Raw genomic sequence first — 141,050 nt, 5'->3', positions numbered from 1 at the left:
TTGTTTTTGAACTTGAGGCGTGATGTCCTTTAGCCTTTTGCCGTTGTATGGGCCTATGCATTGAAACGTGTAATTTTCCTTGGCTGCTGTTCTAGAGCAAGCAGAGTCAGAATGTTCCCATTAGTGGTGCTCCATCCCTTGAGAAACCGATCATGCTCATGAAGAGCAGGGAAGAGGCGGGTAAACCGGGGACCCCACCGGACACTGGTCCACCTGTGACCGGAACCGGATCTGCCAAGCTGGAGAGGGAGGGTCAGCGCCCAACCCAGCCAGTGTATCAGATCCAGAACAGGGGCATGGGAGCAGCAGCCAGTACTGCTGTGGACCGTGAGTGTCGTTGTTACCTCTTGTTTTTACCATCACATGTGCCCTCTTCAAGACCTTGTGAAGTGATCCATACTTGAAACACTCCTTTTAACAGCATGTCAGTGTCATTCTGATGGTTTGTGGGATTGTGGGTTCTGGGCCACAACATGGACTGAAAAGCGTGCACAGTAGCATCATCAGGCACACTGAGTGACAGTGTAGTGCTTTCATATTTTTATGACATGTATCTCACTGAAGGTTACCATTAACATACAGCTACACTTTATGTGTTCTTTGCAGCTGTGATTGGCCAGACGAAGCTTCTTCCCCCTGAGAGAATGAAACACAGTATTAAGTTGGTGGATGACCAGATGAACTGGTGTGACAGTGCCATAGAGGTAAGCGTTACCTTGCATGGCACATTGAGTCATCACTTCACTTTACTGCAGGTCTTTCCTCTTCCTGTTGCATAAGGCCATGTGACTGTGTTTTGGGTGGTCGCCATGGAAACTGTGCGTCTCTTAATCTGGCTGTGTTCCTCGCAGTATCTGCGCGACCAGACCGACATGCTGGTGGTGGGAGTCATAGGGCTTCAAGGGACAGGAAAGTCTACAGTCATGTCTCTCCTGTCGGCCAATACTCCTGAGGAGGATCAGAGGTGTGTTTGTGTTTGTGTTTGTGTGTAGGGTGTGTGTGTTTGTTTGCGCCCGACCCACTCTCCTGCTGTTTGTTTTGGAATTTTGTCTTGGAATTTTGCTGGCGGGAGTGGGACAATATCTGAAAGATGTGGGGGGGACTGGGACAATATCTGAAAGATGTGGGTGGGACTGGGACAAAATATGAGCCATTTGTGAGGGAGCGAGTGGCAACGGGACCAGATCTTGCGACAGTGGGTAGGAGCGGGACTGAAGAATCCATCATGCACAGGCCTCTAAGTCTGTACCCTACTTCATGTTCAGTGTTGAATCAGTCACAACCCATCATTTTGCATTTTCTCATCTGCGGTCAAAACAGTGGAGTTTAATCAGACCATGCTACCGCTAACGGCTACTATGGTGCCACTCTGCTTTGTGTGTGTTCTCTCAGAGCGTACGTGTTCAGGGCTCAGAGCCCGGAGATCAAAGAGAGAGGGGGGAACCAGACCTGCGGCATTGATTTCTACATAACCCAGGAGCGGGTCATCTTCCTGGACACGCAGGTGAGACCAAGGGCCCTGTTGCGTGGGAGAACCAACGGATGTTGGGCCTTAAGCTAGGAAATGATTTGACAAATCAAAATCAATGCTGAAAAACTTTGTTAACACCTACAACAGCACAGTTGACACTGCTAAAAGCTTGGTAACATGCTAATTTGTGTCTTTTGGTGATGTCGTTTATACAACCGTGCGTAGCCTGAGCGGCTAAATGGAACGACATATGTTATATATTTTATCTTCACATGACCATATAAACCAGAATTAATAGAATAGAATTCATTTGAAAATGATATAAAAACAAGTCAACTGGTTATAAAAAACATACCTCAAAATCTGGTGAATTGCTGCATACTGTTGCTTTAGGAGTTTCAGGAGTGGTGGCCTGGGCCGTGACTGTCGCTGAGTAGTGCTACATGCCAAACAGTTATGGGTAAAATAAATGCTGAGTAGCAGGGAAGGAGGGTTTAGTTTTAGAATACTCAAGAGAAAGTAACTGTATTTTGAAAATAAAATTTAGTTTTCGATCAGCTGGGTAGAAAGGACCATTTTTGTTCATATATCACATGGGAGCTACTACTATAGATTCAGGTTCTATAGATCCGGTATTAACTGATCAGGTACTATAGATCCGGTATTAACTGGTCAGGTACTATAGATCCGGTATTAACTGATCAGAGGATACAGGTTACACTGGAATTAATTATCATTCTTTTCGAGTGTTGATGTTGGTGGTGGTGGTTTTGTCTCATGGGTTTTGCTCATTCCGACAACCTTTGTATTTTTTTGCCCACAGCCTATTTTGAGTCCCTCCATTTTAGATCACCTGATCAACAACGACCGCAAACTTCCCCCAGAGTACAACCTCCCTCACACCTATGTGGAGATGCAGGTATGTGCAGGCAACCAGCAAAGGATGAAGAATGCTGTACCACACCTCACCCGTAAACTCTTGCAGTGTCCTTGGTCTATGGCTTGTGGAAATCCTCACATACCGTATCTGTTTGGCATTTATTTCACTCTCCTTCGGAAGCCATTTTGGCTGCCTCTGTTGCAATATTGTGGGACGTATGTAGTTCTAACTCTGTAGTTAGTCAAAGTCGTTTTTTATTTTGCCACACAGCACGACACACAACAACACACCCATGCATTGGGCAGCGACACAGGACACACACACGCCCACATGCATGCTGAAGATGTCGCTGGTGGAATTTGTCCTCTGCTTTTCACCCATCCTGAGCTGTCCTTCCTCACGGTTAGCCAGGAGAAGTGGGCAGCTTTTATGGTGCCAGGGGAGGCCGATTAGCCAGTCTGTCTACAGTGTGAACATGAGTGCTGGCAGTGAGACCTGATAAGCAGGACCATACTCAATCTTAATCATAACAATGATCTTACGTCCTCAAGCATTTCATTGTGTACAAATCTGTACACACAGCGTACACATATATCTGTTAACACATTGGTACTTTGCACAGGAGGTTAGTTGCTCCAGCTTTATTACCAAAGCTGTTGTGTTTTACTGCATGTTGATCACCACCCTCTGTCTTGTCCCATCCAGTCTCTTCAGATCGCTGCCTTCCTCTTCACTGTGTGCCACGTGGTCATCGTCCTTCAAGACTGGTTCACTGACATCAACCTTTACAGGTCTGGTCTCCTCATGTTTCAGACGGACTAATTAAATGAACAAAAGAAGATAAAAAATGAGATAAAGAAGTCCTAAAACGCTATAAGTATATATCTACAACTTTCACAGTAGATATTGTCCACATAACACAAAACAAAAACAGTGTACAAGCTACATGGCCACGATCCAGACTTGGCCCAATTTAGCTGTTAGATACAATGGCAGAATGGTACACTATATCTACTCTTAACTGAAAGGGTCAAGGCTTGCCGCCAGTGATGCCTCTCTTTCTGGATAGGAGGATTAGGTGAATAATGCTGTTTCTGGATAGGGGTGGTTAGGTGAATAACGCTGTTTCTGGATAGGAGGCTTAGGTGAATAATGCTGTTTCTGGATAGGAGGATTAGGTGAATAATGCTGTTTCTGGATAGGGGTGGGTTAGGTGAATAATGCTGTTTCTGGATAGGGGTGGATTAGGTGAATAATGCTGTTTCTGGATAGGGGTGGGTTAGGTGAATAATGCTGTTTCTGGATAGGGGTGGGTTAGGTGAATAATGCTGTTTCTGGATAGGAGGCTTAGGTGAATAATGCTGGCCCCCCCCCCCCCCACCCCCACCCCTCACAGGTTCCTGCAGACAGCTGAGATGCTGAAGCCCTCCACACCCTCTGCCAGCCATGACAGCACTGGATCCTCAGGAAACGACGAGGGCTCTGAGTATTACCCTCATATAGGTTAGCTGAGAAACGTGCACGCACTCCCACGAAAGTATTTTCTTTCGCTTTCTCTTTCTTTCGCATAATACTTATTTGCACGCACACACACACACACACACACACAAGAAAACAGGTTTTGTGACTCATAAGGTCATCGCGTGAAAGAGGGGGAGGTTGCGCCCCAGTCTCCAACATATTAATTAACGCTGTTTGAATTATGATGACAGGGCCTTCATAATGCCCAATGACCTCATAGTGTTGGTACGTATTCAGGTAAAATGGGGTCGTAAAAAATAAATAAGCCCGAACCAATGCACACACACACACACACACACACACACACACACACACACACACACACACACACACACACACACACACACACACACACACACACACACACACACACACACACACACACACACACGTAATCTAATGCACACTTCCACCAGTCCTATTCACTCTTGTTCTGCCTCTGTGAAATGTGAACACAAACTTTGCACTTCCCTTTATCTGTTTTCAGAAATAATAATAATGAACTTTATTTATATAGCTCACTTTAACAAACAAAGAAGTCTCAAGGTGCTTTACAAACAAATCAATCAGTGAAATACTCCCATACAGACATGTCCACCTTATCTCTCTTCAGAAATACTCCCGTACAGTCAGACATGTCCACCTTATCTCTCTTCAGAAATACTCCCGTACAGTCAGACATGTCCACCTTATCTCTGTTCAGAAATATTCCGGTACAGTCAGACATGTCCACCTTATCTCTGTTCAGAAATACTCCCGTACAGTTAGACATGTCCACCTTATCTCTCTTCAGAAATACTCCCGTACAGTCAGACATGTCCACCTCACCCCCCTCATGAAAGGTTCTCTTGTGTTCTTGCTCTGCCACAGTGTTCCTGCAGAACAAGGCCCGGAGGGAGGAGTTCTGCCCTCGGAACCTGAAGAAGATGCACATGACTATGGACAAACTGATGGCCCACTCCCATCTCAAGTACAAAGGTGAGGCCAAAACACAGTGCTGACCCCTGCTGTGTGGAGTGTGAATGTCTGTCTGTGTGCTTGTCATAAAATCTCAGTAATGAATCTTATTTTGATTTGATTGTTTATTTCGTAGCAGATAGTACCCAGAATACTTTGACCTATTGTACAAGCAAATGGTTATTTTCATGACTGCCAAGGAATGCCATGAGTATTGGGATTGTTGGGGAAGTATTGAGGTGCACGTCTCTGTCCTCTCCCAGGCACTCTGTCCATGCTGGACTGCAACATCTTCCCGGGCCTGGACCGAGACTACCTGGAGACGGAGGTGAACCTTTTCCTCCTGCCCATCCTGGAAAGCGATGGAGAAGACGCCTTAACGAGAGCAGGTCGCTGCCAACTCCCCTCTATCTCTGTCTCCTCTTGCACAGAATTTCACACAAACAAATCGACTTGGCCTCGCCCTTAGATGAGTCACCCTTGTAGTAAACCCTGTTCCTCCTGTCACTCATGAAACTCGTGGTTTGGCACCGTCTGTCTAGAGACAATCTAGAAATGATTTGCCGTTGGGGCTAATATTTGTTTTAGGGGTGTTTGCCGATACTCACTTGATTTCCGAGAAAGAATCCTATTGTGGTAGAACTGAATGTGGAAAACAGAAGGCTTTGGTGCCAAGCATCAGGTGATGGAGCATTGACTCGTCACCTGAAGAGGCTTGAAGGAGCAGCCTAAACTCATGAATAAATACTAATACATTAATAAATGATGTATAAATGTCAGTGTGGACGTTGGCGTCACTGAGTGGCCGACGCGTGGGTGACCTCTGTGTTCCTCTCTCCCTGGCCCAGGTTCAGCCTTGGGGTCCGGGGCAGCCCCTCTCTTCTCCCTGCTGCCCGGGTACAGGGGCCACCCCAGCTTCTCCTCCCTGGTGGCCAAACTGCGTAGCCAGGTGCTGGCCATGTCTCGCAGCCAGCTGTCCCACACCATCCTCACGGAGAAGAACTGGTAAGGAGCACAGAGACAGTGTGTGTGTGTGTGTGTGTGTGTGTGTGTGTGTGTGTGTGTGTGGCGTGATTTTATTGGTATGCTCATGGGTATACTTAAGCACGTGTGTGTGTGTGTGTTGCTCATAAAAGGTTCCACTACGCGGCGCGGATCTGGGACGGTGTGAAGAAGTCCTCGGCCCTCTCGGAGTACAGCCGCTTGCTGTCTTAGTGGCCCCGTCATAACTGCGTCCGCAGGAAGACTTGACCGCTTGGTCACCTACGCCTCGGCCGTCAGACTGCCCCATGGTGGAGGTTTGGAAAGCCCCACTGCACCAGCCGCCTGGCTAGTGAGATGCAGCGTAGGAGGATGAGCAAAACAGAACAGAAGCTGGTCTGCTCTGAGGCCAAGCATGAGATACCCTGAGGAGGGTCACATGATCGTGGGGGGGGGGGGGCAGGGGGAACAGCAGACTGCAGGGACCTGCAAAAGACTAATTCTGACTGTGTGAAGTTTGGATACTGGCTCATTTTTATTTCTTTTTTTTAGACTTTTTTTTATTGTATTTAAAGAAGACAAAGAAATGACACAAATGAACAGATATCCATTGAAGTGTTTTTGTTGATCCCTTCTTCGCCTGCAACCTACCCCTTCACCCCTTGATGGACCTGTTTTGTCACAAGGTTTTGTGGTTGAGTCTAAATGGCCATGTGTGTGTGCAGATATGAGAGGTCTTTGACCTGTGAGTCGTTGGGACAGGACTGGATAGGACAGATGTGGTAAACCTGCTTTCTGACGGCGGTCCCCCAAGTTTTAACATTTATGTTCACAGAAATCCAGCATAGGCGCTGAATCGGTTCTGTGACTACTCTTAACCCTAGAGCGCTTTCACATGTGATTAATTGCACAGTGTCGGTGATGCAGAAGAACACCTGATATGTGACAGTGGTTTTTTTATGCATGGCAAGAGCTGAAAAGCAATTGTATGGGAGTCTTGTATAACGCCATGGAGGTTTTGCATTAGCCAACATTTCCCTAAAACAAAAATTCTGATCATTTTGTATATCAATAAAGCTTAAATGTTTGTCTTTTTTTGTGGTCGCTTCACTAGGATCCGCTTGCTTTCATAACTAGAGATGCATTTCAACTCCCTGAGAACTCAGTCTTAGGCTCAAATGATCAACATTACTTATGGACTATGGTAAATGGCTCCAAAAGACCGTTAACCACAAAGACCCTTAACCATAATGTGCAATGCTTTGGTGAAATCCTTTGAGTCTCCCATCGACTTCAATGGGACAAGAGCTTTCTCTGGTCTGCCTAAATCCTCTCTGATTGTTTGATTTGTTAATCCCATGAAATTACATACATAATACATGATAATAATAATATGTATGCTTGAGTGTTTCCGTAGGAACATTTCTAAAGATATGAAACAAAGCTAGCCAGCCTGACAGCAAACGCCCTCTCCTCCACCTATCAGCAAATTCCAAATATCAAAGGAAATTAAAAAGCAGTTTATCAAATAAAACAGTAAAACAAACTTTAGTTGGGGGGAAGAAAGCAGTAATTGGATTAAGCACATAGGGGCTTCCGGCTGCTCCCATTGTGCAGTATTGTGACCAGCTCTGCAGAGCTATTTTGGGCCCTCTCTTTGTTCTCTGGTCATCCATACCTCGTAATTGATTGAGCAATATGAAGAAAAAAACAAATCAGTTTTCATTTTATATATTATTATTTGCAAGCCACCCGCTCACAAGGTAAGGTACATACGTTATTCTGGTGCCCATGTGAGGCTGGCACCCATTGTACATGCAGTGATATCTTCCTCATTCCAATGCACATTAAAATACCAGTTTTACCAAAATACCAGTTTTACCAGATGTCGTGTTACGTGGAGGAGTTAACTTTCATTTTGACTGATGGACACTCCCATCAATGCAGAGACCAATATATAGACCAACACATGTACGTTGAACTATTAACCGTCAAGATGGTGATTGAAGTCATTTTTGTTGTGATGTGCCTGCTTGTGTCTCAAGGTAAGAAAATTATTTTATCTGAAAATTAAGTAATCTGTTGAAATGTGACAGGGGCGAAACACACTAATTCCTTCACACTAATTCCTTGTTCATTTAGTTCATTTAGTTCATTTAGTTCATGAAGCACATTCAGTTGCTTTGGACAAATAACTTAAATTTCAACTTAAACTTTAACCATCCCTAGCAAAAGGACTGGAGTGCATTACATGCACTAATGTGACTGGACCTTGCAGTGGACCCTCAGTGCAGTGTCCCGCACTCCTTGACTCGTGTGCCAGCATCACCACTGCAACTGTACTAGGTGAGAAAATGTACCCTTCACTTTGACAAACACTGACAGTTGATTGAATACATTCTTTATTAAAAAAAAAGGTTTTTACTGTATATAAAGAGAGAAGCTTAACTTCCTTACACTGTCTAAACTTCTGTCTTTTTTGTGGTTTCTATCGGTCCATCAATTGGATTATGGGCTTGTGTTTTCCTCATGACTACATCATTTTTGTTGTTGTTTGTTTGCAGGGGGTTCAACTTCTGAAGTAAATGCCAAAAGCTGCTTCCCATCTGCACAATGTCTCAATGGTTCCCTGAACACAGGAAGTGGAAGGATCACAGTGAGCACCTTGTGCTGTAACACAGACAACTGCAACACCGGAAGTCCTCAAGGTAATTTTTTTGTGCAGATGGAATCTAATGATGAATCTGATGTTCAGGAAGGAGGCTATGGGATCAATTTAGTGTCATTGTCTTCTTAATCTAATACCCAAATCAATTCTTCCTGCCCTGTTTGTGTAAAATAATAGAAATTCTACAAAGCTGAACATGAAAGCATGGTTTATCTTTCAGCTGCAGTAAATAACACGGCCAATGGGAGGCAGTGTTTCACCTGTGAAACGACCAGCTGCTCATCAAGGATTCAATGTGCCGGTGATGAGGATCGCTGTCTCTCTTTAACAGGTGTGTTTATTTGTGGGAGTGTGGTGTGTGCAGTACTATAAAATAGGGGATATTGAATGATTGATTCCCAAAAAGAACTGTATGCTGATTTAATGAATAAGTGACAAGCGCCACAGGTTTGTCTGGTTAGAACATGAATGGATGTGAAGTCCCAATGATTTTGAAATAACTGTATTTATTTGCACACACACTCAAGCCTTGAATGGCAGGATGAACATGAATGACGGTGAAAGTAATCCGTGTAAAGGATTGACAGTAGAATGACAATGATGATGAACTGTGAATATCATTATCCCGTGTAAAGGGACTTATATTCACACCTGAATCCGTGTTTGAACCGTGAACTGACTGATAGAATCCGTGTAATGAATGCTAGAATTATCCGTGTAAAGGACTTCTAACACACATGAATCCAATTATCCTTGTAAGGGACTTATATCTAACTCAGTGGTTCTCAAAGTGGGGGGCGCGAACACTCTCCAGGGGGGGCGCGATGTCAGTTCGTTTTGTCAATGTCAGTTCGTTTTGTTAGGAATCATTGCCTAGCACAGCCATTATTCGTGTGCAAGTCGTTCACAACCACACATACAAAAACACGACGTTGAAATTAGAACTTTATTAACTTCACACACACTGTATCAGCAAACAAACACAACATGGACACGTTTCTGATTCGTAAAAGTCAGAAAGAGAAGCCTGTGGACTTTTTTAAACATAAACGTGATGGCCTCCAGCAACAACGAACCACCATTTCCAAGCATAGCAGTGTCTGGAGGCATCTTATGTAGTTGCTCATAGAATTGCTAAGCTTGGCAAACCCCATACAATTGCCGAAACACTGATTTTGCCGGCCGCGCAAGACGTGTAGATTAATGATAGGTATTGCGCTGAGTTTAGCTCCTATGTCAAATGACACTGTATCACGCCGAATATCAGAAATCAGTTTGGGTCCTAATTCAAAGAGTAGGCTACTAGCTGTCTATAGACATGAAAGAGCAGCTGAAGAGTGACAGTAGACTTAAGCATCTCCCCTCTTTCGTCATTCTGGGTAGCAATGATCAGCTTTGCGACATAGCCTTAAAAATGCCCCTCCTTTTCGCGTCGACATATTTGTGCGAGGCAGGCTTTTCAAGACACGCTCAAAACTAAATACCGCAACCGCACACAGATCGATGCCGTGAGGATATGTTTGTCAAACATTGCCCCAAGATTTGAGGCTCATGTCTCACATTGACAGACCTGTAGGATTTTTTTTGTAAAGATCACAAGAGGCCCATAATAATAACAGTATCCTAATGATAGCAATAATAACACTTATTATTATTATGATAATAATACAATAAAATGAATTGGTCGATAATCATTCATTATAATAATAACAACATAATGTTGGTGATAATAATGAATAGCCTACTAATAGGCCTACTATTACTGATAATAATAATAACAATAATAATAAATAGTTATAATAATTGTCTGTATGGGCCTAACAATAACAATAGCCTAACCTTGACATGTCAGGCCTATCAATAACAATATGCTATCTATCTATCTATCTATCTATCTATCTATCTATCTATCTATCTATATATGGTGGTGTAGTTGAGGGGGGTGGCGCGCGCGCGGGGGGGGATGGGGGGGCCCCAACTACCCCTAACCAGCTTTGGGGGGGCCCAGCTTGCAAAAGTTTGAGAACCCCTGATGATACTGAAGACCGTGGTTTCTATGAAATTATACAATGACAAATATATACAAATATTAACAATTAAGTACAATAAAGATGAACCATTATATACAACCCGAATGAATATGATATATAGCCTACACGATGAATATTATGCATGAATTAAGCAATAAGCCCCAAGAGGCCGTGTTTTGCGCTGATTTTAGAACAGGTAAGGGGAGTTGTTAGGCACGACGCAAAGCGTCGTGTATATATCATATTCATATCATTTTCTAAAACTGTCACTACAAATATCTGATATGGTTTCATTAAATAACGACAATTACATTTAAGAAACAAAATAGTTTAATAACAAACCGTAATTCTTCCGCCACTACAAAGTATAGTTCCTAAATAAATGGTTGCCACGCAACAGCCAGATGGAACACTTGCGCTACCGACCAAAAAGGGTGCTTATTTATTCACATTAATTTGTATATCGCGATTAATAGTGCAATTGTTGAAATAGTTTTCAAACGGGCTCCTCTTTGCTGGTGCAGCGACAGGGGTATCTTGATGTTGACGCTTCAGTGTCCCAGATGATGTTGCAAGGATGTTGCTCCACTCCTTCCTCTCGCTGTAATTTGGACGCCAGTACGATTTCAGTGACGACTCGCACCTATGTCCCGTCACTGCCATAATCTCTCTCCCCTCTAGGCCAGCGTCAGCTTTGTAACTTCTTTCTTTCTTTGAAATATTCCATGCGCAGTAATATGGAATGTTATCATAGAATGTTATGTTGAAAGGTAATGCTGGATTTTACAACGGCATGGAACGCAATTTAGCCAATCACAATCACGGATTGGAACAATCAGTTTTAGAACCACTGATATGAAACAGACTAGATAACTAACACACATATACACAAACTCACATTCTCAGTGACGCACGGCAATGATGAAATGGAATGGCTATGCATGTAACCCGAATTGTCCAAACGCACTCCTCGACAACGACCTCTCCAACTCCAGTTTCTTGTGCCCGAACACTTGGCCACCGGAGGGTCGGACTTATATAGTGCGAGGGGGATGAGTGGGGAATGTCCAGACATGAAATAAAGGGTAACCTTGAAACAGTTTAGAAACTGTTGGATTGACCAGATGGTCAGTGAAATTCCACTGTTTACGAGCCCCCCCACGGAACCCTGGGATCAACTGATAGGCTGACCTCTGCCTGGACCCCAGGTCCCGTGGTGGCTTGCACAGTAGGGTGCACAGCTGGATGCAACTGGCGAGGCAGCCTTTTTAACAAGTACTATGTATTTTGAACAAAATGGCAAAATATATTTCTACACAGTAGAAGAGCATACCAGTCGAGGGTATGTAACACTGTAAGAGAGGAAAAGTTTAACTTTAGTTATGTCATCTATTGCTATATTGTTATGTATTGATACATTATTGTTTCTAACTCTCTCTCTCTCTCTCTCTCTTCGGTTTTTCCCTTCCACCACTAGTTAGTCAAGCTGGACAGAGCGTTACCGTAAAGGGCTGTGCCACCCAAAGTGCCTGCTCTGGAGTGTTTCCAGATGAGCTGCCCTCGGTGTCTGCGGAAGTGACCTGCTGTGAGGGGAATCTGTGCAACACAGAGGAAGGTCTGTGCAACAGTGCCTGGAGTGCTACACAGTGTCAAAAATATTATTCAATCTTTAATAATATGTAATCTTTCAAAAGTTGACATTTCTGGGTTGACCTTGACTATACAATGGCACAGTAACTCTTCAATATCTTTAATAACTGTAAATGCAGATTCTTAGAATATTCTAAATGTGTGTCAGTGACCCAGATATGTCTAAATACTTTTCAAGTCATCATTCCACTTTCAGATGTTCCCCTCACTAATCTCTTTTACAGTCAATTTGTAAGTTGCTTTGGACAAAATACCTTCAACTTAAACTTTAACCATCCCTAGCAAAAGGATTGGAGTGCATTACATGCAATAGTGAGGGTGGATCTTGCAGTGGAGCCTCAGTGCAGTGTCCTGCAAATGTTACTGACTCGTGTGCCAGCGTCACAACAAGTACAACTGTAGTAGGTGAGAAAATGTACCCTTCACTTTGACAAACACTGACAGTTCATTGAATACATGTTTTAGAAAAAAAGCTTCTAAAGATCTCTGTAGATAAACAGAGAAGCTTAACATCCTTACACTGAAGTCTAGATTATTTTCTTTTTTTTTTTGGTTTCTATCGGTCCATCAATTGGATTATGGGTTTGTGTTTTCCTCATGACTACAACATTTTTGTTGTTGTTTGTTTGCAGGGGGTTCAACTTCTGAATCAAATGTCAAAAGCTGCGTCCCATCTGCACAATGTCTCAATGGTTCCCTGAACACAGGAAGTGCAAGGGTCACAGTGAGCACCTTGTGCTGTAACACAAACAACTGCAACACCGGAAGTTCTTCAGGTAATTTTGTTTGTGCTGATGGAATCTAATGATGAATCTAATATTCAGGAAGGAGGCTATGGGATCAATTGAGTCTCTTTGTCTTCTTAATCTAATACCCAGATCAATTCGTCCTGCCCTGTTTGGGTAAAATAATAGAAATTCTACAAAGCTGAACATGGAAGCATGGTTTATCTTTCAGCTGCAGTAAATAACACTGCCAATGGGAGGCAGTGTTTCACCTGTGAGTCGGCGGACTGCTCATCAAGGCTTCAATGTGCCGGTGATGAGGATCGCTGTCTCTCTGCAACAGGTGTGTTTATTTGTGGGGGTGTGGAGTGTGGATTGATTCCCAAAAAGAACTGTATGCTGATTTAATGAATAAGTGACAATCGCCACAGGTTTTTCCGGTTAGAACATGAATGGGTGTCAAGTCCCAATGATGATGAAAGAACTGTATTTATTTGAACACACGCTCAAGCCTTGAATGGCAGGATGAACATGAATGACGGTGAAAGTAATCTGTGTAAAGGATTGACAGTAGAATGACAATGATGATGAACTGTGAATATAATTATCCCGTGTAAAGGGACTTATATTCACACCTGAATCCGTGTTTGAACCGTGAACTGACTGATAGAATCCGTGTAATGAATGCTAGAATTATCCGTGTAAATTACTTCTAACACACATGAATCCGTGAATATAATTATCCTTGTAAGGGACTTATCTCCAACTGGATGATACTGAAGACCGTGGTTTCTATGAAATGATACAATGACAAATATATACAAATATTAACAATTAAATACAATAAAGATGAACCATTATATACAACCCGAATGAATATGACATATACACGATGAATGTTGTGCATTAAATGAAGATATGTTCCTTGCCGCCGTAACGGTGAACATTCTACTTCTCCGTATCAACCGTAACTTGTTGGTTAACGGTAACAGATCGAAACCAGAGACAGTGAATAATTACCACACTACATGAACTTACATATATGATATCCACTGATATGAAACAGACTAGATAACTAACACACATATACACAAACTCTCACATTCTCAGTGACGCACGGCAATGATGAAATGGAATGGCTATGCATGTAACGCGAATTGTCCAAACGCACTCCTCGACAACGACTGAAAAATACATCTGAGAGGATTTGCAAGGTGTCTGAGCCGGCTATCTAATGTCAGCATGCTACTACCCACAAGGTAAACAGCAATGGATTGACGGAGACGGATGGTTACTAAATTTGGGAGGTGCACGTCAGGCCAAGGAGAGGTGCTTAGAGAGGGTTTGCAACGACAGAGAGGGCTCTCCGTGTCTCTGTGTCTCAAAAACGGACAACCATAAATTGGGCTTAACCCAGTGCAACTAATAAATAAAGTGCTATAACTACGATAGCCACCAGAGGGAGTAAGACTGGAAGGACAGAGTTCACAAACCAATCCATATGTACATTTTCCTCTGATCACTGATTGTCTTTAATGGGTAGACTGGCCATTGTTATCACACTAGAATCAAACAGGTCAGCAAGTGCTCATCAAGCCTCGACAGTGACATATTAGGCTACGGTCATCAAATTACGACACGTGTGTAGAGTCAGAATATTATCATTTCAAGGTCTCCAAATATGCAATCCAAAAACTGAGCAGCTACATCAAAACATGTTTTTTTTTTTTTTTTAAATAACCAAAACTGTACATTTTAAATTATAAATGTTTTAATTCCATGAAATACATAATTTCCCTCCAAATAACATGTATGCTTGGGTGTTTCCGTATGAAAAATTCCAAAGACATGAAACAAAGCTAGCCAGCCTGACAGCAAACGCCCTCTCCTCCACCTATCAGCAAATTCTCCTATCAGCAAATTCCAAATATCAAATGAAATTAAAAAGCAGTTTATCAAATAAAACAGTAAAACAAACTTTAGTTGGGTGCGGGGGCAGTAATTGGATTAAGCACATAGGGGCTTCCGGCTGCTCCCATTGTGCAGTATTGTGACCAGCTCTGCAGAGCTATTTTGGGCCCTCTCTTTGTTCTCTGGTCATCCATACCTCGTAATTGATTGAGCAATATGAAGAAAAAAACAAGTCAGTTTTCATTTTATATATTATTATTTGCAAGCCACCCGCTCACAAGGTAAGGTACATACATCATTCTGGTGCCCATGTGAGGCTGGCACCCATTGTACATACAGTGATATCTTCCTCATTCCAATGCAAATTAAAATAACAGTTTGACCAAAATACCAGTTTTACCAGATGTCGTGTTACGTGGAGGAGTTAACTTTCATTTTGACTGATGGACACTCCCATCAATGAAAAGACCAATATATAGACCAACACATGTACGCTGAACTATTTACCGTCAAGATGGTGATTGAGGTCATTTTTGTTGTGATGTGCCTGCTTGTGTCTCAAGGTAAGAAAATTATGACATCTGAAAATGAAGTAATCTGTTGAAATGCGACAGGTGCGCAACACACTAATTCTTTGTTCATTTAGTTAATTTAGTTCATGAAGCACATTCAGTTGCTTTGGACAAAATAACTTCAATTTCAACTGAAACTTTAACCATCCGTAGCAAAAGGACTGGAGTGCATTACATGCACTAATGTGACTGGACCTTGCAGTGGAAACTCTCAGCAGTGTACTGCACCTCTTGACTCGTGTGCCAGCATCACCAATGCAATTGCACAAGGTGAGAAAATGTACCCTTCACTTTGACAAACACTGACAGTTGATTGAATACATTTTTTATAAAAAAAGGTTTTTACTGTATATAAAGAGAGAAGCTTAACTTCCTTACACTGTCTAAACTTCTGTCTTTTTTCGTGGTTTCTATCGGTCCATCAATTGGATTATGGGTTTGTGTTTTCCTCATGACTACATCATTTTTGTTGTTGTTTGTTTGCAGGGGGTTCAACTTCTGAAGCAAATGTCAAAACCTGTTTCCCATCTGCACAATGTCTCAATGGTTCCCTGAACACAGGAAGTGGAAGGTTCACAGTGAGCACCTTGTGCTGTAACACAGACAACTGCAACACCGGAAGTTCTTCAGGTAATTTTGTTTGTGCTGATGGAATCTAATGATGAATCTAATGTTCAGGAAGGAGGCTATGGGATCAATTTAGTGTCTTTGTCTTCTTAATCTAATACCCAGATCAATTCGTCCTGCCCTGTTTGGGTAAAATAATAGAAATTCTACAAAGCTGAACATGGAAGCATGGTTTATCTTTCAGCTGCAGTAAATAACACGGCCAATGGGAGGCAGTGTTTCACCTGTGACCTTTCCTCACCTTTGACGGACTGCTCATCAAGGATTCAATGTGTCGGTGATGAGGATCGCTGTCTCTCTCATACAACAGGTGTGTTTATTTGTGGGAGTGTGGTGGGTGCAGTACTATGTATTTTGAACAAAATGGCTAAATATATTCCTACACAGTAGAAGAGCATACCAGTCGAGGGTATGTAATATTGTAAGAGTGGAAAAGTATAACTTTAGCTATGTAATCTATTTCTATATTGTTATGTATTGATACATTATTGTTTCTAACTCTCTCTCTCTCTCTCTCTTCTGTTTTTCCCTTCCACCATTAGTTAGTGAACTTGGACAGAACTCTACCATAAAGGGCTGTGCCACCCAAAGTCTCTGCTCTTTACTGTTTTTACAGCAGCTGGACTTGGTGTCTGCGGAAGTGACCTGCTGTGAGGGGAATCTGTGCAACACAGAGGAAGGTCTGTGCAACAGTGCCTGGAGTGCTACGCAGTGTCAAAAATATTATTCAATCTTTAATAATATGTAATCTTTCAAAAGTTGACATTTCTGGGTTGACCTTGACTATACAATGGCACAGTAACTCTTCAATATCTTTAATAACTGTCAATGCAGATTCTTAGAATATTCTAAATGTGTGTCAGTGACCCAGATATGTCTAAATACGTTTCAAGTCATCATTCCACTTTCAGATGTTCCCCTCACTAATCTCTTTTACAGTCAATTTGTAAGTTGCTTTGGACAAAATACCTTCAACTTAAACTTTAACCATCCCTAGCAAAAGGATTGGAGTGCATTACATGCAATAGTGAGGGTGGATCTTGCAGTGGAGCCTCAGAGGAGTGTCCTGCAAATGTTACTGACTCGTGTGCCAGCGTCACAACAAGTACAACTGTAGTAGGTGAGAAAATGTACCCTTCACTTTGACAAACACTGACAGTTCATTGAATACATGTTTTAGAAAAAAGCTTCCAAAGATCTCTGTAGATAAACAGAGAAGCTTAACATCCTTACACTGAAGTCTAGATTATTTTTTTTTTTTTTTGGTTTCTATCGGTCCATCAATTGGATTATGGGTTTGTGTTTTCCTCATGACTACAACATTTTTGTTGTTGTTTGTTTGCAGGGGGTTCAACTTCTGAATCAAATGTCAAAAGCTGCGTCCCATCTGCACAATGTCTCAATGGTTCCCTGAACACAGGAAGTGCAAGGGTCACAGTGAGCACCTTGTGCTGTAACACAAACAACTGCAACACCGGAAGTTCTTCAGGTAATTTTGTTTGTGCTGATGGAATCTAATGATGAATCTAATGTTCAGGAAGGAGGCTATGGGATCAATTTAGTGTCTTTGTCTTCTTAATCTAATACCCAGATCAATTCGTCCTGCCCTGTTTGGGTAAAATAATAGAAATTCTACAAAGCTGAACATGGAAGCATGGTTTATCTTTCAGCTGCAGTAAATAACACTGCCAATGGGAGGCAGTGTTTCACCTGTGAGTCGGCGGACTGCTCATCAAGGCTTCAATGTGCCGGTGATGAGGATCGCTGTCTCTCTGCAACAGGTGTGTTTATTTGTGGGGGTGTGGAGTGTGGATTGATTCCCAAAAAGAACTGTATGCTGATTTAATGAATAAGTGACAATCGCCACAGGTTTTTCCGGTTAGAACATGAATGGGTGTCAAGTCCCAATGATGATGAAAGAACTGTATTTATTTGAACACACGCTCAAGCCTTGAATGGCAGGATGAACATGAATGACGGTGAAAGTAATCGGTGTAAAGGATTGACAGTAGAATGACAATGATGATGAACTGTGAATATAATTATCCCGTGTAAAGGGACTTATATTCACACCTGAATCCGTGTTTGAACCGTGAACTGACTGATAGAATCCGTGTAATGAATGCTAGAATTATCCGTGTAAATTACTTCTAACACACATGAATCCGTGAATATAATTATCCTTGTAAGGGACTTATCTCCAACTGGATGATACTGAAGACCGTGGTTTCTATGAAATGATACAATGACAAATATATACAAATATTAACAATTAAATACAATAAAGATGAACCATTATATACAACCCGAATGAATATGACATATACACGATGAATGTTGTGCATTAAATGAAGATATGTTCCTTGCCGCCGTGCCGTAACGGTGAACATTCTACTTCTCCGTATCAACCGTAACTTGTTGGTTAACGGTAACAGATTGAAACCAGAGACAGTGAATAATTACCACACTACATAAACTTACATATATGATATCCACTGATATGAAACAGACTAGATAACTAACACACATATACACAAACTCTCACATTCTCAGTGACGCACGGCAATGATGAAATGGAATGGCTATGCATGTAACGCGAATTGTCCAAACGCACTCCTCGACAACGACCTCTCCAACTCCAGTTTCTTGTGCCCGACAACTTGGCCATCGGAGGGTCAGACTTATATAGTGCGAGGGGGATGAGCGGGGCATGTCCAGACATGAAATACAGTGAAATTCCACTGTTTACGAGCCCCCCACGGAACCCTGGGATCAACTGATAGGCTGACCTCTGCCTGGACCCCAGGTCCCGTGGTGGCTTGCACAGTGGGGTGCACAGCTGGATGCAACTGGTGAGGCAGCCTTTTTAACAAGTACTATGTATTTTGAACAAAATGGCAAAATGTATTTCTACACAGTAGAAGAGCATACCAGTCGAGGGTATGTAACACTGTAAGAGAGGAAAAGTTTAACTTTAGTTATGTAACTATGTTGCTATATTGTTATGTAATTGTATGTTGCTATACTTTAGTTATGTAACTATGTTGCTATATTGTTATGTATTGATACATTATTGTTTCTAACTCTCTCTCTCTCTCTCTCTCTTCGGTTTTTCCCTTCCACCACTAGTCAGTGCAGCTGGACAGAGCACTACCATAAAGGGCTGTGCCACCCAAAGTGTCTGCTCTGGAGCATTTCCAGAGGAGCTGCCCTCGGTGGCTGTGGAACTGACCTGCTGTGAGGCGGATCTGTGCAACAGTGCCTGGAGTGCTACACACAGTGTCCTGTTCCTGCTGTGGCCCCTGGGCTCTGTTCTGCTCTTCCACTGAGCTGGCTTCATCTCAGGGTGACTCCTCTACTTGGAGATGGGCTGCTATTTTCAACACAAACTTGTTAATGGCTGTTGAAGCAAATAAACAAAGATTTGTTTTCATTCATGTGTTAGCATGTGTTTGTTTTCATTCATGTGTTCTGAATATTTCAGAAACTATTCAAACAACTACCTGACACATTTATATCACGTCAGCTTTTTTTTACACCGGTCATTCTTAAATGCAAATGTCGCCACGCCTATATCCAAAATCCACCCCTCGGGTGGAAAGTTCCCTTTGTCACTGGAGTTCAGACAACCAGCATGGGCGGCCGTTTTCTTTTAAAATAGGGCCTGCTGACTTTGAGGATTTCAAAAGGATTTCATCTAAGTATGATTGAAATTCTTTACACTTAGTAGTACACAGTGGCGGTGCGTCAATACAGGGCGCAAGGGCGCCGCCCCTCCTAAAATTTTGAGATGAAAAAAAAAAAAGTAAAAAAACTAGGGCTGTCAGCGTTAACGCGTTAATCTATGCGATTAATGCAGCCGCGATTAACGCGATAAAATATTTTAACGCAATTAACGCAACTTAAAAAAAAAAAAATAATAATAATACTTTATTTGGATAGGACATGAAGTTATGACAGGAAGCGAGGCGGAGAAGAGGTGGGGAGAGGATTGGGAATTACATCAGGCCAGACTTGGCCTACCATTTTATGGGAGCGATGAGGGACAGGTGGGGCTTGAATAGCCCCCCTTGTTCAAAGTGGGGAAAGACAGAAAAAGTTTGAGAACCACTGTGGTAGTTGAAGATGGAGAGAGCTGAGGGATTGTTGGGCGGAAAGTCTCTGTTTAAGAGCCAAAATGACGGAACAATCGACAAAACTAAAGTTGTATGTAGCATTTGTCAAGCTGAATTTAGCTATCACAGAAGCAGCTCGTCTTGAAGTTATCACCTTAATGCAAAGCACCTGACAGAAAGCAGTCCCAGGTTAGATGATCGCCAACCCACACTCCAATAACTAGACGAGTCCGTGAAAAGGTTGCCATTTGGGTTGCCGGTGACTGTCGGCCCATCAACATAGTTGAGGACAGTGGGCTGATTGAGGTGATTCGAATTGCTTCAGGGGAAATTCTTACGATTTACCGTCGAGGGGCACCATTGTGTTTAAAAAAAAAACTACAATTAAACAACAGTGTCTAAAATACACGCTGTATGAAGTGATTACTCGTTAATTTATAAGATTTAGTCTTAAGAAGAAAAAAAACGTTTAATCGCGATTAATCGCGATTAATTAATTTCAAAATGTGCGATTAATTAGTCAATTTTTTTTTATCTATTGACAGCCCTAAAAAAAACATTATATACCAAACAATTAAATTAGGAAATGTACTGTGTTAACGCGTTAAATGTGTGTGGGAGCCCGTAAGCCCCTGTCAACCACTTAAATGTGACCAAATATAATATATTGCCATTCGTTATCACTGAGATAAGCCCCTCCTCCCTGGAGGGGCGCCGGCCAAATGGAAGTCAATGGGAGCTCTCATACTTTTCTCATACATTTGAGCAAGGACAGCTTCTCATTGGCGGATGAAAGTTCGATCCTGGGGCGCAAAATTTTGCGCCCTGACCAATGACATCGTTTCTTATTTCAACGCGACTGGACTATTCGTCGAATCTGAGACCTTTATCATTCCCTCACAGCCCATATACATCTCACGTATCTACGAGAGCAACATAGCTAGCAGAGACTTTGACTCTGTGAGTATGCCGACTGAAAACTTTCGAATCGACGATCAGATGTCGATAAGAAGAGACTGAAAGACATGGGACCCGTCCGGATTTAAAAAAATGCAGCAGCAGAGCATCGACCGCGGGAGGACGTACACCCGTAGCTTTTCCTCAAGCCTGTATGCTAACCGGAGCTGGTTAGCTGGTTGTTCAGTGAGTGATGCGTTTTTTTGTTTTCCCTGCCTGTTGTTCCAAAGTCCTGGGACTGAAACAATCTGGACTGCAACGGGGATGAGGGATCTCTTCAACGATACATGTAAGAAGCACGAATCTTGCCGCAGCCATCTAACTAACAGCCTGAAGCTAAGCCTCTTTGGAAGACTGAGTATTGCAGAGCAGTTGGACGAAGGGTACCGAATTGGCATTCGAAAAAATGTAGTATCATCCAGTGTTTCTGAATCTATTCTGCTCTAAACCTCTAGTATAATCCAGTATTTCTGAATCTATTCTGCTCTAAACTACTGGTATCATTCAGTCTTTCTCACTCTATTCTGCTCTAAACCTCTACACTCTGTGTTTTTTTTTATTTTTTTTATCTACTCTGTTTTAAACTTCTTGTACACAATGTTTCTGAATCTATTCTACTCTAAACCTCTACTACCCAATATTTAAACCTCTGGAACCCAACCCAATGTTTCTTAAACCATTCTGCTCTAAACCTTTCATGCCCAATTTTACAGTTTGTTGAGAGTTGTTAGTGGACAGTGTTGAGCACTGTGTTTTCATGAAATAAATCTTTGTTTTTTAATATATTCTACTCAAAACCTCTCTTGTGTTTTTGTTTTCTCATTGTGGAGTGCTATTTAAACCGCACTGCCCAACTGCGCCCATAGTCTATATATGTCTATGATTGCGCCCCCCCCCCAAAAATAAATCACCAGCCGCCACTGGTAGTACAGCAGAAAGGAGTTTTGGTCTGAAACTAGTGAGTAGCAAAAAGGCACGTAAAAACCTTGCAAACAACAGCCCAGTGGGCACGGATAAAAGCTTGCTGACATACTCAAATTAACACTATGCAACAATTTGACACTTTTTGAGGTATGGTTTTATAGGCAACTAGCTTTGGTAACATTCTCAAATTGATTTTGATTGCATATGGTCATGTGAAGGACAAATAAACACCTGTGTCTTCCCCACTAGCCATCCAGGATATGCACTATGTAGTTCTGTGTACTGGTCTGGAATACCCTGCTAAAAAAAGCTTTTTACAGCATGACATTGCCAGCTATACTGTCAAAAGACACCAGTTAGTGTGTTGGCAAGTTTCTATCAGTGTCAACTGGGCTGTTGGTGGTGTTAGCAAGGTTTTTGCATGCCTTTTAGGTAGTTTTGGAACAGAACTCCTTATTGCTGCTTTAATTGTGCATGTTTTTTTGCAATATAGTGAAGAATTTTGTACAGTGAAAGCCTTTCTTACATTTTCGCTGGGTGTTTCGTCAAGGAACACAGAACTGTATTATACAGGTGTATTTATAGATCCTTCACATGACCATATAGGCTAATCATAATCAATTAATCAAAATTAACTTTGAGATGATTCCAAAGCTAGCTGCAAATAAAGACATACCTCAAATAGTGGCAAAATGTTATATAGTGTTGCTTTAAAGCATGCAGGATGGGTAGAATTTGGTAACACCTCAGTCTTTCAACATTTGACCTTGAACTTAATAAACATTTTTGCCTCGATCTGGGTAAGTTATGTAGCGTATTGCACACATTAAATGAAGACTCTCAACTCATTTTCAACACTGTTTCATTAATCATAAAGCCTACTGTGTGCTGTATGCTCATGTGTTAGGGCTGTATAATCTGTCGTTTACAATCACGCGCTCATCACAGCTCGGGGCACGCAGGAGGGCTTTTATTTGTACCTGCGCGGGTTTTGAGACTAATCAAATGAAATGAAATGTATGATCAGGGACGGAGGAGGCTCCGACGCCGAGACAGGGATCCTGCAGGGCCGGGGCAGAATCTCTCGCGTCCCAGTCGTGATCGGGAGTAATAATTCTGATCCTGTATTAACTGATCAGGTACTATGGATCCAGTATTAACTGATCAGGTACTATAGATCCGGTATTAACTGGTCAGAGGATACAGGTTACACTGGAATTAATTATAATTCTTTTAGAGTGTTGATGTTAGTGGTGGTGGTTTTGTCTCATGGGTTTTGATAATTTCCGACAACCTTTGTATTTCTTTGCCCACAGCCTATTTTGAGTCCCTCCATTTTAGATCACCTGATCAACAACGACCGCAAACTTCCCCCAGAGTACAACCTCCCTCACACCTATGTGGAGATGCAGGTATGTGCAGGCAACCAGCAAAGGATGAAGAATGCTGTACCACACCTCACCCGTAAACTCTTGCAGTGTCCTTTGTCTATGGCTTGTGGAAAATCTCACATACAGTATCTGTTTGGCATTTATTTCACTCTCCTTCGGAAGCCATTTTGGTTGCCTCTGTTGCAATAGTGTGGGACTTATGTAGTTTTAACGTTTTAACAGGATTAGCTAGTCTGTCTAGAGTGCGAACGTGAGTGCTGGCAGTGAGACCTGATAAGCAGGACCATACTCAATCTTAATCATAACAATGATCTTACGTCCTCAAGCATTTCATTGTGTACAAATCTGTACACACAGCGTTCACACATATCTGTTAACACATTGGTACTTTGCACAGGAGGTTAACTGTTCCAGCTTTATTACCAAAGCTGTTGTGTTTTACTGCATGTTGATCACCACCCTCTGTCTTGTCCCATCCAGTCTCTTCAGATCGCTGCCTTCCTCTTCACTGTGTGCCACGTGGTCATCGTCCTTCAAGACTGGTTCACTGACATCAACCTTTACAGGTCTGGTCTCCTCATGTTTCAGATGGACTAATGAAATGAACATTCACAAGAACGGGGTGGATGTGATGAGATAAACAAGTCCTAAAACACTATAAGTATATAGGGCTTGCCGCCAGTGATGCCTCTGTTTCTGGATAGGGGGGATTAGGTGCACACACACACACACACACACACACACACACACACACACACACACACGCACACATAATCTGATGCACACTTTCACCAGTCCTATTCACTCTTGCTCTGCCTCTGTGAAATGTGCACACAAACTTTGCACTTCCCTTTATCTCTCAAACATGTCCACCTTATCTCTTTTCAGAAATACTCCCGTACAGTCAGAGGTCCACCTTATCTCTCTTCAGAAATACTCCCGTACAGTCAGACATGTCCACCTGCCATGATAAATGGCTCCAAAAGACCCCTAACCACTCCAGAGAAAGATTGTGTGCAATGTTTTGGTGAAATCCTACAAGTCTGTCTGGTGTGCATAAATCCTCTCTGATGGTTTAAACCATTCACCCAGGAAGTTGAACAGTGTTCAATTGCCATGGCCAGATATGTCAACCGTGGTTGAAAAGAAAGGGCGAAGCGCAAATCTTTCATTCCAACCATGCCCTTATGTTTACACACCTGGCTGCTTATCAGATATGTTCACTTCCTCTTCAGTCATGTAATTAAATTTGCAAACCTGTTGTCAGAGATTTTCCATTATGTTGACATACCATGGCAACAGGCCCCATTGAAGTCAATGGGAGACTCATGGGATTTCATCATAAATATTTCAAATCTATATAGAAAACTCTGTAACGCATGTCTCATCACCTTGTAACATTAGCTGTGATCGTGGAGACTAGTAGAGATAGTTGGCTGGTAAACCACTGTTGAGTAGTCATTCATTTTGCTTTATCTTTGCCATCTGTAGTTAGTTTTTGTACTTTTGTACATGACGTTATTAAAAAACACCCCAAGTCATTTGAAGCTCTTTATGTTCTTGAGAGATGTAATTTCAAACATGGACAATTGGACTATTATGCACCTGATCCAGTATCCAGGTCAATACGTTTCCAGAGAGATCTTCCTCATTCATAATGCTTACCCAACAGGAGTGTTACTGAATAGGATGGACTCCGGTTGCACATTGTTCCCTATATTTACCTGAGAGCCATTTCACATTACTTTAGTGTCACACCACATGAGGCAAGCCAACTGGACAGCCTTTTTTCACAGTATTCCTTTCATAGCACCTGTTCAGTCCATAACACGTCAGTGGTCTGGGGTTTGCTGTTGCGTTCGGTGAGGTTTGACACAGTGTGAATATTTCTCATTACCGTTGAAAGTCGTCACTTTGATTACTCCTGAATAGAGGTGGCCGCGTAGCCCTGACTGATCTCAGGAACATTGTCCATCTTGATCAAACCCCCTTTGGAACCATCACTCTCAACAGCTACACCTGTGAAACCTCTGAAAGATCAAGATGGATGAGCGAGTTGTGTTCTTTTTTGTGAGCGCGCTTCTCTGGAAAGGTATTTCATTACATGTATGTAATGTAATATGATCTTATATTTGTATCTATCCATACAACATTAAGCAGTAAACTCAAAAGGACCTGGCATCTGACTGCATCACTTGTTGAAAGCCCAGTACAACAGATCCTACTGGTTAAAAACAGTTTTTCATTATTTTCCAAAAATGGCCTGAAATGTTTTACCTGTGTTGGCCAAAGTTGTGCATCCACAGTGGATTGTTTAGGAGATGAAAACCGTTGCATCAAATCAGCAGGTGAGTGTCTATTTATTGATCAAATGTTTGCATTAACTATTTTTTTCTATGTTTGATATTAACAGTTGCAGTTTCTCTATCTCTCTCTCTCTTGTGTCTCTCTCTCTCTCTGCTAATACGGCAGTTAGCGCTGGTGATGACACAATGATTCTGAAAGGATGTGCCTCTGAGAGTATATGTGGGGTGTCTCAATCCTCGATGTCACTGCCCAACATCTACACAAGCTCTGCGTGCTGTGAGGGAAGTCTGTGCAACCACGCCAAGCGGCCTGGCTTGAGTCTCTCCCTCTTCCTAATGACTTTGTCCTCAATCGTCCTCAACCCTCTCAACCAACTTATTTCCTCATAGCAGAGGAGTCCATATCCTCGCCTTCATTTAGCCAGAAGTCACAAGACCTGTCACACAGCATGGAGGACATGTCAGCCATGAGCACATTTCCTTTTGTTTTTACTTTAGTGAGAGTGTATTCACTAGATTTTCCTGATGATTCACGTTTAAATGTGTCATTTTTTTTTCTGAATGAACCTGTTAGGTTTCCTGTTAGAAGTGCTGGTTGGTTTCAGTTACTGAGCTGTAACTGAAACCAACCAGCACTTCTAACTATTTCTTGCCCAGTACAAAGGCACCAGCAGTGCGCGGCAGATGAGATGACGATGGTATCAGTAACTTGGCTTTGGGGTTGTTGGTTAAACAGCCATTTATGGGGGATTTAACTCTTTCTGCATAGGGCTATGAATGAAGCATTATTTATTGAGTTAAAGTAACATTATATGCATTTAAGGAAATGTAATTGTGAATTTGAATTTAAATGCAATTTCAGTTATCAGATCTTGGTTTTGACATTGTCTGGCAACAAAATTAACAGTGTACATTTTTATACTGATTTTATTTATTTGTTTAATGTGCAAGTGTAAGCATGAGCCTGACTCCAATTGGCTTATGGTCAGGTTATTACCAGGCAATTATGGTGTTGTGATAACATTTCATGTAACATTGCCCTGAAAACATTAACTCGCCTTTTTTTTTTCTTTCCCTTTGAGAGAGACTTTCTGGGCTTTCCCCTCAAACAAAATGTATTTTATAATCATACCACAACTATCAAAGTAATAGCCTAATAAATCAGGTAAATTAGCAACAAAAACAATTAGGACACAAATGTTGCATCTGGGATTCTGTATGATTGTGTATATTTGTGTGTGAATGGGTATGGGAGGAGGCGAGTGTGTGCAGAGGGAAGAGATGATGTCATTTGGGGTGTTTTATCAGAGATCATCTGGCTCTCCCTGGTGGGCGGAACAGTGCTTGCAAACTAGAGTGTATTGGACAGGCACTTTTATTTAAAGTGACTGAACGAATCATTAAATCTTATCAACAACACATTAAGTATATATAGGTTTGTTATAATACTTTTGTGTTACGTTTGTGATTATAGCCAAGCATATGGGTTCCATATGGAAATCCTGGTTGGGATCAAGTTGGGATCAAAATTAAGTCTGTTATGAGGAATAATATCACGATTGCGATCTACAAACAAGTAGTGATTAAACCAGAACTGCCTTGATGGTCTAATTAAACTATCTTTTGAATATAGGCTGCTTTGCACTTACATCATTGAACCTAATAAGACCAAATCTGATGAAACATGTAAGGACCAGTGCATTATTATGAAGAAATATTTGATCTTTTTGTGCATTGTGCACAAAATACAGTATATGGTGCCTTTCAGTCATACATTCTGACTAATCAATCTAGCCTGGTTGAATGTCACACGGCCCTTGAGATTATAAAGTATCCTTGATATGTTACAAAGACAATCTTTCAACTGTATTTAAGATTATTCTATTTTATAGAATATTGACAAACATCTGCTGTCTGTCAGTAGGCCTGTGGTTTGAATTCATAAATAAACATTCAAACATTGAAAAAGTGAACAGGTGCTTGAAAATTTTAGAAAAAAACGCGTCCTCCACAATTGTAAGGGTAATCACTGTTGACATGCTGGAGGGGTCCTCAAACTTACACCCTTCATTTCACTGAAGGGGCAACGCCTTTTTTTATCAGTTCATCAGTTTGTAGGTGTTTCACCATATCTTTCCTTTAAAATCCTAGAGGCTCATGGACACACAAGTCAGACCACGTTGGTAACCACAGATTGAGATTTTTTAAATGTATCACTTTTCATTTATCTAATTTTCCATTCTCTTACCTGCTCATTTGTAAAGCACTTTGAATTGCCAACATGTATGAAATGTGCTGTGTAAACAAACTTGCCTTGCCTTGCCCAGTCACCCTCCTCAGTTATCAGATCATAGGCCTACATATTTAGAAATCAACACTACACAGTACCAGTGGCATACCCACTGTTTGAATAGGTGGCAGCCCTGTTAGCCGGGAGAGCATTGACATAGGGCGATCTTATCCCATGCCTCTGGGTAAAGTGGTAGGTTCCTGATGGGGGACAATTGTCTAAAGCATTGAATCAGGACTGAAAAATCCTGAGCAGCCTTCAGTGAAAGCTAAGTCTCACAGAGAAACCAAGGACATTCTTTGTTTGTCCTATCGAGGGCACACAGTATGCCAAGACATGAGTGAAGTCAAGTGTGTTCCAATGACCAAGACCCATCAAACCAGTAGTAAAATACATTGCCTAGTACGGGACACTGGGTTAAACCACATGGTTTCATGAGAAATTAAACCATGAAGCTTAACTATCTTATGGTCATTTAGTTTAAGAGTAGATGCAATTTACATTAGTCGGATAGTAAATGTCATTTAAAGAAAAGTATAAAAATACCTTATCACTTTCAAACAAAAAAAAAGATACTGGATGTAAATAGAATACCCCATCAAGAAAACAAACCTTAGCCTTCCTGTGAATTCCTGTTTACTTTACTATTTGTGACAGTAAAGGCCGAAATATACTTCTACGACTGCGTTATTGGATGGACAGACAGCTTCGACGGACTTGTGAACATTTATGGTTCTCCGACGGTTGTGGGTGTTGCAAAGCAATACAAAAAAAGATGGCGAACCAAACTCAAAATAGACCCCGTTATTGTAACTGAAAAATACATCTGAGAGGATTTTCGAGGTGTCTGAGCCAGCTATCTAACGCTACTACCCACAAGCAGTGGCGGCTCCTGAAAAAATTCTCAAAAAGTGAGGTGGCACCACAATAAATTGTCCCACTTGTTCATTATTCACATTACCAAAATGTTGTATGATGTAAAATAGCTTAACAGGACACATGATATGTCCTGTAACAACATAAAGAAGGGGGCAACATATAAGTCAAAACCAACAATATTTATTGACTAATCTTTACAAAAGCAAAATAAGTTATGGCATAGAAAATAGTGCAAGTAGCATGCATGGAGTGAACAATCTCAAAGACAGACAGACAGTCAGACAGAGAGGGAGAGAAAGAGTAAAATAGACAGACAGACTACATTACTTGTACCATTACTTGCACTGCTAGCCTGTATCCCTCATCCAGTTGAGTGGCAATGTTCACCCTCCCAAAACCACAGAACTTCGGACAGCTGTCCATGTTTTTATGTTTATGTTTATTAAGGATCCCCATGTGTAGCTTCGCCTGCTCATGTATTTTTACCTTTTCGGACAGATAGTGCATGTCCTTAACTCCGGTTGTTGTCCATGCAGTGCTGTCTGTCATGGAGCCTTCGGGGTGGAAAAGGAGGCAGGATAGCAAAAGACTGGGTTAGCCACTTCACAGCCTGCTAGTCACTGTTTCCTTTGGTACCAATTCTTTGAAAATCCTCGGGTGTAGGATTTCCCCTTCTTTGTAGCTACCTGTTTAATCGTTATATTTGGTCTAGGAGGTCCTAATTGTATTGTTGCCAATTTGTCTTCATTGGTACGCCGACCGAAAGGAGTCTCTTTCAAAGAAAGAATTGAATTGCTGCTGTTGCACTGAGCACTGGCCATCTCGACAGAATATGCCTCTGTCGAAGCTGTATGACGTACTTATAGGCTTTTACGTCGATTACTTATGACACGACATGGAGGGGCGAGCCCTCCCGGAAGCCATAGAGAATGCTTTGAGAGCTCTGTTTTGTGAAAAAAATTGATTCAACATGGGAGTCAATGGGAGAGGTCTGGGGCGATTTTCATTTCGCCCCAAATCGCCCCAGAAGGGGCGGGGTCATTTTAGGCACGACTTTAGGCTGACTGAATGACTTACCTGATTCGACAATGACATACAGAGTCAGATCAGATAGTCTTGTGGTAGAATCCGACAGAATTTTTTTTATTACATTTAAATTTACATGTCGTCATTTACGCGACTTACAAGGATATTGCGTTTATACATCAGGAGTTTTTTTCTTTCTTTCTTTCTTTTTTTTTCTTTTTCTTTTCCCCTAGGCAGTGCGTCGCCCCAATCGCCCTTATGGACAAGCAGCCCCTGCCCACAAGGTAAACAACGATGTATTGACGGAGACGGATAGTTAAAACATTTGGGAGGTACTCTGAGAGGGTTTGCAACGACGGAGGGGTCTCACTCTGTCTCTGTGTCTGCAAAAACGGACAACCATAAATTGGGCTTAACCCAGTGCAACTAATAAATAAAGTGCTATAACTACGATAGCCACCAGAGGGAGTAAGACTAGAAGGACAGAGTTCACAAACCAATCCATCTGTACATTTTCCTCTGATCACTGATTGTCTTTAATGGGTAGACTGGCCATTGTTATCACACTAGAATCAAACAGTTCAGCAAGTGCTCATCAAGCCTCGACAGTGACATATTAGGCTACGGTCATCAAATTACGACACGTGTGTAATTTTATCATATTATTATTTCAAGGTCTCCAAATATGCAAGCTGAGCAGCTACATCAAAACATACATTTTAAATTATCATTTTTTTAATTCCATGAAATTACATCATTTCCCTCCAAATAACATGTATGCTTGGGTGTTTCCGTATGAAAAATTCCAAAGACATGAAACAAAGCTAGCCAGCCTGACAGCAAACGCCCTCTCCTCCACCTATCAGCAATTTCTCCTATCAGCAAATTCCAAATATCAAATGAAATTAAAAAGCAGTTTATAAAATAAAACAGTAAAACAAACTTTAGTTGGGTGCGGGGGCAGTAATTGGATTAAGCACATAGGGGCTTCCGGCTGCTCCCATTGTGCAGTATTGTGACCAGCTCTGCAGAGCTATATTGGGCCCTCTCTTTGTTCTCTGGTCATCCATACCTCGTAATTGATTGAGCAATATGAAGAAAAAAACAAATCAGTTTTCATTTTATATATTATTATTTGCAAGCCACCCGCTCACAAGGTAAGGTACATACGTTATTCTGGTGCCCATGTGAGGCTGGCACCCATTGTACATGCAGTGATATCTTCCTCATTCCAATGCACATTAAAATACCAGTTTTACCAAAATACCAGTTTTATCAGATGCCATGTTACGTGGAGGAGTTAACTTTAATTTTGACTGATGGACACTCCCATCAATGCAGAGACCAATATATAGACCAACACATGTACGAGGAACTATTTACCGCCAAGATGGTGATTAAAGTCATATTTGTTGTGATGTGCCTGCTTGTGTCTCAAGGTAAGAAAATTATGTCATCTGAAAATGAAATAATCTGTTGAAATGCGACAGGGGCGAAACACACTAATTCTTTGTTCATTTAGTTCATGAAGCACATTCAGTTGCTTTGGACAAAATAACTTCAATTTCAACTTAAACTTTAACCATCCCTAGCAAAAGGACTGGAGTGCATTACATGCACTAATGTGGGTGGATCTTGCAGTGGACCCTCAGTGCAGTGTCCTGCAAATGTTACTGACTCGTGTGCCAGCATCACCGCTGCAACTGTAGTAGGTGAGAAAATGAAAACACTGACAGTTGATTGAATACATTTTTTATAAAAAACGTTTATACTGTAGATAAAGAGAGAAGCTTAACTTCCTTACAAGTCTAAACTTCTGTCTTTTTTTGTGGTTTCTATCGGTCCATCAATTGGATTATGGTTTGTGTTTTCCTCATGACTACATCATTTTTGTTGTTGTTTGTTTTCAGCGGGTTCAACTGCTGAAGTAAATGTCAAAAGCTGCTTCCCATCTGCACTATGTCTCAATGGTTCCCTGAACATAGGAATCGCTAGGGCCACACTGACCACCTCGTGCTGTACCACAGACAACTGCAACACCGGAAGTCCTTCAAGTAATTATTTTGTGCTGACGGAATCTAATGATGAATCTAATGTTCAGGGAGGAGGCTATGGGATCATTTAGTGACTATTTAGTCATTGTCTTCCTGATCTTACGCCCAAATAAATTCTTCTCGCCCTGTTTGGGTAAAATAATAGAAATTCTACAAAGCTGAACATCGAAGCACGGTTTATCTTTCAGCTGCAGTAAATGACACTGAAAATGGGAGGCAGTGTTTCACCTGTGACCTTTCCTCACCTTTGACGAACTGCTCATCAAGGCTTCAATGTGCCGGTGATGAGGATCGCTGTCTCTCTGCAACAGGTGTGTTTATTTGTGGGAGTGTGGTGTGTGCATTTGAACAAAATGGCAAAATATATTTCTACACAGTAGAAGAGCATACCAGTCTAGGGTATGTAACACTGTTAGAGTGGAAAAGTATTACTTTAGTTATGTAATCTATTGCTATATTGTTATGGATTGATACATTATTGTTTCTATCTCTCTCTCTCTCTCTCTCTCTCTCTCTCTCTCTCTCTCTTCTGTTTTTCCCTTCCACCACTAGCTAGTTTAGTTACCGTAAAGGGCTGTGCTACCCAAAGTGTCTGCTCTGGAGCGTTTTCAGAGGCGCTGAACACGGTGGCTGCGGAACTGCGCTGCTGTGAGGGGGATCTGTGCAACAGTGCCTGGAGTGCTACACACAGTGTCCTGTTCCTGCTGTGGCCCCTGGGCTCTGTTCTACTCTTCCACTGAGCTGGCTTCATCCCAGGGTGACTCCTCTGCTTGGAGATGGGCTGCTATTTTTAACACAAATATCTTAATGGCTGTTAAAGCAAATAAACAAAGATTTGTTTTCATTCACGTCGTAGCATGTGTTTGTTTTCATTCATGTGTTCTGAAGATTTTAGAAACTATTCAAACAACTACCGGACACATTTAGATCACTTCTGCTTTTTTTTACACCAGTCATTCTTAAATGCAAATGTCACCACGCCTATATCCAAAATCCACCCCTCGGGTGGAAAGTTTCCTTTGTCACTGGAGTTCTGACAACCCGCATTTCTATCAAAATGTGGTCTGCTGACTTTGAGGATTTCCAAGCAAGTCATGATTGACATTCTTTACACTTACAGCAGCAGTAAGGTGTTTTGGTCTGAAACTAGTGAGTAGCAAAAAGGCACGTAAAAACCTTGCAAACAACAGTCCAGTGGGCACGGATGAAAGCTTGCTGACATACTCAAATTAACACTATGCAACAATTTGACACTTTTTGAGGTATGGTTTTATAGGCAACTAGTTTTGGTAACATCCTCAAATTCATTTTGATAGCATATGGTAATGTGAAGGACAGATAAACACCTGTGTCTTCCCCACTAGCCATCCAGGATATGCCCTATGTAGTTCTGTGTACCGAGCTGGAATACCCTGCAAAAATGGAAAAAAAGCTTTTTACAGCATGACATTGCCAGCTTTACTGCCAAAAGACACCAGTTAGTGTGTTGGAAAGCTTCTATCAGTGTCAACTGGGCTGTTGCTGGTGTTAGCATAGAATGTCGTACAGTGAAAGCCTTTCTTACATTTTCGCTGGGTGTTTCGTCCAGGAACACAGAACTACATTATACAGGTGTGTTTATAGATCCTTCTCATGACCATATAGGCTAACCATAATCAATGAATCAAAATTAACTTTGGGATGATTTCAAAGCTAGCTGCAAAAAAAAGACATACCTCAAAAAGTGGCAAAAAAAAAAAAAGTGGCACTGCCTAGGGGAAAAGGAAAAAAAACAACAACAAAAAAAAAAACTCCTGATGTATAAACACAATATCCTTGTAATTCGCGTAAATGACATGTAAATTTAAATGTAATAATTTTTTTTCTGTCGGATTCTACCACTAGACCGTCTGATCTGCCTCTGTATGTCATTGTCAAATCAGGTATCATTTTGCGACACTGTCGACTGCTGTCGACAGCGTCACAACAACAGATCTGTTTTCAATCATGGAGAAAAGCGACGAAAGCCAGTTTTTTGAAAACATGACCATTTATTTAAAAACAAATAAGATGTTGTCACAGTGGACAAAACAGATGAGGTGGAGGATCAAAAAGTCTCTCCCCAGTTTCGTTTCATATGTTGACGTAGAGCCTAATGCTGTTAGCCGTTTACAACATAATTAAATATAACATTAAATATACCCACATTATGCGTTAAGACAAACCCCATATGTTGACGTTTAAACCGTTTACAACATTATTAAATATTACGTTAAATAAACCTACATTATGCGTTAAGACAAGCCAGATATGTTGATGTTGATGTTGAGCATGCGCAATGTGAGGGACTACTATCCCCCAAAGGACTACCATCGTGTAGCGACACTCACCTCTCCATGTCGTGTCATAAGTAGTGGACGTAAAAGCCTATACAAACGTCATACAGCTTCGACGAAGGCATATTCTGTCAAGATGGCTGCCCTGTTCAGTGCAATAACTCGATTCGCTCTTTGACAGAAACTCCTTTTTAGTCGGCGTACTAATGAAGATAAATTGACAACAAAACAATTAGGACTTCCTAGACCAAATTTATCCATTCAACAGGTTTCTACAAAGGGAGGGAAATCCTACATCCAAGAATTGGAACGAAAGAAAATCGCGGTCGTGAAGTGGCTAACGCGGTCTGTATTTCATATACCACTGGACACATAATATGTCCAGTAACAACATAAAGAAGGGCTAACATAAGTCAAAACCAACAATATTTATTGACTGATCTTGAAAGTATTGGCCTACAAAAGCAAAATAAGTCATCACATACCAAATTATTCAGTGTTAGTGCAAGAAGCGAACTGTGAAACACACTGTGAAACCTATGAAAAGTGACAATGGTATATGAAATACAGACCGCGTTAGCCACTTCACGACCGCGATTTTCTTTCGTTACAATTCTTGGATGTAGGATTTCCCTCCCTTTGTAGAAACCTGTTGAATGGATACATTTGGTCTAGGAAGTCCTATGTGTTTTGTTGTCAATGTATCTTCATTAGTACGCCGACTAAAAAGAAGTTTCTGTCAAAGAGCGAATCGAGTTATTGCACTGAACAGGAGCCATCTTGACAGAATATGCCTCTGTCCATAGACATATCTACAGTATATATGTCTACGCCTCTGTCGAGCTGTATGACGTTCGTATAGGCTTTTATGTCCATTACTTATGAAACGACATGGAGGGGCGAGCCCTCCCGGAAGCCATAGAGAATGCATTGAGAGCTCTGTTTTGTGAAAAAAAATTGATTTAACATTGGAGTCAATGGTAGAGGTCTGGGGCGATTTTCATTTCGCCCCAAATCGCCCCAGAAGGGGCGGGGCCATTTGAAGCACGACTTTAGGCTGACTGAATGACTGTTACCTGATTCGACAATGACATACAGAGGCAGATCATACGGTCTAGTGGTAGAATCCCACAGAAAAAAAATATTAAATTTACATGTCGTCATTTACGCGACTTACAAGGATATTGCGTTTATACATCAGGAGGTTTTTTTTTTTTTCAATCGCCCTTATGGACAAGCCGCCCCTGTTTGAGACGTACCTCTGTACGTGTGCGAAAAACTAATTTGACTGATTCTTGGTTCGTTGGTGATTCAAGCGTAGGCTAGCTTCATGAAAATCATACTTATTTTAATGGACCTTGCTATAGCATACTGTTGAAACAACGCGTTAAGACAGGTAAGATCATTTTTGTTGTCTTCCCTGCATGAGTCTACCTCAGTCTGCCCACCCCTTCTCATCTCATCTCACTGTCCATCCCTTTACAGGCTATACTAGCCCCTTGCACAGACTGACACCTGATCAACAACGACAACAAAACTTCCCCCAGAGTACAACCTCCCTCACACCTATGTGGAGATGCAGGTATGTGCAGGCAACCAGCAAAGGATGAAGAATGCTGTACCACATTTTATTGCATGTTGATCACCACCCTCTGTCTTGTCCCATCCAGTCTCTTCAGATCGCTGCCTTCCTCTTCACTGTGTGCCACGTGGTCATCGTCCTTCAAGACTGGTTCACTGACATCAACCTTTACAGGTCTGGTCTCCTCATGTTCCAGATGGACTAATGAAATGAACTTTCACACGAACGGGGTGGATGTGATGAGATAAAGAAGTCCTAAAACACTATAAGTATTTAACTATAACTTTAACAGTAGATATTGTCCACATAACACAAAACAAAAACAGTGTACAAGCTACATAAGCACGATCCAGACTTGGCCCAATGTAGCTGTTGACTATAATGGCAGAAAGGTACACTATACCTACTCTTAACTGAAAGGGTCAAGGCTTGCCACCAGTGATGCCTCTGTTTCTGGATAGGAGGGTTAGGTGAATAATGTTGTTTCTGGACAGGGGGATTAGGTGAATAATGCTGTTTCTGGATAGGGTGGTTAAGTGAATAATGCTGTTTCTGGATAGGAGGATTAGGTGAATAATGCTGTTTCTGGATAGGAGGATTAGGTGAATAATGCTGTTTCTGGATAGGAGGATTAGGTGAATAATGCTGTTTCTGGATAGGGGTGGATTAGGTGAATAATGCTGTTTCTGGATAGGGGTGGATTAGGTGAATAATGCTGTTTCTGGTGTTAGATTTCATTGAAATCGATATTTGTCATAGATATTTAGGATGCACAAATGGTCAATCTACAGAGACATCAAAGCTGTCTCTTAATCTCATTAGGTCTGGTTCCTGCCATTTGTCTGAGAGCCATCAGCCCTGCATCCTGGTCCTTTGTATGAAGCCAGCTAGTTGATTGCCAAACTAGGTGTGGGACAGACATATGTATTAAATTAGGGTGAGAGTCCTAACCAGATTAATTAGCAGTCATCCCTTCAGTTCTGATACCTACCCCCAGACACACCATTTCCACCTAAGGTTATTGTTTACATGTTAATTGTATTGTATAAGAGACGTGAGGCTCGGCTAATACTTTGAAAGATTCCTCTCGTATACCTCGGTATGCGAAGTTGATTGTTCAATTTGCGCTGGAATAAACCATTTCTTGTTGAACACTTTCCCGAGTTCCTGACTATCTGCAAAACCGTAACCTTGGACCTAAGACGAAATTACGAGATCTTTCACTGGACAGGGTGATTAGGTGAATAACGCTGGACCCCCCCCCTCCCACCCCTCACAGGTTCCTGCAGACAGCTGAGATGCTGAAGCCCTCCACACCCTCTGCCAGCCATGACAGCACTGGATCCTCAGGAAACGACGAGGGCTCTGAGTATTACCCTCATATAGGTTAGCTGGGAAATGAGCACACACTCCCACGAAAGTATTTTCTTTCGTTTTCTCTTTTTGTCTGCATAATACTTATTCGCACGCACGCACGCACACACACACACACACACACACACACACAAGAAAACAGGTTTTGTGACTTATAAGGTCTTCGCGTGAAAGAGCGTGAGGTTGCGCCCCAGGCTCCAACATATTAATTAACGCTGTTTGAATTATGATGACAGGGCCTTTGTCTTAAATAAGCCCGGACCAATGCACAAACACACACACACACACACACACACACACACACACACACACACACACACACACACACACACGTAATCTGATGCACACTTCCACCAGTCCTATTCACTCTTGCTCTGCCTCTGTGCACACAAACTTTGCACTTCCCTATATCTCTTTTCAGAAATACTCCCGTACAATCAGACATATCCACCTTATCTCTTTTCAGAAATACTCCCGTACACAGACATGTCCACCTTATCAGAGGGCAGAGGGGAACACCTTATCAGGGGGCAGAGGGGAACACCAGACTGCAGGGACCTGCAAAAGACTAATTCTGACTGTGTAAAGTTTGGATACTGGCACATGAGACTGAGTGTTTTTTTTGGTTTTTTTTCATTGTATTTAAAGAAGAAATTATACAAATTAACAGATATCCATGAATAAAGTGTTTTTGTTGATCCCTTCTTCCCCTTCAACCTACCCCTTCACCCCCGGATGGACCTGTTTTGTCACAAGGTTTTGTGGTTGAGTCTAAATGGCCATGTGTGTGTGCAGATATGAGAGGTCTTTGACATGTGAGTCGTTGGGACAGGACTGGTGTGGTAAACCTGCTTTCTGACGGCAGTCCCCCAAGTTTTAACATTTATGTTCACAGAAATCCAGCATAGGCCCTGAATAGGTTCTGTGACTACTCTGAACCCTAGAGCGCTTTCAGTGGACACGTGATTAATTGCACAGTGTCAGTGATGCAGAAGAACACCTGATATGTGACTGTGGTTTTTTTATGCATGGCAAGAACTGAAAAACAATTGTATGGGAGTCTTGTATAATGCCATGGAGGTTTTGCATTAGCCAACATTTCCCTAAAACAAAAATTCTGATCTTTCTGTATATCAATAAAGCTTAAATGTCACATGCCGTCATCTGCACGTTTGTCTTTTTTTGTGGTCGCTTCACTAGGATCCGCTTGCTTTCATAACTAGAGATGCATTTCCGAAGCAAATCAACTCCCTGACAACTCAGTCTTAGGCTCAAATGATCAACATTACTTATGGACTATGGTAAATGGCTCCAAAAGACCCTTAACCACAAAGACCCTTAACCATAATGTGCAATGCTTTGGTGAAATCCTTTGAGTCTCCCATCGACTTCAATGGGACAAGAGCTTTCTCTGGTCTGCATAAATCCTCTCTGATTGTTTGAACTGCTCACCCAGGAAATTCAACAGTGTCCAATTACCATGGCATGTCACATACCAGAAAATCATAACAGTAGCCAGGTATGTCAACCGTGGTTGAAATGAAAGGGCGAAGCGCAAATCTTTCATTCCAACCATGCCATTACGTTTACACACCTGGCTGCTTATCAAATATGTTCAATTCCTCTTCAGCCATGTAATTATATTTACATATCTGGCATATCTGTTGTCAGAGATTTTCCATTATGTTTACACACCTGGCTGTTTATCAGATATGTTCACTCTTCAGCCATGTAATTCAATTTGCATATCTGTGGTAAGAGATTTTCCATTATGTTGACGTACCATGGCGCTGTTGGTCCTGGGGGGTAGGTTCTCCCCAGGCCTCCAGTGCTCAGGTGGGCTATCTCCCGGGCCTTTCTGTGTGGAGTTTGCATGTTCTCCCCGTGTTCACAAGGGGTTTCCTCCACCAAGAACCCCAACACAAAAACATGCAAAAAGAACAGAAAAGATCGCTCCCTGTCCGTCCCTGACCAAGATTGGACTGAACACTTGGCCTGGTCCCCGGGCACCGAAAAAAAAGGCTGCCCACTGCTCCTGGCTGCCTTGAGGAAGGACAAGGACTCCAGGATGGGATAAAGGCAGAAGGCAAATTTCACAGGCGACCTCATCAGCATGCGTGTGTGTGTGTGTCCTGTGTCGCCGCCAAATGCATGTGTGTCGTGCTGTGTGACAATAAAACATGACTTTGACTTTGACTTTGACTTTGGCAAAAGGCCCCATTGAAGTCAATGGGAGACTCATGGGATTTAATAATATTTTAAATAAATATTTTAAATCTATATTGAAGACTCCGTAACGCATGTCTCATCATCTTATAACATTAGCTGTGATCGTGGAGACTAGTGGAGATAGTTTGGCTGGTAAACCACTGTTGAGTAGTCATACATTTTGCTTTGTCATCGCCGTCTCGAGTTAGTTTTTGTACTTTTGTACATGACGTTATTAAAAAACACCCCAAGTCATTTGAAGCTCTTTATGTTCTTGAGAGATGTAATTTCAAACATGGACAATTGGACTATTATGCACCTGATCCAGTATCCAGGTCAATACGTTTCCAGAGAGATCTTCCTTATTCATAATGCTTACCCAACAGGAGTGTTACTGAATAGGATGGACTCCGGTTGCACATTGTTCCCTATATTTACCTGAGAGCCATTTCACATTACTTTAGTATCACACCACATGAGGCAAGCCAACTGGACAGCCTTTTTTCACAGTATTCCTTTCATAGCACCTGTTCAGTCCATAACACGTCAGTGGTCTGGGGTTTGCTGTTGCGTTCGGTGAGGTTTGACACAGTGTGAATATTTCTCATTACCGTTGAAAGTCGTCACTTTGATTACTCCTGAATAGAGGTGGCCGCGTAGCCCTGAATGATCTCAGGAACATTGTCCATCGTGATCACACCCCTTTGGAACCATCACTCTCAACAGGTACACCTGTGAAACCTCTGAGAGATCAAGATGGATGAGCGAGTTGTGTTCTTTTTTGTGAGCGCGCTTCTCTGGAAAGGTATTTCATTACATGTATGTAATGTAATATGATCTTATATTTGTATCTATCCATACAACATTAAGCAGTAAACTCAAAAGGACCTGGCATCTGACTGCATCACTTGTTGAAAGCCCAGTTCAACAGATACTACTGGTTAAAAACAGTTTTCCATTATTTTCCACTGATCATGACCGTAATAGTGTGGTTTGACATTTGTGTCTAGTGAGCTCTTTTGACAGTCTTTTACTCTATGTGATGTTTTAGTGCATTCCCTAAAGTGTATTACGTGCATTCCGGATACATCTTTGAACTGCACTGACACTGAAACTGACTGTCCCTCTGGAGAGTGTGTCAGCCTGGGAGTATCATCCTACACTCGTGAGTATAAGGAAGCAGCTGGGATTCAAATGACATCTTCTTTAGCTCTTTCCATCACTTTGACTTTTTTCTGGTCTTCTATTTGCAGTGGGCATTAAAGTAAACCATATCAAGATGAAGTTCTGCTCAGCAGCTGGACAATGCCCATCAGGATCGATCAATTACGGGATCGTAGTGTCAAGCTACAAAAGCGAGTGCTGTGGGACCAACCTGTGCAATGCTCGGGAAATTCCAGGTGAGAATACTTCAATTTACAGGTCAATACACACATTGATGAACCAAAAAAGACTAGCATGGATACCTTATCATGAACAGGGAACAACAACTAAACTATGGTTTTCCAATAATTTGTCATGGATTTCTTCTAGATGTACCACTTGACAGCTCCAAAAATGGCCTGAAATGTTTTACCTGTGATGGCCAAAGTTGTGCATCCACAGTGGATTGTTTAGGAGATGAAAACCGTTGCATCAAATCAGCAGGTGAGTGTCTATTTATTGATCAAATGTTTGCATTAACTATTTGTTTTCCATGTTTGGTATTAACAGTTGCAGTTTCTTTATCTCTCTCTCTCTGCTAATATGGCAGTTAGTGCTGGTGATGACACAATGATTCTGAAAGGATGCGCCTCTGAGAGTATATGTGGGGTGTCTCAATCCTCGATGTCACTGCCCAACATCTACACAAGCTCTGCGTGCTGTGAGGGAAGTCTGTGCAACAACGCCAAGCGGCCTGGCTTGAGTCTCTCCCTCTTCCTAATGACTTTGTCCTTAATCGTCCTCAACCCTCTCAACCACCTTATTTCCTCATAGCAGAGGAGTCCATATCCTCTCGCCTTCATTTAGCCAGAAGTCAAAAGACCTGTCACACAGCATGGAGGACATGTCAGCCATGAGCACATTTCCTTTTGTTTTTACTTTAGTGGGAGTGTATTGACTCATTAGATTTTCCTTTAGTGAGAGTGTATTCACTAGATTTTCCTGATGATTCACGTTTGAATGTGTCATTTTTTTTTTCTGAATAAACCTGTTAGGTTTCCTGTTAGAAGTGCTGGTTGGTTTCAGTTACTGAGCTGTAACTGAAACCAACCAGCACTTCTAACTATTTCTTGCCCAGTACAAAGGCACCAGCAGTGCGCGGCAGATGAGATGACGATGGTATCAGTAACTTGGCTTTGGGGTTGTTGGTTAAACAGAGATGAAGTGAAACGGCCATTTATGGGGGATTGAACTCTTTCTGCGTAGGGCTATGAATGAAGCATTATTTATTGAGTTAAAGTAACATTATACGCATTTAAGGAAATGTAATTGTGAATATGAATTTAAATGCAATTTCAGTTATCAATCTGGCAACAAACTGAGAGTACATTTTTATACTGATTGTAATGTGCAAGTGTAAGCATGAGCCTGACTCCAATTGGCTTATGGTCAGGTTATTACCAGGCAATTATAGTGTGGTGATAAATATCATGTAACATTGCCCTGAAAACATTAACTCGCCTTTTTTTATTTTTTTTTCCCTTTGAGAGACTTTCTGGGCTTTCCCCTCACCAAAATGAGTTTATTATCATACCACAACTATCAAAGTAATAGCCTAATAATCAGGTCAATCAGCAACAATAACAATTAGGACACAAATGTTGCATCTGGGACTCTGTATAATTGTGTATATTTGTGTATGAATGGGTATGGGAGGAGGCGAGTGTGTGCAGAGGGAAGAGGTGATGTCATTTTGGGTGTTTTATCAGAGATCATCTGGCTCCCCCTAGTGGGCGGAACAGTGCTGGCAAACTAGAGTGTATTGGACAGGCACTTTTATTTATAGTGACCGAACAAATCATTAAATCTTATCAACAACACATTAAGTATATATAGGTTTGTTATAATGCTTTTGTGTTACGTTTGTGATTATAGCAAAGCATATGGTTTCTATATGGCATTCCAGGTTGGGATCAAATGGGAATCAAAATGAAGTCTGTTATGGAGAATAATATCACGATTGACATGGGGCGATCTTATCCCATGCCTCTGGGTAAAGTGGTAGGTTCCTGATGAGGGACAATTGTCTAAAGCATTGAATCAGGACTGAAAAATCCTGAGCAGCCTTCAGTGAAAGCTACGTCTCACAGAAAAACCAAGGACATTCTTTGTTTGTCCTCTCGAGGGCACACAGTATGCCAAGACATGAGTGAGGTCAAGTGTGTTCCAATGACCAAGACCCATCAAACCAGTACTAAAATCCATTGCCTAGTATGGGACACTGGGTTAAACCACATGGTTTCATGATGAATTAAACCATGAAGCTTAAGTATCTTATGGTCATTTAGTGTAAGAGTAGATGCAATTTACATTAGTGGGAAAGTAAATGTAATTTAAAGAAAAGTATAAAAATACCTTAAATTACTTTATATAAAAAAAAAAAAAAAAAAAAAAAAAAAAGATACTGGATGTAAATAGAATACCCCTTTAAAAAAAGCCTTCCTGTTAATTTCTGTTTACTTACTATGACAGTAAAGGCCGAATTCTAATTCTACTACTGCGTTTTTGGACGGACGGACAGACGGCTTTGACGGACTTGTGAACATTTATAGCTCTCCGACGGTTGTGGGTGTTGCAAAGCAATAATTAAAAAAAAAAGATCACGAACCAAACTCCGTAGATGGTCGTATTTGTACATACAAGTTTTTTGTTTTACTTTTTTTTTGCTTTTTATTTATTTTAAAGTAACCGAGAAATAGACCCCGTTATTGTAACTGAAAAATCCATCTGAGAGGATTTGCAAGGTGTCTGAGCCAGCTTTCTAATGCTACTACCCACAAGGTAAACAGCGATGTATTGACGGAGACAGATAGTTAAAAAATTTGGGAGGTGCACGTCAGGCCACGGAGAGGTGCTCAGAGAGGGTTTGCAACGACGGAGAGGGCAAAAACAGACGACTACGATAACTACGATAGCCACCAGAGGGAGTAAGACTAGAAGGACAGAGTTCACAAACCAATCCATCTGTACATTTTCCTCTGATCACTGATTGTCTTTAATGGGTAGACTGGCCATTGTTATCACACTAGAATTAAACAGGTCAGCAAGTGCTCATCAAGCCTCGACAGTGACATATTAGGCTACGGTCATCAAATTACGACACGTGTGTAGAGTCAGAATATTATCATTTCAAGGTCTCCAAATATGCAATCCAAAAGCTGAGCAGCTACATCAAAACATGTTTTTTTTTTTTAAATAACCAAAACAGTGCATTTTAAATTATTATTTTTTTAATTCCACTTACATGAAATTACATAATTTCCCTCCAAATAACATGTATGCTTGGGTGTTTCCGTATGAAAAATTCCAAAGACATGAAACAAAGCTAGCCAGCCTGACAGCAAACGCCCTCTCCTCCACCTATCTGCAATTTCTCCTATCAGCAAATTCCAAATATCAAATGAAATTAAAAAGCAGTTTATCAAATAAAACAGTAAAACAAACTTTAGTTGGGGGGAAGAAAGCAGTAATTGGATTAAGCACATAGGGGCTTCCGGCTGCTCCCATTGTGCAGTATTGTGACCAGCTCTGCAGAGCTATTTTGGGCCCTCTCTTTGTTCTCTGGTCATCCATACCTCGTAATTGATTGAGCAATATGAAGAAAAAAACAAGTCAGTTTTCATTTTTAATATTATTATTTGCAAGCCACCCAAGACAGGGAATACGAAAAACCTTGAGCAAGTGACCGTAAATGGAATGTAACCTTTTTCTCTTCTTTTTTTTTGTCCCTCTGCCAAGCGCTTTTGTGATACAGTATGTGCTTTTTGAGAGGGAGGGGCAGGAGATTGGGGGGTGGGGGAGGGAGGGGTGGGGCGCATCACATTTGACCTTTGACCTCCCAGTGCCATGCCAACCCACTGCTGTCCAGGACTGTTTCCCCGATTGGCTGATAGTGGCGGGCCTTGGTTAAAGCAGCAGCCCCAGAGAGTGAGAGACAGCTCTGGGTCTTGGGCGGAGATGAAGATGGCACAAACGGGCTGGCAGAGTGCCGGACGGGTAACCCTCAACCGCGTGTTTTTTTTTTGCCCACTTTCACTCACCCTGCTGACTAAGCCTGGAGCTCCCACCATGCACCCATGCACGCGCACACGCAAGTGCACACACACACACACAGCCAGGTTCAAGAGCAAACAAGCACCTCCTCTCCTATTTGTGCCACCCCTCCCACACTCTCGAATCCACCCCCCTCCACACGGACACACAGACCCCAGAGGGAGAAAGGACACCCCACAATGACTAGAAAAGAGAGGGGACAGAAGAGAGGGGAGTCGAGGGAAAGGGGAAGGAGACTAAGAGAGACTGAAGCTGGACAATGAGGTGGTCTCAGTGTTGGTGGCGCGCCAGGGCGACGACAGGGAATGGGGGAGGGAGGGGGGACGAAGGGTTAGGGATGGGATGGGTAGGGGTAGGGGTTGGTCCAGGGTTGGGACTGGGTGAGATTCAGTTTGCTTGGGCCTCCTCGGTGTCCTCGCCGTCTCCCTGGTTGTCTGAGGTCCACAGCTGATGCGGGGCAGAGAGACAGAGGACAAACAGGTGAGAGACAGAGGACAAACAGGTGAGAGACAGAGGACAAACAGGTGAGAGACAGAGGACAGACAGGTGAGAGACAGAGGACAGACAGGTGAGAGGACAAACAGGTGAGAGACAGAGGACAGACAGGTGAGAGGACAAACAGGTGAGAGACAGAGGACAGACAGGTGAGAGACAGAGGACAAACAGGTGAGAGGACAAACAGGTGAGGAGTCGCACACAACAGCAAAAATCAAGCTTTTCTGCAATCTTGCTAAGACCTCTACATAAAGCCTGTTGCTTTCAACAATGTCTCCCATCTAAAAACTGTAAAGACCCAATGTTAAATCTAGGTCTAATCCTAAGAGGCAAGAGTCAGGTAAACTGTAAAATGAACACATACCACGAGATTAAATCAAGATGGGATAGACATACCAAAGAGTTCAGTGACTGTGCATAGCACACTCCACCAGATATGTAATAATGAATTAACTTTTTAAACATTGTCTCCATGGACACACGGACAATGACACACGTCTCCCAGAGACTCTGTGAGGTGAGCGGAATACTCACTGTGAGGTTGTCTCGCAGTAGCTGCATGATCAACGTGCTGTCTTTGTACGACTCTTCGTTCAGTGAGTCGAGCTCTGCGATGGCCTCATCAAAAGCCTGGGGGACAAACACACACAAAAGCAGAGTGACTCAGACCAGGAGGCGGCCATGTTGGGCCGGGCTCTACAAGCCTTTGCATTTCCCACTCTCTGGGCCTTTTAATCTCTTCTCTCTGGCCTTCCATCCCAGTGCCGCCACCCCCCCCCCCCCCCCCCCTCTCTCTCTCTGCCCCACCATCACCATCATTCCATCCGTTTTTTTCGTTCTCTTTCTCAAAGCCATTTCTCAATTTCACGTCCCATCTTACTATGTTACTTTGTTAACTGGCGCATGGTCGAGCAAGATGCTAACAACTCCCAATCTCATGGAGCTCACATGTGTACATCTCCACCAGGAGCCCAAGTCACTTATTCACCAGGGAGCTCACATGTGTACATCTCCACCAGGAGCCCAAGTCACTTATTCACCAGGGAGCTCACATGTGTACATCTCCACCAGGAGCCCAAGTCACTTTGGAGAAAGTGGGCTCCTGGTGAAAATGTACACAAGTCACTAGGAAAAGAAAAGAAAAAAAACCTTCTCAAATAGTAACGTTTGTCTCTGTATGGTGAACCTCATTCTCATACCGTCTTGGCCAGCTTGCAGGCCTGCTCCGGCGAGTTGAGGATCTCGTAGTAGAAGACGGAGAAGTTGAGGGCCAGGCCCAGGCGGATGGGGTGGGTGGGCTGCATCTCGGTCTTGCTGATGTCAAACGCATCCTTGTAGGCCTCCTGTGAGCTGCCGATGATGGCTGGGGGGAAACAGACAGACATACGCAGCAGGGGTTACAACACAGGCTTGCCTCTTCCCCCACACTAGTGTATGAGTGCGTATGACGTGAATTATTTTCTACAAACTGGTATTGCGAGTGCCCAAGACCACCAGCAGGATTTAGTCTCACCAACAAGCAAACTAGACAGTACAGCACGCCCAATCACCAGTAAACCTTAATGAGGAGAACTGTTGTAATGTTTGTGATTGGTTAGGACTTGTTTTAGAAGTGGGTCTGAGCTCTACGACACCATCCAGCCACTGAAGATGTGTGTGAACCGTGAACCCAACAGTTCAAGGGAGAGTGTGTGTGTGTGTGTAAATATGTGTGTGTGTTTGTGGACGTGAAACAGAAGCAAGAGGGCCAGGACACAACTGACAGAACCAAAGCGAGAATATGAATAAAAGAGCAGAGAGAATGACAGAGAGACCATGTCTTCTCTTTCCTCCCGCCGGAGAACAATGGCCAGTCTGTTCCGCACAAAAGGGCCTCTGCCCGCTGGAACTTCCTTTAGTCTGCGAGCGGCCTGTGAGCTTCCTCCTGCCATTGTTTCTCCCCATGCCAAACAAGGCCACATGGCACACTACAGCCCTCTCCGCTCCGCTCCGCTCTGCATATCACAGCTCTTCAGCTTACAGCGACCAGCGCAACACACGCAGAGAGAGAGGAGGCGGGAGAAGGGGGGGGCTGGATAGCGACTCGCCCCAAACCCCTCTCTGTTGAAGCTTGTTTGCACATCACATCAGTTCAGGAGTTGAACTGGGTTAATTTACTGGCAGTTCCTCAGATGTAATAATACTGACACATAGTTAGCGTCTAAAGGCTGTCTGAGACCTTGACGTGATAAAAGGAACATTAATTAAGGCAAGGAATTTGCATAACAGCCCATTCAAAGGCAACCAATTTAAAAAGACAAAAACAAACACCAGTGCAGGTTGACGTGGGTGTCCAAACAGTAACAGTGCACTTCCTTGTTAACCGTGTTGTTTATGACCAAATTCTGTGTCTATGGCAACCAAACTGGCCCTGCCCAGTGTGAGGTCTGTACCAGTGGGACATGGAGCCTCCGTACCAATGCCACCACTCTACCGGGAAGGAGCTCAACTTGGCTCCGAACCCTGGGCAAACTCACACGGCCGGGTGTGGTTTACAGTCAGCGCATACATACATACTTCTGCAAGAGGAGGCACAAGCCTGCACCTGCTACAACTGAGCACATGAAAATGAACACACACACACACACACACACACACAAACACACACAAACACAGCCACATCCTGCCACCACACCTTGCTGATCTGGGCACAGGAAGGCAGCTTACAAGCCTCTTCCTGTTGCTCGGGCCCTCGGAGCAACTCACTGACCGCCCCCCCACTCAGGATGTAGGGGGCCGGACATGTCCAGACTTGCGTAGCACACCAGTCACACACAGTTACACACTCAATCCCTCATGCTCACACACTCACACTTACGCGCCTATACACACACACATCCGTCATGACTTCATTGTCTCAATGTTATTTCAGTCTGGTTGCTCATATAATCCTTTCTGTGTGAAATACATTGTTTTGCGTGATTCTGTGGGTGCAAATGCGTGTGTGTGTGTGTGTGTGTGTGGGGGTGGGTGGGTGTGTGTGTGTGTGTGGGTGTGCATGGTGGGGGCGGTTGTGTGAGTCACAGAAAGCATGCAGAAGTTTTATGAATGGGGCCGCAAATAGTCCAACATCCCCGCAGAGCCGAGCGGCCACTTGCTCACTTCCTCTCGGGGTCTGGCTCTGTGTCAGAGCAGGAACTCTGGGCTCCACGCTCCAGCCCGAGGGCCAGCCGCCCGCCGGGGAAGCACGAGACCCTGCTGCCCTCACCAGGGAAAAACAACAGCAGGACGTCCACCGCACCGCAGAGGACATGCATGTGCAAACAACGAGAAAAGGAAGCAGGTCTCTCTCTGTTTGTGTGTGTCTCTCTATATGTGTGTGTGTGTGTGTGTGTCCGCGAGTGTTATGGACACAAATGAAAAAGTCCAGATGCTTGCATCTGTTGAAAGGCCGCCGCCGCCGCCGCCGCCGCCGCCGCCTCCTCCTCCTCCTCCTCCTCCTCCTCCTCCTCCTCCTCCTCCTCCTCCTCACTTTGTTATGCCCCCTTCCTTCACTGTGTGTGTGTGTAACTCATATCTAAGGGGAAAATATACACGTGTGTGCCAAAAGCACTTTTGAATGTAAATGATTTAAGTAGAGTGTACGCAGTGCCGATGGATAGAATTCACAGAGAAGTAGTCAGGGTGCTTGTTTAATAAATAAGTGAAGGTGTGTGTGTGTGTGTGTATGTATGTGTGTAACTCACCAGCCTTCTCCTCGCCTATGGCCACCTCTGCCAGGTAACGGTAGTAATCCCCCTTCATCTTCAGGTAGAAGACTTTGCTCTCGGCAGGAGTAGCCTTGGGGATGAGGAACTTGTCCAGCAGCTCCTGCAAGCAGAACACAGAGAGCGTGTGAGTGTATGAGACAAGAGAGGGTGTGAGGAAGAGAGAGAAAGCCTGTGTGTGTGTGTGTGTGAGGGAAGAGAGTTGAGAGAGAGAGAAAAGGAAGGAGGAAGTCAGCAAATCTCTTCGAAAAACAAACAGAGCCACGCCTGTTGTTTTCAGCCAGGTCACTTGCAAGGGCAGGGCACCAACTACTTCTGAGGCGAGGGAAGATCTGTGCAGGGTGTGATTGAACCCCAACAGCACTGAGACAGCGACGGAGAAACCAGTGGGAAGCGGAAAAAGCAGGCATGGGGGAAAGAAGAAAAAAAAAAAAAAAAGAGTGAAACTACTTTCTGTCCTTGTGTCAGGTGTAAGGCACACACCCACACACACTCTTTCTTCAAAGAGGCAAAAAAAATGAAGAGCCTCCCTTTTAGGCCCTTAGAAGCCTTCAGGTTTGATTGAGGCTGGCAGCAAAGATCCTGTGGCATCCCACTTCAGATCTTTAGAGAAAGAGTGAAAAAGACAGAATAAAGAAATAGACATGGAGGAAGGGATGGATAAGGAGGGAGAGAAAAAGCACAAGAGCACAAGCTGGCATATGGGAAGTAGGTCAATGCACACGCTCGTTCGCTCGCTCCCCTATCTCATTTGCAGCTCTGCTCGTCAGCCTGCTGCCAGAGCCACAGCACAGTGGGACGCGGCCGACGAGCCCACACCACCACCGCCGCCGCCGCGAGGAGGAGGAGGGGGGGCACTCTCTGATGCCCTTGCCACAGCGGTATTGCATCACACCTGCAGACCATCTGACCCAGTGCACATGCATTTCAATGGGAGGGACAAAACTATCCCAGTTCCCTCAGCGGAGAGAGGTCAACATGCCAGCATACACCGGTCCCATCCATGAACCAGTGCAGGCCACAAACCAGACTGGGCAGCATCACTAAAGAGCCAAGTAACTGACATGACAATCTTTAGGGGTCACATTCAGACAATGAAAAAGACAAAGCAGGCGTCACTAAAACAGAGAGATGATCATACAGCTCTGAGCTGTGTGGACATTTTTCAGATTGCATAAAACTGGAACAGCCGGTGCTGCCACACACACACACACACACACACACACACACACACACACACACACACACACACACACACACACCCCCCGCTTGTGACTCAAAGCACACCCTGGCCCCTCTGATGTCACTCATTCCAGGATGCCTGGGGCTGAGGCAGGCACATGCTCGAGGGACCTTACCCACCCACCCCCCAAGCCACACAACCCCCCCACACAGCTTCTGACATGCCGATGAGGTGTGTGACTATTCGAGTGATGAAGGGCAGGCTGTTTCTGAACAAGATATGGTGAGAAACGTGTGAAGTCACCGGTGGACTGGCTGCATTCCCTCGACCGGGGAGTGACACGATGCACCTGATGGCCGTCGACAGCACCGTTTCAAGTCTGCTCACTCACTCACTCACACACAGATAAACCTTCTCCACTCCCCTCTACAGAAGAATCTCAGAGCTCAACCGAGAGGGAATCAGATTAAGTCTTGAAAATGGGACTTGGGCCACCACGGAGCCTATCAATGGCCTGTTTCCCCAACACTGTGCATGAGCAGGATTACACAACAGCACAGTGCCAAAGGAGTCTGTTTTAAGCAGTGAACCTAATGGGGGACTCCTTCCAGTAAACACCTACTCAAAAAACACAAGACACCTTCACCCCTCATGTCTGTGCTCAACACAAGGCCTGATGAAAGCACTCATTTTCTAAGTTTGGATAACATGGTGCTCCATGCACGTCTCTGCCCTGTAGTGGAGCCGCCTCCTCCTCCTCCTCCTCCTCCTCCTCCCTCCCTCCCTCCCTCCCTCCCTCCCTCCTCCTCCTCCTCCTCCCTCCCCCTCCTCCTCCTCCTCCTCCTCGTGAGGAAGCAGCCGGCTGCAGTGCTGGGCTGAGTCACCCTGTGGGTGAGTCCTCTGCGCCAGCGCCAACTCCACTGCCAATTCTGCTCTCCTTCCCGAGCTGACTCCACTGACTCCACTGCCTTCCCGAGCTGACTCCACTGACTCCCTCCTCCATTTCCTGGCTGTGAGCACTCAAGTGATGGGGCTATGAAAGACTGACATGCTGCTGAGAAACGCACAGCCTATAACTGTGTCCAGAGAAATAGTGTCCTCCTCATCCCCTCGTGTAGGCTACATACTACACCTCTAATTTGGGTGTGAACGCCATACTGCAACTAATGTCAGACTGTTGATAAATAGACATCGTGTGGTCCCATCAATGAAGCAGTTATTCAACATTCATAGAGGAACAAATGCTCACGTCTCCCATTCAAGTTGATACACTCTGGGCGTCACTCAGTATAAATGTGTAATCAGGCCACAAGATACGACACTGAACTAACATTCAAGAGACACAAGAAGTTTCCCTGCTGGTTTTGTCTGAACCGTCTGAACCGCCCTCCTCCCTCTCCAGCTGGTTGGGCTAGTCCTGCGGTAAATCCAAATCCAAGCTTTGCGCACTGCACCGGGGGCAGTCACCTGTGACACCTGTCCACAGGCGAGGTCACCAGTGTGTGTGTGTGTGTGTGTGTGTGTGTGTGTGTGTGCGCGTGTGTGTATATGTGTGTGGATCAGGGCGTCAGTAATGAGCTGGGCTCGAGGAGGGTGATTAGAACAGGGGTACGTTCGTCGTAGGATTGAAGCTAAGTTAATCAATTGGCCTTTTAGCCCGTTAAGATTAGCGAGCTGATTGAGAACAGCAAATATCGGTTCGTTAACGGCTGACCCGCATCCTAATCATGTGGTTAATTTCAAGCAGGCTAAAGTTATCATGGCATTTGCGCGTGCACGTCCTACTTCAAAAGGCAGGAAAGGTCGATCACCAAAACCATGATTTTCTAATGGTATAATGGTTCTAAACTCAAAGAAAAGGGCTCTTTTTTTCTCCGCTGGCGAGTAGGAGATGAACATGAACGCTTATGAAGAATACAAGACCATAATCATGGCAAAATTCAACACCACCACCGCTGTGAGAGCAAGGTGTGTTGGGGTGTTTATAGGGTGATATATATGTATGAATCCCTGACGGCAAGTGTCAGCTGGTACAGAGGTTTCGTCTACCGGTTTGAATCTGCATGGTTGCTAGTTCAAATCCCCTCACCTCCTTCCTCCATGTAGTTTTACATTTCCTTGGAAGTCGCTTTGAATAAAAGCGTCTGTTAAAATGACTAAATGTATTAATAACAAATGCAATAAATTGAAGCAGCGAAAATAAATTGGCTGTATTTCTCTCTATTCTTATCATGAGTCATTTTCTACAATAATGATATGCTATGGTGTACTAATAACACTCATATAATTATGAGTGCTTTGTTCTCCGCATCACCGACACTACACAAATGTACCACTCGCAAAAAAGCGCAAGACAGTCAATGTTCGACAGTGGTGTTTGCAATAAATGACTCGAGAAGGTCTTGTAAATTAATGATTCCTTGTCGGCTGAATCGGTAGCGCTCATACAAGAATAATGGATCTTGGCGATCGCAAAGAACTCTCTCCCTCCGCTAATCTAACTCTAATATCAGTCCTTGGTCAATGGGATCCCTCCTTTTTCCGGGGGTGTGGCAAGCTTATCCAGCTACACTTAAGTTAGCCTGCCCTGGAGCAGGTTAGTGCTAATCGATATGTAACTATGGTGATTTATCAAAAGTTGCTTCCACGAACCAAAAAGAGGGGCGTTTTTTATTTTAGCCTGAAAATTAGCTCGCTAAACCGCTTAGCGAGCTACGACGAATACCCCCCAGGAGGAGAGGAGAGACTGAACTGGATTACTGTCAGACGGCCTTCAGCAGACACACGCTGCACTCAAGAGTGGGTTATAAGGTTACCCTGCAGTTTGAGTACAGCAGCAACACAGCACTACTCAATTGAATGACAGGGCAAGAGACGCCAGGAAAATATATAAAAAGGTCCTACAGCGTCCACAAGTCAAGACTAAATTCGAGGAAACTTTCCAAACAATCAACTGGGCCATTGAAAACATGACAGAGATTTGAAATATTTGACAAAGCACAACTGTGCTTTACAAACATAAAACAAGAGTGATGAACCTTACCGTATGCTTACATATAGCCATTTGGCAGATGCCTATACATCTTTAATTGATGATTTCAACAGTTGGAGAGAACAAAAAAAGTTAACAGACAGACAGGTGTTACCCAAGAAGACCCTCTTCACACCAGCCTACCCTCTCAATCCAGCCGTCATACTCACCAGAACATCGCGGCAGATGTCCTTCAGCTCCTTCTCGATCTTTTCCCGGTACTCTTTGGCCATCTGCTGCTTCTTGTCACTGCCCTCGGTCTTCTGCTCGATGCTGGACACCACCCTCCACGAGGAGCGCCGTGCGCCTACCACGTTCTTGTAGGCCACCGACAGCAGGTTGCGCTCCTCGTTGGACAGCTCGTTGCCCTCCTCGGTCACTGCCTTCATTGCGGCCGCCATGTCGTCATAGCGCTCCGCCTGCTCAGCCAACTTGGCCTTCTGCACCAGCTCACTCTTGTCCATGGCTGCTCACAGCTACAAACACACACACACACACACACACAGACAGACACACACGTTAACAGAACTGCCAACTGGAAAGGCCAGGTCGATCATTGCACAGGTTCAAGAGATAGCCTTTGTAGTTCAGGCCTGGGAGTCATTTATTTATCATTCAAACTGTAGCCTAAATCCACAAAGCAGTAGTGCAAGATCCTTACACTACATCAACATTGATATGAAGGACCACTCAGGCAAACCTGGTTAGCCTTTCTGACGCCTAATCTTGTGGAGATGAGGTCTGAGTTACCAGAATCATGGACATCTAGAGCACCTCGTATTACTTTTCAAAATCGAAAGTGAAACCATTTTTCCCACGTGTGTTAAACCGTGTAACACATGCTGATGAATGATTCGAACGGAGGATTTGGGTTAGGACGTCACACACAGGGGACTAGATTCACGTATACTGGGTATTCAGGCCAGACTTTTCTCAGCAGAAGAGCTGAAAGCCGCAAAGTATATATTGATGGACCATAAACGTGATAGCCAAAAGGGCTGCATGCACAACTATGTAACATAACCAAATGTTAAAACAATAATCGCTAACATAAAATCATTCAGCTGCCGACAAAGAAATGCAACTCTATGTGGGATCGGACCGATGGCATGCCAACACGTGTAATGTGAACAATACAAAAAATTAATAAAATATTTAGCGATGTGTAAACACTAACACGAAAAGAAACAGCGTGTTATTGTGCGTGTGATTCCTATTCGTATGATGGCATTTTTGAGAAAACACCGAAATTATAAAATGACTACAGGAGAGGGCCGCAAAGCACCCAGTCGCTCAGTTTCGTCCACACGAGTGTGCCTGGAGTGGCACCACCGTGCCATGAAAAATGCGGATGTGTTCTTGTTCCCCACCACACCCATTCCCATACAGCTAGCCAGCGACGTAACCTGAGGAACAGACTTAGTCAAGTCACCATTGCTTTTGCAACAATTGTTTCAGAAACAAACTATGCTAGCCTATTAATGTAGCGTTATTTGCGTTTGTCCAACAGCGAAAAAAGAGCAATTTGCTGACAAACGCTCACCTTGATCTATATGGCTATGTTGGCTACAGCGTTAGCATAACAGACTACGATGCACCTAACGAATGGAGTCTACACGAGAAACTAGCGCAATAGTGAGTCATTTAACAGGAGCAAAAACGTTATTTCTAGACAAACGCACATTAAAAGGCATGGAACAATAAATAATTAATAGACAAACGAATCTCCAGCTAACGTTAGGTGAATTAGCGGGCCACCAATTTTTTTGCACGAAAGCACTAGCTAGATGACTACGTCAACCAAACCCGTCTTGCCTAGTGATAGCCAATGAGTTGCTGGGTAAATAATTATACCAGAGCGTTTATTCCACATAGACACTGAAATATTTTCAAGGGCGATTGGTTGACTTGCTTTTTGGTCGATTCAGTTCAGTTTTCTAGATGCATGGAAAGACAACCGTCTTCACAGATTGGTGAGCTGACGTTACTATTGTTTGACCCACCCATAGACATAGGATGACACCCATAGTCGCTATAGCTAGCTAGCTAACTGGCAAGTTGAGGCCTCGGCAGGCTTATTCTTGGCTGGTTAGACAGCTACAGTAATTTGTTACAAGAAAATGAGGCGATGTGCCGCTTTCTATCTGAAATACATGTTTAACCTCGGGTTAGGGTTAGAATGACTGCTACAGTATGTTTCGTTAGCTATCTGCACGGTCTCTAACTTTGATAGGGGAGAGCTGTCAAATCAATAGCTCTGGAGTAAACCTACTATGTAAATGACATTGGTAATAACATGATGAGTACGTCATTTTTTTTTTAGAAGAAAATATTATAAAGCACTTTGCTTGGAGGCCCTAGACAGTTGAATTATTTTGTCAACTAGGCTAAACTAATGTTACTTCTCCGTCTGTAACGTTAGTTCAGACCAACCCACCCATTATGGTGCTTTCCGGAGAAATGTCATGGACATCCATTCTAGCTTCCTAGCCAGCAAAAATGTGATCTAAAATTAGCTATGGAAACGTAAAAATACTGACCATCCAGCTATGTCAGTTTAGCTACCTACATAACGTTAGGGAATACAAGTCAGCAAGATGGTAACGTTACGAGAGCCAGCTAACAGTGGGCTGATCTTGGTGATGTTACATAATAATTTTGGTCGTAAATGTTGAGTCGAGACTGGATGAGAAATTAAACATTTCCGACTACCATATTAGCTAACTAGGCATCAACCTTGCAACCTCTTGAGCTGACTTAGATATCGTTAGCTTATATCTACGTTTGCTATGAGAATTCTTCAGTTTGCCAACAACAGCCAAAAACGTGATGAAAGACCCTCAATGTTAACGTTAGATGGCAGACAAGAGACTAGCCACTCTCTATCTGGTCACCATTCCTTTATTGTTCTCGCATAACGTTTATAATATTAGCTAGCTTGCAAACGCTAGTCAGACAGCTAGTTGTCGGACTGATTGAGTTTTTAAATAAAATGTCAGGGCTAACCATTAATTTACAGAGAACAATATCTTAAAGCTAAATGCAACGCCTCGTTGTTACATCACAGATAACAAATTCTGGAAAATTCAACTTCCTCACCTGAGAGTAGGGAATACTAACGTTCCTGGTCCGGCTGGCTAACTACGTTCCACAGCTGATCCTCACAAGCTCTCTCAGGCTAATCCACGGGGTTTCCCTCCAATCACACAAGCCCCTGGAGCAGGGACAGGGCAGGGCCAGATGACGTCAAAGGTTACCAAGGCAACCACCTTACGATGTGCGCCGTGATTGCACGAAAATTACTCCAGACTTCCATTCTGAGAAATTTTCCCTCCAGTTTTCCCGCACCGATTTCCCCATGGTGTCACGTCTAAATCATCGACGGTCCAAACCCTTTAGCAAGAAAAACTGGTTACGTGTCATCTTTCTCCCGGGTAAACTAGTATTTGAAGTCGTAATGACATAGGAGTCCGAATGTAAAATGCTCTGTCTGCGATTCGTTTGATGCCTACGCCTCAGAAACCTAGTAACCATGGTGCTGCTTAGGATGAATATGGGATTTCTTTTTAAACGGGTTTACTTTCCCCAGTTGAAATAATTATCTATCTGACCAATCTAGTAACTGTAGCACTTTTTTTAAGACACGATGAGCACATTCTCAAGACATTGATCTGAGTTTCCATTGCAGGTCTCCATATCCTTGCTGTATGGAGAAAAGACTAGAACACGGGCTGCGGAGCTGGTCCAACAGAGGAGCTATTTCTGTGCTCTTCCAGTTCATTTCCATAGGGCAAAGCAGTGATATTTTTTACATGGCCACATGCTCTCTTCTCACATAGGAAGTCAGTAACCTACTTCTGGCAAAATGGTCCGGACTTGTGGTATAAATAAGTTGTGAGTAGAATGATAGTAAATGCCCATCAGTGGTGTATAGTAACGAAGTAGAAATACTTCGTTACTGTACTTAAGTCGTTTTTTTGGATATCTGTACTTTACTTTACTACTTTTATTTCTGTTTACTTTTACTTCGCTACATTTTGCAAAGAAAACGGATACTTTTACTCCGATACATTTCCCCTGAAACCTTCGTTACAAAATCAAATCATCTTTAGAAAAAAAAAGAATCATGAGAGTGACGAGACCAACGTCGGGGACTGTGGTAGAACACAGATTGCAAGCAGGTTTGGCGAATCAGTGGTCCTAGCGCACGTTAATGCGTTATTGACCGTTACCATGGAAACACCAATGAGCATGAACCACACAGGCCAAAGTTAACATTGAGCGGTGGGGCACGTTCAGATGTGCCCCACGAAATCTGCCTGGCAACTAGACTGGAATAATGCGAAAACCGCGAGACCTGTACCCCGTGACTAAGAGAAAAAAAACATACAGTCAGATCAAAATCAGACAGATCAATGCCAGTAACGTTACTGCTAGTTAGCTATCGCTAGTTTTCGAGTATTTGGGAATTGTTTCAATTCAGCCTACAATGAATAATGTAGACTAGTTGTTGAGGGTGCAATTTAGTACATTGTCGTTGGAAGATAAATTCGAAATTAAACGTTTGGGGCCACACAAAAGGATTAAGACATTCACAAGAAACACGATGGGACAGCAGAGACTGAACGTGACTCTCCATACTTTCCATTGAAAACCCGTTTGTTCATGGACTGGTGGATTTTAACAGCAAAGTCATCGAGAGGTTTGCTTAAGCAAAGAACCACCGCGCCAACTTCCTATTTAAGTGATCTGCATTGGTGAGTCAAACTTTTTTTTTTTCGGAGCTGATGGATGTATCAATGCAATCTGCAAGGACATCGTCTTTTTACAAAGTTTTGTTCATTTAGCAGCATGTTTTGCTGCTGTTATTTGTTTAAGTTGTGCCTTTCGCTTCATATTGTATGCCACACGTGTGCCACAAGCTTAATAAATTAGTCAAGTTATTTGAGCTATGGGTCTGTCTAATATTTTTATTTTGTTGCAATCATTTTACTTTAATGCTGTATTATAGGCAACATCTTTGTGTTGCGCTGAAGCATGTGAAATGTATTTGAAATAGGATTTCTGCTCCTTGCTGGCACTCAAAATGCAGCCCATCTTACTGGTCTACTGCTTATAAACAGCTACCTCTAGTTTTTTGACGGTGACATGAAGTCATACAAAATTGCCCCACCAGAAATTTCAGGCTAAAATCGCCACTGCTCCAGATCAAGGCAAAATGGACTGCAATATGCAGTGGAAGGATATATCCAAAATATTAAGATCAACAACGAAGGGGGCACAACAATAATCGAAGCAAAAGCACACAGGTCTCAATCAAAAAATTAGAAACCCCACGACCTCTTCATTAAATGCCACCAGCACAACCTTGTAGACTAGTCATGTTCTTTCACCGCTGGGTAAGATCTGTATATAATATTTCAAGCTAGCTAATAACCTACAAATATTCTTTATTCTTATTCTTTATTCCATCTCTGGCGAAGTATCTAGCTAGTTAGCTTGGATAGTGTCAATCTACACTACAGTAACGTAGCAGTGTGGAGCAAAATAGTAACGTTATTGTTCAAGGGATGTGTGTGCATGTTGCTGAAAGTATTTCACAGTTACTGTACAGATAACTTGCTTGTAAAACTGATGATCCTGATGTAATGCTATGGCTTTGTATCAGATCGCCAGGTTATTGCTCTCAGGTTGTGCCATATGCATACATTGGGATACTCAGGAGCCCATTCACAAAATGTTACAAAGATTAAAATTAAAAAAATTCATAATGGCTTTTTGGGACGTTTTGTTTGAAGATGAACAAAACATTTTTCAGTTTCAAGTAATGACTGGGTTGTTACTTTCGGTGCTGCTTTAGTATTGCCTATTGAGTTCAAATAAGGCCCAGTTTGTATGCTCATTCTAGTCGGAATAAACTTCATAATTTTCAAAATTCTGACCCTTTGCTTTTTTATGAACAGCATTTACTTGTACTTTTACTTTCAATACTTAAGTACATTTAATATCAGAAAATTACTTTTGATACTTAAGTACAGTAAAGATCAGATACTTTAAGACTTTTACTCAAGTAGTATTCTAAAAGGTTACTTTTACTTTTACTTGAGTAATTTTCCAGGAAGGTATCTTTACTTTTACTCAAGTATGGCTTTTGGGTACTTTATACACCACTGATGCCCATGGACCTAGGGGCTTTGGAAAGGCATATATGAGCTGAGGTGTGTGTAAGGGGTGGGGTAGGTTGGGGGTAGGGCTATTGTGGTTAAGATTGACTGGTGAAACAGGTTTTTTTCTTTCCCTAAAGCCACACCCGTGATTGTGTTGAAAGAGACTGACTAGTAGGAGAGTCATTCACTGAGATAATAAATGTCAGCTCACAGTCAGGGCTCGGTCACTGCACATGGCTGTGTTCCCATTAAGGGAGAGTACTGGGTGAAATGACTGCCCACAGAGGCGTGTTCAGGATGAGTCACTAAATCGTGATAAAACAGACGAGCTACATGGGTGCGGTGTGAGGTTTCATCAACATGGTGGGTGAGTCAATCTACAAATGAATCTGTTAACACAGATCAGGAGAATAAAAGCAGTGACTTTCTGAGATTTTGGGTCAGAATATGTGTATGGAGATGAATACACAGCATTTAGTAGCTCTGGTACAAATGGAATATTAAAGTGAATCAGCAAACGAACAAGAGATGGATAACTGGAAAAGTGAGTTGGGTAGTAATGCTTAGATTCAGTAAATGTAAGATAAGAAATGCTCCTTCCCCTGATTGTATACATTGTTTTTTTTACAGACTTTAATAGGCTTCAAACTTAAACTGTTTAACTACACTCCTATTTCTTCAGAGAATGGTGTCTTACCTCATGAAGTAGCCTATTTGAGATGGAATACGCATCATCGAATGGTGTCATTATCAGCCTATATACCACACGTGTGAATAAGAGGAATTTTAGTTTTGAGTTTTGTCTCCAGTTCCCATGAAATAACTTGTTCACATCTGGTCTGGACATGCGCCTTGGGAGATCTGATCACGAGCGGACAGTGTGGGTGTGAATGCACTGAGATTCATTCACTCAGACCACATTCGGAGGCGTGTATTTCACACAGGTCTGAAGAGAAATTCTCTCCCATCCTTCAGATGTCTCATGGTGATGTGCACTGACACGAGACATAGGACATGTGGTATGGTGAGCAGCCTGCGATTATGACCAATGACTATGACTCTGAATCACTTCATAACAAGATCTCGTCATAAGGTAAAAAAAAAAAAACACAAGCCTTACTTTGTAAAAAAAGACGCAGAAGATAGCCGTTGACAACAACAACAACGTTGACATAGACTTTCAAGTAACAATATCCCCAAATTGTTATTTTTTTTTAGTTTTGTACTTCTATCGATGACTGGTTGGAAATAACAATGACCCTTTCACTGACCATCATGACTGACACCCACATTCTCACTACAGACACTTCCCAGAGAGCTGTTCTAAAGGCAGTGGCCACTCCTGGGCTGCCCTTTATTACAGACCTCTAATCCTCCTTGTTGAGATTTACCCTTCATTGAATATAGCTGTAGCAACTTCAATGACACATGTGGCTTTAATGCTGCTAATCCTGAAGATTTTGATAATCTGAGAATAGCCTTAGCATATTTAATGAGTACTTTCACATTGTGAAAAGATAGAGACGAGGAGATACCTGTGTAGACAGATGATTGTGCATTTCACAATATTCGCCAGAGCTTTACGTAGGAAGAAAACTTGATTAGAACTTTAGTGATTAGGGCTGTCAAGTCATCATTACATCATGTTTCTTTTCTTTAGGTGTTTCTTGGCATTTAATTACAACTTCCTGTCAAGAAAAATGTATGCAATGCAAAACAAGGGAGAAATAATGGTGTATAAAGCAGTGTGCTGTGCTATAATTGTGCCTACTGAATTACATTGTTGATCACACGCATTCAATTCAAGGCACTAATGATTGCCTACAGAATTACTCGGTCCGCACCCATGTGCCTGAGCCCAGTCACACAGGTATATGCTCCTTCTCACCCACTCCGTTCCTCCAGGGAACATCAACTGGTGTTACGTAGAGCAGAATTGGGTAGAATTCGTTCTTAGCTCTACACTCCAAGGTGTCCTAACTTACTGAAACTTTATTGTTGCTCCTTAATTGTAATTCTGCCAGATGAATGTAGAACTGTAATATTAATTAATGTTTGTTCTACATGAGCACACTGAACCAATGCTACATATTACAGTAGCATTCCCCTTCTCGCAGATTGAAACAAACTAAGGGTACAGTAGTACCTCTCCTAATTAGCGAAGTGATTAGCAAGGTGATTCCTTGTTAGCTTGAAGAGCTTATGTCTACAGAAAAACTATAAGCAAATGACAAATGCTGAAACCTTTACCAAAGTTACACTTTATTAAATTGTTATAATACACCGGAGATACAGACATAGTTATATAACTGCTGTAAAAAGGTAAGTCCAATGGGCAAATACAGTGCCATTTCACACCAGTGACATTACAGTAGATTGATTTACTAGTGCAATGATGACAGGAACACAGGTGTCCTCATTAATTTGGCTACTAATACACCCACACTCTGGGGGACTAACAGTAAAACATACATGATTACAATTAAGGAAACAAGATAGAAATTTAAGGGACATGATTTTCACCTTTTTGAACCTTTGGGTTAATGGAGTCATATAAAAATAATACTTATGTTAGCATGTTAATAAAAATGAAATGCGTACCAAATGAATGCATACACTGAAATAGGTATTGCGGCAAATTGTAAAACTGGATTTATGCACATCTTCACAAGAATAGTTTGCATAAAACCTGCATATTGAATACAAGTATGTTGCTGGCAAATCAAAAAATTCAAGGATAAAAAAAATTAACTCAATATTAATAAAACAAATTCTTATCTTTTATTAACATTAGGGAGTAAAAAAAAACATTTTTGCTTTTCAAAGGCATGTTGTACAAATCAATCCTTAAGAATAACATATAGAAATAACTGACCTAGGAGCAACTGTTCTGAGAATAAAAAGAATGTGCACACACATAAACAAAAAAGGATATGTGCCAGACAGTCTGAAAATCAAAGGACAAACATTCACATGACATTTCCACAAGGGTTTTCAAACAAAAGAGGCGGATTCAGCGGCTGATTTGTCCCCAAGCTCTCTTGGGCTGTGGCGTGAGTAGTTAGCACAAAATGGCAGTCATGTTCAAAGTGTGTGATGTACATATGATATTCATCAAATCTCTGAGAGTTCTTCATCATCATCATCATCATCAGTGTTAACTTGGCTTTGTGGTCCTGCTGCGAGGCTCCCGTGGCGACAGTAACCGTCCTGAAAAGAGGGGGGGTATTCCACAAGCGGTGGCCTGTGAGATTTGCCAGGCCTCTGAGGTCAACATGGTGAGGGGACCTAACCAGTGGCTTGTCTCATGCCACCACGTCGACAAGCTCCGGAGGCATGGGGGACTTGGGATGTCTGCTCTCAAAGTGCTGCTTGAAGGTCTTGGGATCCGGCATCTGAGTCTGAATATGAGGAAGAAGGAAAATTAACCTTAAGCAACTACTCGGCTACTATTTTAAGTTTTTAAGAATTGCAAATGCTGTTGTGAACTTAGCGTAATCCAATAACAGGCATTATATGATGTGTACATCATGACTCCTGTCCTTCTCTCCATTCATATGCACACATCCTGCCCAGTTGTCATCTCCATGCTTAGATTGAACCACTCTCCTTGCTAGCATAATGTGCTCCAACTATGAACCACAAGTGTCACCCTCCCTTGTCATGCTGTAGTCATGTGCTACACATTAAACAAAAAAAGGGCATCTTTTAAAAAATGCTGTGGTGAGCAGAGAGTCCATACCCGACACACGGTGCAAGTGAAGACAAGGGCAGCCTTAGCTGCTGCCTTCTGATCGTGCCCCTTGCTCTTTTTAGCTTCGGCCTGCTTCTTAGCGTTCTTCTGCTGGGACTGGAGCTTCTGGTGCCCGCGGGCCATTGCTGGTACCTGGTGTGAGGGCAAGGAGAATACGTTCAGAAGGTTTTCCATTAGTATTCTACGTCCAGGCTTTGTCTGGAAGTAGGGACGCAACTGATGACTATCAGATAATCGATTAAATAGGCCTACTCTGAAAATAAAATCCTATGTGATTTCTACATTTCAGGATCCAAAGTTTGTGCACTAAGTTTTTTTTTTATTAAACAGATGATATAAACAAACAACTCCTAAAACATTATATTACTACATCATTCCTACATTAACTGATAAAAGGGGTTTCCCTATATGCAGTACGCAGCTGCTTCTGCCGACTGGTAAAATCTCATGTTTCATAAATATAACAAATAATGGTTGTTTGTGAGTTGGTGCTGTTTAAGACAGGGTTAACATTTTTCTTAGTAATCATACCATTTAAAAAGGCTTGACTAAGCATGACCACCCTCTCCTGCTTTAGACCTAGCATTAGCATCACATCTGATCTGTCCACCGTCAAAGTGTTAAGCCAAGTTTGGGTCCAGTGCTGTGGGCTCGTAGACCTGCACACAGCCACACTGCTGCTGAAAACCATCCTAGGGGAAACGGGTGACACTTCTGTGTTAAGCATAGGGGATAATAAAACAAACAATCAAACTGACAATCACGTCACTGCGTGTGTTGAATAGCATAATCTAGAGGGTTTATTATCACACGAGTTGCACTCAGTGTTTCCAACGAGGGGAAACTCTCAGGTACATGCAGACGGCATAAGCAGCTTTTTTCTACCCCGAATCAGTGTAGCTTATAGAAACCACGGACAATATGGATGTCCATTTTACTAGTCTGTATGTTGAAAGTTTAGGCTAATAACATAACATAGAGAAAGTGACAAAAAAGTTGTTGATATGGATACGGCCACCAAAGTTTTTCCTGTAGAAATTCCATAATTTTAGAGCATCATGCAAGCAGTCACGTGTCATGGCATTGCTCATCGTATGTTAAGACCCTCTCCAGTGAAACATACCTGGTTAACATACCAATATAGTGTTTTACATATGATACATGACATATCATGAGCGAAATAGGCACCATGGCTGACTATTTCCACCTTTGAACTGCAGTGAGTGTACCAATGACGGTCTCAAAAACAGAATCAGACAGCTTGGGTTTCATACGTCACATACCTAAGAAAGCAATCCCGTCAACTTGTGGGGTGTGGATTGACATATCATCAGCATAAGGCATCCAATCAAAAGCTACCATAGTAGAAGCCAGGTACAGCTAATTTACATATTCACAGCGGTGCAGATTAAATGAGGCAAGGGTGTAGAGTTACCTCCAAGCCATTTTAAGGCAATGAAGGGATTTTTTAATGGAAAAAAGCCCTAAATATCTCTGAGGAACAGAGATGGGTTTCTAAAGTCTCTTTCCATAGAGCAGTCATGTTTCCTTTTCAGACGCCTATAGCCTATGGCAGATGTGCTCCCGTGCTGGTCAGCTCTGCATCATTGCAATGCAGTGGATGAGCCTCTTAGCAAAGAGCAGGGTTTGGTGAAATGCTTGTGGATTTAAATGTTTTTGGTCATGCTGGTGTTGCCCTGTCATTTTTCTTTTTCCTAACAGAAGGATGACCAACATCAAAGGACAAGGCACCAAGGTCACAGCACATGGCAGGAGATATCAACTGTCCATGTCTTGGTTACATTACTGCGTGCCTTTCAGGAAGAGCTAGCTTGTTTCTATCCCCTAATTTTACAACGATAAAGCCTTTCCTCCTCCTTTCAGAACAACCAAGGGGTTGCTCTGGTTTCCCTAAAAGGAGCATTTGGACGTTAAAAGAATAAGCTACTTTGCTAAGTGGGTTACTTGAAATTGTAGGTCACCAGGAGAGAGCAATTAATCTCTGAAATTTCCCCGAAGAAGGCCAATGCTGAGAAATAAAAAAAGGGTTGGTGAGGAGAAACAACTAGGTCACTTGACAGCCAGAGATGGAAATTGTGTGCGGGTAGAATCTATAACAGGGAAAGGCAACCTGCACATGTGTGAGGGTAGAATCTATAACAGGGAAAGGCAACCTGCACATGTGTGAGGGTAGAATCTATAACAGGGAGGGCAACCTGCACATGTGTGCGGGTAGAATCTATAACAGGAAAAGGCAACCTGCGCATACAGTATGTGCGGGGAGAATCTATAACAGGGAAAGGCAACCTGCACATGTGTGCGGGTAGAATCTATAACAGGGAGGGCAACCTGCACATGTGTGCGGGTAGAATCTATAACAGGGAGGGCAACCTGCACATGTGTGCGGGTAGAATCTATAACAGGGAAAGGCAACCTGCACATGTGTGCGGGTAGAATCTATAACAGGGAGGGCAACCTGCACATGTGTGCGGGTAGAATCTATAACAGGGAAAGGCAACCTGCACATGTGCAAGGACTAGAGTTAGACTGATATTATTTTTGCTGAAATATTGGCCACTATCGGTTCAGTTACCTCTCTCTTTGGATACATGGGATTGTGATAGAGCATTTGCTTTTATAAACAGCAAATGTCCTCGCCTGAGGGATACAATACGTTTTTTCTACAATCTTTTCTCCATCATTGACGGACTCCGCCGCCAATTGAACATACTCAATCGGCCAAAAAGCCATCAACAAGGATCCAAACTAGCGCCAATGGTTCCGGACACACATCAATAACTAGATCCGCTGACGCTTACACAGATATGATAAATTAGTATTGAAGGAATTGATATATGATGGGAAAGGTGAACATAAAGGCAACTCCGCAAAAACTAACAGTTAGAAAGGCCTTGTGTAAGACAGAGGTCAAATGAGGCCTTTGCACACCTGTGTTGGCAGGCCTCGACATATTGAACAAAGAGCTGACTGGTACTACTAGTCAGTACTTTCCAAAAAAATAAGGAAAAGGGGGTTTCGCCACAGTTATGTCTGAACAATGGAAAACACCCTAAATTCAAGGATATGGGTCAGAAGCCCACCACCATTATTTACGAGCCTGGATAAGTAAGAATATTCTGATTGGCCAAAAGTGGTTCACTACTTTCTCTGTGGTTGGAAATTGTAATCAGGACAGATAATTAATGTGTCCATAATTTGATTGGAAGATGAAATGTTAACACGTCAGAAAACATAAGGTATAATATAGTGAGACAAAGTTTTTAGCAGAGATGCTCCATGGACCACCTTGCAGACTGACTGTAATGTCCTAGACTGGAAGACTGGAATAAAGCTTCAGATCATCACTCTTGGCTGTTCATTTTTTTATTGAAACTGCAGCTCAGGATTGGGAAAATGAGTTCGCTGCAACAGTATCGGCACAAAATATCGGTTACCGGCTATCCTAAGCCATTAGATATTGATATCGGTATCTGCCTTAAAAATGCACACAGTCCCAATAAGATGCGTAACACTACCCTATATGGATTTGCCATCTCAGTTGAGCCCTAAACCCCCAAACAACCTCAATTACCAGTTTTACCTATGCTTTGTTATGATTACGAACTAAGAAAGTGATTAAGATGTGATCAAGTCAAAGTTGTACCATTGCTTTCAGCCTAACCAAATGAGCATGCGTTAATTTTTAAGACAGATACTATGAGGAATGACGTTACAGTGTGATTGGTGTATATGAGGTGACTTCCTATCAGACACCATAGGGCAAACTCATTGGATGCTGTCAATGCCAAATTGAATCAGGCAGCTAGAGCAGCACCTGTTTTCAGTCGGATGTATTACATACCAATCTGGACTGCGCATGCTGGAAGCGTCGTTGAGAGACCATGGTGGTAACGTTAACTGTGTGGAGAGTGTTCATAATGATACGTCTCTTATAATTTAATGATGGTAGGTAGTTGTTCAAATAAGCTTTCGGGAAACGCACTCATGATGGGTTACCTACCAACGTTAGCACCATTATGTCTATGGTATCTTATTTGGTGCTAGATAATTAGCAAGCTATGTATCTGTAAGTTATCACAAAGCTCATGTTTAAAAATGTCCGGCGATTCTTAACAAGGACCATATAAGCAAGTAACAGTAAAGTTAGATTCACATCTTTTGGCGGGTTAATTTAAAAAACACACCAGCCATCAGACACGGCTAACATGTCTTGGCAAGTGAAAACTAGTTAAGTTAGCTGGCTAAGTATCCTTGTTGTTTAGCATTACACACTGTCAGAGCCAGCGCGATGCTAGCACTTGCCAGCTAAGGTATCTAAACATAAACTGGACTAAAACCAGCAAATGAACAGAATGTAACCAGATTTGACATCCACAGTTATATAAGATCCAAGGGAAAGAAATAGGCTTACTCACGTACCCCCCTCCCCTTTTTTTGTTTGTTGCAGAAAGTGGGTAATATACTCCAGCGGTTAGCTGGTTATTGTCAACTAGTTATGAGTAGCGTTAGCATAAGAGGCGGTTGGTTAGCCAGTAGCTAATTCGAGCAAAGCTTAATTGACGAGGGATTTCACTGATGTTAAATCATTTATTTTACTACAGATAGAGAAATGGGTAGCTTGTATCTCAAAATGCTTCTCTTACCTTTATCAGTATTTCGTGAAAGTACTCAAATGTGTGATATTTTATTTCTTCAAAGTCTGTGCTGATTTGTCAGATCTGACTTACTTGCTACTTAACGTAACAATTCGAGGCTAAATATAGTTTCTTGCTAGCTAACTGACTGTTTTAGCCAACGTTGTCAGCTAGCTGAGCAAGCAGTCGCACAAGGCATGCGTGCTGTGATGACCCCTCCCCACTTTCTCCGTAGTGGAAGGGGCGGTCTGGATTACTCCAGTGGACAATTTCAACATACTCAAAACAAGGGTTCGACAAATAATAATAATAATTATTAGCCGTAGTATTAAACTATTTGGTGACATTATAGTGGTGGAAGTAGGTTAGGGTTTAAAAGTTTATTGAGCCACTTCAGACTGAGAGGATTCTCATTTCCTATCAAATTTTAATACAGCCCTATTGTTTGAAAGTTCTTACTACATTTTTCCTCACACGACCCAATGCTGTGCATTCTACCAATATAATCAAAAGATAGCAAGCAAGACAATAAGACACTGTTGAGGTAAGATTGAAATGTCATAGAGGAGGGGCTCCTGGAACTGAAGGGGAGCCCTTTCGACTCTACAGACAGTGGGCTGTGTACTCCTGAGCTTCTTTCTTTTCTTCTGGGGAAGTGTGTTTGGTGTGTGGATGAATATAAGATTTTCTACTTTGTGCATTTATTATTAGTCAATACATGACCGTGATAAATGTATGTTTATGGAATAATTTATATACTTTGTACACGTGTGAAATTGCTGTGTCTAACTTAACGCTATGTATAGCCGACTGATTTCTGTGGATACAGCCTGAGGGCATTATTTGTATATTTATTTATTTAACTATTTATCGTCAATCAGCATGTAGCACTTTAAACCAGCCTAGAGCCTCTAACATATTGGTCTTCCCCCAGTGTATTTTTAATGAGCTATTCTGTTTGTTAACTGTAAAATAAATAAACTCGACCCTTTTGTGCATTGTTGCGATGGTCTCTGTGATTCAGCGCCCAGATAAAATAGGTCCTAAATAGTAAAGAACCTCTAGGGGGCAGAGGGTGTAGGTTTAGGCCACACACAAACCTCTGCTTACACCAGATCAGTATAAGTAACAATTACCGTTGTATATCAATGCTCTGGAAACTTTGAATGGTAACTAATAACCATATAAATAAGGTTTAATTGAAATGCTGTCCATCGATGGAGGTAACTACAGAGTGTCAGAAGCTAATGAATGAACGTAATAAAAGCGTTGTCTCATTTTGCCAAGTGGTGTAAACATGATGACTTCTGTGGTTAAACTAGACAGCCTACACCGCATAGGCCTGCAAAATATGACCGCAGCAGAAAGTGAGAGAATGAGCAAGAATTAAGTTAAATAATTTTTGTGAGAGGCCTGTTTTCTGTTCCAAGAAAAGTGTGTTATCTTGAGGATTACGTTTCTGCCAACAATAGACTAAAAAGTTTGTTTATCTTATTTATTGAGTGAAAAAGAATATATAGTTTGAGGATGTGGAACTATAGTTTGAGGATGTGGTGTGGGTTAGGGTTAGTTCTATGGTTTTGAGACCTGTCTAAATAGGACCATGAGTTTGACTACAACAAATGTGTTCTTGTGGTAAATATGAGTATTTTGTGAAATGTCCATATGTAAGCAACAATATGAGCTTCATTGTATAACTGTAGCCTACTTGGCATTTCATTTCAAAGTTTGGAAAAATATGCATGTGATATAAAATGTAGGATTAGCCTATTGGTTGAAGGCAAGAATGTGTTTGATTACAATAGCCTACTTAATGTAAATCCTACATATAGGCATACAAGTATCAACATTTATAACAGGACCAGGGTATACACTATCATACATTTAAATATAGCTATAGGCAGCAATCATCGGGGTCCAAGCAATGTGCAAACTGCCCTAAGTAGCGAAAGGTTGAATGATTTGACCGCTTCAACAGGTGAAAGGGGACCATTTTAATTTTGTAAACTCTGTGGACAGCATTCATGAAATGTGGCGTGTGTCTACAAATGTGGTAACGATGTTGCGTGTCAAACTTTGAACTGAAAGATATTGGCTTGTTATGCAGTAGATTATTTTTCAAAATTGAGTTCTAATGAACGAAGGTCGTGTGCCTCCTAGAGTTCAATGTGCCATAAATATTTCGTCATTTTTGACGAAGCTGTTGATGAGCTATTGCCAAAAAGTTTCTTTGAGCCGACCACACTTCAGGGGACACATCCACCTAGGGACACAACCCTTATATTCCATATCAGCCATGTGGGGCTACAATCATGCCAAGTTTCAGGTGGATGGGTGAGGTTTAAGTATGGGATATTTTCGATTCAAATATCAGTCAAAAACAATAACAATGTGGAAAAAGCTTGAACACACTATATGACTGCCATGTGGTACAGCGGCGGTCAATGTTATCTGGAGAAGAAGCAAGCACAGAATCAAAAACAGTTAGCAAGTTAAAGGATTCAGGCTTAGCAATCATTTGTATCCAAGTTACAACAGAACGTAGTACTACAAACTACAGTTTGGCTTCTTTTTAAACTGAACCAAATGTTTCCTTTGTAAGCTATGTGTGGCAACCAGGGTATAAACTGCCTTTGAGGTGAAACTGACAGAGTCCAATATTTTCTAATAACAGGACACATATCGACGGTCACTATCACTTACATATGATCATTATGATGTGGTTATGGGTGCATCCCTTCTGGAAGAAAAAAACAGCTGAAAACCAACTGGTCTTACTATCAAAAATCATATGAAAACATACCTTATGATGGTCAAACTATCTGGAGACCAGCTGGTCCAGCAGCTTAAGCTAGTAGCTGCTTAAAACCAGCATATGCTGGTAGCTGGTCTAAACCGTTATGACCAGCTAAACCATAAAAAATTATACGAAAACATACCTTAAGCTGGTCAAAACTAGCTGATCAACTATGTTAACCAGTTTTAGATTGCCAAGCTGATTGTTTTCAACAGGGATGTTACTGATTTAACTGAAGACAGCTTTGAGCCCCATGTTTACAAGTCATGGGATTGGACACTAAAAAGGCTACTCATTCCAACCCATGTTTGGAAAAGTAAGTGGTAAGATAATGCAATATACAGTACATGAAGATGACCAGCACATCAGCCTGTGAGTAATACATCTGCATAGCCTAATTAGGTCAAATTTGCCTTTAGTTTTCTTTTCCAAACATTTTGGTTTTGCAGCATGTGGATTTCCCACGACTTCCTGACAAAAATTGTGTAATGTGAAATCCCCAGTCGCAGACAGGGATTGCAAGTTGAAAGTCCTCATCGCAGACAGTCATGTAGTGTGAATTGCCTGTGACAAGCACGTTACTGTCAAAGACGGAAAAGTTGTGTTGTCCGAATAGTTGCTATGCTTCTGAGATGGGTATCAAATGACAAGATGCCATATTTGTAATTAAATAACCAGACCTTTTCTGTCATGCATTTCTGCACAACGATCTGGTTGTCAACCAGAAGTGAAGATGTATTATTACACAGTATCACCGTCATATACTATCTTTAAGGGGCAACAAAGTGCAGAGCCCTGATGTGCACAATGAGGCAGGCTGGGTGAGTCTGACCTAAGCTGACCAACAGAACCTGCTTTCTTTCAGTGAGGCCAGGTCTGAGCAAGGTCAGTGCCATACCAATGTTGGCACTCAGTTTTTGAGTGTCATGGAACACTACATCAAAAGAAACCGTGAGGCCCAGAAGAAGGAGTGCATAGACTGGCTATGTTTATTTCCACAATAGTGGATACAACAAGTATGTTGAATTCATTAAACTCTTAAAACAATAAGAACCCGACTTCAGCTTTCTGTGGCCGAGGAATACAATGTTCTGTAGAAAACAATACAAAACCAAATGACAGTCCAATCACAATCCAGTCAATCCTCTGAATTGAATGAGTGTGTTCAACTATTTGAACTTTCTTGGTATTCCTCATCATCTTCCTCCTCTCCATCTTCTTCACTTTGTGTTGTGTTTACCACCATTGAGCTCTGATTGCCAATGATGACATATTCCATATGTGAGCCATGCACCTGGATATTATGAGGTCCTCCTGAAGTCTCTGCTGCTCTCTGCTGGTCAGACATCAGACTGGTTCTTATGGTTTCTGTTAAGAAAATGATACATTTCATATTTATATTGGTAACATGAGTGCTGTTGGTGCCTGTAAAGATTTATATGAGAAACTGGCCTTCAATTCATTCATTCAAATCGTTAACCTACATACAAAAACATAAACAAATCATATTACACACAACATCAATGCGGTAGTGTCTGTTATCCTCACCTTGTGAGCTAAAGTCTTGTCTCTCAGGCCAGAGATGCTCCTGTTCAGTGGAAATGTTTTGGCCACTGTGGTTCCCAATGATACAGTTGCGTAAGGTGGAGTTGTGAATGTTTATAATGTAGGCTGGCGCATGAGGAGTAAACGTCCTCTCTGGGGAGGAGCAAAATTGAGAAGTGGATGTCTCTGCGTAGCCTCCTGACATTGAAGAGAGAAGTAAACAAAGATTAAAGAGTTAAAGGTGCCTACCACAAACAACTGAAACACTTCAGGAAATTATTAGACATGTGACTGCTTTCATGTGCTGATGTAATTACAATAGCTGTTGTTAACAGACATAAAAACTAATAAATTCTACTATTTAAGTAATTCCATACCTGCAGATGTGTTATTCTTTGAAGGCTGCTCATCAACGATATTTGATGGTATGGCTACAGTATAAATAAAATATGTTACATTAAGTAGTGTATCAAACCAGCCAATGTACAATCTAAAGCAGAGTAACATACATATATATATATATATATATATATGCCTACATAATACATTTAATGGGAAATGTCTGATTCTCATGAATTCCAAATGTCTAAGAAGATTTCATGCGTAGTGAGACAGGAGGCTAAATTAATTGCTACGTACCAGGAGCACCTGTTAGTTTCTCAAAAAGATCCGGATTACATTCTCCCAGGCACTGATAAAACAGCAGGCATGCGTTCCCACCCTTCCGTAGGACGACCTGAATAAGATGGGCGGCTTTTTGCATCCCTTTGGGTTGAGACTTGATAACTCCAACTTCGTGAGCTGTGATGGTCCGTGTGTGGAACAAGTAGGTTGTCATCTTCTCCACCAGGCAGGGTGACAATGACTGACTGAGAGTGAACAGGTGACCTCTTAATCGCTTCTCTGTTCGAAAAGAGGATGTACGTCAACACACATTCATACACACACGCATACAGACAGAGAGAGAGTCGCAATCATGTTTTAGTCACAACAAAGTAATGGCAGTGTAATGAAAGTTACCCGTCCCTAAAACTCTTCGTAGCCTATGTTGTCGCCTAACATTTGTATGTGGTACTACAAGTTAAGATATCTAAACGAAAGTAGCATACCGTTTAAAAGCTCACGTTAACGCAGCCGTCATTGAATTGAAATGAGCAAAATAGGCTATAGTTGTACAAAGGTTGGTTAAAATGCAACTCATAACTTAGGCTACTCACCAGGTGGAATAACGAAGCCACTGCTGGGTACTTTTAGGTCCATTTGTAACGGCATGGCACACACAACAATCCCTGATTTCACTTATCCAAACATAGTCCAACCAGACATACTCTCATACGGTAGTTTTGGGAGACTCCTGAGAAAGGATCTTTAGTTTGAGGAGGGACTTTGTGAGATTCCCTTTAAGCTTACCAATAGAAATGTCTGCCTCGGAAAGTCCCTTCTATACATGCGCACTCTGAAGATGTTATTTCCCGTATTTTCCCTCTCTCGTGTATTTCCCCAGTATGTGGCAGCTCACCTATTACTTTTGTGATGAAGTCGTCTAGATATGATTTGTTTTAACTGGATAGCTATCTGGAAAATTATATGCACACAAGCTGCAGGTGTATGTTGAAAAATAGCAAGTGCATGTGGTGGTTACAGGCAGCTTCACGAAAAAATGACAATCATAGGTCTCTAATGCTGAAGGGTTGAAGTATCTTGAGCAAGGCACGTAACCCCCAACTGCCCCCCGGCTGCGGTGCTGGTGCAGCCTACTGCTCCTGCTCCTTGTGCATGTGTGATCACAGGAGAGGATGGGACTAAAGGAGAAGTACAATCTCACTGCTCATGGAAATTGTGTGTGACAAATAAAGACTCAGCGTTCTTTCGTCCACCGGCACGATCTCGCTACTCATTGGTCGCCGTCATCCTGGGCGGAAGCATCATTGTACCGCACGAAAAAAAGATGCTAATTCTCTGCTGAAGATGCCGTTACCGGCCGTTGAAGTATATTGAAATCTAACCTGCAACCCAAAGATTTAGAGGAGTGTAATACGGTGCAATATGAAGATTTGGAGTACAGAACATATATTCAGGTAAGTAGGCTTCCAAAGCTTAACCCGATACAAACATTACATTATGATGAAACTGACATTGTTTATTTGCAGGAATAAATAATAGCTAATGCTACACGAACTAGCGACCTATAATTATTGTCGCATACAGTGTCCTTCTGTTTGCTGAGGAAAGAAATAAACGCAAGATCGGTGTCGACGTTTTTCAAATTCCTTGAACAATAAAATTGTCTTTGTAGCAGACTACATTTCAGTAAGAAGGTGAATCAATTGCTTTGCAATACCAAAATGTGAAATGTAGAGTTTGGTTACTGGAGGACGCATAGGGTACTGAAGTTATCTTCATCCCATTCTAGATTTTGGGTCAAGAACACTGTCTGGCATTGACACATCTTATTACTTGAGTTATGTGAATAGAAAGAGATTGAGAGACAGGAAGTAAACATCAGTGTTGATTAGCTAATTTACCGATTTGTATTCATATGCTTTTACCACATTTTCAAACCCCATAGTGTCTACAACACTGTACTTAAACAGGTATTAGGCTATCATTTTATAACGCTGGGGCAGCATGCGGAGGCTTGGCAAGGATTAAGCCTCCTTGGTGCTCATGCCAAGTCTGTCATAGTATTGTATGTGACAATGACAGTTTTAACACACACTGCACAACCAAACAGCTGTAATATATGCAAATTCAGTGAAATGTATAGCTTCACTAAAATTAGTATTGTCTCAAGAGAACGTGGTGACAGTGATAAGGACATACTTGCATGACAGAGCCCTTAATTAAAACTGAGCTGGTGGATCCAAGACTGAAGAGAGATATAATAATTAGAAGGGGACAAGGTGAGAGAGCAGGCAACGGTAGGAATTAGAAACACAACAATAGGAATAAGAGGAACATAAAGTGAGTTTCAGGTGGAAAGGAATAAGCAGACGTTACTTCAAAGAAGTTAAGCTGATATACAGGGTGAGGATATTAAATAATGACACTGTTATGACTATACACAAGTCATACGAGTATAATGAGTCATAACTGGTGACTGACGTTCATGTCCTGCTTCCGTCTGTTCATAGCTACCCTTGGGAGACAGTGATCAAGGCGGCCATGAGGAAGTATCCCAATCCTATGAACCCAAACGTCGTGGGAGTGGACGTGCTGGACAGGAAACTGGACGCACACGGCCGCCTCCACAGCCACCGGCTGCTGAGCACCGAGTGGGGCTTGCCGGGCATCGTCCGAGCGGTCAGTGTCAGGACAGTGATTGTGGCCAGTCAATGGATGTTTCACTTCTAGAATCTAGATCTTATAATTTCCCTTCATTCTTTGTCATGAATATGTTGGATCAATAAGGTGTTTCTATATACTGGTACTAAAGGTACTAAAGCCATCTGTCTATTGACACAGCAGTCTGCTTGTTGTAGAATGAGCACATGACAATTGCTGAATGAGTACATGGCATTTGTTTTTTAAAACACTCATCATTCATTTTAGTAATAAAGACTTTATGCACCTTTTGTAGACAACATTCTTGTTGGAATGATTTCCATCATGTCTGTCTTTATACTTAAGATTTTGGGGACAAATCGAACAACTACCTACGTGAAAGAGCACTCCATTGTAGACCCCGAAGAGAAGAAAATGGAACTCTGCTCCACAAATGTGAGTAATAATGTACACAACAGACAGAATACACAATTGCCAGTGTTCATTCCAGGAGGATGTTCGTGAATGTATGCATTTTCTAACATTACAAAATATGCCAAATGTATGGACTAGCTTGAGTGCCTCTTCAAAACTTCCAAACATAGACTTGTTGTAATAAGACTTTCATTCTCTTTACCTTAATTTCTTACATTTTGTGATTTTTTTTTTTCAGATTTCTCTTACAAATTTTGTGTCCGTTGACGAACGTCTCCTTTACAGACCTCACCCAGACAACCCTGATGTGTAAGACATGGAGTCCCTTTACTGTTGATGTCCCTTTCTCCAACTCTTGTTATTTGTACAGAAAGATGCTAAAATGCCGTTTTCTCTGAAATGATGTGTCCTCAGCACCATTCTGACTCAAGAGGCCATCATCACAGTGAAAGGCGTCAGCCTGAGCAGCTACCTTGAGGGCTTGATGGCCCTCAGCATGTCCGCCAATGCCAGAAAGGTACTTACCTAAGCGTTCACTCATTATTCATTTGTAAAGAAAACACATGTGAGTGTGATTTGTTTTTGCAAGCTGAAAAGTCATCTGAAACACGGGACCCTCAAGATTGATCAGCATAGACCTTCCTTTTTCCAGTTTTGAGACATTTTCAACAAAGGACAGGCCAGTTTGGAGACATTTTCACTGTGAACAAAGGACAGACCAGTTTTGAGACATTTTCACTGTGAACAAAGGACAGACCAGTTTTGAGACATTTTCACTGTGAACAAAGGACAGGCCAGTTTTGCAAACTGAATAGTGAACTGAAACTAAAACTCATGGCTGTGACACGATGATGACACAATGTGACGTTTTTCTTTTGGTTTTGAAAAGAGGAAATGGGGAATTCTTACAGAGTCTCAAAATATGTTTTGTATTGGCCAGTAATAGGCTTCGGTTCTCCCTTTGGGTTTTGTTTTATGAGCTTTTCCCTCCATGACGACACACTGGGCATGTGGCTTTAAAAATGTTGTCATACACTCGCCTTCACATTAATAAATGCAAAAACAGATCACCTTTGCCCAGATGACCCAATCAGACCAGCCATCACGTAGTGACCACAATCCTGAAATCTATGAAATCATGTTGTCATGCTATTCTTGGAAAGCTTCATGTCCGTGGCACTGGATAGTAGTGTGAATGTGGGCTGTACTGTGACCTGCCGGTTCCTCCACATCTGAACCTCCCCTGTTTTTTAATGCTCTACGGAACTCCTTGGTTCGCTTGGATTTGAGAACTGTCATGGATAGCTATATACAGTATAGTGATGATTGAATAGTGATGTGATGACTGAAGATGGTTCTGTTGCCCAATGATGCGATCACTATGCTTTGTGTGTTTGCTGTAGGGCTGGGATGCAATTGAGTGGATCATTCAAAACTCAGAAAGGGAGAACGTTCCTCTATGTGACCTGTGCTGAACAGGTAACCGTACTTCTGATTTTAAACTCAACTTCACTTTGCATGTAGATATGAGGCCTACTGACTGTGTGCATACAGTATGTAGTGGTATGGTGTGTACAGGTTAGTTTGTGCGTCTGTTTTATTTCCTTTAATTGCCTGCAACTATTAACCCTTTGTGTGTGTGTCTGCCCGTGTCTGTGTGTGTTTGTTTGTGTGTGTGTGTGTGTGTGTGTGTTTGTTTGTGTGTGTGTGTGTGTGTTTGTTTGTGTGTGTGTGTGTGTGTGTGTGTGTGTGTGTGTGTGTGTGTGTGTGTGTGTGTGTGTGTGTGTGTGTGTGTGTGTGTGTGTGTGTGTGTGTGTGTGTTTGTGTGTGTGTGTGTGTGTGTATTCTACCATCAGAGCCTTAACGGTGTCCACCAGAAGACGAGGAACCTCACCATCAGCAGAAGAAGAGACTCACCTCTGGAGACCAGAGCGAGCCTAACTGACTTTGATCTGCCTCAGTTTTGCAGGACACTCCTTGTGAGCCTGTGAGTGTCATGGATGTTGAACATGAATGTGTGAGTGTCACTTTTATCCCATGGAGATATTCCGATGATGATTTTTCACTTCAGGTGTTGGCAGAGAAGGCATTAGGCCATGCTTGAACTTCAGGTTCTGCAGTCACATGTTATCATGAGCATCATGGGTAACCATTCTCTAAGAAACATTGGGAATTGAATCAAATGAAATCAATGAATTCACAGATAGGGAAAGACATCTCTGTAAAATGCATTCCAGTATTTTCCTTTAATATTTTGTGTGATGAGTTTTGTAAACACAAAGAGCATGCTTTTCCGAGCGGCCCGAGAGCAGATGTGTTGCACAGTACAGTTGTCCTCTTCAACACTGACATTCAGTCCTGTACTAGAGTCCTGTTTCAATAGATCAAACGGACTTCCTGTGACATCTCTGGCCATCATCAGATTCTACTTGATTATTTTTTCTCTCTTCCAAATAGCCATGCATGCCACACTGTGTGAATTTTGTAATTGATTTTTCTGTGATTAAGCCTCATTTCAAACTTCCAAATTTCATGTCAAATTGCAGCTACAAAGTAATCCAGCCAGCCATGCATGGTAGATATGTTCTATTCAGAGAACGCATTAAGGTTATTTTCATGACGAAGTATGCCATGACAGTGCTGCTTGGTGACAAAATGAGTATGGACTAGTATTTAGCAGCATTGGTTTGCAGGTCCTCTGTAGCACATTGTAGCACAGTGATGCTATGAATCTTTAGGGTATGGAGAAGTATGGAGACATTTACATTTCAAAGCATAATGTGAGTGAGTCGCATCTGTGTGGCAATTTCAAATACACTGATGCATTACAGTGGGGGCCCAAAAGCAGACGCTGATGAAGGCGTCAATGCACCTAATCTGATATGAAAAAGAGGATATGTCCGTCTTGTTGCGTAGATACTGAACGGTGGAAACAGTGTAAGTCTTTTAAGGCTATACTCACTGGGTACCGATAGAACACTGGTGCTTTTTGTGTATGTATTGTTTAAGAAAAGAGTTTACTGACGAAAGAATATTTCAGGAAAGGTTTGCATGGAGCTGGAGTGCTGTGGAGCTGTGGCTGTAGGCTTATCGATCTGCTGTTGTTTTCTGGTCAGGTAAACGAGTCACACTTGTGCTCAATTAGGAGTGGCATTTATGGTACATTAATGGGTTTCTAGAAACCACGCAATCTGTGGTATATTGTGTAGTCCAGAGCTTGAGCACAGCAACCAGCGAAGCACAAAGTCAGCCACCTACAGACAGCAGGATTTAGTATTTTGTCAGTGCAGCGGTAAGAAGATCTCTAGAGCCTTCAGCCTTGTCTCTTCCACTACTGGCCTGGATAAGGAATCTAGATAATCCATGACTCCAGATTCACCTATTTGGTGCTTATAACCATTTTCTGAATATTCAGAGGGTCCTTTTTTTACTAATATAAAGTAAATGTGTTTGAACTTTCAAAACCATGTTACATTGCTGAATCTATGACTCTAGGACTCTCCATCTCCACTAGCCAATAGCTATTAATTTGCCAATATTTGCTGTCTGTATTCCATAATTCAGAGATTTAGCACTTTATTTTTGTTTACAATGTCATGTTGGTACACTTATGACTACTGAAATGTTTTATGTTTACTTTGTGTTGATGTTGAATGCCACTTTGACCTAACTTATGATTTACCTTTTATATTTATGTTGAGACACTGAATAGTTCCAAAAACCAATGTTAAAACTGGTTAATTGGAGGACTGCTGTTGTATTTTAAGACTTCTGTTTGTGGAGGTTTTACCATTTAGATTTTGAAACAACCTCTGACATCAGTAAAGCAAAATCTTCCAAAAGCTCTCTGCCTCATCATTCGCTTTCTGTCATGAACTTTTTTTCCCACCTTTTCCTAGGATACAAATCTTGTTCTGTGGTTAAAGCAATATGATATATTTTTCATCCTTTTTTTTAAACTGAATTGAAAGCGGCATTTGATGCTAAACGTTGAGTCACTGGCAGGGAACGTTCACTACACTCCGGCCCTTATCACTCTCTCCCAATAGAGGGCAGTAGAGTCAAGGTTAAAAACTAGTCTGGCCAGTAAACACTGTAAGTTAAAGTCAATTTTTCTATACCAACATTTCAGGCCTTTTAGGTAAATAACTTAGTTGAAGTCCAACTTAAACTGCAGACAAATGAACACAACACTGAGTTTTTGCATATTATTTATTCCACAAATAGCACCCATGACACTCTTTAGCAATTCCTCATTGTATATTTCAGGGAATTTATCTGCATTAATGCAGTTGCCGTCTATATTTAAGAGTTTATGCTTTTATACCCAACATAATACTGTTCAGCTAGAAACAATGACAACAAAAAGAAAAAGATTGTGGGTATAATTCTGCATCGGGCATGTGGCCACCAGGACTTGGCATCTAGTTGTGAAAATGCCTACAGAGATCAAAGATAATGAGTAAGGCAACAACAAAAATGTAATAGTTGTCCATGTCAAAGTTTTAAAACTTGCTAATAACTGTAAAAACAAAAACAAATGGAATTGAAAATCTTCAGTTTTTTCAGGATTATTTGCAATATTTTCAGGCACTTGGTGAATCTATTGTTTAACAGTGTACAATGCACTCAAGAACTCCTGTCATTCAGCAAATTAACACATTCATACCCAACACGAAATGTATAAAAGTGAAAAAAGAAAAACACAAAAGTCAATTAGAAAAGTATTGCACATCATATTACAAGGCCCTTTTTTGGTAAACACACTTTTTCATCATGCTGACTAAAAAACTAAAAAACCTTGCTTTCTGAATACCTGAAAAAAAAATCAGTTATACAGGTATCCGTTGACTTCAACTCCTGATTCCATTAAATTAGATCACTTCTTAAAATTACAGCACAGACAAATCCCTTATTGGTCAGTCAATACATTCCATTTGTTGAGAAAGACCATAGAGCACTTGTCATTGAACTGAAATCATCAACACAGAATATCTCCAAGATAGAATTGCATCGTCCAAGTGCTACATTCTATTATCATTCTACTTCACATTCACTTTGTCTCTCCTGTCTCTTCTCGCTCCAGTGAAAATATAAATTACATAATACAGCCCCTCCCCTCCCGTTTACCCACCCCTACCCCTTTCCCCTACCCAGTCTCAAGGCATCCAGGAATCCATTGCACTATTGACAATATGTACAGGCAGATGGCAGAGCTCCCCTCAGAACTTGAAGAGGTTGATGAAACCTTGTGGAGATACCGGTACACAGCAGCTCTCTGCATTGTTGGCTGTGCATGGGTGGTTTGAGTCCTGCCAGGGAAAAATAGGCAGCATAAGAAAAGTCAGTGGACTAATTCCCCTCACATTATCTTATCTTAACAGCAGTAAGGGTTTTTTTTTTGTCCTGCATGCTATTGTTAATTTGATATCAGAACCACGGAGGTGAAGTGAACGAGCATTTGAGATTGCTGGTCTGAAACTCTCACCTTCCAGAAGAGGATGTGGCAGTGTGTGCAGAACTGCAGGGTTTCACTGTACTGCTCTTTGTGAGGGTAGCACCTGCTCATCTTGAAATACATCTTCTTCCATTCCAAATGGCCTTTTTCAGACATCATTAAACGCTTGCGGATCTGCAAAAGGAATTTGTATTGTGATCCAACTCTAACAGAAATCGTTATAAAAAAGATAAAACTTTCATCAACAGCTCCGATGAAATCTGAATCCAGAATAGTCTACAGCTGACGACACCTTCTTATATCAAAATGCCAACTGAAGATATCAAATAACTCTGGCTTGTTTGGATAGCTCTAAAACTATGCTCCCAACATCTGGACTTAATTGAGCCCCAATCGGTTGGATAGAAATGCGCTCAGACCTGAAACGCTCTCTGGCACGAGTGTGTTTCAGTGGAAAGACTATGCACCAGCCTGGCTGCAAGGTCATAACACTGGGCAATGCTTGTGCCATTGGGGTGCCTACCTGTCGGTCTGTGAAGTGGTACTGGCACAGATTCTTCCACAGCAGCCGGTCCTCTGCCAGGTCACCGAGGTCGGGGCACACCTGGCCGACGCTGACAATATCGCGGCCATCGGAGAGACGGCGCATGATGTTAAGGTGGAGGCTGGCTGGCAAGTCGGTCAAGGACATTCCTGTAGTGGTTGGCTGTGGGAGACAAAAATGGCGGAAATCTGTCAGAGGAAGAAACTGAGGAGGTTCCCTACTGTGACTGGTGAAATGATTTGGCTGAGAGATTTTCTTTTCATTCATACAGTAATTATATAAACATAAATAATACATTTATATACTAGTGTATACGTGTGTCAGGGAGGTAGGTAACCATCTACTTATTCCTATTTTTAAGCACCAGTGAAGGAATGCCATGAAGGCAAGGGGACAGATAGATGGCAGATAGATGGCCCGCTGGCAGTGCCACCCAAACCTCCATAACAACCCTGTCTGTACGTCCTGAAGAACCCTCTGGTGTGTGCCAGGGGCCTCCATGCTCTGGCACTCACCCTATTGATCTGAATGTTGTCCAGCTGTTGTTTCCACTGCAGGATATTCTCCATGCGGTGCACCCAGATGTTAATGTTGCCCACCAGCACAGACTTGCCCATGTCCTGGACCAGGCTGCACAGGGAGATGTAGAGCGTCTGCAAGAGCTCCTTGATGGGTCGCACATTCTGCTGGTCATCCAGAACTGTGACGGGGCGAGAAGGAGACATGTTAACCTTTAACCTTTAACACAGCTCAGGGCAGAAGGAGACATGTTAACCTTGAACATAGCTCAGGGCGAGAAGGAGACGTGTTAAAGGTTAACACAGCTCAGGCCAACTGTGGTATTGCGATTTCAGAAGGATGCAAGTGCTGACTTGACAAAAACAAAGAGGTTATTAAACCATAATCATAATTTAAAGGAGAACTCCGGTATTCTTAAACCTGGGCCCTATTTTCTCATCTTTCTGGGTCCAAATCTTTACTAGGGACAAAACAGATCGAAATTGGTCCAGTACTGAGTTGGCACGTTATAACCAACAACCACAAAACAACTATACAGTGTAATCCCATGGTGTAAACACCCACGTCAAAGTAAACCACTTGTAGTAGTAAATCACTACTGACAGGCTCATAATGTTATAATAAGTGTCTGACAACATGGACAGGATCCCAGAAAGAGACCGGTGTCTGTCAATAACTGTAAAGAGACTGCAGAAAATGCAGTACAGTCAATAACCGGGATCATTTCCACGTTGATCGATTAAATATTAATTTGATCAATTTGCAAAGCCAGGCCATTATCAAGCAGATGGTGCAACTTATGTATCAACAAAATGGAAACAAATCCACAAAATATTTAGCACTCATTATTAATAACCCACATATACCTTTTAGGCATGATCTACAAGTAAGCCTTATGTGTTCCCCATAACAACCTGGCTCTTTGTTTAGCTAAGGGGAACATTTGGTTTACAATACTCCAGAAAGCTCTGTTCGGTCTCAACAGGGCTGTCATTCCTTCCACCGAGAGCCATTGTGAAATTCCCCAGCTACGCCAGCCCTACTGAATGCCACTGTTGCTCGTGATTGCAAATGAGATAATCTGTTCTGATGGGAGCCCCATCATCTTGCCTCATGCTTTTGCCACAAGCCACTATTGCCACTCCCATTGCCCTGCACAGAGTGTCAAAGCCGGGGCAATAAATCATGAGGGGGTGGTGGGTTTGAAAAAATAGGGCGGAAAACAGGAGAGAAAGTCCCAAGTCAAAACAAATTAGCTGTAATTTAACTCTGTTTTGCTGTCATTATCAACCCAGTGTGTTAGAGTCGTACATGTGAACCAGTTGTGACATTACGTTCAAAACTGCAGAACAGTACACAAGAGAAGAGTAAACAACTGTGTGTGTGGGAGGGGGGGGGGGGGGTCATCCTGAGGATACCAAACCGGTCCCCTCTGCTCACCTTTCTGCACCACCCTCTCCAGGATGTTCATGTAGTTCTTCTGTGCCACTCCGCTCAGAGACGGCAGTTGGGACTTGGCGATCAGCTCCAGCAGCTGCAGAGGGACACATAAATTTCAAACGCTGTCAGATTCCAGACTCTGTGTTCTCTCATCATTTACCGAGAGGTGTTTCTCTTTTTGACAGGGCAGTTTCAAAACAAAAAAGACTTGGTAGAAATAACCCTACGTGTTGGATCTCAACACCATTAAGTGTTAGACATCTCCCCCTGAACTGAGAGAAGAAACTTATGCCTCACTCAGAAAGTGTTATTTTATGGTCTTTTTGACTAAGCCTGTATTCACCTCATTGCAATATAGAATTTCAAATGGGAGTACAAATGCTCAATTGTAGCATTAGGTACATTTAGAACTTGATGACATAAAGAACTGTATCTATGGAGTACGTATGACCTTCTGTATTGAAATAGAAAACCATAATGTCATTACGCTGTACATCGTAGACAGCGTTCATTATGTTCTATGAAGGGGAGATAAGAGGCGGGAGAAGAGAGGCCTGCTCCAATAGTGAAGCGGGGCAGCCTGAGTGGCAAGCATGGCATGTGATTTCTGAGCCTCTGCGCTGACATCATGGAGCAACACTGACTACCACTTGACCCCAAGACAAATGAGCAAAGTACTCTTTCACTGGACGCATCCCCCTGATTTTCTTTGGTACCCCTCCCTCACGTGGAGACCGCAACTCAGAGAGCACCTGGGCCTGGAGTGGGTCCGGCCTGAGTTTGGGGAGGAATCGGCCCAATCCGCTCCATCCACAGTCACTTTTGAGGCTGGTGGGACATCGTGTCACAACCATGTCCCCACGGGCTACAACCATGTCTCCTTGGCCCTCTGTCCCATGTCCCCTTGGCCCTCGGTCGGCTGGCCCTCTTCACTTTCCATCAGCTACCACCAGCCGCTGTCCCCTCTGAAGCACTTCCGCGTTTCACCCCTGCCAAAGCACTACTGTAAACACTCCCGGCACACTTGGCGTCACCATTCACAAGTATTTCTTCCAGTTCACCCTCCTTTACGCAATATGTGTTTACTTGCACGGCTCTGCGTGACCCAAATTTACTCAGGACTGTTATGATGTAGGCGAGGTGGCCTGTGAAGCCAAACAGCATAGCATGGCATGGCAGTGGTCACCTGTTGTCAGAGGTTCACAACAGGTCCTGGGCCATTTACATGCATGACACACAGCGAGCCACAGTGCACCGGCCGATCTAGAAAGCTCTGGGTCTTGAAGCAATAGAGGATTGCTTTTTCCACTCTCATTAAAATCCGATCCTTGTAACTGAGAACACTTTGCACCGGTCACTCCACAAAATACCAACACACAACTTCCAATAGGGCCAGACAACGGAGAGCGTGGCTCAGGCAAACCTGATACCGTCGCCGCCGTGCTTCAATAATTGGAACACAAGGTTCCCCTTTATAGCCAACAGCGGGCACAAGTCCAAACAAATAGTACCTCGAAGAAGTGGAACATATTCTCACCGAGCCAGCAGTGTTTCTGATTCTGTTTCACCTTTATGTAAAAGTTAATAGGGCACAACAAACAGGCTGACACTAGAAGAACTCCAGCCAGACAAAGGTGACAGTGTTATGCACTCTGTCTAGCTCTATAAATACCCTCTAAATAAAAACAAAAGGAGTCATCGGCATGCCTTGTTGAGGTCGAGACTCTTTGTTTAGAAGATCCAGAGTAATGGATGATCAATAAACAAGGCAAAAGACAAAGAGGTCACATCTCTAGACAAGAAATTCATGACCAGACACTTTTGAGTTTGTAAACAGACACTACTGGTTACATATGACAAATAAACAACTGAAACTTTAGACTTTGGGACTTTTTATAAAATGGGGTTATGCCGGGATGAGGAGGGGTGGGGGGTATTGGGGGGGTTGAGTCATGTTGTCTGGCCGGTCTGGTTTCATAAACTGAAACCCCCTCATGCTCAATTAACTGCTGGGAAACTGCATGACTTTTGCCCTTATGCTCCAAAAATGTTGTCAGAGAGTAACCTTTCTATGCACCTTTTACTTCCCCTGCATGTTTTAATACCATTACATATATTACAAACTACATAGTCTAAGGCACTTAGAGCTTTAAATCATTGAGTGAGGCAACTAAATATTTGATTGCTATGCCTTATGGGATGTTCTTGTCTTCACATTTTAAAGGGCAGAATACAAACACACAGAAGAACAAGCGCCTGTGGGCCACACCAGGGTCAGGACATCTCCACAGGGCCTCTTGTCTGGAGTGCTGTGATAAGGCCCAGAGCTACACACCCACAGCCTGGGCTTTAACTCTTTAAAATGGCAAGTGGCTGAGAAAAGCTCAACAAGCTCAACACACCCACAGCCTGGGCTTTAACTCTTTAAAATGGCAAGTGGCTGAGAAAAGCTCAACAGGGAATGCGCTCATTGGAAACAAAAAGCTGTATTAAAAAACTAAAAAAAAAGGCAAGAGCCAAACTCACCCTCACGACATAATTGAAACGCCTGGTGTCCTTAATGGCACTACAGAAGTCCAGCCGATTGAAGGCCTCACCCAGAGTGCAGTAACCATGGCGCTAAAGGGGTCATGGACAAACAGAATGTGTTTTAGTCAAGGGCCTAGCTAATGTTCCAGTGTTTAAATTAGAGATATAGGCGACTTGACATTACCTCTTTTGTGCTCCCTTTATGTACATATATCCATTTGTCTTTGTGGAAATCTACATTAGTGAAAACAAAAGAAAAGGCATTAGTGTGTCTTGCCCACTGTAAAATACACTGATCTTAGTCATTGATGTGCCACCACTTACAGGGAATCTTTGTGTTGTTGTTTAAGAGGTCCTTCTTTCTCTTTTTTGCAGCCACATCATAGTTCAATGAGAGCAGGATGTTGTCTTTGTAATAAACCTCCTCTTTTGAAAAGCTATAAGAAACAACAGAACACACAGGACTTAGTTTATAAATGCCTACTTACATTCTCTAGAATACTGGGTTACTAGCCTACTAACTCCTCCTTTCTGAACTTATGTTGGTTAAAGACTGCATTGGTGTCAAAATGGCTTGTTAAACATTACATATTTTCTTAAAATAAATCCACTGGCATATTGAGGCTACTATAAGATCACCAGTTTCACACGATAACTACAGGCCCTCTGTTTCTGTTTGTCTGCACTGAGAACTATATCCTCCAGCAATATGGAAAAACTCTGAATCCTTTCCGTGACGAGGTAAGAAGAACCAAAAGACGATAAACCCCACTGTTGTTCAAACTCGTAATGAGATGACGACGTGTTGTCCAAGCACTAGCAGGCAGAGCAACAAAGGCATTGCAAAACAGTTTGCTGCAATCCTGTAATTTGATACGACTAGCAGACATAGCTAACAACTCTTCGCCATCATTAGTTTTTTTCCTTAAGTGTTGACCTTGGTCTCGAGCCTACATTTTAAACCTGCTAGCAAAAATATATCCATTCCCTTCGGTTATCCAGAGCAACTGTAACTCACAAGGTGCCAGTTTAGACAAGGACGAGGGAGTTTGCAACTCAGTTAACAGTGAATCTGTTTTATAAAAGATATGTTATAGATGTTCAGTTCTGCTCAGTTGGAAGCTCTTAAAACTATACATTTTATTTAGGAAGAATAATCGTTTTCGGCTATTATCGTGTAACTGCAACTCTGGTCTCTAGTCAATAAACGTCACACAGCAAGTAAAATTCATCAGCTAAATGACCATCACCAGGACGTGTTCACTGACCTGTTCAACTCGGAAACATTGTTATTTTTCTCGTCCTGTGTGGATTTTTTCCATCCCTCTTCTGTTTTTACCCAGCTTTGACCAGGTGACCGCCAGTCTTGTCCAAGAAAAGGCATTTTCAAATTGTTACGACCAACGAGTGGAGTCAAAGAACAAAGTAACTGAAAAAAATAATAGATGCGTATATTTCAAGACAGCGCTGGTGGCTTTTGTTATTAAGTCCTATGGAAACTGTTCTAATGTTGAAAGTGCGCAGCGGCATTTTTATACGTGGTCTGACAATCCGGAAATGTATTCGCACCCGCCCACTTTAGAGACGGCCCCTCAACACGTGGCTTTGTTTATCGTCTTCCACAGTATTGCAAAACGTCTCTAGAAACATTATCACCCTCAGTGGTGGATGCGTATGTTCACCTTTCTCCTAACCGCTAATGCAATCTTGTGAACGCTGACCTAAGTGATTTGTGTTCCCTGTTGTTGCCCCTTGCCTTGGACTGTTTGCGTGGAAATTAAACGAATTTCAGAGGGGTTTTAGGCTCCAGAAAAGAAGTTTTCATCAGGGATGAATGAACATTCTGGATCTCTCCTGTCTGAAATTGCTCAGATTACAAATGGAAAATAATGACTCTTGTTTGTACCCATTGAAATCTCACTGAGAGAGTTACAGACAAGCATAACTTGACATTAGATCAAGGTTTCAGATTATAGTTTTATAGCACTAATGAAAAAGAAAGTATGTCAGATCAAGACTCATGTTTAGATCAACTTAAAACAAATGGCTCATTGGTAGAATTAAAACATTTAAAAGAACTGCTATCACTATGTGACCAAAGAGCAGAGATTGTTTGCCTTTCCCAGTGAAATTAGTATGAAGTCCTGATTTTGCAAACAGTCATGTAAAAGAGAAAAGGAAGCTGTGTTAAAGAATAAAGGAACTTGAGCAAAATAACTTTCTCTGTATTAGCAGGGAGAAAATGTCCTCCTTGACATAAATGTCAATTTGAGGTCAAAGGTTGATATTGTTTACTGAGGAGAGAGCAGAGGGGCTTCGGGGTCATTTGAATAGAACTCTGCAGCTCAAGGGAAGTGATGCCTCAATTCCACTGAATCCTTCAGGAATTCCATCCAGGAACTAATTCCAGTGAATTCCTCTGATCTGTATTCAAATAGTGGGGGGAAAAGGTGGATTCATCACTGAAAACTAGATGTTGTGGATATTGAAAAGTGAGGTATTGACAGGCGATAAGCTTTTCTATTCTGTGACTGGAATGGAATCGACTTGGCAACCCAACAACAACTCCCCCACCTCCTCACACTCAGACACTCAGACATACAAACACACACCATAACGTAGTCAGAGGTACCACCACGTGACTGTGACTGTGACTTTGTGAGTGTCTATCTTCACAGTTTATCCACTGTTTTAAGTAGAGGGTGATCAAGTAAAAGAGACAGGTCAAAAGGGCAGCTAATCTGCATACAATGCTCTTATACTACCAGGAGGTTTCAGCCAAAAAGTACACACAATTCACAATCCTCTGCTAGTCACCCTTTGCTGGCTCCCTGTAGCTGTTAGAATGAAATGGAAATGTCTCACTCTTGCCTATAGGACAGCCACTGGATCGGCACCAGCCTATTTAAATGCTATGATTCAGCTTCTATGAAAGCTGCCTCTAAAACTGCCTGTGCTGTCTGAGGCTGAGGAGGTTGTCAGATGTTGAGCACTAATGTGACTCAGAGCTTCTTGAGAAATACTGCCGTGTGACTGTGCAACAGCTACTGACCCACCCCCTATCTACCCACCCAGCACCCCAGAAAACCTCACGAGGGGTAACCGGAGTGCGATACAGCAGGTGTGTGTAGGCTTTGGCCCGGGCGACGGGTAGATTCGGATTGTCTCTCTCTCTCTTGCATGCTACTGCAGGTCAAATGTTACGCTTGCCACAGAGCAAGGAAGAAAAGTACACCAACAACAGCACGTCACAGCAGCAATGGAAAAAAAGCAGAGGACACTGTCGTTGGTCGCAGAGACAAGATGTTCAAAAATACACTGCTGACACTGGCAGTCACAGAAAGATGAGATGTTGAAAGGAAAGTTGCATAGCTCGACTTGGATATATTATATATTGGATGTGCTTTTAATATGAAAAAATCCCTAAAATGGATTTAATATCAGTGAAGGCGTACATTTGGGCAGTGAAATCATGATGAATTTAATAGAAATATGAATCACAGCAAATTCCGTGGGACTTCCCTGCATGTATACAAACAACTGAAACAACAAACTTGCAGTTGGGCGTCCATCCAAACACACACACACACACACACACACACATGCACAGACACACACACACACATGGGCAACCATCCAGAACAAATTATGTCAGAGCCACTGTTTAGACTATGTAAAAAAAAAAATGTATATCTCCCATGGTAGCCCCCTCATACTACCCGGAGAGAGTGTTAGCATTCAGATAGATGCTAGTAAGCAACATTCAACCACATGTGACATTTGTTCTTCTCCCAAAATATCCTTTCCCATGCTATGCCTAGTGTTTGGCCCACAGGCTCGGCTCAGAGAGGGGATTTCCTAGACATTCAAAGGGCCTAATGCCTTAGAGATGAAACAAAACACAACAGGGTTACTCAGTCCTCAAAGGATATATTCTGGAACAAATTGTGGTTCCTTGCGGCTATTTAAGAACACTTAAAATGAATACAGTGCATTCATGTTAACCTGTCATTAATACTTCATTGATGTGCTTAAATGAGCTATGATAAAAACGGCTAACTAGCTAGCTATCTGTTTAAAGCAGCTAACCTACTTAACTAAGGAGTCAAGAAATCCAATAAAGATTTAGGTGCTTCATGGCATCAATCTTGTCCAGAAAGTTTTCTGAAAGAATTTCTGTTTCTCTGTTGTTGTAGTTGTTGATGGCCAATGCCAGCTGACTGGTGCAGTGCCTCAGTGATGATCACGCACCTGTTGCTGTTCCTCTCCAGCCAATTTCATCATTCCCCGAGGTTGGCAAGCGACATGTTTTAATTGACCCCTCACATCTGCAGCCCCGGGTCAGACACATGATTCTCGGGGTGTAATGTTCTCCCTTGTTTGTTTCCCAAAATAACCTAGAGATCACCTATAGTTTCCAGAACCCCCGCTCCACACACACACACACGCACGCACGCACGCACGCACGCACGCACGCACGCACGCACGCACACACACACACACACACACACACACACACACACACACACACACACACACACACACACACACACACACACACACACACATACACACACACACACACACAGCCCTGTATGCCCCCTAGCATTTACTGAGCAACCTTTGGCACAGAATGTGTGTTTGCTACAGGAATTCTAATTCTAAGTCGATTCTAGGCAAGTCATGATCTCCACACATGTGTCCAGTCAGCCACACGTTTTAACCTGTAATTTAGTATACAACAACTTGGCAGGTTACATTTTCCACACTATAAAAATTGTGATTGTCAGGTATGAAGACGGAAAAAAAAACATCAATCTTTTTGTGTAGCTGAGAAACTGTTGAGGTCTGTTTAGGAATTTTACTTTTTCTGGATAGATCACACATTTCTGGGATCCATCCAGAAAACCGTACAAATGTTTCCTTCTATAAAAGCATATGTGTTATGACATATAGATAAGTAAATCTGAGGGACTGTTTAACTCTGGTATGTTGCAATATTTGTAAGCATGTCTTAAGAAATAGATATTTACGCTAGTGTATTATAGTGAATAATAATACGTTTATTAATAAATATGATAACTGGGTCAGACCAGGGGACTTTTGTTGCTCTTGTTTTTCCATGTGGTTCATGTCTGGGCATGTTGTAACACCCTGGTCAAGTGTGACTGAAAGCCACAGTCAAGACATGTGAGGCTCCCTGCACTACCCCCTCTGGTTTCCTTGAAGGTCACCTGACACCTGCTCAGTGACGCTTGACATTAGCTTGCTATGAATTAAGATCACAACAGCATTATTTGAAAACATTCTATTGCAAATATAGCTTGTGAATTCATCCCACGTGTTCAATGGGAATAGATGGTAACCATCTGGTGACGAGAAGCTTATTGCAAAGGATGTAAGCCACTCTATTTGTACTAAAAGATAAGAAGCAAATACATTGTCAACAGTGCAAAAGTATTTGTTTTATTTAACTTACAAAATATATGGACCACCACAATCTGTTATTTAATTATAAAAAAAACAGTAATAAAAGTAATAAAGTAATAAAGTAATAAAATCAAACATTTGGAATTTTAAAGACCAACAAAAGAGTATAGAGTAGGTAAGTGGTTTGTAGGCAATTACGGATTGATGTGTGTTTGTGTAGTGTGAGATTTTATGTCCCTTTCCATGGCACATGTTCATCTATCAGTCTGAACCCTGAAATACACACATGCTAGCAACATCACACCCAGATCAGGTCAGAATAAACAATATCTGATTATCCTCAATAACACAAATGCACTCTGCTATATCCCCAGCCAGTGAATGACTTGTCTTCTCTCAGTTCGGACAATGAGGCCTGAAGACAAGGAAGCTGATTGAAAGTATCTGCTAGCAGACCAGTCAGCTACACCTTCAGCCTTTGTCACATTGTCACCATTGTCACTGTATGTATTCACTTCCATTGTATGTATACCAAAAGCCTTTTGCATTTGCTGTGTTGTAAATGCTGTGAGTTGTCTGCACTTGAAAGCACACACTGAAAAGATAAGGAGAGAAACTGAGCTCCATATCCACGTACATCCATGGTGTGTTCTTTTCTTATCTCATACTGTGGGATTTGAGTGTTTGGAGAAATATGAAAGTGGCAGTCTTGAGCCAACTGATTTGGGCTAAATTGAATTCCCATATTTGAAAGTGATTAATGCGTTGTCCTCAGGACTACTGAAGGATTACACGGATGCTACACTTCAGGAATGTACATGAAAAAAGGTGTAAAAAGTGTAAACTGCTTTAAAGTTCTCTCCCCCGGTTTGACCGGTTGCTTTTATGCAGCTCAGAAGTCAAATGTTTCTTGTTATATTCTCAGTTCAGTTCCACTACCCCTTCCAATAGAACAAACACATACAAAAGACATTTCCTTGCATCGAAAACCCCCCCAACATGAAACTATCTGGAATCAAATCATTCATAGCACATGTAAACAGAACCGTGCTCCATGTCACAGACACGGAAAGCACTTGGTAGAACACAGGTGAGCGTTCTTCAGCCGGAAGGCATGCATCTGCCCGGGATTACCTCTTTGGCCTGATCCAAAACCTCTGTGCAAACCGCTGCAGAATGTTCAGATTCATATTCAGAACACGGAGATCAAACCTGAGCAGACAAAATATATCTCCATGGAGACTACAGTTCGACTGACCCAAAAGCCATGTCATATGCATCAGTAAGGTTTGAAAGCCTTATTCAATGGCTTGTATAGTACCTTATTATATACTACTTTGATTCTACAAAAAATATATATTTTCCTTTGTATCTTCTCCTTTGACAGCTTTCAGGGAGTAAAAGATTTGCTGGAGACGTAGATCAAGGACACAGCGCCGTGGTCATATAGTCTGTATGGAAGCTTGCCCTTGGAGCTCCATGCATCCGACTCAGGGTCATAGCAATCGAAGCCATCAGAGTCCTCGATGATTTCGCGGCTGTTGATGTAGCGGCCTCCAGTCACGTAGAGCTTGTTGTTTATCGCCGTGGCTGAGTGGTGCATTCTCCTGTCCTTCATGTTCTCACATTTCACAAACCTGTTGGCTTTGGTGTCATAAGCTATCGTTCTTCGGGTGTAACCTACAGAATGACATGGGAAGTATGTGCTGTGTTGAGCAAAGGTGCATAGCTGTTTCATATTTAGTATCAGTCTGTTGCAATTCTGTAGGGCAGTGATGAAACCCTTACATATACATTTACACAATATTAATACTATAAACATGTATATGTATATAACTGTACTAATGCTTACCATAAATGCATATAATTATAAATTCAGACTTTACCTCCTACAATGTAGATTTTGTCACCGATGACTGCTGCTGGGGCAGATATGTTTTTCACCATCCTGGTTTCAATTTTGCACCACAGATTCCTGGCCATGTGGTACACCTGAGGGGCACAGATGAAAACACGTTACAGATGTTCTGCTTATGTGTGAGGCTTCCCCTGCCATGCTTTCAGGGTCGCGCCCTGCCTTCAGGGTCGTAATCGCCAGTACCTGTATCATGCGGACTGGAATCTGTTCGGCGTCCTCCCCTCCGAAGACGTATATCCTCTGGTCATGAGCGGCCACAGCTGGGTGCAGGACAGGGGTGGGCATGGGGGCCATGGCCTCCCACTGGCTGAACATGGTGTTGTACCGCTCCACTGCACCACAGAGTTGCCCATCCGTTGCCACCCCACCCAAGGTGAAGACGAAGTGCAGGTAGGAGACACTCTGGTGGGCATAGTGTGGTGCCAGCATGGGCTCGGCCGCCCTCCACTGGTTGGTGTTGAGGGAGAGGGTGTAGACCCCATTGGTTGGGGTGCCCGTGTGACTGGCGTTGGACACTAGCCCGCCCAATACGTATAGAACCCTCTCTACGCAGGTGTAGGAGGCGCGGTAGAGGCGAACGGGCAGCTTGGCAAGCTTCTGCCACTGCTGTGTGCCCTCGTTGAACAGCAGCGCTTCGCGGGACGTCTGCCGACCGTTCTTGCGCCCGCCTATCAGGACCAGGGCTTCACGGCACGCCTCTCGCCGAGGGGAATCCCACACGTCCTCGATCACGTCGGGACGCGGCGCCGTCCCCATGGAGAAGAGCAGCCGCTGCACGGCCTCGATGAGCTCCGAGCACAGCGGCGACGACCGCACCAACGGGTCGCCGGCCACGAACTGGAAAAGGTAGGTGGGGTGGATGTGGCGGAGACGCAGCTTCCTGAAGAGATCGTGGAGGGCGCTGCGACGCGCCGGCGGGTCGTGCTTGATCCAGGCCAGCATGGTCTCGAACACTTGCTCCTCCCCGGCACACAGGCGATCGTCCCCGAGCACGCTCGTCAGCTCAGCCAGCGAGAGCCCGGGGAAGTCATCGGAGGCAGCCATAGCCGGGAAGCAGCAGGCGGCCACCTCGCAGGCCTTCTGGTGCAGGCTGGTGCAGTGCAGCACCTCACCCAGCCGCATCATGCCCAGGCAGTTGTCGGCACCGAGCTGCGTCTGGAGGAACGTGGAGCAGGCCTCGAACAGCCGGCCATACTGCAGCATTGATGACACCTGCATCAGCGGCAGCACCAGCTCCACCGTGATGCTGATGGCTCCGGTATAGACGTAGTCCACCACGGCGCTCAGCACCTCCGGGGCGACGCCCTTGAGGACCACCCGTGGCTGGACGCTCTCCTGGAAGTTGCTGCAGAACATGGCGCGGAAGTAGGGGCTGCTGGAGACGAGAACGTTGCGGTGGCAGGGGACCTCGGTATCTTCTGAACACAGAACCACATCGGTGAGGATTCTGTCCTTCCTCAGGAGGTTCAGCTGCACAAGCAGACTGGAGGCCAGCTCCTTGTCTTTGTAGTGCAGCACATCGGGTGATGACTGGTTCATTCTAGAAAATGGCAGTTGAAGGAACATGGAGGAGAATCATGGGAGAGAATCAAGTGGATTGGATTTCAGTTGGATTGCTGGAGGTTTTTGTCTTGTTTTAACTGACAAGTGTGCGGGTAACACCAGAAAAGAGTGATACAGTGTGGCCTTGATATGATGTTCTGTGTACATCATAAAAATAGTCATGTCAAGAGCTTGCTCTTCAATGCGGCTAACTTTATCAAAATGGTTATGTAAGCCCTCACTTACACCTGTCACTTCCTGTTCCAGCTCTTTGTCCTTGATGGTTTCAGTGCATGGAAGCATGCATTTTACTAGATTATTATCGACACCCGTTAATCCCCATAAAGATGGTATCACCAATAAGGCATTAAGACAGATTACTAACACAACCATTGTCACTTTCTGCTAATGACTATATTAGCCCTTTGAACTTCTTCCAGAGATGCTACTTGTTTGTCCATTTGAAAGTGTTACAGAAATGCAATCCCAAACATATATAGATTTGGCACATCATCATGTTAAAACATCACATTTGTTTTTATCATTGTTATGCATTTTAAATGGTTTCCACATATTATTTCTGCTCTATATATTCCCTCTAAGAAAACAGTTGGGTTTATCTAATATCTCAGAGCCAACATTTTGATTAATATCTTAACTGTACCTCTTGCACAGTCAATAACTGAATGGCTGTTGCTCTGCTTGCATTCACAGTCCTGGTCTAATACATCAGCTCATTGGTACATTTAGTAATCATTATTAATGTCTTATTTATTCAATAACTTATTTGCTGGTTTAACAATAATGCTCCTGATGACTTTTTCAGCTGTGTTGATCCAGTCATCTGCAGCTCTCCAAGTGAGTCTTACCTTTTTCCAGGGCACATGTTGCAGCCAGCGGTGCTCTCAAGTCTTCTTTAGGATATGTCAACCTTAGTACAAAACCACAAAAAAAACTAAAACAAAAAGAAACAATGACCATTATCTACCCTTTCTCTCCCACGCACAAACAGTCTGTCTGAATCTTTGCTTTCTTAATAGCCGCTGCTGTCTAGCAGGTGGGTGTTTATAGAGAGATGTGTGCTGTGTTGTTTTTGTTGTGGAGGGCTCTCCACGAGGCCACTGTGTACATTCCAGCCCCAGGAATAGCTCCCCCATCCCTGGAAGAGCGCTTGCTCCCTGCCATACACGTGACTCCCTCTCCCTCTCCCTCTTTTTCCACCTAGCTGGGGTTTCACAACACTCCTCAGCTGAGGCCATGTGCTACTCTTTGTTTGTGTCCCTCTGTGTTGTGTCTCTGTGTGTGTGTGTGTGTGTGTGTGTGTGTGTGTGTGTGTGTGTGTGTGTGTGTGTGTGTGTGTGTGTGTGTCTCTCTGTGTGTGTGTGTGTGTGTGTGTGTGTGTGTGAGTGTGTGAGTGTGTGTGTGTGAGTTTTCAGCACATCAGTGTGTGTCCCGTGTGTGTGTGAGTGTGATTGTGTAAACACATTGGCATGAGTGTGTGTGTGTGTGAGTGTGTGTGACTGTGAGTGTGAGTGTGAGTGTGAGTGTTTCAACACATTGGCGTGAGCGTGTGTGTGTACATGTGTCCTTGTTTGTGTGTGTATGTATGTCAGCATGAGTGTAAATATGCAGGCATGTGTACTTGTGGGTGCAAGCGTGCATCAGGGCTTTAGTGTGTGTGTGTGGGTGTGGGTGTGTATGTGTGTGTGTGTGTGTCTCTGTGTGTGTGTGTGTGTGTGTGTGTGTGTGTGTGTGTGTGTGTGCGTGTGTGTGTGTGTGTGTGTGTGTGTGTGTGTGTGTGTGTGTGTGTGCGTGTGTGTGTGTGTGTGTGTGTGTCTGTGTGTCTGTGTGTGTGCGTGCCTATATGTTTACAATGGAATAGACATAGTTTGTACCAGAGGGTTATTTGAAGAGCTGGCTCTGCGCTTGGAAAAGCGACCCCTCCTCACCTCTGTCTCCTGTCCCCCAACCCCCGCAGCCTTCGGTGGCTTGCATTGTGTTGCCGGGGTAACCCCTCCAAACAAAACAGGGCGCTGACGGCCCTAGCTGAGTGGACAGGACAGCTGAGGTGCTCACCTTGGTAAATCACTGACCGTGTCTATTTATGTGACAATGAATCGATTCACTTGGTGTCTGTAACGAGGAGCCCTGCTGCTGCTGCCGGTCCTGTTGGAACAAGCGCCATTCCCTATCAGCTCCACCAGGCGAGGCTGAAAGGTCGGCTGCGCTGGACTCCCACAACATTCAGCATTGCTGCCATACCACTGAGGCACACTTAGCCCCAAACCATTGGCTCACACACTGCTTGTTTTGATGAACAGCGCCCTCTAGTGTCTCTTCAATGCCAAACCACGCCACCACCTCAGGCTTTGCAGTAGTGTGCAGATGCCCATACCTTTTGGTTGACTGTGTATTCCTTGAAGTGTTACGCAGCCACCACGGAATTTGTGTTAAGTTCATAAAATGCTGTAGGCCTATTTTTTTTCGTTTTGATTTGTAAGCAGCTATGTTAGCGACTTTCAGAGAGGAACAAACAGTATGAAGCTCTGCAATTAATAATTAATTGATTATACTGGATTTCTTGTTCCCTCTTATCTTTTCTTTAGTATATCTGTGCGGGCAATGAATTATAAGAGAAATGTCTGAATAGTGAAAATGGTCCTTTGAGGCATTGCTGTTTCATCTTGTCCTGCCTGTTCAGCTCCGCTGATGCAGAAGGGAGCTTGAGTCTGTGACCATGAGATTCGCTGGCATGAAGCTGTGGCAGTTTGCTGACTGCAAGAAAACACACGCCATGCATTCCTTTGTTTTACTGAAAATAATCACTGACGTGTAGTTTGGCCAACACTTGGTAATGCTCAAACTATCATGGCTACGACAACCCATCCATCTACTAAGAGCGTGCAGCTCAGATCAGTAGAGTTAGGCACCTCTGAGACAGAGTGTTTGTATTGATGGTAACACTCAGACTGGCTGCTGTCATCCCCATCCTCAAAACAACCTGGACTCAACCCTGATATCATGAACCTGGACTCAACTATTATATCATGAGCCATTTCCATCCCATCTCACATTCAATCATGGATGCAAGCCAACTTCCGCAAACTAACCCGTGATAAATCTGACATCATCATCATTGGTCCCAAATCCCTCACCAAAACCACTCGCAACCCTCTGCCTCACCATCGATAACTCCACTCTGTCGTGATAATAATAATAATTGTTGTCTGGTAAGTGTACACTCCAATAAAACCCGTGCCACAGAGACCTTCTCGCTCTCTGATTGGTGCCTCACAGAAGAAATGTAGCTGAAAGTAATTCACACAGAGAAGAATGGGGACGCCATCTTTTAAGCCCTTTTGTTTCCACAGCTGGGCTCCTGGAGCATCCTGCTGTTATATATGTGAGATCTGTTCGGCTTATATCAGCAACTGGAACATAGTTCTGACAACATGGAAAGCCCAGCAGATGTTCAGTTGTTGGGGGTTCACAACTGAACATGCTCTCATTTGCTCAGTGTAAGGTTGTCATCAGAGGAATCACTGAATGTATATTCCACATATGATGTATGTGTACAATGCATATAATATATATAGGATTAAAGTGTACATAGTAGCATACCATCCAGTGGGGCTACACCTCTGTAAAACAGATCTGTTCATTAGAGAAGCACGAACATAAAGCGTTTCTAAAAGCCCTCTTGTGTTGTACTCATTAGATAAGCACTGGTGAAAGAATTGGGAATAATTTAGACAATTAAGGCTGCTCTTTGAAAACCTTGCTCTGTGTGTGTGTGTGAGTGTGTGAGTGTGTGTGTGTGTGTGCGTGTGTGTGCGCGCGTGTGTGTGTGTGAGAGTGCATGTGCGTGTGTGTGTGTGTGAGTGCATGTGTGCCTGTGTAAATGCATGGGTGTGCTTGGCAAAGGTAGTAATTGGAGTGCTGTGGTTTAAAACAAAATGAAGGGATCAGCTGATATATGCTGAAGAAAGGGAGATACTTGCAGAAAGCTTGATACCTCCTTTATCATCTTTTCATCTGGCTCTCAGTGACAGCCTTTGATTTGCAGCCCTCTTCAAGTGGACGGCTTTAAGTGTCCTCTCTGTATTTCACAAAGAGCCCATGGCACAAAAGCTACTGTTGTTTTTTGTGCAATATACATGAGGCCATGCAGATTGTATATCACACACCTTTCTAAACGAAAGAAAGAGCAGCCATTTTTTCCCCCTTCGGATGGAGATGACATGCAAATGTATCCGAGCCACAATAACCACAGCCTTTACAATAATGACCTACAGTGAGTGAATATGACACAGTCGATTAGATGTAGTCCTGCTGAGGATGGAAAAGCTTGTTTATACACCATGCTCTGTACAAGTGTGACAGTGTTCGTGTAACCACATCCTCAGTCCTGACAATTGCACGACATCGCTCTGCCTCTTCACTTTTCACTTTGCCACGTGTCTAGGTCACCTCTCTGAATAGGCCCCATTTGTTGGGAGAGCCACATTCTCTGCATTTAATTTCAAATCCATTTCACTGCTCCCCTCCAAAAACACTGGGCCAGCCAATCAAACTATCGGAGAGTAAATTGGGCCGCGTTACGTTGGGTCCTGGATGACCCAGTTCTCCAGGCCTTTCTTTGATTTGACCCAGAGTGATGGCACTAGTCCCAGTGCACTGAGGTTGGAAAGCAATAATGTCTTCAGAAAAAGAACCCTGCACTCATGATAATGTGAACTGACTGGGTGGGCCGTGAAGCAAATGTTGATGACAAATGTAAGCTGAAAGACTGACTGACAGACTTCTCACGTGCCCTTGAAACATGTTTCATAGTGATTCATCTAATTGGATGTGAGAAAGATCTGATGATTCTGTCTGATTACAGTAGGTAATTGTATATGTCAACATGCCACATGATGAAGATATGCCTTTATATTTCAGTAACACACAGAACTTCCCATACCATTTAATCATCCCGTGGGTCATCCTTCTGTGTCGCCACTAGGTGTCAGTGTAACATCCTTTCACAACCACTCTCCTCAGCTCCTTTTCTAACCTGACACAGAATCCAAACACAGGCCATTAATTTGCACCATCAAAATGATTGCTATCCCACTGGCATTAAGTACAATCATTAACTGATTACTGAGGTGATAGCCTCTTTGCTAACTGATGCTTCCTTAATGGAGTGTTGTTGTACTCTTGCATAGACAGCTTAACAGCAGGATTACGTCAGCAGGTGTATCCATCCAATAGTTCAGGTGGATTCAAACATGGCAAAGCTTTACATAGCAGTCCATCCAAGTGGCCCGACATGCAGGTGAAAGAGGCTAAGGTTCCGAAAGTGCCAAAGCCTGTTTTGGCAATCCAAGAAACAGCAGGGGCCCTCAGATCATCCGATAATCACCTCAACCACCCATCTACCCACCCACCTCTCGTACTACACGCTTGGTGTGGTTGATACGGGCTCGCTCCCCTAACATGACACAAAGAGATCCATGCTGGGTGCCTGCGAAGCCCCTAATCCACCTTTGATTTGGGGGCGGTGGGGGGGGGGGGGGGGTCTGTGTGTGGAGGAGAAAAGTAACCACCACCCCCCCCCTCCCCTTGTAGAATCCACAGAGGAAAAGGGGGGGTCTTAAGGGGCTTACTGTTAGCTGCTTAAAATTCTTCTGATGCAACTGCAGTGCACCCAGCGGAAACAAAAAGTGCTCTGTGGTACATTCAAGTTTGTTTACCGGTGGCCCATGAGCCTTGCTGAGCTGTTGTTTCGGAGGCTCCTTAAGACTCCTGAAAGCCCGTGCTGGTGCCTGGCTCTTTGAACAAATCAGTCAGACGCAGGCGATTTGATAAGGCCACCCTGGCTTCTGACTGGGAGCCTCCACAGTACTGTGACACCACGAGAAAGTCAAGAGCAGGAAAGCAGGCTGCAATAAAGACCATCCACTGCAGTGGCACCAGAATGAAACGAGAAGTTGTTAAGTTGAATTATGGCAAATCTGAGGGATTTCTGTCAGTAAATTCAAACTGAAGGGACACATCCATGTCAAGCTCCTAAGGGAAATAAGAGTGGTGGAAAAGTTGCTGTCTGTCCAACAGTGGCTATCTGCCAATCTGCCTGCCTGTGGCAAATGACAGTGTGGAAGAGCTGAAACCATCTTAAAATGGCTGCATAGTGCATCGCTACAATACAAATAGATAATTCATCTACATAAGCATGTAGATTCCAAATTCACCACCAAGCCAGTCACACACCTCCTGTGCATGACTACACAAGTAACATGTCACAATCATGTAAAACAACAGTGAGATCAGTGAGTGGACAGAGTTATTTTGTCTATGGGTAGGACACTTCATGAATACTGGAGGTTGGGGGAACTAATATTTTGATGTTGATAAGACTTGTGTGTGTGTGTCTGTGTGTCTGTGTGTGTGTGTGTGTGTGTGTGTGTGTGGAGCACGTGGTGCTTAGGGGACTTGGGATTGCCTCTAGGCGACAGACAGACACCAGCGTAACCCATCCTTGGTGAGGTAAACAAACTCGGCTATACCCTGGCCAGCTGTTGCGGCAGGTAATTAAAAAGTGGGGCACGATGCCGACAGCGGGGGGGGGGAACGTGAGTGGCAAGGGTGAGTGACAGACAGAGCACTGCCAGCTGTTTGGCAGGGCACAGCACACCGAAGCGACTTCACAGGCAGGCGTGTGAACGAGCCACCTGTCCGTGGCAGGCGCTACATGCACTGGCTCATTATCTCGCCTTGAACTTGTCGTCCCTGGTTGGATTCTGCCATCAGTAACGTTGCGCAAAACTGACACTGGCGTACCTCAGCCATCGTGCGGTTTATTAGATTATAGATTAGAAAAGGGCAAGCAGTTCACACAGACACACAGTTGTTAGTTTATCCTCAAAAATAATGGTATGAGAATGGTCTGTATTTATTATGGAGCCTACAGGGTACTGACTATTAACAGTCGTTGTCAGTGTGGGAAAGGTTAGATTGGATACTTGGAAATCAAAATATTCACTACGCCCTTATGTGCTCTTTCTCAAACACATTAGGCCCCATACGAAAACATTATTTCAGAAGGAGCAACTGGGTCTCGTTTGTTTTAAGTACTTGTGATTCCTTGTCCAAACTTCCAAGCTGACATTCGACATCTTAGTTATAAGTGTGTGCTGTCTCTTTAAGTGGGAACGTGTTGTGTAATTATTGCCGTAGATACCAACAGCGCTTTGAGCGCTGTAGTTGCCAGAACTCCGAGAATCGGGCTCGGCTACACTAGGCTACGATAAGAGGGCAACAAAGACATTTGAACAGGTACATCATTTTTATAAGTTATTTATTTTGTGAAACATTTGACCAACTACAGAATTACAAAAATACGTGACTTTCTTGCAGACTGTTGGTGTTTGCGATGATTATCAGGAAGAGAACAGGTGTAGCACACCTGCTTGGATCGCCCTGTTGCAGTATCAGCTTTTGAAACTTAAAGCTGTCGAAACCACACTACCAGCGGACTCCTCTCTCTGAATAGACTCAGATATATCGGCCAAGTCATGCAAACGAGACACCCCAATGGGATTGAACCTTTGTGCACCTAGAAATTAGACTTGTCCACGTCGGATTACGTGCTGCGTTGTCAAAGTCCTTAAAGTCTGCCACCTGTGTACGCGGCTGTCGGACGCTGACATGGGGAATCAGGTGGAGAAATTGACACATCTAAGTTACGCAGAAGTTCCGACTGCAGATCCAAACGGGTTTGACCCGGAGGATGACTGTCCACGCATTGGAGTGTCCTATATCTTCTCGAACGATGACGACGACCAGGACGACAGCCTTGAACGGACCGACAGAGAGCCAAACGAGGAAGACAATCAGTATGACAAGGGGAACGAGTTGGAGTGTGCTGTTTACTACCGAGAGGAATGTGTGTATGAAAGGAGCCTTAAATTGATAGAATTAGGAACGCACTCGCCTGAAAATCTTCTGAACAAGTGCAAGCCCGGTGACTTGGTCGAATTTGTGGCTAATGGTCAATATCCACAGTGGGCAGTGTATGTCGGAGACTTCCAGGTGGTTCATTTATACAGGGCAGAAGTTATAACCAATTTTTTGACGGACGCCTGTCAAGGCAAAAGAGGCAGAATAGTAAACGACCTTTATAAATTCCGACCGTTAAACGCTGACGTGGTGGTGCAGAACGCAATGGAGCAAGTCGGAGCTAAAGACCGAGAGCTGAATTGGAGAAACTCCGAGTGCTTTGCAGCTTGGTGCAAATTTGGCAAGCGCGAATTCAAAATTGGTGGGGAAATACGAATTGGAAAGCAGCCGTACAGGATGAAATTACAACTGTCTGAAAAGAAAAGTCACGTTTTGGAATTTCAAAGTTTGGAGGACTTGGTTTTGGAGAAAAGGAGGAATGACCAAATTGGCAGGGCAGCTGTTGTACAGGAGCTATCTAATCATCTCAATTGCACGGATGGCATTAAGAATGAACAGGATTGCAATTAATGGAATAAAAAACATCGGTTTGTAATTGAAGGGATGGCTGGCGTTTCAAAGATGACGTGCACTACAACTGTGGATAGTGACTTGATTATTAGTAATCACTTGCTAGGCAGTGCCAGCCATTCTCTCCGAGAGTCTAACCCGTTGATTGGTTGGAACATATCTCTCCATTCCAGTAAAAGAGTTTTGTAAATGTATGCATTTTTAGACCAAAACACTTTTTTACGCACCCGCTTCAAGTGAGCTGAACGCTCAAGTGACTAACTCAGGCGTTAAAAAAGACACCCTTTGGTAAAAGTCACGTAAAGTTGGTTCAGTCAATACTGTGATTTAAAGCTTTACTCAATTTTATTTTCATGATCTCTTTGACAAATTCATAGTCTATAACTGAGTGTATTTTAACTAATAAATAAATTAAATATTTTTCATAAATGTTTTTTGTTTTGTTTTTGCTACACAGGATATGCATGGCAATCTTCATGGCATTTTTGTGTGGCCAATGGGTTTAAATGAGCCAACACAATAAGCCTTTACTTTAGCCCATAACTGTGACCGGTAGTGTGCCAATAGTCTGCCCATTAAATCCTCAGATATTAGTGAACCAAGTCGTTCAAGCTCGTTGGCAAAATTATAGACTTTGGTTATTTGACATATCTGCCTACTGCCTAGACTTCAGTATTGACATAATTATGCCAACAGTATGTCACAACTGCTCAGTTGTTTTCAGTGCACCTGGTTTTGTTGATGGGAGGAAAACTTGCACCACATGTTTACATGCATCATTATGCAGCAGTGGTGGTATCAGACACCAGGTGGTAGATGCCCATCAATTTAGTCCCAAGCATAGACATTTCCGGCTTCAGACACCTTTTGCTGGTTACTGCCGGCACACACATGTATCATCCACTGGTAATCATCTTCATTAACAATGAGTAATGAGCATGGAAAGATAATGCTGTCATCTTTGGATCCAACTAGCTGCCAAAATATGGGAACATCTTTTTCACAAGTGTCAAAGTTCTGTTATTTATTTATTCATTCATTTATTTTCACCTTCTCTTTGAACAAGGAATGTTTGGTTTTTATGAGAAAATTGTTATGGTGGAAGTGGTCTGTTCTGTTCCACAGTGCTCTCGTCGATGCTCCTGAAGCTTGAAGTTGTAATGTTTGGGGAAGCTGTCCCCAACCCCCCTTCTTTTCCGTTTTTCAACATTTCCTGACCCCTTCAAAGCTGAATACTGACTAAGTTTAGAGGTTAAATCTCTGTCTTGGCTTGAGGTCTACCACCTTCCAGGGACCGTCGGCAAACAAAATCCAATCAGGGAGAACCGCGATATCTCCACAGAGGAGAGACTGTTGGCGAGTGATGCTCCACACAAGTGATATCTGTAAAGTGCTGTTGCCCAAGGAAGCCTAGTTTTGCCAAGGAAGTGGGGGGATTTGTTCTGTGCTGCTAGAGAAGATGACTGTGTTCCCGAGATAAGATGTTGAGGGCTGATAAGACCAGTTGTTTTAAAGAGAAGTGTTTCAAAGTAAAAGTCTTAAGATTAGGATCTCCACACACAAGTAGTCATTTCTCGTCTGCTGTGTGGCTGCCGCTGTTTTTAGTTACGCATGTGATTTCCAGCATACTTTTCATGTTGTGCTAATACATGTGCTTCCTAATCTATTTGGGTGTGGGGGATCAGCATAACACTAGATTAATGTAGATTAATCGTGGCTCTACAACTCCTTCATTTGCATAGCGTAATTACTTTTCTCTTTTGCTGTTCAAAACTCAATTCAACCTTCAAATGATGTTTTGTCTCATCATGTAGTCCATGTTTTTGTAAGCCACATAAAGTTCCATACCTACCATCGTTTGGAATGGGCGACACATCGCAGTTGATCCTAATGTTCCATCCCAAGCTTCTTTTTTTTTCTTCCCCTAGTAGCCTTGAGAAATGTTTGCCTGCAAGAGAATATAATAACCTGTCGGTCTAGATGGGACGTTAAATCAGGCCAGGTCTTTCCTGTTCGAGGTGAGGGGGAGCTGGATGCGACGTGACACCGTGAGTCATGGTTCACGGTGCCCTCCTTTAATGGCACGACTCATCTCTCGCTGTGTTGACCTACTTCACCAGTGACTTCGAATTCAGTTGAATGCATCTTGGGAAAGTGGGCAGTAATTTTAATGAACGACAGTCCTATGGAAATGAAAAAAAAAAAAAAAGTCATTGAAACTGCTCTCTCCCCCTGTCTCTTTCTCTCTCTGTCCATGTCTCTCTCGAAGGAAGGAAAGGAAGGACTTTAGATAATTGTTCCTCACAATCTCGGGCCTTCCTTTTCCGAACGAGTAAACACTACAGCTGAAGATTCTCCCAGGAGGACACAAAGAACATTAGACTGAGAGCTCGTCCCAAAATGGACATTCTTTGAGCCTTGCTCAGACTGATTTGAGGAGATAATGGCCGTTCAGGGCATCAGTGGCCCTGCAGACAAGGGTGATGGCATGCTCTTTGGCCAGAGATATGGTACCTGGAGGAGTAGTTCACAAGCAAGTCAATGAAACCTCTTGTCCACAGAACAAAGATTGAACTCAGTGTCTCAGTGAGGTATCAATGCAAATGGTCATGGAGTGCAATTGGAGTCAAGGGCTGTGTGTGTGTGTGTGTGTGTGTGGGGGGGGGGGGGGGGTGTTTTTAAAGCATTTGAAGGTTGACTTTATGTGGGTATTTAGAGCGCATTTTGCATTAGAGTCTTATTCTGTCTGACAGTTTTCTTTAACCTGACTCAATTCTCGAAATTTTATTCACTTCATTTACCCCCCCGTCTCTCTTTCTCACTCTCTCTCTCTCTGTCGCACATTGTATTCCAACTGTAAACTGCACACAAGATATTTTTGACTATCTAATTTCACAACAGTATGTTTTAGGTTAATTTGCTATTTGTTCTCCAAAAGCCTTCCCTTCAAAAACCATCTTCCATGTTCACAGTTGTATGGGTCTTGTTGTGTTAGCAGCACAATAGCCGGGCTTTCCTGTCTTCGTCTCGACCTCCATGGAAACAGAGAGATTGTTTGAACTGCAGGGTGCACTGATTGGATCTGTGGCTGAGTCCCACGGGTACCGCAGCAGGAAGACACACACCACACACACACACACACACACACACACACACATGCCACCATCCAGACCCTGAACCTCATCCACCTCTCATACTATATCAACCCACCCCATACACACACACACACACACACACAATACACACGCTTACACTACACACATGCCTACACTGTCACTGTCGTGTTTAGCATCTACTCAGACACTAAGAGGGCATCAAGGAGTCCAACAGACTAATTCCATCTCCACATTTAGTTTGAATCATCCTGCTTGGTTAATCCATGGATGTATTCTATACAGCTGGAGAGAGTGAAGTGAAGTACCATCCCCATTCATTTCAATGGCCAATGCTATGCTATGCTACGCTACTCCTGCCTGTGTAGCATCAAATTGGTGTGAAATTCTTGTTTTTCTAACTTCTGTTTTAGATTGGATGTTTAAGATCTATGCAACAGCTCATGCTTCTTGTGGGCTATAAAGAGAAGTAGTAGCTACAGCAGTCCTCTGTGAGATTGTGTTGATTCCAGGACAGTGTTTTTCGGAGTAGACATTCTGTCCTACGACGATTCAGATAACGTCATGCTCCACTGTTGCTTGTTCTGTGTTCACCTGCATGTAGTCTAACTTCTGTCAGTAAGTTGTTTTCTTGTGAGTTGGCTTGATTGAATTAGCTTCTCATCAGAAGGGTATCGCGCTGCAAACATTACACATTGGTTGTACAAAACATCTTATACCTTAATTAGGCTACTTATAGTTTTCATCAACTGTCATCGTGGACAGTTTTCAACATCCACCAATCCGCATAGACAAAGCTGTATTTTTTTTAGTGCCTGTTGCCATGTTATGCGGTGCCTAATTGGCTTCTTGTAGCAATGATGCAGGATGTGAGCACCCAGGGTCCAACCTTTTTAAAGATGTCAGCGGACGATTTGAATGCTAACAGGCTGAAGCTCACTCTCCAAATCCTGGGTTAAACGTTTTAGTATTTTTTTTTTCTAATAAAAACTACAATGACATTCTAATGAAATAATTGCTATATTACCATTCTTATTCAAAGCAACATTTAATTTCCATGTCAAACGTGAACCAGCTGCAGGCTCTGATACTGTTTGGAGAACCAAAGCGTAGAGCCCAGAAGCACCTGCGTACTTCAACCCAAACAGCACAAGCCAGCATTTTTTTTTAAAAAGACATGTTTTTTGGCCCCAATAAAACACCACTCCATGTGCCATCGTTTGTTTGCTGTGCAAATGTGTTGCTGAAAATGGACCCCCGGCTCTTCTACGCTTTGCCAGCCAGCCTGCCTGCCTATCCGCTTACATAAGACCTTTGCCTTGTAAACAAAACAGGTAGGTAAATAAACCCAGCAAGGGCTGTGGGTGGACTGGATGCAATTGAAAGTAGATTGCATTCACTTAGGGCCAACTCTGCTTCCTATTTATTGCCAGTTCAATAATGTATGCCTTCCTGATTTGATAACTATCGGCTCTCAGCTTTATTGGCTCCCGTTCCTTTTAACTGCTCATCCTCATTTGCAGGAATGGTTCATCATGAATAGTTACCTATGCAAGACTCTTTTTTTATGATTTATGCTAATTGGTAGCTAACCTCTCTTTTCTCAGAAAAAGGGAGGCTAACGAAGGGGAATAATAAGCTGTATTGTCCTCCTGATATTTTGCCTCCTCTAATTCCATCGCAGATGAGTGGCTAAGGACCCCCACACGGTTCAGCTGGGATTTGAGATGCTCCAAGTTCACCTGACAACAATGGTCCTAATCCCCTGACAGGCGTTTGTTTAGAATTAATAAGCTCTCATAGCTGCCTGCTTTGTCATTTTTTCTTTCTTCTTTTTTTTTTCCGGAGGAGAGGAGATGAGGCTGGAGAGTCTTGAAATTCAAAATGCCTGCTTATATTCTTCCAAAGATCCTCCCCTCCCCCAACCCCCCACACTTGTGAGTTAACTCTGCCCAAATGTGCTTTCAGATACTCATTGACACTGAAATAAATTATTTGATACCTTATCATTACTCCCCAGGTAAATATCAGGATGCTGCATCCACTTATTGAACTTAACCATGAAAATACATGGGCAGATCAATATTTTACGCTGAAGTGACATTATCGTAATAGGAGGATGTAACTCGAACTGTGTGTTCTGTGACCTGATGGGCGGTTGAGTTTATGTTTGACTTTAACAGAGCAAACAGAAACTCAAACAACAAACAACAGTTCTGGCTCATTAGCCTGTTCACAGATCCAGTTTTTTCACCACGAGCAGTTAGCTATTGTGTAGAATGTTTGCAAACTGCCCGTTTAGGACCTCCTTGACCAAAAAAAAGAAAAAGCTTCGGAAATGATTCAGCATGTTAAAACAGATGCATATAGCGAGGTAAATAAATGAATACATCAGTAAATAATAAATAAATGCGTGTCAGACAGATGCACATAGTTAAATAAATATATAACACACATGTTCTGATTACCCCATTAGTCCCATGCTGAACATCCTGTCCTCTTTTTAAATATCTGGTGATATGGCAGGTGTGCACAGCAGCTTGGCAAGGGGACCCGCTGAGCCAATAAAGTGATATGGAAATTACCAGCCCCCCCCCCCCCTCTCCCCAGCCATTGTTTAATACATTTTTTCCCTTTGTTTCAAACTATTTCCCTAGTTGATGCGCAGTAATCCATGCAGCCATTTGTACGGTCAGCAACAACAAGAGAAAAACAAGGAGGCTGCTGATAGCACTAGATCTGATAACACTAGATGTTGATACTCAGGCTTTCATATCCTTAACTCATTTCGCATGAACTCGTGTGAGATGTTTTCTGATAATAAAAAAACGCATGAATCACAAACCTGAAGAAAATATGAAGCGAATGAATAGACAGGGCAGCGGCGACTATCAGGAAGTACCCTTGAGATCTTGAGCAGGGTCTTTTAGGTCATGGGAGGCAAAGTTATTGCCACGGTGATACAGACAACACTAGCGTTACAAGGACAGGAGGTGGATCCAGAGCTGCACTTCACTACATCACATGTGGGCATACTGTGTATAGACACAAAACATTTGTTTCATGTATAAGAAGAGTGGTGATGGTTGCATTATGATAACATTGTTGATCAGTGAATACTTCTTGACATATTAGCCTCTGATCTGTAAACACGCTCATGTAAAAAGAAGACAACACAAGTGCAAGCATTAGGCTGGTCAAAGATTCCCCCCTAGAAAGGGATACTGTTGGTCCCCCTCTTCCCCGACAAAGCGTCAGATAATCTGTATTTCTCAACAGGTCACTTGGTTTAGCTGCATCACCCTGGCCACGCTGAAATGGGATTGTGATTTACGGTGACAGGCTGGGAGAGTTGGCACGGTTTTCCTCCAATGCCATTTCGTGATGTTGATCTCTCTCGAAGCACTGTGGCGTTAAGCCGGAAGGGCCCTGCACGCCTGAATCGGGTAGAGAGAAAGAACAACTTGCCATAGATTTTTGTCTGTAGGTTTTGAAAAAAAATAGTCTAGTTTTTTTGTGTGCTCCTTTTGTGGCTCTGCTGGTTTCTGGAATAGAGTGGCAGAGCTTTTGGATGATGTTGATATGAATGTACTTGTATTTCCTGTTACTGTCTGATGTGATAACAAACACTGATATTGAGAGACTATGCTTTTTGTTTTGCTGATATTTTACAAGGTTAGGTTTTAAGGTTGCACCAATGCATTTCTGATTGTGATTACAACGGATCTTTTGTTAAAGAAATGGTTTTATCCTCACTTTAAAGAGGCATTTTTTAAATGTCTGCAGCATGGCGTGAGGCCGAGGTACTGTGAAATAAATAGTCGTATTAGTCTCTTCTTGCTTTGGATATCATTACAGCCTACTGCAGATAGATTCCCCATGCGTGCCACTGTTTATTGCCTGTCATTGTGGGACTAATTACATAGGATCATTACACCCCCAACAGCAATCAGAACTCTCTCACTCAAGTCAAAGCCAGATTAAAATCTTAACATGCTAAATGAAATGGAAAAGTGAGAGCGCTTTAGAATGTGAAAGGGGGGTGAATACTTCACTGATCACAGTTCCCCTTCTATTTTGTCTGATTTCTCTCAGATAAACAAAATTCAAATACCCAACTGTGACAAAGCAAGTATTAATCAGGATATGGGATGCTTATGTTGGATTTCTGGAAAAATGTCTATGAATGTCAAAACAAGTCCAAAAATTTACTGTGAATGACATTTTAGAATTGGTTACGTTGGTTTTATTGTCATCACATTATGTACAAGCACTAAAGTGAAAGCACTCAAAATTGCTGTGTGGAAAATGCAGCCTACTCATTTTCAGTCACAAAGAAAAACACCGAGTTGTGTCAGCACAGATCAGATAAGACCCAGAACCATCCACCCAGACAAGGAAGTCTTCCCACCCTTTCCCACAACCCCTGGGAAATGTTCTAGACAATAGTGGGCCTGGGTCTGGGGAAGTGGGATAACCCTGTCCCTGAGCTGCCACAGAAAGGCACAGATGTGTACATGAGACCACACCTGAGCCGCTGGCTTCAAGGCCTGTGTGTCGGGCCAAGACAAATATTAGCCCAGGAATTAGCGTGCTTTGAAGTACATCAAATCTACAATGACAGAACTTTATGAGCGCTTGCATGGCGAAGTGCCCTATGCACTGAAGCGGATTCTATGCAGAGAGAAGCATTATGCTAATGGCTGTTCTTTCTGTCAGATCCTCAACATGCAGATTTACAGTAAAAAAAAAAAAAACATGCAGGCAGGCAGACTGGATGCCCTCCGTATTACAGCACTGAACATACTCAGCCTCCCTGTGTCCCTCCACTGACCTCACAAGAAGCAAGTTCATGGCCGCGGTCCAAAATGTTTCTTTATACAACTTAGCAAGGCCAAAGCATGATAAACTAAAGATAGCACATTTTTTTAGCGCCCTGTTAGATTTAAACGCACAGATAAAAGACCAGACTCTACTCCCTCCAGAAGGGAGATTACACATTGTTCTTAGAATTGACCTTCTGAGCTAGTCAGCTATCCTCTACCGTTAGAGCCACTCTGTGAAAGTCTGCTCGACACATTTTCTGGTGAGTTTGCTGAGGTCAAGGCCAAACGAGGAGCTACACACACGCCAGACAAACTCACTGGCGTCATATCTACTCCCTTTAGACCTGCCTTGCGTGAGTAACAGTGTATTTCAAACTAACACTGATCCCATCTCCAGATGGTACTGCAACCTCTGATCAAGTCAAAGAGAAGACCGAATACAATTGGGGTTCTTTATGGAACACCAGGAAGTGAAAGCCAGTGCAGGGAGGGAGAGAGTGGAGGCAATTTGTGTAAATGAGGCCTCCCCAGCAGATGTGCCTCCTCGGTGGTGGTCCAGTGTGTACATGTACGTGTGTACGTGTGTGTGTGTACGTGTGTGTGTGTACGTGTGTACATGTGTGTGTGTGTACATGTGTGTGTGTTTGTGTGTGTGTGTGTACGTGTGTACATGTGTGTGTGTTTGTGTGTGTGGGGGGGTCGGTGGGGTGCTGGTCTGTGGGTCATTACTGGGAGAAATCCCAAAGCCAATCACTCATGATATCCATAACTCCCCAGAGAAACCCCCCACGGGGGTCAGGAGGAGCCCCTCTAATCTACGCCATGATCGCCTTTCACTCTGTCAGTGACACTTACCCTGACCGCCCCCTCCCCAACCCTGACCCCCTCCACCTCCCCTTCCCTCCGCTCCCTCGGCCCCCCTCCACCTCCCCTCCCCAACCCTGACCCCCTCCACCTCCCCTTCCCTCCGCTCTGCTCCCTCGGTCCCCCTCCCCTCCCCTCCCCAACCCTGCACCCCCTCCCCTCCCCTCCCCAACCCTGCACCCCCTCCACCTCCCCTTCCCTCCGCTCCCTCGGCCCCCCTCCACCTCCCCTCCACCTCCCCTCCCCTCCCTCGGGCCCCTGCTCCAGGCGATGGTGGTAGACGGCTCAGATCCCGCTGCGTCCCTGCCGGGCTCATTTGCGCCCTGCCATCCTCGGGGCGCAGAGAAAGGAGCCACCACGGAAGAGCCTTTTGTCCTCTACTGCGCTTCAGAAGAGCCCCAGCCTAAGCCCTTTCAACAGCCAGACATCTTATTACTTGATTTCTGCCCACAGCACATGGTCATGAGGAGGAGGAGGAGGAGGAGGAGGAAGAGGAGAAAATCTGGGCATTCATAATACTGTATGTCTAAATCATTTATGTGTTCACACCAATGCTAGAGTGATCATGTGCTACTTTTGCTAACGTTTGTTACCTCCATAAACCTGAACAGGAAAACAGTCAATGACAGAAAGACAGAGACAAGAGGCAAGAAAGTAAGAAGATAAGAGGACACAGAAAAGGCAGAGAGAGAGGGAGAAAGAGAGAGTGAGAGTGAGAGGGAGAGCGAAAGAGAGAGAGAGAGGGAGAAAGAGAGAGTGGAGAAAACGTGAATAGAAAGGAACACTAATATCTCCCCACAGTACAGGCCCCGTGGCCAGACCAGTCTGCAGAGTGACAGTGCGGCAGGGAGAAACGTGCTTGGCGACGTCCTCAGCATCTCATTGGCTGGGGGTATCATTGATGTGATACGCATTATCCCCCCTGGAGCGCTGGCTCCCAACACCACGCTGCTGTCTCGTTGCCTGCCACAGACGATCACCCCTCACTGGGCATCCTGGCTGCCTCACCTCCCTGATCCTCCCCGGGACGGTCACAGTCCAGCCAGCTCCACAGAGCACAGTCCAGCCAGCTCCACAGAGCACAGTCCAGCTCCACAGAGCACAGTCCAGGCACACAGAGCACAGTCCAGACCCAGAGAGCACAGTCCAGACACACAGAGCCCAGTCCAGCCAGCTCCACAGAGCACAGTCCAGACCCACAGAGCACAGTCCAGCCAGCTCCAGAGAGCACAGTCCAGCTCCACAGAGCACAGTCCAGACCCAGAGAGCACAGTCCAGACCCAGCTCCACAGAGCACAGTCCAGACAGCTCCAGAGCCAGACCACTCATCAGCCCTGCTACAACCTCCCTGCTGGATGGCATGTATTATACTTCATTTATACAGGGCTGGTGACCACATTCACTGATGCTAGTTACTGATCACTGATCAGTCATTTCTATGGCATTGTTTGGCAAGGAAATAACCATGTACAGTAGATCACGTATCTAATATAACTTTATGTTATATCATATAACACATACCTAATATCTGTTGTACAGATTTACAACATGGTGTTCTCAGTGGGGTGTGTCCTTTAAGGCAGAGGATGAGAAGGAGTAGGTTGATGCAGATGAAATATCTTTTTCTTTCTTTTTTCTGTTCATACTTGCTGTTGAGTTCATGTAGTTCAGACTGTAGTAAAGGAGGCAAAGTTTTCTTTTCACTTTCCTGTGCCTGGTGGTCTGAGCAGAGATTGGTTCATGACTGTTGTTGGGTGCTGCCAACCTCTCTGACCGCGCTAATGAGCATGTTTAAATCGCTAAGATATAGGCTGAAATGTTTATTCATCGGATGCTGATGTAAAGGTTAATAGAACTGATAATTAAGGTCGATGTAATTCAAGTCTGTTTTGTTGCTGTTTTTCTTTTCACAGAACAAGCTCTTCTTGCTCTTCACAAGCTCTTCTTAGTCTCAGTCCATCAGGGCTTGATAATGGCATTACTGGGGTTTCAGTATCCCCAATGAGGCTGAGGACAGCCTCGGCGAGCTGGCCTTTATCGCAGACAGTCTTTTTAATATGCGTCAGACAGCCCAGGGACGTACAGCGAGAGGTCTTGTTTGATTTGACACGCCAGTGAATCGGCATGTCAAGATCAGGCAATAAGGAAAGCTTTTTTGGGCGGCCGGGGAGATAACTGGACCGAATGTAATTAAAGGAACCCAGAGCTTTTCAGCGGCAAGCCGGACTGCCTCCACTCAACGTGATCCGATTGCTGAACGTTTGTTTCTTGTGTTGATCAAAAAATACATTTTCAATAAGATCAACAAATAGTGCATATTGGGAGATTAACATGCTGTACTACAGTAATGACACTCAGTACCTGATAATGTCCCAGGTTCATTAGTTTCTTTTCTTTTTAAGGGTATTCTTTTAAAGGCTCTTTAAAAAGACCAGTAGTATTGATAACCAACATTATGTTTATGTAGCTTTCTGTACACACCGCATTTAATTTGATGCATTTTGAAAGGTCTTCTGACGCTTTATGCGCGAGGCACAGCGGCCTGCTCTGTGCTTTGTAGTCTTCTAATATTATCGTGACTAGCTGAACAAATTGTGGGATTAGTTGCAGGTTTGGTATTAGCAGTAATGTGTGTACAGCAGGATTTACAGGGGGGCTTAATTTCCTACACTAAGTAATGCTTATGTGCAATTATGTGTGTGCCTGTGTGGTGGGTTCGGTGTGTGTGTGTGAGTGTGTGTGTGTGAGTGCGTGCATGTGCCTGTGTGCTGTGTTCGGTGTCTGTGTGTGAGTGTGTGCATGGGCCTGTGTGGTGTGTTCGGTGTGTGTGTGTGTGTGTGTGTGTGTGTGTGTGTGTGTGTGTGTGTGTGAGTGTGTGCATGGGCCTGTGTGGTGTGTTCGGTGTGTGTGTGTGTGAGTGTGTGCATGGGCCTGTGTGGTGTGTGTGTGTGAGTGTGTGCATGTGCCTGTGTGGTGTGTTCGGTGTGTGTGTGTGTGTGTGTGTGTGTGTGTGTGTGTGTGTGTGTGAGTGTGTGCATGGGCCTGTGTGGTGTGTTCGGTGTGTGTGTGTGTGTGTGTGTGAGTGTGTGCATGGGCCTGTGTGGTGTGTTCGGTCTGTGTGTGTGAGTGTGTGCGTGTGCCTGTGTGGTGTGTTCGGTGTGTGTGTGTGTATAACTGTGTGTATGGGCCTGTGTGGTGTGTTCGGTGTGTGTGTGTGTGTGTGAGTGTGTGCATGGGCCTGTGTGGTGTGTTCGGTGTGTGTGTCTGTGTTTAAACAAAGCTACTCCCTTGACAACATTCCATTTTGACAGGGGTGGACGGATCTCCCTTGCTCCGAACCGTCTCATGTAAACATTTGTGGATCAAATAATGATCACAGAGCACAAAAGTCATGTGCCCATAGTTCATCACCCTAAAGTGCAGTCAAGCCGGTCAGGTCGTCTCGTGTTCAAGCAGAGACATACTCTGGGTCCATGACTCTAGAGGCTGGTGTGCCTCTTGTGTGGAGAGGTAAATCTTCATCCACTGCGCAGAGAGAAACATTCCAACTATTTAAAGTCAAAGGCAGCTATGTTTACCTGTGCATTTTGCGGCCTAGGTGAAACCAGTTGAACTCATGTCCGAGGTTTCATCGCTGTGAAAATAGTCTGAGAAATTCCTCAGAGAAAACAAACACCCTTGCTGCCAAGCTCCACCAACGTGCTGTGCTTGATAAATGACAGAAGGCATATATGCAGTGAGAAGTATACTACTACTATGAGTATACTACTACTACACTGCTACTGTGGAACTGGATATTCCTACTCTTTCTGAGCTCTTACAGGATGTGACAGCTCTTACAGGATCTCTTAATTTGCCTTCCCCCACACCCACAAAAATATATTTGAGGAGGGTGTACCTGTGTACATTACATGACTAGTATGAGTATATGAGTATTTCTGCCACGTGCTGAGTTTGTGTTCAACACTGTATCTTTCCAAGAGGCTGATTTCAGGCAATGTTTCACTTCCCCTCCTTAGAACAACGCTAGCCATTTGAAAATGAAGCGTATATCAATATAATCAGTGTGCCCCCTGTCCCCGTCCCCGCCCCGCTCTTTCTCTCCCTTTCTTCTCCGTTTTTTCCAGCGCATGTTTGCCGTGAATCAGCCTTAATGTGGAGCTCCCGCAACCCTCTCCTGCCACCCTTTTGTGCTAAATGTAAACTAAGTTATTCTGCTTGAATGAACGCAGCCAAAGGTTCACGGCGCTGAATCACGGCGCCACAGGGGACAGCGCTAGCTGACTGATTCGCCGGTGGAAGCCACGCTGTGACAGTTGTGTTGATGTCACACCCACAACCGTTTCACTAAAGGTGGCTGCAGGGGGACAAAGGGAAAAGAAAAGAAAAAAGACGTTTATGGACTATAAGGTCCATTTCTGACCAGAGAGCATTGCTGGATGGTGAGGTATATGAAAGGTTTATTTTTAGGGGGTTTCAGCCATTTTCTCCGGACAAATCGGTGTGATGTGTGCTTTTCTGCTCAGTCAGAATGAAGACTGCACATTTTCATATAATCCACAGTTTGGCTTCCTCTCGCTCTTTTTGTTTTTGCTCTTTGAAGTCCGGGAATCCGGGAAGAGTTTCCCCCATTCACGCTTCGCCGTTCTCATCCTCCTATGACACACACACACACACACACACACACACACACACAGGCCCGCTTCGCCGTTCTCATCCTCCTTAGCTTCTTTTGTTTTCCAGTGCTACCTCAAAACCTCCACTTCAAATCTTTGACTGCCAAGTACTTAATGCCAAGGTAATTTCCACTCTCACGTTGAAGTGCCACAGGGGAAGGGAAGTAGTCTAGCCCTTGTGGAGTGCTCTCAGGTGAGAGCTGGTCATTCTGCTGACTCATCTGATGACTCAAGACTGTCCAAAAATGAAAAAAAAAGAGATTAAACACATTGAAAAAGACCAGAATGAAACCAAGAATGTAATGGGAGTTGCCTGGAGGGGTAAACCAGGAGGGGAGGACGAGAGGTTCCTGGATGGTACCAAGTGCGTCAAAAGAAAACAATCTAGGTGAAGGTCAGGAACAGAAAGTACTCCTCTCTGATACCCCTGCACTTACACACAGGCACACACACACACACACACACACACACACACACACATACTTCGACATGTAAACTTGACCACACAAACAAGACACATACTCACTCACTCACTCACACACACGCAAGCATGCACACTGTGTCTGCACATATTCCAGCACTGACACAAAGATGCTTAAGACTACAGTGGGGGAAAACATAAAGTACTTAACAGGCAGAAAAGCTTCCTTCCATCAAGTTTAAAACCTTGGGCTAGGTGAAGTAACCAAGCACTTGTTGTCTTGGCGACACACACACACAGTAAACAAAGAGAAGCTTTATCAGACTGACTTAGTAACACAAATTTAGTTCAAGAAAGGAATGCCAGCGATATAGAATGAAACATAAATAGCCATGGTATAGGCCCAGTCCACATCTTCACATCCTGGCGACTGGAGATAACAGGCGCGACCAGCGTACTGCTGGACATCAGGAAATGAGCCAAACAGGAAATGGACGGCTAGGTTCAAAACATCACCGCTGTGAGAGGAGCATCACTTGTCAGATACGCCACGTCTCTCAAAACTATACGTACTCTACAAGATGTACAACATGCAAGCCTTACTGTTACCAGGACAGGTGACATGACTGGATGCATGACATGAGCCTCATGGTAGATCGTAAAACTTTTTCAGACATTTCCTGTGCGCAGCGGGCAGTTTGTTGTGAACAACGCTTTTGCTGCCCGCTCCTGCTGCCAATAAGTAAGCTGTGTACCTGGCCACAATCTTCAGTGGAATTCACCAGTCTTAAGCACAGAGGCTTCATTCATGCTTAGCAAGTACGCAGCATTCTCAGAGGCGTAAACAATACCTCTGGCCAGGCTCATGTAATGCTACATGTGAGACCCATGTGTTTATGACATGTCGAACCTTTTTGTCAAACACATCATATTTTCTAGGGCCCTCACGGGCACTGTAAAGAACATGTGGTAAACTGTGGAATGACTGCTAAATATATTAGGGGGGGGGGGGGGGGGGTGAACTGTGTCAACTGTCAAACATTTTGAAGTTGCCTGACACAAGTAAAAGATGTTTCTTTCTCCTCCATCTTTCCTCTCCCCCCTCTTATTCTCTGCACATGTTGCTATGTTGTTAGCCCTTTAGTAAAGAGGTAGAGCATGAGCAGGCTAGCATGAGCAAGTGCTACAGCAATCTGAGGTGCCATTGAATAAACCAAGATGTAAGATTATTAAAAGATTAGTTTCACCTAGTTTGATCTCGTTCTCATCGTGCTCTTTATTTATTTCTGTTGCCAACGAACAGAGAAGGCTAACGGAAAGGTTTCTAATGAAACCAGCCATTTCAGTTCTGCCTTGCTTCCCCATGAAGAGTCCATTCAGAGAATCTCTTAGTATAGTATCTCTCTCTCACACACACACACACATACATACACATAAACATACGCAGTGACAAAAAAAGCATTTACTGTACTCAGTAGTTTATTAATCATCCATAGAGCATTGACTTCAACGAAATTTGGCGCAATTGCACCAGCCACAAACCAGTCCTAACCAGTCATATTGAAGTGCAATGTTGTAACTGAATTTCAAAACACAGTCCCTCTTTTTGATGTCCTCTGCTAAGCCCACCTGACTCTCCCAGTCCTGCCTTCCTCAGCTCCAGAGACCCTAATCTCCGTGAAAACCAGAGCCGGGGACCTAGAGGCGTGCTGAGCCAGGTTGGTTCTCAGTGGAGGCTCCTGTACTGGTGCCCGAGGCGACACACAAATTAGCCCGCCTCTAATTGCAGCGCTGGAATAGATCTCAGTTTCGTTTAATGAGAGCTACAGATCTTCACCGACATAAGTATGGTCAGCTGAGGTTCCTGTTGCTCTTCTGGCCTTCAGTAGGATTCTGAGGAGAGTTCTAGAGTTCTAGTAGAGTTCTTAGAGGAGAACTTTTCCATCTCAGTTTCAGGTCAGAGGAGAAGGGCAACACAATCAATGCATGAGTTATACTTCCTAAACACCTGTGTGCTGCTTGACATGGCTTCTCTTATTACCTTTCTATTACTCATAATCATTTGGCGGGGTATTGTTTCAAAATGGATAATGAGCATAATCACTGGTGCAAGAATTGGTATTTTTGCTACTGAGCTCCCCCTAAAGTTGTGGAGTGTAGCTCACTTTTACACCAGTGTCGTAAATACAAATTGTGCTGTGAGAACCCCTAATAGACAGTGTACATGTGTATTTGTTGACAAGCTGAAGGATATGGAACTGGCAAAGACAACGGCAGAAGCCAAAGAAGGATGTAGAGTGACAAGGTAGAGTAATATCACAAGATTTTTTACTCAACTATGACTTTATTTATTGTGACATCGGAGATAAACGGTAACATAAGCCAAATAACAACCAAAGAATAACAAAAAAAAGAATGTCACATTTTAATTTAGCTTAATTTTGCTTTCATCATTTTATACATACATCATTTTATTTTTATTTGAATGTGGAGTATGTGTAATCTAATCAAATATTGTTGGAAGCCAGCTGAGTTAGATTTTCAAGGTTGCAAACTTCCAAGACTTAGTCGCGTGAGATTGACATAGACTGATCAAACTTTTTGACGAGATTAATTTACTTGGATTCTAGCCTGAGACAGGACAGGTCGATGACTTTGGGCATCTGGAAAAACTACAAATCTCCATGAGACAGGGATGACACCAATAAGGTTACAGCCTATGTCACATTCTTTCATATAGTATAACATTGGCAGGGATGTTTATGATGAAAAACTAGTGAGTCGACAACTTTCCTAACACAGTCACACGTCAAGTAAGCACAACACGAGACATAGCAATACAGCGAATAAGTTTTTACTGACTAGTCCAACTAGCTCGGCATCTGACTTGCATACTTTTGTGACTTTTAGTTCTCGCTAATGAGTAAAAGCCAGTCCGAGACTAACTCATTTTCAGTTTCTTGCTAGGTTACTCTCTCTTTTTCTCTTCCTCACTTTCTCTGACAACGTCTTCCTCGGCTTCTTCGTCGCCTCTGCCATTATGGTCCATACAGAGAATACTGCGCTAGCTTCTTCTTATGTATGTGTCTAGTTGTTGTTGCATGAGGTGGTGCCATGAAGCATTAAATTTTTCTCGCGACACGAGAGGTCTTGTGCCCCTGTACCCCAAAGTTACCAGGCGCACCAGTCATGCTAATTCTCCGTATGACAAGTCTGTGTACTACCAAAATGATTTTTAAGCTGTTATTTTAAGATAACATGTTTGCATAATGTTACTTTAAGCAGACTATTTTGACTTTGTGAGTGTGGACCTGGGTCTCTCCTCAGGTAGAGGTCCTTCGAGTAAAAGTCCCCAGAAACACAAACACACAGATTTGGCCTTTTGACAGGTGACCTCTTTACGTAACAAAATTACTTCTTGTACAGAAGAGGTTGGACCTATTTCCACAAAGAAAATACTGAAAGATTAAATCATTTTGTCCATGTTCATATTTTCACCAGTCAGCCTTGGGGATGAAAGTGATGTTTCCGTGGGAGTCTCACTCCAGACATTTCCATAATATTTTGGGAGCACTGGCCTTGGGCTTGTGACGGAGCATGATTCACTGACAGGTTTGGACGTAATTCATCAGTAACTCAGCCCGGTTAAATATATGGCTGTGAGGTATTTTTTATTTTTTTTTGTCAGGCAAAATTGTCTCCACGCAATGTGAGCCGATCTTGTGTATCTCAAATCCACGGTGTGTTTAACCAACACGTTACAAATTGAACGACCCAGTTCAATTCTATTATTACGACGCTCGCATATTGAAAGAGAACCATCTGGCCAGCTGAGAATGACTTGTAATGCTGCTGGCGTATTTTACTCATCAAAGTTGAAGAGGAACTTCCGTCCTTCTGCGTGCCAGTGAGGAGTGAGATATGAAACCCTGTTGGGCTTTTCCACCCTGAAAACTAATTATCATAAAACAAGATGAGGGTTGATGAAGAGAGACACCCTGACGGGAACAATTTCAGCAGGCTGTTGAGTCGGCGCGTGATAAATGCCGCTTCCACGCGAGTATTATAAGTGTTCGAAAGACAAGAGGGACCCATCCATATGGTTCCAAGTCACTCAGAGCATCTGAAGTGAGTTATTAGCGTAATGAAATTCCATTTTATATGATACATTTTGTTGGTCTACAACCCAAAATGTTGACAGTGACATTAAGTTCATTGATGGAAATGGTGTACATGCTGTGTTGATCACCCACAATGAGTTTTTCTTTTGTGAGAAGTTGTGATCATTAGTAAATAAAACCGTACCCATATTTTTCTTGATTTTCAGATATTGCCTCGGCCATGAATTGGAAGACTGCCCTCTTGTGTTCAGCTCTGGTACATGCACAGTGAATTATCCCCGAAAAAACCCGAAAGTGTTAATATACTATATTTATTCGAACTTACGTTGGTTTAAAATGCGATATTCATTATCCCGTCTTATTTGCACAGCAGGGTAATATTTAGCCATACATGAAAAGTATAGTATAGTGGGGTTTGCAAAGACATTTATGTGACATCCTACATTTCTGAACAGTTTCGTCGAGCTTGTTTGGTTGCTAGTCATCGCGTCAAAGTCTAGTTTGCTTCAAAGCAACACTGATATCGTATGCCTGAAACCTTATCCTAGCCTAGTTTGGAGACAGTGTACTCCTCTCTCCTCTTACGTGCATGCATTACTCAGATGTGACACAGTACTCTGAAGACAGACTGTGGATCCAGTGAACAACATACATGTTATTCTGACACAACTGAATAAGAGACCATCCGCTACATTCTCATTAGATCCTTTCCTTTAATCTTGTCTAGGAAATATCCAAAACATGATCAATTAACCTATTTTTCATTGTATGAGGCTATGGCTATGAAATGTTACATGTTTATCTTGAGGTAAAAAATGATTTCTACTGTGTGACTTTATACTGAAATGGATTCAGCTCAGGGTTGTTGTGTTCACTTTTGCTGACTTGAAGAAGCAACAAATAGGTCTTAATTTAAACCTGTAAATGTGTAAAGTAAAATTGTCCACAATTTCCAACTTTAAGAAAATCATACAATATTTATTACATTTTATTAAAAAATACAAACAACTGAACCAAGGGGGGAGCCTCTGCTTATTTCTTTGCGTTTTGTTTCTTGAATTGCTGGATCCTCCTCTTCATGATGGGATCCAGGACCAGGTCAGCGGGCTTCACGTCCTTGTTGTCGCAGCCAACTACAGGACACCTGTCGGACGAGAGGCAGTCAACACTACTAAAAACTCAAGTCACCCAAGTCACTACTAACCACTTCAGGCAGTTTAATGACACAATGTCGATACATTTTGAGTTAAAACGCAGACAAACCTGAACTTCTTCCCGTTCTTCTGCTTGCTCTTGATCATACTCAAGGCTGCTTCTTGGTCGTAGTAATGCTGACACTTCTTGTTCCTCATAGGGTTCACCATTTCAACCTGGGCCATAAGAGATAGAGCAGGCATCACAATAAAGCTATAAAGTTAATGATAAATAACAATAATAAAGTTATTAACACAACATGCCGTCACCAGTGGACAACAAGGGATATATATTAATTCAGTACTAAGAGAGACCCAGTATAATGCGTAGTGTGATTGCATGCCGACTGCATGTGTTTTTCCACAGAACTGAGCTAAAGAAATAAGCATAATGATATGGTGCACCATCAGCTGGTCAGGGTAATGTAATTCCTGTGACTGCTCCTCTGGGGGGTTTACAGTATGGGAGGGCACAGAGCCGAGAGCTCACCTGAGTGAGAGGACAGGTGAAGTTGATCTGACTTTGAGTGAGAGCAATATCCTCATCCAGGTTCTCAGCTTCTGTCTCCGGCTGGTTAGCTACACACGCACACACACACATACACACGCACGCACGCACGCACAGCAAGGGATGTTATGAAATCCTTGTCCGTGTCTGAAAACATGCATGATATCACATCTTCTGTTACATTTGCTTTGTTTTGTTGTTGTCGTCTTCTCCTGGATGTGAGCTAAGGCTGGATCGGGCTGCAGCCAGGCCAGTGAGCCAGTCCATTTCAGACTCAAACAATGGAGTTTCAGAGGAGAGGAGAGAACAGACTCAGTGCTTGTGCAGGAGAGAAACATCTTAACACTTCTACTCCTGAGAGTCCTTCACATTTTCAGATGTCCAGAACAGGATCTGTGTGCGCTGAGGCTACTGCGCTGCTGGTGGCTCAGATGGATGGGCCGACAACACAAGCAGATGGAAGCCAACAATCTCTGCTCACGGCTGCCACTCTGACTGGTGGTCCTACTCTCAGCAACTGCTGGTGTTGAATAATTAAGGAGGCAACGTAGTTCTCAGTAGGCTCCTCGGGCACAAGGAACTAAAGTTAATATTCAACTACGACAGCACTGCGCTGGCTGTTTCCATGGTGAGCTACACGCCTCGGCTGGCGTGAAGATAATCTGCGGCCACGTTCTTTTTGTCATGAGTACGAACTGCAAGTGGGGTGTTAACACCCGTCAAAACTAACATTGCTGGAAAAGTCATTAATAACTATTACTTTTATGTTATGTAATACATCTGAGAAAATGTGCCAAAACCATGCACATTTAGGTTAGTTTACCCTGAACAGCTTTAAAACATGATCCGGGCTGACATAAAACTTGAAGATCATTGAGCTGACATGTCGGTGGAGAGTGTATCGTTAGATAGTCTTGTTACGTTAACTTTTGAAAACAATATTGTAAGCATCAACTGTTTTGAAGGCTGCACAAACACCCTGTGAAAGTGATACTGACGCTGCCTGCTTTGTCAGAAATATGCTTCAGCTCAGACAAATATTTAGTAAGGTTATTATATGTTATTTATTTAGTAAGGTTATTATATTTATTATATGTTATTACATGTAAATTATGTTCAGAGGACTTGTACAGAGTGTATGTCATGTTATGTTATATTATGTTTGCTATGTTATGCTATGGTAGGTTGTTGTGTGGTGCCTTGTCCTAAGAATTTCAGTGCCCAGTCTGACCCTGTGTCATTCTGTGCATCTGACAATAAAAGACTTGTAACTTGTAACAATTCGTGCCAACTTTGTGGGCGAGCTGTCTGAGTCTGAGACTAATTCTAGCGGTGAACCCTGAGAGCCACCCACATTCTTCCTTCAATGGTACTTACTTACTATTCTGTTACACTTATTGACTGATAACTGTATTTCTACTGCAGTGAACTTACCCTCTGGCAGTGAGTTCTTAATGCTGTCCTTGAAGGCCACTACCTTGGCATGTCGACCCAGCTCTGCATCAGATGCCCCTTCCATCATCCTGGAAAATTCTGCCTTCACAGAGTTGCTCAGAGCAACCAGGGCCGCTGGGTCCTGCCTGGCCTAAAGACAGAGAGAGATGGAGGCAGAAAGGAAAGACGAACAGAAACATCAACAAGAACAGATCACACGGTGAATGAAAGAACAAATCAGAGACAATTGAGAATTTTGGGTGATGGCTAGTTCCAAGGAGGTTAAAGCAACGTCTCTCCACCTTTCATTTTGTAACTGTGATCACAATACAAACTAAAACCACGCAACTTACCCGTGCAGTCACCGAATCAACTGCTTCTACGAAAAAGTTGATCTCTCTGTCAAGTTTGGCACATTCCAACATCATATCTTCGAGTTTCTTCAAGCCTGCGCTATTAGCATTACCTGAGAGAAAGATCACAGGTGCTTGAAACAGCACAGAGACACGTTTGAACAGCTCCAGAGAGAAGAGTCGTCATGAGATCATTTGAAGCTCGCCTTACCTTCACACTCGACCAGATCCAAGGCAACCTCAGTCACCATATCCATGCCTGTGCCAATGTCTGTTTGACATGTTTTCAGACTCGTCAGCGTTGAGTTCACTGCGCTGAGCGAGGTCATGTCGACTGTCTGTGCCTGCTGTGACTAGGGTTTTACTTTTTTGCGTCAGTGACAGATATTAAATAGGTTAAGCGAGTTGCCTGCCACACAAGTTACACCCTTAATCTTTCAATAATTTTAACAGACAATATGTTGCCCCCTTGCAAGGTAGCTGTCCGCGCTATCTAACGTTAGCTAAACTAACTTAATGTTGTCAATGCACGCAGTCAACACCTTAGAGCAATTGCTCTGTGCCTCGGTGGAGGTAGAGAAGTCGTTTAATCTTAATTGTTTTAAAAAGTTGATCAAGTCGAATATCCGTGCAACTGCCGCCTTACACCATTGTCAACTTCCGTGTTGCCTGACAATATTTCAAAATAAAAGTCCCCCTGCTCTAACGACTACCATGGATAAACTACCGAATGGATGCTCCGTTGTTGTTGTTTTTTTGGACAGATGACAGACTGAAATTTTGTACAATATGATTTATTTAAAATAGCTGGCATTTATCATTTAATGACAACACATTATTTCTAATGGAAATGCTATTTGTTAAAAAAAAAATCTAACAATACATGATTTCATTAGTGCTTTAAGACATTGAAAAGGCAAATGTGAGGACAGAGGGTTTATATCCTTGACTGAATGAAATGACATAAATTCTGCTGGTATGAAGGCTTGGCAACATAGCAATCACATCACAGTCCGGAACTCGTCAAAAATGAAGCTTGGAACATGTGCTTCAGCCACCTGAAAAAGGATGAAACACACTTGAAGTCATTCACTTCATTTGACCAAAAAACATACCATAATATCCCTTCCATTGCTAACCCAACATTTCAGTACGCTTTAATGCTCTCCACTGTTACATTCAACACAGTATAAAACAGTATAAGTCCCACCTTGCGAGGGAGTTTTGTGTAGCGCACGTAGTCTTCCAGAAACATCAGCGCACCTACTACATCTGAAGGCATGTCCGGAATCTTCTGGCTGTAAATTCATGTCAGTTGTCAGAACTGCAGCACGTTCATACAGTGTGAAATCATTTTCAAAAGTAGCAAAGGTAACGAAGATCATCCTTATGTAAACAATAGTAAATAGTGTAGCATTCTGTTTATTGTATCTAGTGTTTGGGCTCTCTGCAAGTCATAGGCAAAGACTTTTGAGCCAAACCAGGCCTCTCTGACCCCTTGCGCTTCCTTGTCTGCAATAGTGTATGGCCCAATCACTTCCCTGCAAATCTACAATAAAAACAAACTGTGGGTTACCAGGGAGACCGTACTGTACCTAGTGCACTGCTCCATGATGGAGCGGATGAACTGGCCAATCAGGGCCAGGAACTGCTCTGTGTATCTGGAGTGGAACTGCTTCAGAAGCGTCAGCAGCCCGAGCACCAGTGGGGGCCAGTCGACAGGGTCTGCTGCCTTCCTGCACGTCATTCCTGCACACGGAACATGCAGTTGTGTTAGTTCTGCCCTTCATTGTGTTCAGATTCAAGTGTACCTTTATTAAACATCAAATGTGTATTACACAACATAGAAAAATGTATGTTGTTGTTGTTTCACATAGTAATGTCAGAATTTGAATGTTTTTGATTCAGTAATTATTTATTTCAGTTATTTCAGTCAAGATGCTCCTGTGTACACTCTTGTGAGATGTCCCAACCTTGGTTTTTGAGGTACTGTAGCTTGGGTAGGTGAGCGATGAGGAAGAGGAAGTTCACAATGGGGAAGTACGGCAAGCGCTTCGTTGTGATGTAGATCTGAATTAAATGATTCACATCAGCACCAACAGGTGACTGATTCACATCAGCACCAGTCTGACATTTGAATCTGTGTACTATCTAGTCTAACTATGACTAAGAGTGAGTATTCCAAGATGAATTCACTACCTCTTAACGTCCAATAAAGTGTGATTTCAAAAGAAGCTGAAGGAAGGACTAACTTTGTTGAGAGGATTGTGAATCCCAGCGGTCTCCAGGTAAGAGGTGATCTCGTACAGAAGCGTGTTGTCATCCTTGGGGTAAGGCAGAGAGGGGTCCTGGTAGTGAGCCTCAATGTCAGCCAACAGGGAGCTGTGAGCAAAAGATAGTGGTTGACTAAGGCTAACTCTCGGGACACACTCTCTTGGTAGTAATAAAAAAATGGATAACTTTGACCATCAACAGACATTCAGGCACACAGCAGAACACAGGTGCAGGAGGAAGAGGAGGAGGAGGACGAGGAGGAGGTAAAATGAGACCTACTTGTTGAGGTTTTCCAGAGCAGCGGCGAGATGCTTCGAGTCAAACTTGCAGGAGTAGTTCAGCTCGTTGGCAATCTGCTGCCGCAGAATTTGCATCTGACCCACCTGAGCAGGGACATGATTTTACGGAATACTACGTCCAGTCATACTGTTTTTTTCACGGTATGTAAAACATATATTAATATGTTCAAAGCTAATTTTGTTGTTATAATAGTTTTTTAATTAAGAGTAGTTCTAAACAAAACATTTGATTCCTTATAAATCAATTCACATAGTGAATAACTACAAATTAAAACATGCATTTCTCGTATGAAAAGTGATTCAATAAGACAAAATTTTTTTTTTTTAAAAATGACAGCATTACCTTCATGATTGATTCCAAATATGCTGGCCAGATCTTCTGAGTCTTAGCCACCGCGTTGGGATAGACTTTGCCTGCGTTGGCTAAGACGAAACACACAACAATCACCACGACCGCAATATCAATAAATATGACAGCTGTAGGCCACTGTAACTTAGGTGTACCTACCCACAATGCCTTTGACAGGGTTAGCGGCACTCAGCATTGCTTTGAACACATCAACCACCACCTTGTCCCTGAGAATACTCTTCTGAAGTACCGTTAGGAAGTTCTAATGACAAAAGAATATAAGGCTAAAGTGAGGTGAGAGGTAGGGTGAGAGTTTCATATGAAGTGGTCATCATCAAAGCTGACCTGATGCATTAAACACAACAGATTGGCAACTGCAGTTGTTCCCAGGCAATATCTTAAATATAACAAAACAATTCTCCTGTGAGATTCTTTGCGTGATCTGAGAAGATTTACCTGTAGCTCCTTCACGATCATGAAGCAGAGGAGTCGATCGAGGCCGTTCAACCCGAACGTGCCCAGCGTGTCTTGAATCTCAGAGAACAGCCTGTTGTTGGTCACCTCCTGGTGAGTTTTCAGGTCGTACCACGTGTTCATCTGGTCAATGTAACAGGTCACTCTAAAAGACAGAAATGATCCCAATATTAACTAAACGCAACCACTCTCTACTGACGACACAAAACAGAAAATGTGCACAGCTAAACACAGCAAAAGTAAGCATATATCCAAAGCTCTTCCTGCTATCTAATCGGCTAGATCTAAGCATACTTGGGATCTGTTATCCGGAGGATCTCCCTGCAGAGCCGTCCAATGAAGGTGGCAGACTCATCCACAGGTGGATACTTGGGAATTGGGATGTGTGTTGACTGGTACATACTCTGCCAGTCTTGGATCTGAGAGAGTGGGTAACATACGAATCACAATGACAACCAGTACAACATGTCTATTACAATCATAGTTCAAATGTTCTACAGTCCACGAGAACCGTACGCTGAAAGTCCACTCTTAAACAAGTGTTGGATGGTCCAACCTTTGTCCTGAGGAAGCTGTTGCACTCCTGCTCCACGTTGTAGTTGATGATCCGGGACACCTCCTCCTGCCAGATCTTGAGCCCGTAGATGCTAACGTAGTCCTGGATGTACTCGAACGAGCGGTAGAACCCGTCCATGGTGGCGGCCATCTCCTTCAGCTTCGGCATCAGCTCACTGGGCTGTGAACGTGGAGAGGAGTGTTAAATGAGATACGGGTATAAACCTCCGAGTTAAATTTTCTTCCCTTAAGAGAAAGCTTTGTTTAAAAAGGAGGGACAGAATTTTATATACACGCACTAACTATACCCCACCAATTACTAGGTGACAAAAACAATTAGCAGGCTAATGACTAACAATCCGTTTAGTGGAAGCAAAGAGCTGCACTGCGCTGGACCCAAAAATATGCCATGTGCCAACCTGTGTCAGCTTATGGAATGTGACACATTCATTGCCTGAGAGAGATAACACATCAACAACCAACAAAAAACCCTAAGAGGGACAGGGAGGGAATTAGACATTAACCTTGGCTTTGGGGTTGAAGATAAGGCCTTTGTGGAGAGAATAAGCCACACGCCTCACAAGTTCTTTCCTGATACCATCTTCCAGAAGCTGCTTAGGATCAACCTGAGAAAAGACAAAAATGTCTCACGGACTGCAACAGTGGAAATGAACCAGCTGAGCCCTAATACATCTCTGAAATAAAGTATCAAGTATCAAGTCATTTTACCTTAATGATGCCAACCAGTGTTGTCTTCATCATCAAAATCCCCTCAGTGAATACAGATATGGCGTGGGTGAGTTTGGCAACCTGTGAACAAAAACGTCAGTTCTGTCACACCGGCTACATGTGAAGGGTTTCCCCTCATGACAATTAAACTCAGTATATAGAAAAATCATGAGGCAAAATAAAAAATCCAGTTTTAACAGCATTTAGCCAAATAAAATTCACAAGAGAAAAGCAATCATCCATTCATCATGCCCTCACCTCATACCGCGCCCCTAGCTGGGCGTAGTCTTTTAGCTTGTCTTTGTCCAGACGCGTGGGCACCTCCATGATGTCATGGATCTGCAGCTTGATGATCTTTGCCAGGGAGGTGAACATGCTTTCTGGAATGATCTGCAGGACCTGAGGGAGGATGGTTTAGAAAACAGTTCACAAAAACATTCAGAGCTAGAGTTAACTAAAGCGTTCATGCAACATTTTCAGGTGAAAAAACCAGGTGGATAATTTCCTGTAAAGGATCATTAATTAAAACCCATGAATTTTAAGTGTATTACTTTTATTGTATTAAGACACACTACTGCTGTACCACAATCTGTTAGCCTGGGTACCAACCGAACTTAGCCACGCCCACAACATTTGAGGTCGGGAAGTTCGGTCTGGCATTGCTCCGTTGGGGCGAAACTATGCCCGAACAGAAGCTGTTCGGACCAATCAAATTGTCAGGGCGGGCTTTATACGATGATGGACAGATGATCAACAGTAACGTAATTAACCACGTCACCAAAGAGCGCTTGGGTTGAGTTCGTTTTCAACAAACATGGCTGCCGCTGGAGAGCTGAGATGTGTAGATTCTGATTTAGAAGACATCGACTGCGCATTCATTTTGAAAGAGGAACAGAGAAACGCGAATCAAGGTGGTCTCTGATTGGTTGTAGGTCTATCCAATTGAGCGAAGAGGCATTTTTTTCCTGGTTCGGTTGAAACACGCCCCATAATAACAGCCCAATGGCACATATTCTGACTAGAATTATGAGTATGACAACGTCAGGCTAACAATCTGTGGGTTCAATGCAACCCCAGTGCTTCACACTGATCTCTGATTCCCTTGTGTGTGACAAGTCCAACACTCACTTTAAAAAATTGTATATATATGAAATAATATTCTTCTTAAAGTGCAAAATTACCTTTACACATACACTCATCCATTTTCACATATGGGAAAAAAAAAAAAAAAAAAAAAACGAAAAATACCAACACCTTCTACACTCTTACCTTCCTGACGTAGGCCACCAGCTCCCCCGAGTAGAACTGGGACACGCTGAGCAGATCTGGGCTGTTGGCCTGGTTGATACGCAACAGTGGCAGGTCCAGGGCAGAGGCCAGCTGTTCGCGGTACAAACATACAGCTTAACAGTTTTTGTTAACGATTTCTATATTAAGACTTCTGATGCAAGGGCAAGTCATGTATTTCATTCATATTAACAACTGGACATGATTTACAACGTTGTGGAAAAAGTCTGGTTGACTGATTATGGTCTTATAGTTACATTACCAGTGAAAGTCAATAATCTCATTAAGGAAGGTCACACTGATAAAATTAACGGAGTGGTTTACCTTGAGGAAAGTTGCTCGCAGTTTAGTCACCATCGCTGGACTCGCTCTGATGCTCTCCTGCATTATCGCTGTGAAGCTGTGACAGATTGGTAAAAAGAGAAAAGCCATTCTTAAAATAAGACCACACTGATCCTCAGTCACACTAAAGGAAGCCATTTGAATTCAGCAAACAAAAGCGATGCGTAGTTCCTCTGTCCCATATGGAGTACAGTAACCTCATGTTACTGACACATCAAAATATGAGATGTTAAGAAGATAACACATGACTGAGAATGTGTTAACTAGGGATGCAACGGTACACAGTATTGTGTCAAACCATTCGGTATGCCCCCTACGGTTCAATATGCACACGTGAACCGCAGTCTATCGATATGCCCGTCATTTTCCTTTAATTTACAACACTTGCTTATTGCGGTGCAGACTGCACACAGGTTCTACATTCAGATCCACTGAACATCTCTGGAGCCTGTCAGAACTTCCCTGGAGCCTATCAGTGCTCTGTATGCAAGAAGCTGGGGAGAAGAGGGGAAACTAGAAACAAAATGATCTCAGCTCCAACTTGACAATGGTGAACGCTAGCTAGCCAAAGAGAAGCACATTTGGAGAAGCACCACTGTCTTTCGAATCCGCTGAATGGGAACATTTTGGATTTAAGTGAAACAAAGTGCAGTTTTTGACATTGCTTTGCCACTAGTGGCTACTCAAGTGGACACTCATAATATGTTGACCCATTTATGTCGCCATCGCCTGGGCGTATACCAGGTGGAGCAAAGAGAGTCCACTCATTAGCGAAAACACAACAATCTCCCGCTGTTGCCTTCCAACAATTTGGGACAAATAAACAGTGCAGAATCCTGCTGAAGCACAGACAAACTAACAAACAATATGCACCGAAAACATAACCTCCTTGGCAGAAGTAATAACGAAAGCAGTAGACCAAAGATTCACAACCCTATTCGGTGGTTACTGACTCAGGATTATATCACCTGATGGGAGGAAAAAACTGTGTTACAATGTCCCCTCCTGCACACATTTCAGCAGCAAAGCTCTATGAAACATCACAGAGAGAAACTGAAAATGAATTGACACAGACACCCTATCTAGCTCTCTCCACTGATAGTTGGACCTCCAGAGTGAAAGCTACCTCACTGAAGCAGAGACAGAAACCAGGCCTAGTCAGTCATGCCTCCATGCTGCCGAGTAGAAAGTTTGATTTGTCTATAGGGTGATTTTATTTTCTATATAAATGTATAAAATTCTATTATATATATAAAAACTAAAATACAAAGATATCAAAACCGTACCTTTACCATGGCCCAAAAAACGTGATACATACTGAACTGTGGTCCCAGTGTACCGTTGCAACCCTAGAGTAAACTGATTAAGTACTGATGTCAGGAACTAGATCACCTGTCTATTAGCTGCCAGGCGTATGACAGATCCCCCACGATCTGCATGGTGATCAGCACCTCCTCCTTGATGTTGATGGTGCGGATCATCTGGTGCAGGAACTTGCGTGTATCAGCCAGGAACTGGCACACCTGAAGGTTGGACTCCAGCTGATGGAACTCTTGCACCTGTGGACATGGCAGGTATGACAGGCATCACCTTCAGAACAGCAGCAGTGGGCTTACCCAGCCACATGTTAGGACATCTGCTCTACAAGAAGATCTAGTGCAACATGAAACAACGTATAGGTTCAGAAAGGACATGTTCCTTCTTGTTTATATATGTTTATCATCTGCACTGATTATCATCCCAGTTGTTGAACTAAGGAGTGCAATTAATTAATGAAATCAGCTGACACATGAATGTGTGTATAAGCCCTTTGTGTACAAAAGTTAAAAAAAAAGTACTTTGCAATTTACAATTTTTACAAAAACAGAATTTACAATTTAAATGCATTGCATTATAAATACACTTATACACTATAAATACACTAACTACTTGCATATCTTACTAGCCTTCCGTAAGCCAGGTTTCTATGTAGTGCCAAACATAACACCATATTGTGCCTTCTTGTCTCAGTGACATAAAAAAAAAACTGTTCTCACCTCTACTAAGGCCTGAATGAGCTGAACAGTCTTCCTCCCAGCAGCTGTGGAGTCTTCATAGTTGAGAGACTCAATCTGTTTGGAGATCTCTCTGAACCAAGCCTGGAGATTCTCTACAGAGATAAGGACATCATGGGTTGAACCGATGCGAGTCATGATATGAGTGCTAATGCAGTATGTGTGACACGAAGCGGCCCACTGATGACACTGGTAGGCGAACAGTAAAGAAGTGAGCTGATGTTGTAACATGCAACACTTCTCCTCGTGAATTAGTTATAAAGAACACTAGAGATGCTTTCCCGTTGGTCAAGTCACTAAAGACCAAAACACTGGATAACCAACAATAGATACCATTCTTCTCCACCCTGGTGAGGGGCTTGACCCCAGAGAAGACCTCTGCGAGCTCGGTCATCCTCTCGGAGCCCTCCCGCTTGTAGCTCTCCCACTTCATCTGCTTCTCAGTCAGCATTTGCTTGAACATCTGGAGGAGATGATTCAAAAAACAAACAAAGAAAAAAAACATTTAAGTCTCTGCTGACAGCATCAAGGGATTCTTTAAACCTTCTCTAAAATTAAGACACTTTAAGGATTCTAAAAATCAATCGATAAATAAATATGTATATAATTTCTACACATAAACAGTAAAAGGTCGTTCCAATGTGGAACTACAAATCTGTAGCGAGTCTGTAAATTCTAAATTCTAAAAAGCTGTCCAAAGCTTACCTCCTTCAGAATGAACTCAAACTGGGCAGTGTCCAACAGCAACTGGAAGAGAATCTTGGGGCTGTACTTGGAGTCGTTGATGACTTGCTCTTTTATCTGACGAAGCCTTTTGTTATTTGGATCATAGACTGAAAAACAGAAGTCGAGAAATCTGAACGTGTACTTCACACACACCTTAAAAGCTATTAGGATGTTTGTTGTACTCTTAATCTTTTTTTAGCTTATTGTCACTCGTGGGACCAACAGGAGCAGCGCTCCAAATTTTGTTGCATGCAAAAACAATGACAATAAAGGCTTTTCAATTTCAATTTCAATACCTGATCTGAAATCTCACCTGCTTCTGCAGTATGGAGCATTAGCCAACGGATGGCGACATTGCAGTCACGCAAGCAGTTGAGCAGCTTGGGGATGTTGTCTAGGACAATCTCCTCTCTGAGAAAACCCTCTTTTAGCAGCTGCTGCACGTGAGGCCTCAGGCTGTCCATACTGGCAGCATATCGGCTAGCCTATAAGGAAGTGTTAGTGTTAGGGTCGGATGGAGTGAAACAGCAAACTTAAAAAAGGAATGAGAGAGAATAGAGAATCCTGTGAGTGTTCAGTGTACAATGTTTTAACATTTCACTACATGTTCGTGTATGTGACAAATAAAGCACTTGAACTGTACCTTTAAGCACCTTGAGACTTCTCTGTTTGTTAAAGTGTGCTATATAAATCAAATTAATTACTATTATTATTATTATTACCTGTTCTCTGATGTTAGCCGTGTCCAAAGTGTAGTTGAGGGCAGTCTTGGCCGCTTTGTAGGGCTCCCACGCCTCTATAAGGTTAACAGTGATCCCCATGTATATGCTAATTACCTGCAAAGGTTACATTGATGGGTATTCAGCCTTCACATTGAAAATGTATGCAAGTTAGGTAAAAGAAATCTAACCCTCTGTACACAACACTGTATATTTAAACTGATCAGCAATAGGACTTTAACCATAACGCTCATACACCATAACAATATATTAATAACATAGAATGAATGTCCCTATTTCACCCAATAACACTTATAGCACACTCATCTCTTACCCAGTTGTCAGGGAAGTATTTGTCGACAATCTCTCTCATCTTGGCCTGCTGTGTGATCAGGATGCTCGGGGTGAAGTACAGGCAGACGTAGAGCATGGCTGCTTGATTGGCCAGAGCGGTGCTGCGGTGTTCAGGAAGTGGGTAGGCAGACACCTGAGGTAACAATATAACACATCAGGAAGTAATGAGCACAGATAAAACAAGACCACTGCCAACAAAACAGCACAGAGGCGTAACAAGTTAGGGCAGCATTGAATACCACGTTTGAATCCTCGTATACATTAAAGGTGAAATGAATCTCACATCATCATTCATTAAAAAAAAACATAATAGATTGTGGTTCTACCCAAACAAGATCGTAAATACACACGGTCATGAAAAACATAGAATGGACAATCATTTTATCAGTTAGCTTTTGATACTGGCTTCTGATGTTTGACTATCATAAAAGATTCTTTCAAGTCCCCTATCCCCCCTCCTTCCACTCGCCTGGTTGTAGATGTCATCTGAGCGCAGTCGTCCGATCACCATGCTGACGAAGGTGGGGATGATGGGGACCCTGTGGAAGTAGCTCTCGGGGTAGTTAGCGGGCCGCTTGGCTCCGGGCTGGCTGGAGTAGCCCGTGCTGCGCAGTAACTTGCAGATGTCGTCCAAGTTGGAGTCTGCCGAGGAGCGTGCAGCGCTGGAGAAAAAAACACAAACACGTTCAGTCAATTATGAGTTTAGACTACAGTATTGGAGAGTCTCACAAGGGTAAAATATGTTTATATAAGCTACCACTGATAACACTGACAGTCATATTTACAAGGAGAACATTCACATCTGTCAGTTGTGTCCCCTAATGTGTAGAAGGGAGAATCGCTGAACTGATCACTCTCACCTGTATCTGTAATACGACACCAGCATCCTCTCTCTGACTTCTCCCTCAATCTTCTGATCGATGACCAGAAGCATCACCCCATACAGATACAAGGCCTCGCACTGTAAGAAGAACCAGACACATAGTACATTATTGACCATTCACCATCATACCAGCATAAGAGATTGTTGGTTTGGGGGGCAGTTTTCATTACCAAGAGCTGTTTTCCATCTTCATTCAGGAGTACAGTCTCCAGGGTCTGCTGGATATACACGCCTTCATTTAGGTCATCTAGGTATCTTCAAAAAAGATTTTCACAAGGTCATGAAATCACAACAAATTTCAATTCTGACTTCCACATGCTTTCTAACTCTACTTGTTTCAAATGAGCTGATGCGTTAGATCATTTACCTTATCAGGTCGACAACATACTTATGGACACTTTCAAATGCCAGGTAAAACCGTGACAGAATTTCAATGTTGTTCTCCCTAAATTCTTCATCCAGGTCTTGAAGTTCTGGTTTTGCTTCTAGTTTCGCCTCATAGTACTCTGGTCCCTTGGAAAGAAAAGCTTACAGTTCATTACCGGAATCCAAAAGATAACTCAACTCCAATCAGACCGGTATACAGTCTTGAATAGATTTACAGTAGGCTACAGCCTACAGAACATCAACAAAGACTATGGGCAAAAATGTGCACGTCAAGTTTTACAATACAGTGAAGAATCCTAATAGAAATATGGGGACTGGGCTCAAAATGTTGAGATTACTTTGAAGTAGCTGAAGTCGCATATGATGTCTCCGTATTTCTGTTGGTCGATTTTGTCCTTGAGCCTGAAGACCACCGGTATAAACTCGGAGAGGCGAAGCAGCTCGGCGATGATAGCATTTCCCCTGGACACAATCCGAAGGATGGCCTGGCCGCACAAGTTATTCTCCGCCAGAAAGTCCACCATGACTGCGAGCTCAATTCAGCCAGACACCGCCTCGGCTCTTGGAGTCATGAGACGACGCTCGCCAGAAGTACTCTCTTGGCAAGAGCAATTGAACATCAGCTACTACAGAGGAAGACAATTGTGATAGAAATGGCACTTAGTATTGCACGTAAAGCACAGAACTGCTGGTTGGATTGTCAAATAGCCTACTATTGAATGAAATACTCTGCATACACGTGACATGCATACAGATAGAAGCAAAAGCTACCACCATTCATTGCATCGCCATACGTAGACTACACCAAGCATCTTGATCATAGCGAGTTCAGTGTATTGTAATCAATCAGAAATGATTATTCGGGGTAGCAAGCTCATGGGACGCATTATAGCAAAACCGTAAAAAAATGGCTGTCGTAAAGTAGTGTGCATCGTCCAAAACTGAGTACATTAAACGTACAGCAAGATATTTTCCTCTTACCTTTTAAAAGGCCCTATCAATTCCTGTTTACAATCACATGACCAAAGCGGTCAGATGACTTAACTCGCCTGCCAACCAACAGCGACCAAGTTAGCCCGCCGCTTTCACTATCACGTTGCTTCAAAATATAAGTATAAGTTCAACATTTGACTTGCGTGAACAGCACAATATATCGTCCTATGTAATGTGATGGGATCTCATTATGTTATGATCATAAGTAAAACCGGGTATCTCAACCATAGAACAGATATAAATACCAAATTGAATTAATCCATTGTTGTTCTCCTTCCACGACACTAGGGTGCGGTGTACACCACAGTTTTCATGCACTAGATTTCCTGTTGTGGAGCCAGGGGAAAGGGTGACGTTTTGCGCATGCGTAAACACATTCGTTCACACACGTGAAGTGTTGATCCTTCAATGTAGTAACCAGATTCTTGTATTTATGGAATTTACCTGTTATCTACATTTCATTTCTTACTGTTTTGCACAATGAAAGTAAAAGTGCTTTCCCGAAATCCGGACGATTATGTTCGTGAAACGACAAGGGACATACATCGTGGTGAGTTGTGTATTCAAGCCCACAAAGCTAACTATTTAGCTAGCTAGCTGGATGGCATTAGTTGTTCAGCCAACTTTACCTAGCTGGGACATGTAATAAACTGTTATTTAAAAAGGCGAAATCATTGATTGTCAGGCTTTCCACTAATATCCTATTTAATCCTGTTTCCTGATTGTGTACAGTTGTTAACACCTTGTGTCGTAGAACACCACAACTCTTAGACAACATGTCTTATTTCTGTACTGTCTGATTTTAAATAATTGTATTGTTGCAGTGTGCCTTCTTGCGTTTTTATGAACGTTGCAACATTGCCACTTCTACGTATCATTTACTTTTATTTTGCCCTCACAGTTCCCAGGAACTACGACCCAACCCTTCACCCGTTTGAGGTGCCCAGAGAATACACTAGGGCCCTGAATGCCACCAAGCTGGAGCGTGTGTTCGCCAAACCCTTCGTGGGATCTTTGGACGGACATAGAGATGGCATCAACTGCATGGCCAAACACTCCAAGAGCCTGTCTATTCTACTATCAGGGGCCTGTGATGGAGAGGTAGAAAAGCACTGAAGAATAATGAATAGTTGTATAGAACATGTACAGTGTCAAGCTATAGATCTCACCCAGAAAGTTGTTTGGGATTGTTGACTCAGTTGCTGATGATGACTGTTTGTGTTGTTGTTCTTGCTGCTAGGTGAAACTGTGGAACCTATCAAAGCGTGAGTGCGTACGCACTGTGCAAGCTCACGAAGGCTTCGTCAGAGGAATAGCAACCCGATTCTGTGGCACGTCCTTCTTCACGGTAATATGATGTCATATACCCTTTCACTAATCTGAATAAAACTTCATCTGTAGCCTCCCACTCCTGAACTGCTTCCTTCCCCATTGTTTTTTTTTATTTGAGTTCTTCCTGTCAAATAAATTGATTTTCTCCTGTTTTCTCTCTCTCTCTTAGGTTGGTGATGACAGGACAATCAAACAGTGGAAGATGGAACCTCCCGGCTATGGAGAACAGGAGGAACCTCTTAACACAATCCTTGGCAAGGTAGGAGTTCAATTGACTTTTTAAGAGCAGTTGACATTTACAGAATGTCTTAACCAACAGGCTGTGCACATGCTGAGTAGATATCACCATCACTTTCTTTAAAAGTGTATTTTTAGTGTATGAGTGTATGAGTAGTTGTGAATTCATCACTTAACTTGGTAAACTACTGTCATATGTGATGCAGTTTATAGATGTACTTTCTGTGTTAAATGGTAAGCAGAAGGAATGAATATATTTATAGATACTTTGTGGGTTCTGGTAAACATAACTGTTGGCTAACATGATGTGCAATGTTATTTTCCGTGATCAAGCTTTCTCCTTTTAATCTAAAGTTAGTTTTATTGTAGCAGTGGTTTTTATCATTTTCCAAATGAACAAGAACACATCAACTGTGTTTGCCACAGTAATGTAAAAATATATATCATCTAATCATAGTTGCACCAACTGATTTCTTGATCATGCTCTCCTACATGCAGTGTTCTCATCCATCTGCTCTGTCCCACTGCAGGCTGTGTTCACTGGCATTGATCATCACCAGCAGGGGGAGACGTTTGCCACCTGCGGCCAGACGGTGGACATCTGGGACGAGCAGAGGACCACCCCTATCCGCAGCTTCTCCTGGGGAGTGGACAGCTTTAGCTGTGTGCGCTACAACCCAGTAGAGGTGAGCCTTAACTCGCTACGCTCCCAAGATGTGATATTGGAGCGTTGACTTGCTGATCATTGACTTTTTACTGGACACTGTTTTCAAATTTCATGTCTGTTTTTTGTGGTGCTCTCTCACACACACACCTTCTCTCTCTCTCTCACACACACACCTTCTCTCTCTCTCTCACACACACACCTTCTCTCTCACACACACACACACCTTCTCTCTCTCACACACACCTTCTCTCTCTCACACACACCTTCTCTCTCTCACACACACACTCTCTCTCTCACACACACACCTTTCCTCTCTCTCTCTCTCTCTCACACACACACCTTCTCTCTCTCTCTCACACACACACCTTCTCTCTCTCTCTCACACACACACCTTCTCTCTCTCTCTCACACACACACCTTCTCTCTCTCTCTCACACACACACCTTCTCTCTCTCACACACACACACACACACCTTCTCTCTCTCTCTCTCACACACACACACCTTCTCTCTCACACACACACACCTTCTCTCTCTCTCTCGCTCTCACACACACAGATCAGAGTACTTTACTTCCTTCTGCAACCTGCTGATCCACCTTCTGGGCCGCCGTTAAAATGGATGTTTCCAATGTTATGACCATGTAAAACCTCTCTCTCTGTCTCTCTCTCTCTCTCTCTCTCTCTGTCTCTGTCTCGCTCTCTCTCTCTCTACCTCTCTCTCTCTCTCTCTCTCTCTCTCCCTCTCTCTCTCTCTCTACCTCTCTTTCTCCCTCTCTCTCTCTCTCTCTACCTCTCCCTCTCTCTCTCTCTGTCTTTATCTCTCTCTCTTTCTCTACCTCTCTCTCCCCCTCTCTCTCTCTCTCTCTCTCTCTCTCTCTCTCTCTCTCTCTCTCCAGACTGAGCTGCTGGCTAGCTGTGCCTCAGACAGAAGCATAGTGCTGTATGACATGAGGGAGGCCACTCCTCTCAAGAAGGTCAGTGTCTCTTCCTATACGACTCAGACACACTGTAGTTGCTTAATGTTCAGTAAAGTTACATATGATGTTGGTATAGGAAATCAGCTCAAGTGGTTAAAGCATGATTCAAATTCATCTTTAAGAAACTATGTGAACATGTGCTAGTGAGATTTGAGTGATGTCATTTTTGTGATGTTAATTCATGAATCTACATGAAACACTGAGAGGTTTTTCTGTTAAAACCATCATTTCAATCATAAACGATCAGTGAGCTGAAACACATTGTT

The 141,050-nt window shown here is 43.0% G+C and overlaps 11 protein-coding genes and 2 long non-coding RNA genes across 20 annotated transcripts in view; 6 read left to right on the top strand and 7 right to left on the bottom strand.

Moving 5' to 3' along the window:
- The window catches only part of smg9 (SMG9 nonsense mediated mRNA decay factor), a 7,734-nt gene extending 848 nt beyond the window's left edge, over positions 1-6,886 (top strand). For both annotated transcript variants that reach the window (XM_031576782.2, XM_031576783.2), the window contains exons 4-14: positions 96-327; positions 607-704; positions 852-964; positions 1,393-1,504; positions 2,295-2,390; positions 3,057-3,142; positions 3,748-3,854; positions 4,743-4,850; positions 5,093-5,218; positions 5,678-5,834; positions 5,966-6,886. In XM_031576782.2, the coding sequence (XP_031432642.1) occupies positions 96-327; positions 607-704; positions 852-964; positions 1,393-1,504; positions 2,295-2,390; positions 3,057-3,142; positions 3,748-3,854; positions 4,743-4,850; positions 5,093-5,218; positions 5,678-5,834; positions 5,966-6,044 (1,314 nt within the window). In that variant the 3' untranslated portion in view covers positions 6,045-6,886. The remainder of the gene's footprint in view (positions 1-95; positions 328-606; positions 705-851; positions 965-1,392; positions 1,505-2,294; positions 2,391-3,056; positions 3,143-3,747; positions 3,855-4,742; positions 4,851-5,092; positions 5,219-5,677; positions 5,835-5,965) is intronic.
- Positions 6,887-17,036: 10,150 nt separating this feature from the next.
- Positions 17,037-19,785, top strand: LOC116222493. Of its 2 annotated transcripts, XR_004164694.2 has the most exons (3): positions 17,037-17,482; positions 17,664-17,774; positions 19,123-19,785. It is a non-coding gene; the product is annotated as an uncharacterized LOC116222493 (long non-coding RNA). The 2 variants fall into 2 exon arrangements; XR_006152680.1 differs by having other exon boundaries at positions 17,037-17,774.
- Positions 19,786-35,765: 15,980 nt separating this feature from the next.
- LOC105896389 lies at positions 35,766-37,249 on the top strand. Its single transcript, XR_001162209.3, has 3 exons — positions 35,766-35,832; positions 35,921-36,006; positions 37,112-37,249. It is a non-coding gene; the product is annotated as an uncharacterized LOC105896389 (long non-coding RNA).
- A 6,580-nt stretch (positions 37,250-43,829) lies between these two features.
- On the bottom strand, positions 43,830-56,334 carry ywhabl (tyrosine 3-monooxygenase/tryptophan 5-monooxygenase activation protein, beta polypeptide like). 2 transcript variants are annotated; one of them, XM_012823137.2, is made up of 6 exons: positions 56,225-56,334; positions 53,296-53,601; positions 48,891-49,014; positions 46,365-46,528; positions 45,700-45,795; positions 43,830-45,117 (listed from the first exon to the last, which is right to left on the bottom strand). In XM_012823137.2, exons 2-6 carry the CDS (start codon positions 53,587-53,589, stop codon positions 45,058-45,060), a joined length of 738 nt encoding a protein of 245 aa, XP_012678591.1. In that variant the 5' UTR covers positions 53,590-53,601; positions 56,225-56,334; the 3' UTR covers positions 43,830-45,057. The 2 variants fall into 2 exon arrangements, with proteins under 2 accessions (XP_012678591.1, XP_031431781.1); XM_031575921.2 differs by lacking the exon at positions 56,225-56,334 and adding an exon at positions 55,038-55,155.
- Positions 56,335-61,838: 5,504 nt separating this feature from the next.
- Positions 61,839-67,874, bottom strand: LOC105896378 (zinc finger protein 706). Of its 4 annotated transcripts, XM_042709033.1 has the most exons (5): positions 67,711-67,873; positions 66,909-66,964; positions 63,578-63,738; positions 63,035-63,178; positions 61,839-62,693 (listed from the first exon to the last, which is right to left on the bottom strand). In XM_042709033.1, the coding sequence occupies exons 3-5, from the start codon at positions 63,578-63,580 to the stop codon at positions 62,598-62,600; spliced, it is 243 nt and encodes an 80-aa protein (XP_042564967.1). In that variant the 5' UTR covers positions 63,581-63,738; positions 66,909-66,964; positions 67,711-67,873; the 3' UTR covers positions 61,839-62,597. The 4 variants fall into 4 exon arrangements, with proteins under 4 accessions (XP_042564967.1, XP_031431587.1, XP_012678580.1 ...); XM_031575727.2 differs by lacking the exon at positions 66,909-66,964; XM_012823126.3 differs by lacking the exon at positions 66,909-66,964 and having other exon boundaries at positions 63,578-63,705.
- Positions 67,875-68,592: 718 nt separating this feature from the next.
- Positions 68,593-73,403, bottom strand: si:dkey-29h14.10. Its single transcript, XM_031575726.2, has 5 exons — positions 73,261-73,403; positions 72,683-72,946; positions 72,421-72,474; positions 72,047-72,241; positions 68,593-71,866 (listed from the first exon to the last, which is right to left on the bottom strand). Exons 1-5 carry the CDS (start codon positions 73,313-73,315, stop codon positions 71,664-71,666), a joined length of 771 nt encoding a protein of 256 aa, XP_031431586.1. The 5' UTR covers positions 73,316-73,403; the 3' UTR covers positions 68,593-71,663.
- A 460-nt stretch (positions 73,404-73,863) lies between these two features.
- prelid3a (PRELI domain containing 3A) lies at positions 73,864-79,584 on the top strand. Its single transcript, XM_012823130.3, has 7 exons — positions 73,864-74,121; positions 75,178-75,346; positions 75,674-75,763; positions 75,981-76,051; positions 76,157-76,259; positions 77,146-77,221; positions 77,599-79,584. Exons 1-6 carry the CDS (start codon positions 74,090-74,092, stop codon positions 77,215-77,217), a joined length of 537 nt encoding a protein of 178 aa, XP_012678584.1. The 5' UTR covers positions 73,864-74,089; the 3' UTR covers positions 77,218-77,221; positions 77,599-79,584.
- Positions 79,585-79,940: 356 nt separating this feature from the next.
- fbxo32 (F-box protein 32) lies at positions 79,941-87,757 on the bottom strand. Its single transcript, XM_012823154.3, has 9 exons — positions 87,501-87,757; positions 86,557-86,669; positions 86,417-86,466; positions 86,230-86,322; positions 83,704-83,797; positions 82,260-82,444; positions 81,724-81,906; positions 81,231-81,374; positions 79,941-81,054 (listed from the first exon to the last, which is right to left on the bottom strand). Exons 1-9 carry the CDS (start codon positions 87,614-87,616, stop codon positions 80,965-80,967), a joined length of 1,068 nt encoding a protein of 355 aa, XP_012678608.1. The 5' UTR covers positions 87,617-87,757; the 3' UTR covers positions 79,941-80,964.
- A 3,920-nt stretch (positions 87,758-91,677) lies between these two features.
- On the bottom strand, positions 91,678-96,327 carry klhl38b (kelch-like family member 38b). Its single transcript, XM_012823132.3, has 4 exons — positions 95,992-96,327; positions 93,764-95,120; positions 93,549-93,654; positions 91,678-93,342 (listed from the first exon to the last, which is right to left on the bottom strand). Exons 1-4 carry the CDS (start codon positions 96,006-96,008, stop codon positions 93,053-93,055), a joined length of 1,770 nt encoding a protein of 589 aa, XP_012678586.2. The 5' UTR covers positions 96,009-96,327; the 3' UTR covers positions 91,678-93,052.
- Positions 96,328-102,318: 5,991 nt separating this feature from the next.
- On the top strand, positions 102,319-104,065 carry lratd2b (LRAT domain containing 2b). The gene is made up of 2 exons (XM_012823156.3): positions 102,319-102,442; positions 102,524-104,065. The coding sequence occupies exon 2, from the start codon at positions 102,815-102,817 to the stop codon at positions 103,634-103,636; it is 822 nt and encodes a 273-aa protein (XP_012678610.1). The 5' UTR covers positions 102,319-102,442; positions 102,524-102,814; the 3' UTR covers positions 103,637-104,065.
- Positions 104,066-122,614: 18,549 nt separating this feature from the next.
- On the bottom strand, positions 122,615-125,735 carry nsmce2 (NSE2 (MMS21) homolog, SMC5-SMC6 complex SUMO ligase). The gene is made up of 6 exons (XM_031576236.2): positions 125,357-125,735; positions 125,146-125,258; positions 124,793-124,943; positions 123,341-123,429; positions 122,921-123,027; positions 122,615-122,801 (listed from the first exon to the last, which is right to left on the bottom strand). The coding sequence occupies exons 1-6, from the start codon at positions 125,472-125,474 to the stop codon at positions 122,690-122,692; spliced, it is 690 nt and encodes a 229-aa protein (XP_031432096.1). The 5' UTR covers positions 125,475-125,735; the 3' UTR covers positions 122,615-122,689.
- A 276-nt stretch (positions 125,736-126,011) lies between these two features.
- On the bottom strand, positions 126,012-137,670 carry washc5 (WASH complex subunit 5). 2 transcript variants are annotated; one of them, XM_012823139.3, is made up of 29 exons: positions 137,559-137,670; positions 136,916-137,203; positions 136,558-136,703; positions 136,361-136,445; positions 136,168-136,268; positions 135,777-135,969; positions 135,288-135,440; positions 134,957-135,070; positions 134,548-134,719; positions 134,214-134,341; positions 133,842-133,971; positions 133,491-133,603; positions 132,847-133,013; positions 131,437-131,512; positions 131,095-131,205; positions 130,084-130,224; positions 129,826-129,906; positions 129,621-129,722; positions 129,098-129,277; positions 128,836-128,960; positions 128,524-128,686; positions 128,227-128,329; positions 128,062-128,141; positions 127,699-127,802; positions 127,398-127,527; positions 127,119-127,215; positions 126,741-126,894; positions 126,356-126,443; positions 126,012-126,203 (listed from the first exon to the last, which is right to left on the bottom strand). In XM_012823139.3, exons 2-29 carry the CDS (start codon positions 137,099-137,101, stop codon positions 126,147-126,149), a joined length of 3,480 nt encoding a protein of 1,159 aa, XP_012678593.1. In that variant the 5' UTR covers positions 137,102-137,203; positions 137,559-137,670; the 3' UTR covers positions 126,012-126,146. The 2 variants fall into 2 exon arrangements, with proteins under 2 accessions (XP_012678593.1, XP_031432095.1); XM_031576235.2 differs by lacking the exon at positions 137,559-137,670 and adding an exon at positions 137,352-137,507.
- Positions 137,671-137,925: 255 nt separating this feature from the next.
- dcaf13 (ddb1 and cul4 associated factor 13) overlaps positions 137,926-141,050 on the top strand; it is an 11,183-nt gene continuing 8,058 nt past the window's right edge. The window contains exons 1-6 of the mRNA XM_031576614.2: positions 137,926-138,120; positions 138,472-138,671; positions 138,811-138,918; positions 139,072-139,161; positions 139,670-139,825; positions 140,704-140,781. Coding sequence (XP_031432474.1) covers positions 138,051-138,120; positions 138,472-138,671; positions 138,811-138,918; positions 139,072-139,161; positions 139,670-139,825; positions 140,704-140,781 — 702 coding nt within the window. The 5' untranslated portion in view covers positions 137,926-138,050. The remainder of the gene's footprint in view (positions 138,121-138,471; positions 138,672-138,810; positions 138,919-139,071; positions 139,162-139,669; positions 139,826-140,703; positions 140,782-141,050) is intronic.

The sequence above is a fragment of the Clupea harengus genome, chromosome 11 (assembly GCF_900700415.2).
Source record: "Clupea harengus chromosome 11, Ch_v2.0.2, whole genome shotgun sequence".
NCBI classification, from domain to species: domain Eukaryota; kingdom Metazoa; phylum Chordata; class Actinopteri; order Clupeiformes; family Clupeidae; genus Clupea; species Clupea harengus.
This window is presented reverse-complemented; position numbering and strand designations above follow the sequence as displayed.

What these genes read in the sequence shown, in the direction of transcription:
- ywhabl (XM_012823137.2), bottom strand. Translation starts at nt 53,589, where the DNA reads ATGGACAAGAGTGAGCTGGTGCAGAAGGCCAAGTTGGCTGAGCAGGCG. An exon ending in ACATCTGCCGCGATGTTCTG is followed by an intron (nt 49,015 to 53,295) that starts GTGAGTATGACG and finishes TTCTGCTTGCAG; the next exon opens with GAGCTGCTGGACAAGTTCCT. An exon ending in TACTGCGAGACAACCTCACA is followed by an intron (nt 45,118 to 45,699) that starts GTGAGTATTCCG and finishes GCCCCGCATCAG; the next exon opens with CTGTGGACCTCAGACAACCA.
- LOC105896378 (XM_042709033.1), bottom strand. An exon ending in TCACTTGCACCGTGTGTCGG is followed by an intron (nt 62,694 to 63,034) that starts GTATGGACTCTC and finishes CCTCATATTCAG; the next exon opens with ACTCAGATGCCGGATCCCAA.
- si:dkey-29h14.10 (XM_031575726.2), bottom strand. Translation starts at nt 73,315, where the DNA reads ATGCCGTTACAAATGGACCTAAAAGTACCCAGCAGTGGCTTCGTTATT. An exon ending in GAAACTAACAGGTGCTCCTG is followed by an intron (nt 72,475 to 72,682) that starts GTACGTAGCAAT and finishes TTTATACTGTAG; the next exon opens with CCATACCATCAAATATCGTT. An exon ending in AAAGAATAACACATCTGCAG is followed by an intron (nt 72,242 to 72,420) that starts GTATGGAATTAC and finishes CTTCAATGTCAG; the next exon opens with GAGGCTACGCAGAGACATCC.
- prelid3a (XM_012823130.3), top strand. Translation starts at nt 74,090, where the DNA reads ATGAAGATTTGGAGTACAGAACATATATTCAG. An exon ending in TGCCGGGCATCGTCCGAGCG is followed by an intron (nt 75,347 to 75,673) that starts GTCAGTGTCAGG and finishes TTTATACTTAAG; the next exon opens with ATTTTGGGGACAAATCGAAC. An exon ending in CACCCAGACAACCCTGATGT is followed by an intron (nt 76,052 to 76,156) that starts GTAAGACATGGA and finishes ATGTGTCCTCAG; the next exon opens with CACCATTCTGACTCAAGAGG.
- fbxo32 (XM_012823154.3), bottom strand. Translation starts at nt 87,616, where the DNA reads ATGCCTTTTCTTGGACAAGACTGGCGGTCACCTGGTCAAAGCTGGGTA. An exon ending in AATGTTTCCGAGTTGAACAG is followed by an intron (nt 86,670 to 87,500) that starts GTCAGTGAACAC and finishes TGTTTCTTATAG; the next exon opens with CTTTTCAAAAGAGGAGGTTT. An exon ending in GGAGAGGGTGGTGCAGAAAG is followed by an intron (nt 82,445 to 83,703) that starts GTGAGCAGAGGG and finishes GCCCCGTCACAG; the next exon opens with TTCTGGATGACCAGCAGAAT.
- klhl38b (XM_012823132.3), bottom strand. An exon ending in TTCCAGTCCGCATGATACAG is followed by an intron (nt 93,655 to 93,763) that starts GTACTGGCGATT and finishes TGTGCCCCTCAG; the next exon opens with GTGTACCACATGGCCAGGAA. An exon ending in CAAAATCTACATTGTAGGAG is followed by an intron (nt 93,343 to 93,548) that starts GTAAAGTCTGAA and finishes GTCATTCTGTAG; the next exon opens with GTTACACCCGAAGAACGATA.
- lratd2b (XM_012823156.3), top strand. Translation starts at nt 102,815, where the DNA reads ATGGGGAATCAGGTGGAGAAATTGACACATCTAAGTTACGCAGAAGTT.
- nsmce2 (XM_031576236.2), bottom strand. Translation starts at nt 125,474, where the DNA reads ATGACCTCGCTCAGCGCAGTGAACTCAACGCTGACGAGTCTGAAAACA. An exon ending in GGATCTGGTCGAGTGTGAAG is followed by an intron (nt 125,259 to 125,356) that starts GTAAGGCGAGCT and finishes TCTTTCTCTCAG; the next exon opens with GTAATGCTAATAGCGCAGGC. An exon ending in AAGAACGGGAAGAAGTTCAG is followed by an intron (nt 122,802 to 122,920) that starts GTTTGTCTGCGT and finishes CTCGTCCGACAG; the next exon opens with GTGTCCTGTAGTTGGCTGCG.
- washc5 (XM_012823139.3), bottom strand. Translation starts at nt 137,101, where the DNA reads ATGGTGGACTTTCTGGCGGAGAATAACTTGTGCGGCCAGGCCATCCTT. An exon ending in CAGATGACATCTACAACCAG is followed by an intron (nt 135,441 to 135,776) that starts GCGAGTGGAAGG and finishes TTGTTACCTCAG; the next exon opens with GTGTCTGCCTACCCACTTCC. An exon ending in TTCACAATCCTCTCAACAAA is followed by an intron (nt 127,216 to 127,397) that starts GTTAGTCCTTCC and finishes CATTTAATTCAG; the next exon opens with ATCTACATCACAACGAAGCG.